At 37.1% G+C, this 123370-nt stretch overlaps 1 protein-coding gene, 1 long non-coding RNA gene and 1 other non-coding gene across 4 annotated transcripts; 1 reads left to right on the top strand and 2 right to left on the bottom strand.

Annotated features, from left to right (window-relative positions):
* The first annotated feature begins 5172 nt into the window (after positions 1-5172).
* On the top strand, positions 5173-5274 carry LOC122241699. Its single transcript, XR_006221933.1, has one exon. It is a non-coding gene; the product is annotated as a U6 spliceosomal RNA (small nuclear RNA).
* A 15140-nt stretch (positions 5275-20414) lies between these two features.
* On the bottom strand, positions 20415-21645 carry LOC122241366. The gene is made up of 3 exons (XR_006221464.1): positions 21418-21645; positions 20850-20935; positions 20415-20591 (listed from the first exon to the last, which is right to left on the bottom strand). It is a non-coding gene; the product is annotated as an uncharacterized LOC122241366 (long non-coding RNA).
* Positions 21646-24626: 2981 nt separating this feature from the next.
* On the bottom strand, positions 24627-109968 carry TTC21B (tetratricopeptide repeat domain 21B). 2 transcript variants are annotated; one of them, XM_042994614.1, is made up of 30 exons: positions 109854-109968; positions 109543-109592; positions 102465-102594; positions 102266-102376; positions 98670-98836; positions 96228-96350; positions 92533-92690; positions 88277-88361; positions 86869-86967; positions 84074-84266; positions 83132-83229; positions 82377-82577; positions 77851-77980; positions 74171-74328; positions 72200-72424; positions 70440-70678; positions 69055-69127; positions 68478-68588; positions 67638-67776; positions 61855-61961; positions 54808-54996; positions 53055-53165; positions 51731-51812; positions 43796-43946; positions 43153-43314; positions 41088-41283; positions 36821-37045; positions 31161-31281; positions 27165-27232; positions 24627-25741 (listed from the first exon to the last, which is right to left on the bottom strand). In XM_042994614.1, the coding sequence occupies exons 1-30, from the start codon at positions 109858-109860 to the stop codon at positions 25664-25666; spliced, it is 3987 nt and encodes a 1328-aa protein (XP_042850548.1). In that variant the 5' UTR covers positions 109861-109968; the 3' UTR covers positions 24627-25663. The 2 variants fall into 2 exon arrangements, with proteins under 2 accessions (XP_042850548.1, XP_007074690.1); XM_007074628.3 differs by lacking the exons at positions 109543-109592; positions 109854-109968 and adding an exon at positions 106881-107109.
* Positions 109969-123370: the final 13402 nt, after the last annotated feature.

The following is a 123370-nucleotide window of genomic DNA, read 5'->3' on the forward strand; positions in this document are numbered from 1 at the left end:
GTGTCTGCTCCCAGGAAGGGGACTGGCTGATGTGGACTAATGGCTCTGGGGCAGAGGGAGAGGGCTATGACAGGAACTATCACTCAGAAGGGGCAAATGGCAAATTCAACTTGATAGATGGTAGCCTTCACCTTGTAAATCTGATAATTTTGCCATTCCCCAAATGCCTGAAGTGTAATTATTCCAGAGGCTGAAAAAAAAAAAAAAAAAAAAAAGACTGAATAAGGGAGAAAACGAAATCAACTTATTTTATAAAAACACACAATTCTGCCTTTAATAATGTTATGTAGCCAGGTAAATAATATTAAAAATAAATCTAAGAGCACCTCAAAAACTGGAATGTTCAGGAGTTTTACATGTATCTGAGGTTGGTAGTATCCTTTTCCAGAACATTTCTGATTTCTTGTGAAACTGGAGGCTTGAGTGGTTATAAGTGGATCAGAAGTGACACTGCATTCAGTACCATCATATACTTTTTTGCTCTGTACAAGAGCATTTGAGGCCCTGAAATCCATCCCTCACTGCTCTTGAAAAAACTCCGAGTCTTAAAGGAATGCCTTTCTATAGTGCATCCACCAGGAGTGGGAGCCTTATGATAATCCCCACAAAGTCTTGGCTGGTGGAGGTCTTGCCTTGACTGGCTGAGAGACCTAGGTTTGGATCTCAGCGGAAGTGCTTTCCAGAACCATCGTTCCTGTTTACATAAAGCCATTCTCAAACCTATAAGCTCATAGAATCATGGAATTTAGAACCTGTTAAATATCCTAGAAATGACAAACTTGAACTCATTTTATAGATGAGATAACTGAACCATCAAGAAGTAAAGAGTTTTACCCAAGTTTAGATAGCTAATAATCTTATTCAACAACATAATATAATCTTTTATGAGTTCGTTCATAGTCCCATTTTTACTAGTGTATCACTAAAACTTTACTGCGAATTTTTTGAGGTTTAAGCTGTAATTTCAAGCAGACAGGTTAAATTAAGGGCAATTCTGCTTGCTGTTTAGGTCATAAAAAATGTTGGTTCTCAGTATAGACTTCTATATTTGACAACTTTACTACTATTCTAGGTTTTCAGTTAAAATGTGTGGTCATTTCCTCTGATAAATCTTTCCCTTCCTCTCCAGCATAGGTTGGGTATCCCTTCCATATGACTGCCCATCACTTTAATTTGTCTCTGATAACATTTGTGACATTATATTATAGTTGCAATTTATATTTTGATTCCCCCAAACCTGTAAGCTCTGTGAGATGTAGGACCTAAATAGGCATTAGAAGTACAAATACATGTAAAGAATTAAATAGTTACAAAGTTTATAAAATTTACAATTACAGTTTAGAATTTATAATTACAAAAATTAATTTACAAAGTTTTAAGATCTCCAAGTAAGGAGGACAGAACATAACTTGCCTTAGCAGAGTTCTCTGTCTTTGCCTTTATGTGTCTATTTACAAGTGGGGCATTGGAGGTTTGTGGCAGACACCATACAAGGGAACCCCCATGATTCCCGCCTCCTGTCTCCCTTCCTTTCTTTCTTCCTTCCCCCCAATGGAGGGCTAGTTATTTGTATAGCATTAGTAAAACTGGGCCTATGTATGTATCATTAGTATGATACATTAGTAAAAATGGGACTATGAACAAATAACTACATAAAGGTTCACACCTTTCTGCAATTCTCTCCCCTTGCACGTGGCCAAGACCTTTGACCATCTTCTAACCAATGAATATGGTAGCAGTAATGAGGTGTCACTCTTGAGATTATCTTACCTTCTAGAAGACTGTCTTGCAGGCAGACTACTCTAGAGGCTGTCCTTGTTGACCGGGAGAGGTAAGCCATGGGAAAGCCCATGTGGCAAGGAGCAGTAGGCAGCCTCTAGGAAAGGGGGTGGTGGCTAGGAACTGAAGGCAACCTCTAGCTGACACTCAACAAGAAGTTAGGGTCTTCAGCCCACTGCAAGGAAATGAGTTCTGCCAACGACCTGAACGAACTAGGAAGCAGATTCCTCCCTAGTTAAGCCTCCAGATTAGAATACGACCCAGCTGGTACCTTGCTTGCAGCTGTGTAAGACCTTAAGCAAAAGACCCAACTAGGTCAGGCACAGACTCCAGACTCACAGAACTTGTGAGATAATAAATGGGCGCTGTCTTAAGCCACTAAATTTGTGGTAATTCATCACACAGCAAGAGAGAACTAATATAAGGTGTTAGGTTATAAAGATGCTACACAAATAACTAGCCCTCCATTAGAAGGAAGAAAGGAAGGAAGGGAGAAAGGAATACAGCTTCAGTTAAAGTTTCCAGATTTTTTAAAGGACTTATTAGGTTATTTTAAAATCAGTTTGAAAACATTCAAAGGAGTTATCTTAAAAGATTTTAAGAAAACAGCATACAAAAAATATTTATGTGACCTGCAAGGTTTAGATTTGGGTGAATTCTATGAACATACGGGACAAAAAAGATCTTAAGAAGATAGGTGATCTGTTTTTACTTCAGGTAAAGTTTTCCCCAAACCTTCCCAAACGTACAATGACAATGATGATGACGATGTGAATATTACCATCTTTTACTTACCGAGTTCCTCATATACATCACACAGAATAGGAAGCACTGACTTTATGGAGCACTTACAATTGCCCATGTACTGTATGATGAACTTTAGGTAAATAACCCTATATTAAATAACAATAAGCCTTTCACAGTAAGACACAAGTATTGCTTTCCCCCATTTTACACACATCTGTGCACTCACATGCTTCGTATGCACGCAAAAAGAGACACAGAGAAAAAGTGCTTTGCTCCAAGTCAATCAGCAATTAAGTTGTGAACTGTGATTCAAATACGTAATTAACAGTTCCCACTACTGGAAATTTCCACAAACAATCAGATTTCCAATTTTCATGCCATATTTTAAGCCCAAGGATGTTCCATAGGCAACCATCCTGATTTAGTCCTATCATCTGATATTCAAAAACCAATGAATATGCTACAGAGTGAAACAAGTTTAAAAACTGGGAAAAGATGTGAAAAAGACAATTCACAGAAAAGAACTGCAAATGGCTCATAAGTATACAGTAAAATGGTCACCCTCACTAGCAGTCAGAGAAACAAATCAAAATGAGAAGTCCCTTTATATTCATCACGTTGGTAAAAACTAAAACCTTCAATAATACCAAGTGTTGGTAAGTCTTGGGAACCTTTGTACAAGGCTATTGGCTAACTAGAACTGATGAGACCAATTTGCAATATTGGGAGAGATTCACCATGTATATTTTGAAAACCTAACAAAGTGTCAACTCCCTATTTTATAGAAGCTGGGTGCAGGTGTCAACCTAGACCTGTTATTGAAGGACTGGATAATTAAAAAGTGTTGGATGCCTCCTATGAAATAACATGTAGTGGTTAGAAGCTATGAATTAGTATGTATAACATCATCTTACAGATAAGGCATTGAATGAATAAAAAGTACAGGAGAGAGTAAAGAATTAAATCTACTGTATAGGAACACTTCTGAATATTAAGATGTGCATACAGGGGTGCCTGGATGACACATTTGGTTAAGCATCTGACTCTTGATTTTGGCTCAAGTCATGATCTTACAGTTGTGAGATCGAGCCCTGTGTTGTGTTCTGCTCTGGGCATGGAGCCTGCTTAAGATTCTCTCCCCACCTCTCTCTCTGCCCTTACCCCTGCTCATTCTCTCTCTCTCTCTCTCTCTCAAAAAGAAAAAAAAATGCATACATATAATCAGTTTATGTATTTTTAATTTTTTTTTAATGTTCGTATTTTGAGAGAGAGAGAGAGACAGAGCATGAGCAGGGGAGGGGCAGAGAGAGGGGGAGACACAGAATCTGAAGCAGGCTCCAGGCTCCGAGCTGTCAGCACAGAGCCTGACACAGGGCTCAAACTCATAAACTGTGACATCATGAGCTGAGCTGAAGCTGGATGCCCAACCGACCGAGCCCAGTTTATGTATTTTTAAAGAACATTTACAATAACCTACATCAAACTCATTAAAAATGGCTGCATGTAGGCGAGGGAAAGATAGATGAGGTGGGGGCAGGGGGTAGATGGATAGGGAAGAGATTAAAAGAAAAAACATATGAAAGAAAAAAAGGTGGGGTCTTGACCGGACTAATAATTGTTCATTATGGACTAAAGGGTATGATTAACACATCCTTCAGCATTTGAGGTCCCCCAAAAGACAACTAAAAATGCTGTGGAATGAAATTTTATTCTTATAGGCTGAAGACCTTACACGGACCTGAGATATTTGAATTTAAAAATGGATACCCCACGTTTTACTGGGGAGAAGAGCCACATAAGGATAACACACTCTCAAATGCTGAAGAGAATAGAGAGGTTTTTTTTCTAAAAATAAAGTGGGTAATTTCTTAGATTTGTACTTGGAGAAAATACAATGACAAATGTTTTGGCAAGGTGTTAGAACTTGTGCATTAGTCTTGCCTTAATGGAAGAGAATCTGTTGAAATCATTACATTTGAGCAGAGCAATCTTGTAGTAGATAATGTACCTATGTATAAACAGCCAAAAGAGACTTAAGCCTGGGTTTCATGGTGCATTCCACTTATATACTCTCTAGTCAAGGACTGTGGGATCTGCATGCTCAGGTCCTTGTTAACACCCAGCTCAACAAGGCAGGACATACCAATGGTGTGTGTGTGTATATATATATGTGTGTGTGTGTGTGTGTGTGTGTGTGTGTGTGTGTGGTGTGTGCATACACATATTATTCCAGTCAATCTGATTTCACAAGGAAGAAATTACAAGGAATAGCTGATGTATGCCTGTTCTTTTTGTTTTTTTGTGTTTTTTTTGGTTTTTTTTTGTTTTGTTTTGATGTATGCCTTTTCCAAACCATTACACATATTTGACATTGTTTAGACATGTGGTTAAGAATACATTTACCATCTAGTGTTTTAGAACTCACACAGGAAGTTAGAAATTATAAATGAATGAAGCAAGAAATAAACAAATGGAAGCAAGGCAAACAAAACAGAAAATACAAGGCACATACCTCTGCTGTAAATACAATTATCACTTGGCTACAAATTTGAGGGAGTATGTCCTACAGTAAATGTTATCATTTGGCTGAAAATGATTTTTGCCTATTTTGAAAGGTAGCAGATAGATGGAGGAAAAAAGAAAAAAACTAAGGTGAATAAGAAATTATTCCATTTAATGATACAGAGAAGATTATCATGGCCCTTGTGCAAGGATGACATGCAAATTCGTGACAGGTTCCATATTAAAAAAGGGAGGGGGATTTACTCCATTTATCTATACCTTTGGGGAATGGTGTTTTATGTAAGTGATCCATCACTTAACCCTAGGACTACTTCTTTTTAGTTCACCCACCTCTTTTTCTTAATCTAAACACTTTCTGTAGAATTTTCTAGTTTGTACAGTGAATAGAAATTAATGATATATCTTTAAGCATAGGATCACTAGATCAACTATTTTATTATGGCAAAAGGCAGTAATGTGTACAGCGGCCATTGAAGTATAAAGGCTTAGCATTATACAAATAGCCCTGAACTTCCACGTGTTTACAAATCCAGTCTGCCTTTTATTAGTGTCTTCCTTCTCAATTTCCTGTCATTTCTTTCCGCCATGATTGTTTTAGCTTTGTTGGCTATCCCCATGCCTACCACATTCACATCCTCTCCCACTGGAAAAGGATCCATGGACTTTGTGACAACCATGAAGAGTAGTTGTTTTCTCCTTATTTCCTGGTGTGTGTATCCAACTCAAACACCTAAGAGACATTCTAAAAGTGTGGTGGATCTAGATTAGAAAATCTTTTCTGATTGAAATTATTTTAAATGAGACAGTCATGATTTTTATTAGGATTTTCCTGTTTACTAATAGATAAATGTGTCCCATTTGGAGTTTATAGTTCATTTTTTTCCACAAGGCGATCAACCAAGACACCAGATAAAATTTTATCAGCACCTATTTTATTGTGCTGCTCCTGCATTTTACTAGTGAAGTTCAAAGTAAGTTTTTTTTCTTTGCTCTCTTCTGCTTACTCCAAAAATTTCCAGAGGCTAATAAAATCTGAATCTTAATAAGGTCTTAGCTATAGTAACAGCAAAATTTAGCATAGCTGAAGAGATATGAATACAATTTCCCAGGCTTTTTTCTCATTAAAATGCTACTCTTCAGACACATAGAGTAAAACTCATGAATGAAACTACGTCTATATACTTAGCAGTAGAACTGTAACAAAATTTCAGTTAGCAGTTTTTCACCGGAGGTCCTTTGAGGCTGAGCTTTTAGCACTGGCGGACAGTACATAAACTACGACCTACGAACGTAAGCCTTTCAGACACTAATACCATGCCCTGTTCATAGTAGGTACTTTAAAAATAGTAGAGCACCATTTCTCTTTCTTTACTCCTTAAAGTAACCTTAACTAGGAAACATTTCAATCTCATTTCTCAGAATGCAAACAAAAAATAACAATAACCACTTGGCCCTACTGGGTCAGGATGAAAGATTTACCTGACCACCCAGGCTGGTTACAGAAGCATAGCAGTAAAACAATTTCCGAGTTGGTCTACATTCTTCCAAACTAGAGGCTTCCTTAACCATGAGCCACCACCCCTCCTTGCAGGACTATCATGGGTAGAGTTGAAGAAGGGTTGGGTGATCTGGGCTGTGCATCATGTCATGCAATGGCCATCAGAACAGCATGAGGACAACTGAATGCCCACGTGAATAATTCTCAGTGTGCAAGCACAGAGTGCACACAGGACAGCAACACTTAAAAGGTCTGAAAGCATAAACTGCAATATGCTAGACTGCCACAGTCACACTCCAATTCAGTAATGTCTTCAATCAGTATTAATGAAAGGTGCTTTTTCAGGGGTTTACAGGTTATTTTCCTGAAGGGAATGAAACGTGCTAGAAGATCATATTCTAATTCCTATCTTTGTTTCTGTAATACTATTAAATAATCACATACAGTCAACTCTAATGCCCTACTGAGACAATACTCCTGTGTAAATATAACATTTTCAGTACATCCTCAAGTCACAGATATGATACATCACAAATTTACATGTAATGCATTGTCTCCAAAGAAAGAACTCCATTCCTTAAAAAGTGACAAAGCATTTAGGCATATTTCTGAGCAGTAACATTCAAATCAAGATTACCAACAAGTGATAGGTGACAATTTTCAATGAAGAAAGCTGTAGAAGATAATTGAATCAGTTTACCATTTGTAGCAGAAAAAATAATCCATATTAGATGTGTTCTGTGATACTTTAAAAACTTCTCAATACTGACAAATGAAAAAAATAAATGTGTATGTATCTATTTTTTTCTTCTAATATACATATACATATAAATTATAAGAACTATCATGGCAATCAAAAATTTTGTGTAATTTTTGGGGCCCCTGGGTGGCTCAGTCAGTTAAGTGGCCGACTTCAGCTCAGGTTATGATCTTGCAGTTTGTGGGTTCCAGCCCCGCATGGAGCTCTGTGCTGACAGCTCAGAGCCTGCTTCAGATTCTGTGTCTCCCTCTCTCTCTGTCCCTCCCTCACTCATACTCTGTTTCTCTCTGTCTCTCAAAAAATGAATAAAAATGTTAAAAAAATAAAAAAAATTTTATGCAATTTTTAAGTCTGATTTAAGAATGTCTAGTGGAAAGCCCCTTTTAAAATAATATGACAATAATTAAAACATTTACAGTTCACTAAATTTAAGAATATTCTTTTACTTTCCACCTTAAAGGTCAACAATTAACCCATGTTATTATAATTCATTTTGTAATTTTCCTCAATTTAATGCTTACAAGATTAAATTATCTGCAACTTGTCTTTAAAATTCTGGGATTCAAAATTCTTTCTAGGTTTCTGAAAATATTAGTTTTTTTTCCTCTGTGTAAGTGGAGCTACTATTATTTTTTGGTGTGGAGGAGTTGCTTTAAAAAAAAATACAGGTAAATGTGAGTGGGCATTCAGTTACACACTATTTTAGTTTAAAATGGGAGGGGATGGCAGTGGAAAATACTCACGAAAAGATACCTGTCAGGCAGACTCTTCAATTCATTCATTTTATATTTTCTTTCTTTTTTCCTCCTTAATGAATGAGAGGAAAATGCATCTTTGGCATTCCAAGGAAGTGATTCTGAAGTGTAATCTCCATCAGATCATCTAGAAGAACAAATGTCCAATGACGTGGTATTAAAGGCAGTACATAAGGTTGTTCCAAAGACCAGCTGAAAGCCTGAAACCCCGTCAGTAGCCATTACTGAAGCTCATCATGTTTGGACACTGCAGCTGAAACCTCCAGACTTACTGAGCAACAATGAAGATATTGTACAATCAGCTAGGATTACAGTGAAGAAAAACAAAATGCTCTCAGATCATAACAGAAGTGATTATCACGAGGAAAGAGAAGTGACTGTTGGGTTTAAAAGGCAACCAGAGCAAAATAAAAACAAAAGTAAATACAGAACATTAGCACCCTACCCCAGAGGATGTTAAAATCACAAAGAAAAATTTCCAAAGGAATTATAATAAGCTCACACATGAAAAAGCACTTACACAATCCATTGTAGGATGTACACTTTGCTAAATGATCTGCAAAATTAGAAAAAGAAACTGATTCATTGTAGAGGTGCATTATCTAAAAGTACACAGTGTCCAGAAATTCTATTGCTTCCTTCATCAGAATCAATGTGAGGTTTGCACTAGTAAAGATGGTGAAGTTATTTTATAAGAGGAGGAGGAGAAGGAGGAAGGGGAGGAAGAGGAGGAGGAAGGGAAGGGGGGGGGGGAAGAAAGCTAGAGAACCAGTATCAAGTCAAGAAACAAAAGGGTTGGAGAGGGCTTATTGGAATATAATAAAGTGCCTTCTTTTTCTTTCAGCTAATATATAAAAGTTAAAAATTTCCAGTACTCCTGAAAAGAGATTTCTACAAATAATGCACCCTTTAAATACCATTCAACAGCTGTTGTTGAAATTTGGCTCATGAAAAGGTTGCCAGAGGGGATGGACATGGGGGGCGGGGAATGGGCAAAGTGGGCAAAGGGGGGCAGGAGGGGCAGGCTTCCAATTATGGAATGAAGAACTCACGGTGATAAAAGTTACAGCGTAGGGAATACAGTCAATGGCATTGTAACAGTGTTGTAGGGTGACAGATGACAGCTACACTTGTGGTGAGCCTAGTGTAGACTTGTCCAATCACTATGTTGCACACCTGAAGCTAATGTAACATGGCCAACTATTTTTCAGGTAAAAACAAAAACAAAAAGCTGCAGTTACACCTTTCATCAGGCAAATGACACTAGGCACATCAACTAGTTATGCAATATTTTGCCACTGTTTTGTTTCATGTATACTTTTGTCAACGGTGTGTGACGGCAGTTCTTGTCTTTTTATGTCCCAATGCACCTGATGTAAATATCAGTCTCCTATCAGTAATAGGGATCACTTGACTAATCATGAATGCTTTCGTAGGAGATGATGCTAAGTAGTAGAATTTTTCTCCAGTGGGGAGATGAGAAGGGACTCCAGCTTTAAACACCTTGCTCAGGAGATTCTTATAGGATACCCACGGGTTGTAAAGTGCTTCCCTTTTTGAGAATCACTAATCTTCTCAAAGGTTATAAACCTCTTCCCCCTTTGAGAATAACTGATCTTTGGAATGAAGATAAGGAATTTATATATTTTCTCCATTCCAGGTTAACAAGCTTCTAGAACATGGTCTGTATATGTTGGATTCAGCAAGGGCATTCACTAACCCACATTTGGTAGGGCTTGCACTTTTATTTTTTCTTGTAGCAATGAAAGATTTATGCCTATCCATCACTTTGTTGTGATCGCCACCAGAAGAAAGTTGTCTGGGGTTAAGGGTATAGACAGGCCATGGGATAGATGAAGTTTCACTTTGGCTTATCTGCTCAGCCATTCTAACCAACACTAAGAAACCATAGATCAAAGTCACATGTTTACAGTAATATTAATGGCAACCTCACGTCTAAGTAAATTATCTGGTCCTTTCACTCAGATGTTTGGATCTTAGGAAGATGAAGGAAGAGGTCAGGCAAGTCTTGGCTGTGACAACATTCACTAGCACCTGAAACAATTAGCTTTAGTAGCCACATACGTCTTTAAGTGCTTTGTAACTATTTGTCTATCCCAATGATTGAAAACAACTGTATAAAAAAGTGATCTCCTTATAGATGGGCATTGCATCACCAGCGGTTTCTGTAGTGGGCACCATCTCCCTCTTCAAGATCAAAGCATTCCTTCCCCCAGCTGCCAGGTTGTGACTGCAGATGGTTCACAGCTAAGCCCCCTTTTTTAGGAATTATCCTTGGCCCAAGATTATATCCCCTACTGGAGTGAGGGAAGGACAGCCTGCACACAATGCAGGGCCAAGAGGTGGGTGGAGGAAGTGAGGAACTGGCCTTGGTGCTCAATTTAAAGGGGGGCCCAAAACTCAGTAACCAAGATAAATAATATTTCAATTCACTAGTTTTTTAAAAATAAAAAATGTAGGGACGCCTGGGTGGCTCAGTCGGTTGGGTGTCCGACTTTGGCTCAGGCTCACGGTTTGTGAGTTTGAGCCTCGTGTCGGGCTCTGTGCTGACAGGTCAGAGACTGGAGCCTGCTTCAGATTCTGTGTCCCCCCTCTCCCTCCGCCCCTCCCCCGCTTGTACTCTGTCTCTGTCTCTCTCTCTCTCAAAAATAAATAAATGTAAAATAAAATAAAAAGTGTAAAGAATCCATGATGACCAAATATCACAATTGTAAATAAAGACAGCATCAATAATAACCAATTTTTCTTTTTTGCCTGAGGCTTCAATATGGCTCCACACAGCACTCTTACTGATCCTATCTTAATTTATTATGTTCAATATTTTGTTCATTGTGGATGTTGTATTAATTTAGATTTTGTTAAAATAGTGCATCAAAATATTTTTCATGGTAACTGAGGGTTTTGGCATCCCTAAATTTTGTCCTTGAGTGGAGTGCTTCCCTTACCTCACCCAAGTCCCAACTCTGGAAGGTAGTACTATCGCTTGGCTCATTTGCCCTTCAGGGGAACAATGTTGAAAGGCCATCCCAACAACAGAGTACCTGCAGGATTGGTTGTGACTTCCTTTCTTGTGACTTCATCACATCCCAGTCCTGTTTCCTACACTCCCTTTTAGTTTTATTCCCAAGAACACCAGCAGGCAAGTCTCTGTCTCTGTGTGCTTCCCCTAAGACATCCCCATAGAAGAGGTGAAAAATGAAACTCAGAGAAACTGTGGGACTTGCCCAGGTTCTCAGCATTCCTAAGTGGTAGAGGTGAGAACCCAGGTAGGTCTAACTTGAAGCCAGTGTTCTTCTTTGTAACACCGGAATTTGGGTTGATAGTCAAATAATCCAAAGGTTATACCCAGATATCAATAATCCCCATGCATGTACCTAATAGTACACTGGAAATCAGGTTCTCTGGTTTCCAGGAGGTAAGCCTCTGATTATGTTAGACCCTACAGCAGACAGAATAATGTCCACCCCGCCTCCCCAACAAAGATATCTACATCCTAATGCCCAGGACCTATGAATATGTTAACTGACATTAAAAAATGGATTTTTCAGATGTGATTAAGTTAAGGACCTTGAGATGGGAAAATTATATACACTGCTTTTCCAGGTGGGCACAATATAATCACAAGGGTCCTTTTTAGGGAAAGAGGGAGATGCGGTGATGGAAGCAGAGGTCAGAGGGGTGTCACCATGAGCCAAAGAATGCAAGCATCCTCTAGAATCTGGAAAAGTCAAGGAATAGATTCTCCCCGAGAGCCTCCAAAAGAAACAGTCCTACTGCCACCTTGATTTTAGCTCCATAAGCTCCATTTGGACTTCGGACCTCCAGAAGTATAAGAAAATAAGTTTGTGTTATTTGAAGCCACTCAGTTTGTGGTAATTTGTTACAGCAGCAACAGGAAAGCAATACAGAATCCAAAGGCAGCATCTTTGCCCTGATATCATGGCACCATTCACATCACTCAGAATTAGAATGAATCCCTAACGAAAATCAGACAGAATCAGCAGAGGAATTTAACGATGACTTCTCAGTTGTGTTATATTAAAAAAAAAAAAAATCTCTTTTAAATAACTTGGATATGTGGAAGGATTGATGATCTTGTTCTGGCTCCAGATGGTCATGTTCTCCTAATGACAGATGGAAGTCCAGAACAGGCAGGCTCATCTATGTGGAAGGAGGAGAGAAATGATTAAGGCCAGCAAGATCCAAGAACTCTTTAAAGCATGTTTTTTACTTTCCAGATTCTTCACTAATTCTCTTTAAATTGTAAACATTGTATTACTAATATTTTATAATGGGACAAACTACTCTGTTTTTCTTCTCTTTCCTTGACGCACTTGAAGAATTTAGAGTTTAAGCTTCTCTGGCACTTACGCAAAAATAGACATTCTGGTTGTTATTCTTGTTGTTGATTAGATTTTGGGTCTGATGTGCCATCAATTTCCTCATAAAAAGGCTGAGTAATGACGAAGTTTGTTTTTAAAGGTTGGTTATAAGAAAGAGGACAAAATACTTTGGCTAGAAGCCAAAACAAGAGAATTGGGGACATCAAGAAAATATCTTGAACAGAAAGAGAACACAGTAGCAGGGCTTCACTCCAGGCAAGAATGGAGTTCTATCTTTTGGACATACAAGAAGAAGAGAAAGTACCGGGTGTATGTGAATTAGAGGTGGGACAGGGAGGAAAAGGGGCAAGGGGAGGTGATTATACCTAAGCAGATGGGACCTCAAGCAACCTTGCAAAAATACTCTTACCTCCACTGTGTGCCAGCAGGATGTAGTTCCATGGCCAGTCACCTCCTCGGAGCGGAGTCATCATTGGGAAGTGGTAGCTTTTATCCAAACAAGCATCTCCTACCTCTGCAGCCTCAGTTATCTGTACTTGCCTTCTGCTTCTCCTGAAGATGTCCCTTCATCAGCTAGCATCTTGTTTGAGGCCTCTCTGAAGAAATGATGCTTATCCATGTCCTTAAATTTTTCTTGGTTTCTGCCTGACTTACTCTTACCCCACACTGCCTCAAGCATAATGTGAGCCCAAGAAAAGTGGGGTGGAGTCCTGGAAACTTAATGGAATGGCATAAACAAACAAACAAACAAACAAACAAAAACTAAGCTAAATAGAACCAGTTTAATTTCTCCCCTACCGGTATCTGTCTTTTCGCATGAGCTGGGATAATGTTTAATGGCTTCTTTTTACATGATAATAAAATTCCCTGTAAATACACGGGCTATCCTGCGCAGAAGGAATATCCAGGTCAAAGGTCTTATTATAGATCAACATATTCTTTAAAATAGCTTAGTAACCAATATGGAGGAGCACTGGTCATTTCGGCTGATTTGGAAAAGCATAGGCCTGGGCAGTTATGAAGTCACTGAGACTCTCAGCAATACAGGCCCCTCTGAACTCCTAGTTAACACTGAACAGGTGTAGAACTCGGTACATCCTAGGTGGGGTTTTTTGGACATCTGGTAGAAAGAAAACAAATGGAGGAATTATGATTTGGAACAATTTACTGTGTTAAAAATTACTTTATCAATGAAAGTTGAGTAATTTTTCCCATTATTTAACTGAAGTTTGTGCTCTTTTATGTAGTTGGTCAGCTATGCTTGTGCCTCAGTGTCTTTAAAAAAAGTATATTGCATTAAATACTTTGGAGGGAGATGTGCAAAAAATCAGAGGACATGCTTGTAGTGGAGACTTTGGGCTGTCTGCTTAGAACTTTCTGAACCCTAGAGGAGACTTGGGTAGTCTGCTTCACTGGGTGGCCTCCCTTGTGGCCAGAGTGGGAGAGAAGTGGGACCAAGGGCTGCACATCAGTATTTGCCTGTGGTTAAAACTGTAACATGGGAGCAGTGAAATGTCCATGAGAAGTGAAGAGTGTTTCTGCCCTGTTTGAGGATTCTCCTCTTGCTTGGAAGTTGTCTTCAGTGAGCATTTGTTGAATGACTTGAATTAGTGAATGGATGTATGGAAGAATGAATACAGCCATGCAGAAAACAGCAGAGGAAAAGGGTAGAGTCCTGCCCACATTCCAGTCCCTGGTTCTAGTTCCTTCCTGCCTCTTAGCTCCAGTGTTGACTTTAGTAGCACAAGCCATTCTATGTTGGGTTCTGTTACTGGAGATTGTAATCACTAATAAGGGGAGTTTGGAGTCTACTTTGAGACTTATGTGAAAAAAAAAACAACAACCATAGGACTTATTCTCTTTGTATATATGTATATTTATATGAGCGTAGGTGCATGCATGTGTATGTATATATAGTATCATGTACATATATATACTCCAAATCAATAAGTGTTCCTGAGCTCTCTTCCTTACATCTAAAATGAAAGGATTAAACTAAATGATCTGAATTTTTAAGAGGTTATGCTTTCCAGGAATTGTGTCAATGATTTGTATACAAGGTATAATGTTGCCCAAGTGCCCAGGATAGGCCCTCTGGAAATTCTTATACTTTCCATGTTGTGTCATTGCTGAAAACAATTGGGAAGCTCTTTTGGAAGTGCATTCAGAGGTGGTCACACATTATTTTAACTCCCTCCATGGAGGCAGATCTCCAGTCTGATAAAATGGTGACTGAGAGTGCTGGTAACACCAGTTTGGGCAGAAGGCAAATTTTGGCTGTAAAATAGCAGTGACAATTTTCCCATGAACTGGCCCCAGAGGCAGACTCCAGGGAGTGCCATGGCCCTAAGGATGGAATATTGACACATCATGTTTGGTGAAAATGACACACCAAATTGAAATGTCTGGATGGGAGATAACTTGTAGGAGTCACCCACACTTGGTTGCCCTCTTTTTGGATGGATAGTTCTTTAGTATCTCTCTCACATCAAGCATAAGGCTGGGCCTATACCAGGTTTTCAATAAGCACTGGGTGATTGACTAAGCCAAATTCATAATGACAGCTATCGTTGTTTGAACTTTTACTAGTGCCAGGTGCTTTACATATGCATATATTTTCTTTTCTTTATTTTCTTCTTCTTCTTCTTCTTCTTCTTTCTTTCTTCTTCTTCTTCTTCTTCTTCTTCTTCTTCTTCTTCTTCTTCTTCTTCTTCTTCTTCTTCTTCTTCTTCTTGGCTCTACATCCAGTGTGGTGCTCAACTCAGGGCTTGAACTCACAACCCTGAGATTGGGACCTGAGCTGAGATCAAGAGTCGGACATTTAACGGACTAAGGCACCCAAGTGCCCCTTCATGTATTTTCTCATTTCACACTGTCAACCATCTTCTTCTTAGTCTCATTTCAAATGTTAGGAAAGAGAGACTTCAAGAATTTAAGAAACGCGTCCCTAAATTCCACTGCTAACAAGTGGCAGCACGAATGTGGTGAAGCCAGGTTGTCTGACCCCAGGCCCACTGTGCTCTCCTACCTCCCTCTTCTCGGCCATAATTGGAGGCAATTGAGAATGGCACAGGCACAAAGACTGTCCATTAAATAATATTGATCAGAATGTTCTCCTGAATAGCATTTCTGCCTAGAAAATAAATTTAGGGGTAGTAAATGGTTCAAAACGTTGTGTATAAGTATTTTGTTCATAACATTGTGTATATGCATTTCTAGCTGTTACTTTTGCTTTGTGTTTTCAGAATGTCTGAAAGGGCAGCATATCCTGTATAATACTCTTCTCTACATGTCTCAGCCGTCCATGTGGCTTTTACTGGCATGCATTATTGTTCTCTCCTTCTCCTATATGCCTTAAGGTAGGGCAATTCTGCCACCCACTGAAGTTCAGTTCTAAAAAGCTAATAGCTTTGGCAAAATAGCAGAGGGGTTAGTTATTTTTTTCAAGTTAGTGTGGAGAAAAGGGAATAGAACAGGTTCTTCCCAGATGCCTGATTTCTAGTCAGCATGCGGCATGAATCCCTGGTTGAGCACGTTTCAGCCATCCTGTGCCTCAGGAGAAAACCACCACTCCTGCCTGCGTCGCTATGGTAACTGATGCTCAGCAGGCAGTTGCAGTTTCATTTAACATACTGGCTTTTAGAACTTGAGGGGAAGCATGCTTTCATGTAAGAGAAAGGGAAAGGCAAGTGGTTTAATTAATGTGTCTCAATTTAACATAGGGATACAGGTCACTTCCACTGTTTGACCATAGCGTGTGTAGCTCTGTTTTATATCTGTGTCAGATCTAAGGCATCAAAGGATGGAATATTTCTCTCATCATGTGTGAAGTGTACAAAGTGGGCAGAAAAGGAGAGACGGGTTGTGTTGGACCCTTTGCGAAAGGTTTTTCACTTTATAAAACCATCTCGGTTTGAGAGTGTATAGAATTGCTTCCTCTTCTCACATCCACAAAGGAGGCCTGAGAGATGGGTTGCTAGGCAACCTCACACCGAAGACTGGGGCGCTTTGAAATTAACATAGTTGACCTCCCCGTCATCTCTGCAGCTCTGCTATTCAAAACCATTTGGTGAGGTCCTAGGACTCAAGAAAATAGATACAAAACGTAAATACAAAAATAAAGAAAGGGTGAAACACATCTAACCTTTTCAAGCAAAGATCAGGATTCTCTCAGTGAAAAAAGGCAACAGTATGAAAAAAGCAGGCTGAGGGGAAAATGGTATTAGTCGCTATAAAACTAGAAACTTATATTTTGAATAATCCAGGAAGCAAATTTTCCTTGCTATGTTTTTAGAGATGTTTATAACTGCCATGTAAACTATCATAGCAAAGAGTCTGAAAACACTTAAAGGGCAAACAAAAAATAAATCAGTTTATGATAATAAGATCTACTACATATTTTTGATGAAAAGCTCAACTCTCAATCCTCAGCACGTGATGTTTTGCTTAAGCTCCAGAGTCTCCTATTCTCCTTCCTGCCACTACATCATTAATATGACACTAGTTGGTGTGGGAAGGGATGGCATTTATTTTGCAAGTAGATGAATATTTGGAAGGAAATTGCAAAGCTGGTTTATGGAGCAAAGCATACACTCTTGTCAGCAATAAATTATTTAGTTTGATTTTTAAAATACTTTATACCACTGCAAAATGGTTATGGTAACATTTTAAGATAGGCTGTTAAATTTATCAACATTAAAATCAATCAAAATTGGTGGTGCTGTGGAAGGTGGGGGACAGTAAACAAACCTTGAGGTCTTTTAGTAGATTTGTGTTTTTATCATGAGTGTTAAGTGAAGCAATTCTGAAGCTATTTTAGATGGATTACAGGATTGAAGAAATGAACAAATATGTTGAGGTTTTTGGGACTCAGGGTCTCCCTGTGGAAGAAGGGATGTACAAATGAAGACTGGGGAAAAGCAAGAATGAACCTTAAGATGATAAATTGGAATTTGAGAAATGGATGTAATTTTGTGATTCCTAAAATATGTGTTAGTATATGAGTATGTGTATTTATATGTGTGTATGCATGTGTATACATGTGTATGTACACATATATATACATGCAAATGTTTTTTATTTGCTCAATGTGTTTAGAAGCAATTCACCCTGGTAGCAATGAGCACTTAGCAGTAAGATCTTGATCTCTGATACCATTCCCCCACTAAAGAAAACCAGGGCTGCTTGTAGAAACTGCAGCTTGCAGGGCTGAGGCAGGGTAATTAGAAGTTCAACCTAACACATTGTTATGCTGAAAAGCAGGGAAGTGCTCAAAAAAAAAAAAAAAAAGTGACGGGGGGGGGGGGGGGGTGGGGGGTGGGGGGGGTGGTGGGGGGGGTGGGGGGGGGATGTCACAAGCCCACAGGGGCCAGCTTAAAGCAGTTTCTGCTGGCCAAAACTGAAACAATTTGAGCACCAAAAAAAGAACATTAATGACTTATGAATCATTGGTGGGGGGAGGGGGAAGGGAATTCATGAACCCATATGATATTAAATAATAGATTAATACATAAAAAGTAAAAAAATAGAGGAAGGGGCTCTTGCTTACAGTAAAATGCTGAGTACTGACTGGTTGGTACATGTGGAGAAAGTGCTGATGATAGATTGTATTAAAAATTTTTTTAATGCTTATTTTTGAGAGCAAGAGCGCGTGCATGTGAGAGATTATGCAGGGGAGGGGCAGAGAGGGAGAGGGAGACAGAGAATCCTAAGTAGGCTCTGCACTGTCAGCACAAAGCCCTATATGGGGCTTGAACCCATGAATGTGAGCTCATGACCTGAGCCAAAGTCAGACACTCAACCAACTGGGCCATCGAGGTGCCCCTAGACCGTTATCTTTTATGACCATCGTGGTAAAGAAGAGATCAGGCAAGAATCATGCTAATCTAGGGGGTATTTTTGAAGAAGAGTAGACTATGTGTATGATCTAGAAGTGTCTCCTCACAAATTGGTTGCTCGTTACAAGGGAAAACAATAACAACTACATAGTGGAAAAATTTGATTGGGCAATCAAAATTAATGTCACCAGTGAGGACAGATGGACATTGTGTGCTTCCAGAGGACACCGGGAGGACACAGCATTATCTGGTATTATGGCCAGGTATACTCAGTGTGGATCTAATCATTAAGAAATATCAGACAATCCCCAAACAAGGAACAACTCTACTCAAGAAAAGGAGGGGCTGAGTGGATGGATTCTTCAAACATGGCTGTGTTATAAAAGACAGAGAAAGGCTGTGGAATTGCTCCAGGTTAAACAAGACTAAAGAGACATGACCAGCAACACAGTTGTATCTGATCCCACAGTGGAACGGGTCTGGAGGAAAAGGATGCTATAAAGGACACTATGGGATCAACAGACAGAGAGTGGAAGATGAAAAGTACCGTGTCTATGTTCAATTTACTGAAGTTCACAGCTGTACTGTGATTATATTAGAGAATATCCCTATTCTTGGGAGATACACAAGAAAGTACGTAGGAGGACAGAGGCATGTATGCAACTTACTCTCAAAAATGCTTAGAAAAAAACATTTTATGGGGTGCCTGGGTGGCTCAGTCGGTTGAGCGTCCGACTTCGGCTCAGGTCATGATCTCATGGTCTGTGGGTTCGAGCCCCGTGTTGGGCTCTGTGCTGACAGCTCAGAACCTGGAGCCTGCTTCCCATCCTGTGTCTCCCTCTCTCTCTGCCCCTCCCCCACTCTTTGTCTTACTCTGTCTCTCAAAAATAAATAAATGTAAAAAAAAAAAAATTAAAAAAAATTAAAACAAAAAGAAAAAACATTTCATGTATAGATAGGAGTATATATGTAGTGTATATAAATGTATATATAAATGTATATATAAACATACGTAAACACAGAGAATATATATTAAATGTATATATAAATGTATATATAAACATACGTCATACACAAATGACAGCACAAATGAGGTAAAATAATGGCAATATTTTAATATGTATCTGTGTAAGTGGCATGTGGGCGCTTTCTGTACTTTTCTTATTTATGCAAGTTCTGTAAGTTTAAAATGACTTACAAATAAAGAGTTAAAGTCAACCAAAAAAAAATTTTTTTTTCTCTTTTTGTGAAAACAAAAACAATTTGTACAGGAACTAAAATAAGGACTCTTTGATACTTAATCTGTGAAAACAACAACACATACAAAAAAATGTTACACTGTAACCCAGGGTTGTGTGTTTAGCACAGAGAAGTGATAGCAGGATACAGACACACCCTGGTTGTACCATTTCTTTCTCTTGCCTCTTTGTGTGGCATATGTTTAATCACTTTAACTTTGCTCTTGGGTGTTCTCAGAATCCTGGACTTGCCCAACTCCTAAATTCCCCTCAAACTGTCCTCTGCAATTTGTGACTTAGGTCAATGTGAAAAATTGACCAGTTTTCAAGAAATTATATGTCAAGAAGTTTTTATTCATCAACTAGAGTAATTTCAAGTATTTCACGTAAACTGTTTGAAAAGAGCATTTATATGACTGTTTAGCATTTTAGCAAAAAAGTTTATTTTTTCCCTTCCAAGTTTTTAAACGTAGTGTGTTTTTCAAAGAAAGTTTAATCTGTAACTGTGGGGCAGGACCTGTTACCCTGACCCATTACAAGTGAGGATACTACTGACTACTTCACAGCTGTTTGTGATTCAAAAAACTTTTTTTTTTTTAAAGCTTCTTACATCATTTACCCATTAAAAATAAAAAGTAGCCTGCCTTTGGCAGAAACTGAAATAGTAATTACCTTCTTAAAATACCCTTGTTTTTTTTAAAAACAGAGTTTCTTTCACATTGCCAAAACAATTTGTTTGAAGAAAGATAAAAATAACATGCACACTATTTGAAAACAGCTTGGTTTAAAGATTGCCATAGATTCTAAGGTTATACCGCTCGGAAGGAAGACATTTAGAACCTGCTCATTACTCAGCTTTCCTCATTTATGGGATCAAATTGCTTTTATGGGCATTGTGCCAGATTCATTTATGTGCACTGTAAGGCAGATTGTAGAGTGAAGCATTTTTCTAGAAAACATCTGGCTCTTAAGAAGAGTATTAAAAGGTGTGTAGCACTTTTTTTTTTTTTGCTCATAACTATGATTTATTATGTTACGGTAACCCCCCTCTAATCTGGCAGGCAGACTTCCAGCAACCACAGCCAGGAACCTGGAAGTAAGTGAAAAATATTTTAGAACCCAAGGAAAACAGAGGCCCCCAAATTCCATGCATATGAAGGAGAGGTACTGCATTTAGGTCAAAGTCCATTTTCTTGATTACAAAACTATTGGAGCAAATTAGTGTAAGGGCTCCTGAGGCCACCTTATATGTTACACCTCTTTCTACAGTTATTTTGTTCCTTTACTCTTATAAAAATCGTGCATGCCTGCAAACTCTTAATTTTTCTAAACACCCCTAGAAACCTACCCTTTTCCTTTTCGTTTTTCCCTCTTCTCTTCTACCTTCAATATCTATTGGCTTTAAATATCCCAAGATGTTCAAGCAGCTCTTCCCTTGGGGGAAAGAAGAAAAAAAAAAAAAGCAAGACACTTGTCATATCCCTCTGCAGCCAGCACTCTGTCACCCTTTCCTTCAGTCCTGTATCTAAACATTCTCCTGCACTATATTTCCTTACCTTCCATTCACAGGGCTGTCACTAACCCACCAGGACCTTTTGTTCAAATTAGAAGAGGGGATCCTCTTCCTCCAAGTGGGGGGCAGTTGCAGGACCTAAGACCTGGGTGCTGGATTTCAGCCTCCACCCACCACCCCCGTAGCGGGGTCCTTCCATTCAGGACACGAGCTACACAACCACACTTTGTGGCCTTGTGTGATTTCAGTTATTTCCACTGGCAAAACTCTGCTGCTAGAATATGGGCTAAAAGTGCAGAGGACTGGTTTTGCTCTCCGTTTTCCCGCAGTTGTGGGACTGTGCTCTTCACCCATTTTGACAAGAGAAGCTCCTACCCTCCTTAGCAATTCCATGTTCTATTACCGGCTGTTACCCCTCGGGTTAACATTTTCCAGCAGCGTCTTGTTCTATCTTCTACATCCTGAATCTTTTTCTCTGACAACTGAAATAAACCAGATTACATTTTGCATAAACAATTAGTAGTAGAGTGTGGGTGTTAAGAGTTGAAAGAATGCTAGCTTTTGTGTCGTTTTTTTCTACTCATCTTTGTTCAGCTAAACAGCTGTAAACAGGCAGCAAGAAGCAAGCTTGAGAACGTTATTCTCTAAAAAAACAAAACCAAACCCAAACTTTTTTAGTGTAGATGTTCACTGCAGTGAACTTGAATAATAGCAAAGAAATAAATTGCTGATTATTTCAGCACTCAGATATAACTAGCTATAAATTGGGTTAACTTCATCTAGTTTTGTATTTATATCTATGCATCTATTTTTTTGCAAGTTAATATATGAAGTTATGTTTCTTCTTTTTTACTATTTTGTGAGAATTTAGTAGTTAAAAATCTGAAAAAAGTTTCAAAAAACACATAAAAACATCTTCGAAAATAGTTTTTGATGACTACATAGTAGTACTCCATTATTGGGTACACTTTTCATGTATTTGACACTTCATTTATGTTGAGTGTTTTTGGTAACAATAAAAAAAAAACTCAAGCTGTTTGCTATCACATTTTTTTAACCAAAATTTCTGAATATTTCCGATAAATTTTCTCCAAGTGGGATTAGTCAAAGGACAAACTCTTAATCCACGTTGCCAAAATGCGCTTGAGTAAGGCTGCACTGCGCCCTGCCAGCAGAGTGTGAATGTGGGTTTCCTTGCACCTTTGCCAATCTTTCATTTCAAACAAGGCATTTGTTACTTTATCAGCACTAGTGCTGCTATAGGATCCTGTTATAAGGCTATTCACTTGTCGTCTCTAGTCCCAAACTCAAATCGTTTCTGTCAGTCTTAACTGGTTGTTTGGTTTCCATGATTGTTAGCTACTCGTACCCTAATGCAAAGTTCAACCTAGCTTCCTCAGCTGCGGGTGCATAAAGCCCTTCCAGAATTGCTCTAGGTTCTTGACTTTTGGAAAGAAAGCGATTTCTTCTTGGGACGCAGTTCGTCATACTAGCTGATTTAAGCTCAAAGTGCATTAAACTTTGACGGGATGGTATTCTGATCCTAGGTTGACAGAAAATTCTTCCCTGCTGTGCTCCTCTCCTCTGTCCTGAGTGCAGCCCCCAAACCCTCATCTAACTTGATTCCTTCAAGCAGCAGTTCAGAGCAGTCTGAGCTCCCGCTTTCCTGGATGTGTGGTCCTGGGTACGGCACATAAGCCGTGGGCAGAAACCATGCCATAGTGAACAAGAAAACATCAGAGATTGGTTAAGTGCTAAGTGGAGTTTAAAAAGGGTGATATGATAGAGTATGACAGGACGGCTACTTTAGATCATGGGCCTGGCGGTGGACATGGCCTCTGAGGAAGAACAGGAAATGGATACCTGAAAGAAAGAAAGAATAAGCCTAGAGCAGGAAGCTTGGAGACAGGAAGCAGGGTAAGGGAGAAGAGTAGGGAATAGAGAGAGAATCCTGGGTACAGGAGGTGAGGGCAAAAGCAGAGCTGGATGAAATGAGATTATGCATGTAGAGAATACAGCACAGTGTTCATGGGGGGAGGGGAGAGGGGCAGAGGGAAAAAAGAAGACATAGGGTGGGGAGGAGGGAGAACGTGAATGAGAACCCTGAATCCTGTCTGATTGAGCTGTCTTGGGGAGCTTACTTGTCCTCTTTATCATACCTTGGACTGCATTTTTCTCTTCGGTGAAGGTTTTTCTCAGTTGCAATTACTACTTGGCCCTGTTCCACTTATAATAAGTACAGCCACTATTTATTAAGAGCCTAAGTGAGTCAGATTCATTATAGGTTTTATATATGTTCTCTCATTAAATCTTACAACAACCTGAGACAGATTTATTCTTATATGCTTCTTTATGGATGGGAAACTCAAGGCCGAGAGAGCCCACGTAACTTGAGAAAGACAAAACATCTAGTCAGGGGTAGAGCCAAATGTAAACCTAGGCTGGTCTGACTTCAAATCCATGTTCTTAACTGCTACACCACACTGCTCCTCAATTAGACTTCTCTTTGGTAGTTTCCACGTTTGTAAGAACTGTGCATTCCACTCAGTTCATCTTGTTCCTCATTACTTGACTTTCTCTGTGACAGAACATCTAGTTTCGTCTGCTAGCCAGATGTAGACAAGATAATTTGTTCTTATAGACACAATCTCTCTAGCTCTATAAGATGTCTCACTATGGCAAATAGGGTATGAACTTCGAAGTTGTCTGGGTCAGTAAGGAATCCAGATTCTGATGCTTTGTCTGTGACCTTTTGCGCAAATCATTTACCTGCACCTCCATCTTCCTCACCTGAAAAATGAGTATTTTTCTTCTGGAGAGTTGAATGAAAATTAAAAGACATAATGTAAGTAAAGTTCCTAGAATAGTAGCTAGCAAATGGCAGGTGCAAAATATTCAGTGGCTGCTGAGGAAACAAAAACAAACTCCTGATTTTACAGAAAGGAAGACTGATTTGGAAATGTCTTGCTGGGAGAAGAGATGTTCTGCTGTCTCTATCCAATTTCCAGGACTCTAGCATCCCATGATGCAAATTCACTAGAACTCCTAAAGGTATTCTGTTATATAATGTCCTTAACAGTATCCGTTCAGGCTGAAATACAAAGAAAGAGATAATCTGCCACAGTTCCAGAGTTGTAAACAGGGATAATGAAGCCTATGTCCTAGGGTTGTGGGGTGATATTAACTGTACTAAGACACGTGAAAGTGTTTCAAGAGATAAGAAATGCTTCATAAATGCTCTTATTATTAAATAGTTTCATGAAACACAATAAAGTAGGTGAAAAAGAAGAATGATTAGGGACGCCTGGGTGGCTCAGTTGGTTAAGCGTCCAACGCTTGACCTCAGCTCAGGTGGTTATCTTGTGGTTCGTGGGTTCGAGCCCCATGTCAGGCTCTGTGCTGATTGTGTGGAGCCTGCTTGGGATTCTTTTTCTCTCTCCCTCTCTCTGGCCCTCCCATGCTCATGAGCTCTCTCTCTCTCTCTCTCTCAAAAAAAAAGAATGATTAGAATTTTATAACATATAATTGGAATTAAAAGGACTCTGGAAAATTGTAGAAGTGATCAAAAAGAGATATAAAAAGAAATAAACATAGAACATTTAAAAGCAGCAGTGACTAAAAAATACTCTATTTATTGAAAATGCAAATGACATAGAAGACTATGATATTTTTAAAGACAAGTGAGAAAGAGGTGACAACAAATCAGAAATAATGCTAAAAATTGAGTTTATTAAGATTAGGTTAAACTTAACCTAAAAGACTGAGAACTGCTGGGCCAGAGGGTGTTAGGCACGGTAAGGTAAGCAGTTGCTTTTGTGCTTGGTGAGTCCCTGTTGACCAGAAATATTGTCACCCTTCTCTGCCAGATGTTACAGTGTCTGAAGTCATCTCAAAAGACCGAGTCTTTGGGCTAAGGTTAATTATTGCTGTAAGAGCTTACCTATGTAAATGGATTTCAGGTATAGATTATTTCTTAAGATCACATTAGCATCAAAAGCAGAAAGAAGGAGTTCAACGAAGGGAAGGGAAACTCACATTCTTTGTATTTTTCTAAAAAGATTCTTCTAGGCAAGTCACATATTCTGTGCTACTACTCACTAAACATTGTGAATTGTACAGGGAGCTTACCCTGATTTTGCAAAACTTACCATGCCTCTTGAGTTCCAAGAGCAATACAAACCATAAATTTGTAAAGTCTTTATTAAAATAGACTTTTTATTTTTCATGCATTATTAACAAGAAAATTTTTTCAAACCTTTGAAACAGCGAAGAATGTTAACAAAGAACAACAGCACTTTAAATATATTTCCTGAAATAAACAACTAATGTTCCTAAGAAAAGGTATAGGATACTTAATGACCTAGTATTTAATAAAATGTTCTTTATAGAAATGGGTTATAAACTTTACCACAGAGACACCAAATCTATTCCTAATCAAGACAGGCAATCAAATAAACCAGCTCTAAGTCACCTGCTCCATTAGAAACCATCCATGTGACATAGCATTTCTCTTTATATACAATAGCAGCCTCTGCTGGAGAAAGAAAAGGATGCTTCTGTTATAGAGCTTTAGCTCAAACCTATTTTGACCCAGAAGAACGGATTCCTTCCATTTCCTGCTGTATCAACAAACTAAATTGTAACAGTTTTCAAGGTCTCAAAGACATGCGGGCCTTATCAAGTATATCCTTTCTGATTTTTGGATAAGTTGGATGTCCTTCAAGAACCTGCGAAAACAAAAAACAAAAGCACAAGAACTTGTAATTGATTACTGAGAACTAGAGCTATAAAACTTACTGGAAATATGTATTACAGTTGAGATTTCATTGTATTAATATTACAAATATAACAACACTTCTTAAAGGTGACATTTGAAATGTGACGTAACTCCTAGTAATAGTACTTAGAAGACAACAATAGAATACATGTGAGAAATACAACAAATATAATTACTTCCTTAATGGATCAGCTGCAAAAAACAAGTATGTATCAATGATTTTAAATATTTAGAAAGTTTAGCTAATCAGGGCGCCTGGGTGGCTCAGTCGGTTAAGCGTCCGACTCTTGATTTCGACTCAGGTTATGATCTCGTGGTTCCCAAGACTGAGCTCTGCATCAGGCTCTGCACTTTCAGTGCAGAGCCTGCTTAGGATTCTCTCTCTTCTCTCTCTGCTGCTCCCCCGGCTCAACCACATGCTGTCTCTCGAAATGAATAAATAAAAACTTAAGATATTTTAGCTATTCATATGATATTAATAAACCCTCACAAAGTTAATTTCGACCAGTAGCACATATCAGATATACTTGGAGTTATTTTGAAACATACAAATTTTTAGGCCTACTGAGTCCAGTAGTGGGGAGATACTCATTTTTTAAAAAAGAATTCCACAAATGGTTCTAATGCATAACCTTACATTAATGTACAACCTTAACCTTAATGTGAAACACTGCCTTACAGAGAGGCTCAGCAATCAATAGCAATCACTGAAGCCAAGTATTTGCTATAATGATGCTGATACAGCTATTTAGGATAGGAGACATTACATAATTCCTTTCCAAGGAGCTGCTTTTCTTGGAGCTCCTAACAATATAATGCCTTATCTGGAACAATGGTGCAATGCCTCATATATCTATGGGACAATGTACATATAAGGAAACTGCAAATTCTAAACCTGCAACTTAAATATTTGTCACTTGCTAAGGGATCATCTAGTTAGGGATAGATTACAGAAATGTAATTGAATGACTTCTAAGTAACAGAAATACCTCTTGTCTCTAATTTATAAATCTGAATTCTGCACTAACCAGACTTAGACACATTCACAAGAACTTCTATTCAGAAGAATGGCTTGGAGAATCAATAGTTTTAGTTCACATGCTTCTCCCCTTGTCTCTGTCTTTAACGTGACACAAACATTTTATTATTTGAGCCTCAATTAAAACCATGTTTGATTCAAGTAAATTTATTATTATCTAAACTTTGAAAAGCAGAAATCTCTCCCAGATGTATTTGATGAAGCCATTTAATCCAAATACAACATCGTCTACCTCTGCCATTGAGTAAGATGTATTCATGTACATCTTGAGATTAACTAAAAGTAGGAAATTGTGTATCTGAAACATTTTAAGAAATCTATATTGAAGTATTACCTGGTGACATACGTCAATTGCATCCACATATCTTTTTGCTTTTAAGTAATTGAATGCCAATTTGTATCCTGTTAAAGACAAAAAAAAAAACAAAAAACAACATAATGATGTAGCACTATTTATAGAGCACACTGCTAGCATTACCTTTTTTGCCCCCTCCTTTGTTTGCTTACTCATTTGAGAAGTCTTAACAAAGGCTGGTGACTATACTGTAAAGAGAGAAGGGATGGGATAATGGAAGGTGGAGTGGCTCAAAGGGAGAACAGGTAGCGAAAAAAATGGAGTTAGAAAAAGGACTGCAGTGAATATCCTGTTGGGTTAGAAGACTGACATACTACAGGAGTGGCTTTTGTAACTTACTAAAAAAATCCCATTTATTTCAGATTATAGTAATAACTCATCACAGGGCAGTAAATGATAACACAACTATTCATTTATACCACATAGGTTTATTTAGCACTTAACATGTCAGGCGCAGTCAGGAAGTTTACATTTTATTAGAGAAGGAAAGTATATTATTTAAGTAATTATGTAAGTATGTCACCAATTTCCAAAGTGAGATAAATGCTATGAAAGAAAGGTACAGGCCAAGAGAGCTATCATAAGCAGCCTGGGTGGGGAGGGGGTGGGTATCAGGCAATGCCTGGAATCTGAAGGATGAGGGGATAGGCCGAGGGAATCGGAAGCAAGATGACAGAAGGAGCTGACCAGGCAGCAGTAGTCATGGGACCCACAGGAAACAAATGGATTTGGAGTACGACAGGGCAGAGCAGTTGGGAGGGTGGCCCAGAAGAGGACAGAGCAGTCACCAGATATGCCACATCAATGATTAGTAACAATTATCACAATTACCGATACCGAAATGTCATGTTTCAAATACTGACAATTTAAAACAAAGTTTTAAGACATTCTTAAATGATTGCTGCTTTTCTGTAAGAACGCTATAAGAGTTAGCAAACAGGAGATAAGACAAATAAGATATGATGTATACCATGATGTAAAATAATATGTAATTAATACATTCAATATTTCACTTTACCTCTTGCAAATATAAATCAGGGAAATTTAAATGCTGCTCTTGGGGTCTAATAAAAGTACCAAAATTTTTTTTTTTATTTCAAACAAATACTTGAAAGGAATTATTGGCTAATGTAATCATAAGGTAGTAAAAAGTAAGAAACAGGACTTATCTGAAATTCATAGTGTTTTATAAAAACACACATGAACACACATGCCTATAAAACCATCAAAGATGAAAACAGTAAGTTTAGGAGAGTTAAACTTGATATTACAAAGGAATTGTAAAACTGGCTAATAAAGGTGGTGACATTTAAAAAGGAAAACAATTTAAGATGTCACGCCATGTCAAACATACTTTACATGAAAACTAGAGCCAAAAAAGTTGGACTTCAGTTTTGGGGTCTGGCTTCCTGACTGGCTTTGAGACCTCCGGTGAGCTGCCAACTTCAAGTTTCCTCATCAACCCCTCCTCCCCCCAACTCTTAGTGTACTTTTAAGATCAAAGGAAATACTTGCCGTGAAAGGATTTTAAAAGTTTTACAGCATCATACAAATAGGACTAATAGTAAAATAGAAGAACAAAGTTTTAATGTTGGAAGAAACTTGATAGATCATCTTGTTCAAAATATTTTAGGGAGGAAATAAAGGGCCAGAAATGTCAAAGGATATGTACACTGAGGCTGCATTATACCTGTCAAGCTTACAAAAATTCAACTCTGTGTAATGAGGGGAAAAAAGGTAGCATGGCAGGGGAGGGGGGGGAGGAGGAACATGAACAATGTACACAGTCTAGTGAGTGTCATATAACCAGAGAATGGATGTAAAGGGGGAAACAGAATTGTGTTTTCTTTTTGGATCTCAGTTCCTGGTGCCTTTCATAGTGACATTACTCAAGCCTCAATCCTTTGGAAAGAACATGACCGTGATTTTAAGGATTTCCTGACAACTATATAAGTGAAAGGCAATTGCAGGTGTTGGATACAATGACAATCTGAAGGAAGAAACTAAAGAATGAACTGGGAGCCTCAGAGAAAACTTACTAATGAGAAGTCAGGGAAATTGACAAAATCATCTATAAAATACATAGATGACACAATGAAAGAATGAATGAGTTGGAATATTTGCTGACGTCTTCCAAAGAACAGAATGTTTAAATAACTTAACTTGTAAATGTATTCCTTCTGTGGAATAAAATATATTTAAGGAATTTTTATTTTACAAGCTGACTTTATTGTGTAGGATACATGATCTTAAGAAGGAAAAATACTATCAACAAATGGTATGGTATTAGTTCCTGTGCCATATACCAGTCTAGTAAAATAACAAACTCAAGAAAAATACAAGGTGGGGGAAGTCCTGAACTGACAGCAGTTAATGTAAAGATGACTTATCTGATTGCAAATTAAATCTGAGTCCATACCATGACATAGCTGCTCAAAAGACTCATGCCACCTTAAGGCTAAGTTAACAACTGCTAAAATGCTTAATAAAAAAATAGCTTGATTATGCATATAATTAGATTCTTAAATTATACTTAAGAACTTGTTAATTTCTGGTACAACATTTTGGGAGGGACATGGACAAACAAAAGAGCCTTTTCCAAAGTTATCTGGCCATGAAATCTAATCTCTTTATACTCAATTCTCTTCATTTTTTTTCTTTTTTTAAAGAAGTAACTATTAATACCTCACCAACTATTCCAAAGGACAGAGTAGGAAGCATTATTTTAGAGTTTACAGGAGACAGGAACAAGAAGGCTGAAAGATTTGGAAGCAAGTCTCAGGAAGAATGGACAAGTAATTGAGATAGTTTGAAGAGATGTCTTGGGAGAGACAGGACAGTGGTTGAATTAGAATGCCACCATCGGTAAGAGGGAAGAGACTCTGTGGGCTGCTCCAGAGAAGAGACCTGACCAGTTTCAATGCAGCATATTTCAGCTCAGTACAAAGAAAGGGAAGAGCACAGGTATGAGCTCCTCGCAATGTGGAGGGAGGCTAGTCACTAAGTATATTCTAGATGCTGTGCATCTGGTAGGGATGTTGGAGACTGCATTCCTTGAGTCTATCACTGGAACAAACTGATGTTTCTGGATGCTCAGTAAAAATAAAAAAAATGTTCCATGGTCATATTATTGTGGGAAACACGTCCCTCTGTGATATCCATCACAATGTACATTAGTGTTTAAAGGCATAAGAAGTTCTGCAGTAAAGAGACCTGCAGGGGCGTCCGGGTGGCTCAGTTGGTTACGTATCTGACTCTTGAATTCAGCTCAGGTTATGATCCTACAGTCGTGGGATTGAGCCCCACATTGGGCTCCATGCAGGGCATGGAGCCTGCTTAAGATTCTCTCTCTCTGCTTCTCCCACATCCCTTGCCACTGAACTTGATCTTGATTTAATGAAATGTTTTCTTAACTGATGTGACATTGGAATACTTTTTCCCACAGCATTATCATTTTAGAAATAGCAGAGGGTTAAAGGGAGAGAAAGGGGCAGAGTTAGATTAGATGCAGGGGCGCCTGGGTGGCTCAGCTGGTTAAACGTCTGACTTTGGCTCAGGTCACAATCTTGCAGTTCGTGGGTTTGAGCCCTGTGTTGAGTTCTGTGCTGACAGCTAGGAGCCTGGAGCCCGCTTTAGAGTCCGTGTCTCTCTCTCTTTCTGCCCCTCCCCTTTTCATGCTTTGTCTCTCCCTCTCTCAAAAATAAACATTAAAAAAAAATTAAAAAAAAAAAAAAAAAAGATGTAACTGAGGACCCGTTTGAATCTCAGGACATTATACTTAGTAACTATTAAGCTAATAATCTATTATGAACATAAAATTTATTTTTCAGAAGGACTGATAAAGGAAGTTGGCTTTTTATTTAGGAAGCTGACTGTTTATTTTGTTCTTAAAAAATATTAAATGCATTTAAATGGAGATTTACAAATAAAACTCAAGTTTCCAGAAAAACCTAGTATCTAATTTGTTAAACTCACCTACTGTTGGATTTGTCTGATTGCCATGTTTCCATGCCATCTCATAGTTTAAGGCAGCGTCTGTATATGCTTGCTCTTTTTCCATAATGTATCCCATGTATTCATAAGCTTTGCAGCAAGACTGAAAAAAAAATGGAAGATGTTATCAACAGATATCACTTGATTTTATGGGGGTGCTTATGACTCTAGAGGTTGACCATATTAACTCATTTAATTGGCATATAAAACAATGTTTTTCAACCTTGGCTATGCAATCAAGTCATCTATGGGACTTAATGAAAGATTCTGATCAAGTCCCACTTCTATTCCCCCCAGAGTCAGGAGTTTTACATGCTAGGCAATGGACTGTGTATTTTACACATATACACATACAGTTTTTATTACAAATAGTTTTAAGTTAAAATTAACAGTGTAATGAACCCCATGAACCTCTATCTTCAACAATTAAATCAGGACTAATACTGTTTTAACCTCTACCCCCCACACTTGTCCTTCTGTATTATGAAAGAAAAAAAAAATCCTCAGATATTGTATCATCTCATTCATAAATATTTTACTTTAGTATGCCTCTTTACATACAAGGACTTTCTTTAAACATAACCACAATTTATCATACCTAAACGTAACAACTCATTGATATTACCAAATATCCATTCATTATTCAAATTTCAAATGGTCTCAATATCAGTTTGTTTTGTCTTGTTTTTAGTTTGTTAGGAAGATGATCCAAACAAGACCCACACATTGTAACTGGTGGAAATGTCTCTCAACTTTCTTTTGATCTAGAGGTTTCCTCTCCATCACTCTCTGTGCCTCTTTTTTTGCAAGTTTTGAAACGTAGCAAAAAAGAATTTTTATCCTAGAGTTCCTCACAGCCCAGATTTAGTTGAATGCATCCTTGCAGTGCTTATGTAATATATTCCTATATCACCAATATTTCCTGGAAATTGTAATTAGATCTAGAGGTTTGAATTTGATTTCAATCTTTGAGGACAGAGGTAAAAGTACTTCTAGGTCAGTGCCCTGGTGAGCCACATTGAAGCCTGAGGCAAAAGGAAAAATGCACAACTCTGTATACATGTTTTTGTGATTTAATTGATAATTTCCCCCCCAGATGTTAACATTTGACAAATCAAATTGACAAGTTGAGATATTAAAACTCACAACATTTAAAATTTAAATATTTCTTTATACCCAAACTAAATTTATTATAATTTTATTTTCCTGACTTTAATGGGAGTAAATATATTAACATTTTCATTAAAATCATTACCCACTGAAAAATATACAGGGGCACATGAGTGGTACAGTCGGTTAAGCGTCTGACTCTTGATTTTGGCTCAGGTCACGATCTCATGGTTCATGAGTTTGAGCCCTGTGTGGAGCTCTGTGTGGAAGTGTGAAGCCTGCCTGGGATTCTCTCTCTCCCTCTCTCTGCTCCTCCCCTGCTCGTGCTTTCTTTCTCAAAATAAATAAGTAAACATTTTAAAAACGAAAAATATGTAAAAACATGGATATGGAGACATAAATTTTCCCCTTTTGTTTCAGGCTTCAATACCACTCAGCACAGCACTGTCAGATGCTATTTAACATTTTGGCATTTTGGCTAAAAAATACTGCATTAAATTATTTATTAAAAATTTTTTCCTCCAATGTTTATGTATTTATTTTGAGAGTGAGACAGACAGAGTGTGAACAGGGGAGGGGCAGACAGAAAGGGAGACACAGAATCCGAAGCAGGCTCCAGGCTCTGAGCTGTCAGCACAGAGCCCGATGTGGGGCCTGAACTCACAAACTGTGAGATCATGACCCGAGCTGAAGTCAGATGCTCAACCGACTGAGCCACCCAGGTGCCCCTGCATTATTTATTGTAATAATATTTTATTATAATTTATAATAGGTATCTTGATTAAATGATAATTTACCTACAATGGACTGTTTCTATTCCCCCCAAATCCGTACATGGAAAGCCTAACCTCCAGTGTGATGCTACTAGGAGATGGGATCTTTCAGAGCTAATTAGGTCATGAGGGTGGAGCTCTCGTGAGTGGGATTGGTGTCCTTATAAAAGAGACCCCAGACAGTTCTCTTATCCTCTCCTCCCACCATGTGAGGTCACAACAAAAAGTCAGTGGTCTGCAACCCAGAAAGGTGCCCTCACCAGAACCCAGCCATGCTGGCACCCTTACTCCAGACGTCCAGCCTCCAGAACTGTGACAAATCAACTTCTACCGTTTCTATGCCACCCGGTCTATAGCACTTTGTTATAGTAGCACCAGCTGCCTAAGATCATTACTGAGACGTAAAGTGCCCTTGGAAATTTTGGACCCCAAGTGAGGGTTTCACTAACCTCACCCCAGTTCAGCCCTGTCATAGATGGCGTGATCTTCCCTGAGGAGGCACATAACGTCAGGTTCTCTTTTGATGATGTTATACCCTTTCATCAATTTATCAGGGCTGGAAAATGATGATAGTCTATCACTCTTCATTTACTATCTGGAAACATCTATAATAAGAGATGTCTTTTATACTATATTGTTTCCCAGTAGTGTAGTTCATACAGAAAAGGTAGGCTAAGTGCTTAATGGCTTCCCTTTATTTCCCAGCTTCAGAAATAATAGTTCATCAGTATATGCCAATGGTGACTAATTAGGTTTTTCATTTTTTTTTTTCTTTTTTGGATCTTTGTAAACCCATGGATTTAAACTTTTTTGGTGTGTTTCAATCCACTGCAGTTACTATTCTTACTGAGAGTTAATGTGTTCCAACTCTGGCTACTGTGAGTGTCTTCAAGTTGGCTCCTGAGTCCTTGACATGACTCTAATCATCTTCGATAGTTTCCTTGCCATCTGGTATGACAAGATGGTCTAGTGTCATCCTGTACATTTCTGTCCCAGATCTGGATGATCTCCATCTTTTAATTATACAATTCAAGGTTTCGAAGCTCTAGTTCCTGAATCTCATGCTTCCAATATTGACATGCCTAATCAGCCAAATGGCGCCTCTAAAGTAGCCATTGTGTTCAGCCATGCAATATATTGCTGTCAGTGTTCCAGGAAACTGAAATTCTATCTGCACTGAAACCTTAATTTCCATGTAATCTCACTTAATCCTAGACGAGGCGTGTAAGGGTCAGCCATTTGGCTGTTTACATTTTTCTTTTTCTTTTTAATTGAAGTATAGTTGACACACAATGTTACATTAGTTTTGGGTGTACAACATAGTGATTTACCAAGTCTATACCTTATTCCATGCTCACTACAAGCATAGTTCCCATGTGTCACCATACAACGTTATTACAATATCACTGACTATATTCCCTATGCTGTACCTCTTTTCTTTTTTTAAATGTTTATTTATTTATTTTGAGGGGGGAGGCGCAGAGAGAGACAGAAAGAGAGAATCCTAAGCAGACTGTGCCCTGTCAGCATAGAGCCCAACCGGGGGCTCAAACTCATGAACCGTGAGATCATGACCTGAGCCAAAATCAAGAGCTGGACACTTAACCGACTAAGTCTCCCAGGGACCCACCCACTCCATGCTGTACCTCTCATCCCCATGACTTTTTCACTCCATAACTGGAAGTCTGTATCTCCCATTCCTCTTAACCCACTTTGCCCATACCCCTATGACCCACTCCTCTGGCAGCTATTAGTTTGTTCTTTGAGTCTGTTTCTGCCTTTTGTTTGTTTAGATTCCACGTATAAGTGAAATCATGTGGTAGTTATCTTTCTCTGACTTATTTCACTTAGCGTAATACCCTCTAGGTCTATCCATCTTGCACAAATGGCAAGGACCCATTCTCTTTTTATGGCTGAGTCATAGTCCACTGAATATATCTGCCACATCATCTTTATCCATTCTATCAATGTACACTTGGGTTGCTTCTTATCTCAGCTATTGTAAATGATGCTGCTTTTTAAACATGGGAGTGTATATAACTTTTTGAATTAGTGTTTTCATTTCATTTGGGTATATACTGAGCAGTGAAATTTTTGGATCATATAGTCTTTCTATTTCTAATTTTTTGGGGAACGTCCATATTGTTTTCCATAGTGGCTGTACAAATTTACATTCCCACCAATAGTGCACAAGAGTTTCCTTTTCTCTACATCCTTGCCAACACTTGTTATTTTTTGTCTTTTTGATGATCCTAGTCATTGTGACAGGTGTAAAGTGATATTTCACTGTGGGTTTGATTTGCATTTCCCAGATGGTTAGTGATATTGAGCAACTTTTCATGTCTATTGGCCATTTGTACATCTTCTTTGGAAAAATGTCTATTCAGGTCCTCTGCCCATTTTTAAATTGGATTTTTGTTTGTTTTTGGTATTGAATTCTACAAATTTTTCATATACTTTGGATATTTTTTCACTTTTTTTCAAAAATTTTTAATGTTTATTTATTTTTGAGAGAGAGAGAGAGAGATAGAGAGCGTAGCGTACATGCTAGTCGGGGAGGGGCAGAGAGAGAGGGAGATACAGAACCCGAAGAAGGCTCCAGACTCCAAGCTGTCAGCACAGACCCAATGCTAGGTTCCAACCAACGAACTGTGAGATCATGACCTGAGCCGAAGTCAGAGGCTTAATTGCCACCCAGGCACCCCTATATACTTTGGATATTAACCTCTTATCAAATATATCATTGCAAATATCTTCTCCCACTTCTGCCCTTTTGCTTTGTTGATGGTTTCCTTCTCTGTGTATAAGCTTTTTATTTTGGTGTAGTCCCAGTAGTTTATTTTTGTCTTATTTCCTTTGCCTGAGGGGTCTGGAGGCAGATTTTTCAAAACCTATTAATTAGTATTACCTGTTTTTCAAGTCCAACTTAACTTCAAATTAGATGTACAGACTATAAATTGATAAATGGCTTGATATTTTGGGTTTTTAAAGTTATTAAAGTAACTTAATAGCATTAGATGATCTGTTTTATAACTTAATTTGCTCAAAGAGAATAAGACAGATTTACTATGATTACGATTTTGAGGTAATTGACATGAATCTGTAAAGATAAATATCCTTAAGTTTCTAAGTTGATTGCAATTATTTCTCAACAAATAGTAACAAATTCTTTAAAAATGTTATAAGACATTCTTTTTTGCGTGCCTAAAAACCAAAATGAGCTATTACTGAAATATGGTGGAATTGTATAGACTTAAAGATTTTCAGCTTTATACCTAAAGGTAAGAACTTTTTAATAAGCAAATTAAATGCTGGAAAGACTTTTCCCCACAAAATATATTATGCATAGTGGATTTTAATAATGTGAAAACAACATGCAGCTGCAGTAAATTTATCTAGAGTATTTCTTAATAGGAGGGACAGACGTCCGCAATTAACGTTCTTCTGCAATTTTCATTAGTTCTGGGATGAGCTGGATAATCACAAATGCTTGACATTCCATAAACACTTTCTGTAAGTGGGGCGTAAACCACAGCTGAACCCTGAAACTGCATCAATCTCTATTTTTCTTTATTTTCAAAAGCAAATGGCTTCTTTCTTCTCATGACTGTTTATTTCCTGATTGTGTTAAGAATAAACATTTAATTTTCAAAAAATACACAAGAATCCTTAGAAATGGACCAACATTCTATAATAACCTATTACGGGAAGCTTGTAAGTGAAAGGTTAACAATGATGTTTTACTCTTCAATCACCTACCCTATTATGACGCAGGCACCGTTTTAATAGCTCTTCTGCCATGTCGTATTTTGCTGATTGAATATAAATATCAGCAAGCAGCAGCCAACTCTTCTCAAAGTCCTCAGCATCAATAGGATTCCAGTTCATTTTCGCAATCCGCTTCAGCTGGTTTCTGGCTCTTGGAGTCTGTTTCAAGATCATATAAGCTGTTGCCATTCCCAAAAGTGCTGGAATATGATCCCTCTGTAAGAAAGCAAAACTTCAGATGCCCATATACACAAATATACATGTTCTATGTTTAAAAGGAAACAGGGAAAGTAGCAAGTGCTACACAATGTGAGAACTGGCCTGTGAATTCTGTAACTGGCTCCACAGATATAACTGTGACATAGTCATTATTTAATACACTGAGTAAACTCAAGCTATCATGGAGAAACCTGGTCAGGCACCATGCAGTCAAAATAATTCAATAAATACACAGATGCCAGAACCACATGATTCAGACCATTAAGGCGACTTAATCTTTTGGGGACTAATTAGTTTTTATGGTTTTATACAGAAACAGGAAAAAACAAAATTCTGTTTCAGTATAATACTCGTTAAACATTTGCGTTTCAGATTCTGCATTCAGATTCCTTAGTTCTTTCACTTGTAAAACAAGAATGAGAATGATTTACCTGCAAATGATATTCCTTCTCTATGTGAACTTCTACTGACTTATCTATATTGACTTTTTATCGATATGGACTTTTATCGCTTGTTTTCCCTTCCTTCTTGTTTTATTTGAAAGCCTCTTCATCCAATTAAGTTTGACCAATGAAATCTTATAAACAAGGCATGCGATTAATCACTCAGAAATTATATGAAATAAACTCATGCCTTAAAACACTCTTTTAGACTTAGAGCCTGCTGCTTGGTAGTGTCTATAAAACACAATGTTCTTTTAGAGAAGAGTTCAGAGTCAGAAAATGTCACTCTGTGAAACCTACAGACTAAAAAGAATTGGTATGAAATGGAAGCCATTAGTGATCTACCCAGAAAACCAACTTACCTAAGCAATATGTGTATATCCCTGATAAAGCTAGGGGGGCTTCTTACATTTCAGCAGTGGGATCATGATGTTTTCATAAAGAGAAGGCTTCAGGTTAAAATACAAATAAAAGACGAGAGACTGTGCTTTAGAAATTACAATATCATGACTATAATAAAAGGACACTGTAAGATAGCAAGTTTGGGTAACCAATAAGGAATACTGCCAAAAGGAGACTAGAGGGGCATGTTCAATGTCCAACCCTGATCATGGTTGGAAGTCAGAAATAACCCTGGAATATGGGGCCCCTGGGTGGCTCAGTCGGTTGAGCGTCCAACTTTGGCTTAGGTCAGGATCTTGCGGTCTGTGAGTTCGAGCCCTGCGTTGGGCTCTGTGCTGACAGCTCGGAGCCTGGAGCCTGCTTTGGATTCTGTGCCTCCCTCTCTCTCCGCCCCTCCCCTGCTCATGCTCTGTCTGTCTCTCTGTCAAAAATAAATAAAACATTAAAAAAAAAATTAAAAAAAAAAAAAAAGAAAGAAATAACCCTGGAATAGAGAGGACAGTTCCTTAGAGCTTGATGAAAACAATTTTTTGGAAGATAAAATTTCTTTGGTTGTAATTCTATGCCTAGCAACAAACTTCCAATATGTAATTTGCTGTTGTAATTAAGGGATGGCAAAAAGGTTTGAGTGCCAAATTCAGCCAATTGGTGGTAGATTTTGGAGACATAAGGGGCATATTATCAATTATTGAGCCCCTCCCCCCTTCTGTAGAAAGGAAAGAAAATAGAGGTCTGCTCTGAATTTGTCAGCCTGGTCCTAGGACAGCCCAAGACAAGAAAGGTTCTATAAAAATGTCCAGATCTAGGGGTGCCTGGGTGGCTCAGTCGGTTAAACATCCAATTTCAGCTCAGGTCATGATCTCAGTTTGTGAGTTTGAGCCCCGCATCGGGCTCTGTGCTGACACCTCAGAGCCTGTAGCCTGCTTTGCATTCTGTGTCTCCCTCTATCTCTGCCCCTCCCCTGCTCATGCTCTATCTCTCTCTTTCAAAATAAAAAAAATTAAAAAAAAGTCCAGATCTAGTCACATGCTAAAAATATCCTACACTATACATTTAAAAATAAGCTCTCTGAATCACACACCTTGAGTTTGATTGGAATTAATCAACTTCTCACCGCTTGATCACTCCTGAATGAACTCAAGAATGGTTTCTAAAAGCGCAAACCTGAGTTACAACCCCTGCATTAGACCCATATGTCTTTTCTGGTGCAGACATCCTAAGGTGTTCAGCTGGCTTGTCAATGTCTCTCTCAGTCACTCTGAGCTGCAGCAACTTTAGATCACAGAAGACAATATAGCCATGTTGTAACCAATGCACCCTTATGCTTCAAGACGACAGGATGAAAACAGGTGGAAACAGTTTGCTTGGGTTTAATGTGTCTTCTACCTTTTCCTCAGGTGACTTCCTGTTACCTACCTCTTTTTCAATCAATCTGAATGCTACAGAGTGTCATAAATATACCCCATGCTTGTCTGCCTCCTTGCCTTTGTTCATACTTTCCCCTTCCCCTAGAATGTATGTATCGTCTGTCTCTGCCTGTGAAAATGCAATTTATCATGGTTCCTCTTAAATCACACCTCTCCACAAAAGGGCCTCCCCCTTTCCTTATACTGTTTCCTACACCACTTTTACCTGTAACTCTAGGACAGAATGTAATAGATTTTGGTTTGTACACAGGCAGTATGCTTTGCCTTATCATCCCTAGATTATGATAAACTCGATAAAAGAGAATATACACTTTTGTGATTCCCATTTTGCCTAGCACCCACTGGCTGCTTAGTGAATATTCATTTTATTAATACATGCAGCTTATGAGTTAAAAGAAAAAAATGCCAGATAAAACTCACTGCTGAAACATCAGTTCATGCATCAGTCTTAGGCTGGAATGGTCAGTGAACAGATTTGAGGGTAGTATATTACTAATCACACATATATGAATGGTAAAAACAATGCAGTCTCACCAACACAAAAAACTGGCACAGTACTGCTAAGAAACAGCCGTGATGTCGCTCACTGATTTTGGTGTTCTCTCAAACCTTATGATTTAAACTCTCTCCCCTACTTCTGCTCTCCATTCATCAGCCGCTGTCGTCCATCTGCTGCCACACGGCCCACCCCTGAGAGGGTCACGTCATGGTCAGCAGAAGGGTGCTGCTCTAGAATGTCACTGCTGCTGATACTACCTTGCTGTTAAGTTCCAAGGGTGGCTTACAGGGGTGATAAAGTGCCATCTAGGATGCTTGTGCACAAATGGCAACAGGAGCTATAGGTTCCCCAAAGCTCTCCTGGGTCATGGGAGGCAAGAGGAAGGGGCCACTGCAGGAGGGTTTTGGTGGCTTACTGCTACCACTATGATCTCTGAACCGCAAGAAAACACAGCAAAGTTCTGTATGTCCTCTGAGAGACATAAATTATGAATTTTTGGTGGCCTACAACACTGTTGAATGGAAGAACATGAAATCCAATGAGTATGCTTAGAACTAGCGATCACCCACTGCTGATGAGTGGGGTCCTAGAATTCCTTCCTTAGTATCAAGCAATTGAAGAAATACAGCACTGTGTGAGAGAAGGCAAAACCAAGAACCCAGAGTGCGAAGGTGGATCTGAGTGAGGTGAAAAGAGAAGAAAACCTCTGATCTAATTATTATTTGCTCTAATTATTATTACTGTTGTTACTATTATTATTTTTGCAGGGGCAAACAACACCATTATTCTCACGACTGAATTATAAGCGGTCAGTACTGACCTCATTTAGCCTTAGATTTGGAAACATTTCAAGTTTGCACAAGTGAAAAGGTGAGCTATCAAGGCAGACAGGTATTTATTTTCACTTAGCAAGTTAAGTGAAACAACACAGAAACTTTCCAGAAGACAAAGCCATTCCTTTGAGTTAATTTATGCCCTTTTGAAGAAGAATTTCCTTTTCTTAGAATTTACCATTCTAATAGGAATAAATATAAATACATATATAAAGAAATACAAATAAATACAAATATAAATAAATAAATATAAACAACATATCAAAATAGTAACAAAACTGTTTCTTCTGGAAACAGAGGTATATATATATTACGTAGAATTATGCCGAACTACAGAGGCAATTTGTACTTGTAATTAAGTCAATCTTCAGAAAGTAAACAACTATTTCTATACCACCAAGAAAGATAATATAAAGCTGAAAAAGAAAATCTAACCTCAGATGTTGCTATTTCAGTGAAGGTATTCAATGCTTGTTCAACATTAGACTTCTGCTTGGTAGCGACTAGGCAATAGTTTTCCATTATGCGAAGCTGTACATGACCCTGAATGGTCTGAGGTTTTAGTTCTTTAAGGAGTTTTTCTGCTGTTCTCACTGCTAATTGCACAGACTCTTGCTTCTCAGTTGAATTCCTATATACAATTAAAAATAAATCTGTCTGTTACTCATGAAGTAAAAAATTCACTGATTTTGGAATGAGCCCTAGGGTACACTGGCTTCTTTGCTGTCACTTAATGTAACCCTTTTGTGGAATGTCACTCATTCTCTTCTAATACAAAGTGAACCACGGTTACAATGCATTAGATTTAAATAATTAATACAGCTTTAATGAAACACCATTAAACATTTATTCACTTTAGACTGAAGACAAAAATTGGACAATATCTGTATGTGGTAAGTGTGTTCATTTCCACTAATATAAAACTAGAATTCGGGAGAAGTAGAATCATTCAATTATCAAGTGGTACATATACTCAGAAAATGAAAGGAAAGAAAGGAGGGAGTAAAAAGTAACTAACTTTGCTGAAGCACCTACTATGTGCCAAGTACTGCAATATTTTTACCTATCGGTCTCTCAGAAAAGAAACTATGTATCTGTCAAAGGCTGTAAATGTCAAGTGTAAAAACAATGTGGATATGTGACATCAATTTTCTTATTTTTAAAAAAATATATAAATCAATTAATAAAAGGAAATTAAATTCTCAAAGCCCATTCAGTAAACCATTGGTTTTTTTACCTCAGGCTTCAGGCTTTACCTTCTCTAAAACATTTCACATTGTTGAATACCTTCTTCAAAGTTTCCCTCCTTTGCCTTCTGTAACATTATGGTTTTGGGTCTCTTGCTACCATGCTGAGTGTCCTTTTCTGACTTCCCTTCCTCCTCCAATCCCCTTAAACATTAGCCCGAAGTTTAGTTTTCAAACTTATGTTACTGCATTCTATTTGCAAAGAGGCCATTCATTGAGCTCCAACTGTCTACTCTGATCACACATCCCCCACACCTGTATCTCCAGCTGGGACCTCCCTTCCGAGTTCTAGTTTTATATTTTCAACTATTTGCTAAATATTTCCATGAGGACAGCCTATAGTTGCATAACAGTATGTTACCTAAACCTTTATAAACAAACAGAAACATGCCTCTCCTTTGCTCTAAAACTTTTAATGGTCTCTATAACCCAAGCCTCCAAATCTGTCATTAAAACCTCTCAGCAGTCTGTTCTCACTTTCTCTCACACCCCTGTGCATCTTCCCCTGACTGCTTTGCACTGCTAGGATTTCTATGAATTCTTGTAACACTTACTATCCATTTCACCCATTTCTGTTTTGTCAAAGATCCAATGGTTTCAGATATTGTCTTGCCTCCTAAGTAAATTACATGCTCCTGAAGGCAGAAACTACCTTATGTACCTTACGCATTTACATCCTTATATATCCCCTACAATGCCTTACCCATTTCTGAGAACAAGCAACTAACACAGGTTGATAGCAACAGCACTATTTATCAACAGTGCACCACGGTGGCTATTAGCAGGAACTTTGAGGTCATGTAGAACTCAGTCCACATCTTGCCCCCACCATTTACTATCACATTAGATAGGTTAACTCTGAGCTTAGTTCACAACACTGTTGCAGGGAGTAAATAAGACAATGCACATAAAGTATATAGTATAGCACAGGGTATGGCAGAGAACTACCATATGCTAAGGAGTTACTGTTACTGTGTGGACAGCTTTTGCTAAAGTAATCAAATTCTACAATTTATGCTGTTTCAACAAGTAATTAGGGAAATGTCTTTGTAGCATGCTTATTCTGATTTAGGAAGCCTCTTAAAAGCATTTCATGCTTGTTTCAGAGAATGGCTATTCTAGCTATGATTTTTTTTCACCTGCCTTTTCATTAGTGCTCTCCTAGAGTTTAGCCCTCTTTTAGAAGGTATCCTTGCTTGTTATCCCTAGTAACTGTTTCCAGAAAAGGGATAATTTGTCAAATGATAACTCACCCTAGGTCTCCATCCAGATTTTCAAATACTTCACCTCCAACAGTTTCATTATCTGGATTCAGACAGATTTCTATCATATTATAAAGGGCATTTTGGCCCCAGTCACTGTCTTTCCGAGCTTTATTAAAGTGTCGAAGGGCATCATTTGGTTCTCCAGTATACCTTGTTAGATATTAAAAAAAAAAAATCACTTATTTCAATTGTCGACTACAAACTTTAAGTCATTTATAATATCTTTGGTAAAGATTTGGTTAAAATTATTAACATGTTTTTTTAAAGTTTTTAATTTGAGAGAGAGAGAGAGAGAGCACAAATGGGGGAGAGGGGCAGAAGAAGGGAAGGAGGGAGGGAGAGATGCAGGGAGGGAGGGGGAGGGAGAGAGAGAGAGAGAGAGAGAGAGAGAGAGAGAGAATGAATCCTAAGCAGGCTCGTGCTCAGCCCAGAGTCCGACTTGGGGCTGGATCCCATGACCCTGGGATCATGACCTGAGCCGAAATCAAGAATTGGATGCTCGACCCACTGAGCCACCCAAGCGCTCCATAAAATGTAGATCTATCTTAAGACAAAGGAAAGTTTATTCTACTTCATTCACAATGAGAAAGAAAAAAACTATTATGTAGGATTTATTCACCAACAGATTTACCAAAGATATAGTCCTTTACAGTATTGAAATCCCGGCTCCAATTTTGCTCTGCAGTTACGTTTTTCAGCCATTAAGAAAAATCTTGGAACATCCTCAAGTTTTCCACATCTTCTCAGGAAATCAATTAAACGAGATAATGTCATGTAATTATCTAGAAACAAAGAATATTTCAAATATAGACAACATTTTATATCTCTTGTTTTTGTGGTTATAATCCTGCTTCATTAAAGTACAGTTTACTTTAAGTGATGTAGAATTTAAATACAAGCAAAAGGAATGCTTTAGGTATTATAAACCCTTAAAAAGACTGTATGAGTAATTGGATAAAGGTTTGGTTGGTCTGGGCAGTGGGAGAAGGTTCTATACAAGCCAATGTATAAAAATGTACATTTGTTATAACTTAATTTTCAACTGTTCCTGGGACCAAAACCTAGAAACAGTCTCTGCATTGATCATCTAAACTGTAACTGTAGAATTCAGGAGGGTTGATGTGATTACACAGGGTTAAGACTACCTCTGACCTCCTTTCTCCTCCACCCTTAGCTAGGAACAGGGTGAGAACAGTACTTTTTGATGATAATGTTTGGGGTGGGCAATTAGAAATTTTACTCCAGACTTTTCTTAGTATGTATATGTGACTAATGTACTAGACACTAGCTTACCATAATACAACTGTAACAAATCAGTCCTAGTATTTTAATCCTAATTTGCCTTCTCCTAAGAAAAAAGAATTAATTTAGTTCTTTGGTATCAGGTATAATTTACTGGCAGGTTCCTAGAAAGCCTTCTCCCAATTCTATCTAGTTCTTTTATATCATTAAAATACTGTTTTGAGAAAAATTTAATAAATATTTTTCAGATTGTAAAAATAACGCATGGACATTTTAGAAAATTTGGAAAAGTATAAAGAAGAAAAAGAAATCACTCATATTCCCACCAGCTAGAGATGACCACATTTTTGTACTTCTCCTTTCATATATTTGTGAGTGAAAATCATTCTATCAGTATTTATGTATCTACTTTTATTCTATCAATATTTAGTATACATAAAATTAATATGCAATATTAATATACAATATTAATATATACAAAATTGAAGTCACACTTGGGGTTTTAATTTTGGTTCAGCATTATACAATAAACATTTCCCAACTCATTAAATAGTCTTCAAAAACATGATTTAAATAGCTGCATAATAGTCTATTATATCAATGGCTCATATTTTATTTCTCTATAGTTGTGCTTTTTAGATGTTTGGACTCTCAAGTTTCAGTGAGCACAGGACTCATAGTAGGGGATTTGTGAAAATCATTGTATAAGCTATGCTGATCTTTTCTGTTGAGTGAATTAGAATTAAAACACACAATCAAAAACTTTTTAAGAAATTTTTCCTTGATTTTATGTTCTAAGGAGAGAAAATATATGATCCAGCAAGTCCACTTCTGGGTATATATTCCAAAGAATGGAAAGCAGGGAATCAAGTAAATATGTGTGCACCTGTGTTTACAGCAGCATTACTCACAATAGCCGAAAGTGAAAACAACCTAATGTTCATCATCAGATGAATGGACAAATAAAGTGTGGTATATACACACAATGGAGTATTACTCAGCCTTAAAAAGGAAGGAAATCCTGACATATGCTACAGCATGGATGAACATTGAAAGCATTATACTAAATGAAATAAGCCAGGCACAAAAGGGCAAATATCGTATGATTCCACTTATATAAGGTATCTACCTACAGTAGTCAAATTCATAGAGAGGTAGAATGGGAGTTGCCAAGAGATGGGGGAGGGGAGCATGGGGCGTTAGCGTTTAGTGGGTACAGAATTTTAGTTTAGAATGATGGAAAAGTTCTGAAGATGAAAAATGGTGATGAGTACAAAATAATTTGAATGTACTAAATGTCAGCGAACTGTACACTCAAAAATGGCTAAAATGGCAAATTTTATGTTATATACTTTTTGTTATGTTACCACAATAAACAATACTTAAAAAAAAAAAAAAACTTCTGTAGGCTTGGTTTCTACTCTATTACATGATGTTAACGTAATCCAGGTTGACAACATCATCATTTGCCTTCCTTTACCTAATATCTTGAGATTTTGTTCTTCCTGTTTTTTGGCATCACTAAAATACAGAGCATGGTTTCAGAGAAAGAGGATTCAACTAGTGGTCTTTGTCTTTTTCAAACAAATTACTCAAATTCTCCAAGTCAAGGATTACCTATTTTCTTAAAATAGGAATATAATATCGACCCTCAACATGTCATAGAGACCAAATAGAAAAAGGTCATGAAAGAGCTTTAAAAATACAATGGTCATTAGTGGGGAGCCTGGGTGGCTCAGTCAGTTAAGCGTCTGGCTCTTGGTTTTGGCTCAGGTCATGATCTCATGGTTTCGTGGGTCCAATCTCCGCATCGGGCTCTATGCTGACAGGACGGACTCTGCTTGGGACTCTCTGTCTCCCTCTCTCTCTGCCCCTCCCCAGCTTGCACTGTTTCTTTCTCAAAAATAAATAAACTTAAAAAATTAAAAAAAAAATTACAATGGTCATTACTAATATTTACAACTCCAAAAGTGTGGATAGAAACTAGGGATATCTACCCACAATAAAGTCACAGGACCTAGAAGCTGTCTTGGATTAGGCAGGATGTGAAGGTGAAAATTTCTGGCCAAAGTTTTTTTGTATGATGTTGCTAATATGTGCGATGCATGATATTGCTAATATTATCTAAAGTCAACATTGGGAGGCCAGTTTCTTAGATAATTATCACTTTCCAATACTACTGAAATGTATTATTAGTTCAAATTATAATTACCACTGATACTGACTTGTCTTTTGGTTAACCATGATACCTGACAAGCAGGCAAATTTCTGTACTTAGGGAATCCATTGAAAACTGAAATGTATTATATATTATGAAAAAACTTAGCCCATACCTATTGAGGGAGAGGGAGAAGATACCAAATGATTATAGTGTGATGCAATGCAGCATGAATAAAAGTGCTATGGAATTACAATGCACAGAATTCCTAACTGCCCGAGGGAGGCGGGAGGTTTCACATGGAATCAGACCTTTGGGCAGCCTGAAGGCTACGAGGAGGATCTTACTAGACATACCAAGACATTCCAAGAGGCATATGGCATGTGCAAAGACAGAGCAGAGCAGCATGGGGAGTGCTGCTAAGTCCAAGGTTACCTGATATTAAAGTGGAAGAAGAGGGGTAAGAAATACAAATCGACCAGTAATTTAGGACTGCCTTATTACCAAAATAATGCTATGATTTTAGACTTTCCCCTGGAGAGCCATCCTAAATTATACGCCAAGCAGCAGTTTTTGATTTACAGAAGTGCTGTGAAGGTGTCAAATGGCAGCAGCCTAGAGACTGGAGGATGAGTGCGGGGGCTGCACTGGTCTGGGTGAGAGGGGATAAAGGCGCTAATTCGAGCAGTAGGCTTAGCAGACGGCAGCCTGGATGTGACAGCTGGCTCTTTAGCAGACAGAACTGATGAACCCTGTTAAGAAGTTAGTGTGAGGGAAGGGACAACCCAAGATGATGTGGAGATTTTAAGAGTTAAGAGGTGTAATCTGTCAAGAGAACAGTAATTACCTCTATAGGAAGGATTGTCTACTAGTTAGGTTAAGTCAAATTAGACAGTGCATTTCTGAAGTCAGCTAAAATACAGCATTAATTTAAGGTATAACATGTGTTACTTAGGATGACCTATAATTCATGCAGAGAGTAAGTATATATACTCAGGTGTTAGAATGATTCTGATAGAACAGATCTGTGAAAAGAGTCCTATTAGGAATAAAGAATGCAAGATTAAAAACCTAAAATATGACAGAGACCATAAAAATTTTAACATTTTGTACTTTTAAATGACTGGGTATTTTAGTCATGCATTGATCCATTCAACCAATAAATATTTATTTTGCACCATCTATGTGCTTGGTGATTCGTCTGATGCTGGGGACGTAAGATGAATATGACGTGATCTCTGCAAACTTGAGGAGACTGTAGTCCCATGGAGAAGACAAATGGATGCATAAATATTTTCAAAAAGATACTAGAAGAGACGAGACAAAGAGGTATGGGTGAGGTCATCCAGGATTAGGGTGACCAATTCATCCCACTTTGTTGAGACTTTCTTTTAGCATTGGAAGTACTGCATTCCAGGAGATCCTCTCATCTCCAGCAAATTGAGGTAGATGGTCCCTCTACTCAGCATCACGTAAGGCATCTTAAAACATAGGTGGTGGCAGTAAGGTACAGGCTTTTGTTTTTGGTAAAGGGTGAGTATATTTTGGATCATGTGTTGGGAAAGACAGAGAAAAAGAATAAGGAAGGCAATGTGCATTATAGGCAAAAGGAAAAAGAAACATGCAAAGATTTGGACATATGGATGTATGTGATTTGGTATCTCCAATGTACAAAGTCTGTACACTGAATTTACAAATAATTTATTTCATATTTGTTTATAAACAGACAGTCCAAAGCTGCCAGTCTACTAAGCCAATTTGACTATTATCTCTTCCAACAAAATGCTGATGCCAAGTTACCTGGCTGAGACCAAATTCACATGACAGATGAGGGCTTCTTCAAATCTTCTGTGTGAGGGCACTAGTGTCATCAATGGCTTAAAAATATTCCAAGGGCAGAGGTTTGTTTTTTTAAAGAAGCCAGGTTTGATTATTCACTCAGAGGGAAGTGCTACAATATGAGAACAGCTTGAGACAGAATGAAAATAGTATGTGTGTCCCTTAAACTGGCAGTTCATAGAAGGAGAAAAGGACAAGCAGAGTCTAGAACCCCAGACAGAAATGGCATGACAGAAATAACTTAGGCTTGAAGAAAGTAAGAGTAAGCTTTGGACAACTGAGGTGGGAAGATGTACTCAGAGTGAGTAGAAGAGGTAAGATGTTAATATAATTAACTGCACTCTTTTATTTTTTTAATGTTTATTTATTATTTTTGAGAGAGAGATAGAGAGTGGGGTGGGAGGAAGAGAGAGATGAAGACAGAAGATCTGTAGGGGGCTCTGTGCTGTTGCCAGAGAGCCTGATGCGGGGTTTGAACTCCCGAACTGTGAGAGAGAGATCATGACCTGAGCTTAACCGACTGAGCCACCCAGGCACCTGGATTAACTGCACTCTTTTAAATAACACCTGGGTAGAAGCTGGGACAGACTGGGGAAAGAAACAACAACAGAGCATGAGGCAATCCAAAGGTGGGAGAACATTTAAAAAGATAATAAAAATAGTAGAAATAAAATAAAATGTTATCACTATAAAGACAGAAAGGACTTATTTTCTTTCAACCTTTACTCTAACGAGGGGTATTTTGTTTGTAAGTAGAAAGTGTTGTTCTCAAATTCAAACTTTTTAAAAGTAGAAGCATTAGTAACTACAATAGTAGAGTATGTAAAGTTCTTTGAGTTGCCCTACTTGAAAGAGACAGCTGCCCAAACCAGGCAGTTGTGGTTGCCCGTGGTGGCATCCCGCCATGAAGGCATTAGGGTTTACAAGAACTGAGTGACACCTCTAGGAGTCCTCTGAGATTTCAAACTCTTTTTGGTAAAAACGTAAGTAACACACATTACTGTTTCCACCTTCCTTTCCTGTTTTCCTTTTCCTCCCCCCCTTCCCTCTCCCTTGTTCCCTTTGCTCCTCCCACTCTTTTTCTATCCAATATTTACTGAGCACCAAGTTGGCCAGATACTGTTCTAAATCCTGGAAACAAAGCAACAAAGACAAAGTTCCTGGCCACTTGATGCTTACATTCCATTATTTAGGGTGATATAAAAAAACCAAACACAAGATAGAAAGATAGAGAGCAGTAAGAGGTGTCATTGATACAGGATGGCTGCAGAAGGGTGCTCTCAGGATGTGGCCATGCTGGAGCCAAGTCCTGAAGGCGTGAAGTAGCCGCCACCAGAATATTCCAGGAAGAGGGAAGAGCAATTTAGAAGTGTCAGGGCACTAAGCTGCGAGGACTGTTGCCTACCTAATGTCTACCATCACTTTCTTCCTTACTATCAGAATTCTGATTTTATCCTACATGGCACTGGGTTCAACTAAAAGATGACCTTTCCCACCATCTTTTGCAGCCATGCAGGTGCTTCCAGAAGGGAATTTTTTTACAGAAAAAAAAAAAAAAAGATGGTTCACTAGGGAGGTAATCCCTTTTAGCCACCTCCACCCCAACCTTCCCCATCTGGGCCCTGGAACGTTGATGCTAGAGCTGCAGTCATCCTGGACCATGAGGTGATACTCAGAGTGGAAGTCAGGCTGATGAGGGCAGGAGAAAAAGGCAGAGGACTCAGGTGTCCTGATGATACTGTGGGTCCTCCATGCCACTCTCCGCATAACCGACTTCTACATTTCTTTTACGTAAGAGGAAAATAAAGAGCCATAATCATTCAGGCCACTGGAACTTTGAGAGGGACAGTCTCTGCTACTTTCAGCTGAAAGCATTTCTCGACTGTCTGGAGGCAAGGAACAGAAATGGGTGAGTTTGAGAACAGAGCATTAACTATCTACGTGAGAGACGCTGATGCCTGAGACCAGGTGGCAGCAGCACAGGAAGTAAAAGGTGATGGGATTCCAGATATGCCCTGAAGGTAGAGCACACGGGGATATGCTGACAGACGGGATGTGGTAGAGAGAAAGATGAGCCGAAGGTAACTGTAAGGTTTGGGGCCTAAGTGGGTAAATGGTGATGCTATTTACTGAGGTGAGAAATGGAGGAGTAGATTTGGAGGGACAGAGGGAGAGATCCATTGTTCTACAGAAACATGTCAAGCTGGAGACCCCCCAGGACAGCAGAGTGGGAATGAGTCAGGACTGGAGGAACATGCTTGCAAGACACCAGCATACACGTAGGACATAAAGCCATGGGCTTGGATGAAGTCACCCAGTGGGCTGACTATATTAAAAAAAAAAAAAAAGTTTGAGAGCCCAGGTCTAGAACATTCTGATGTTTACAGGTCATAAAGAGAAAAGAGATCTAACAAAGATGTAGACAACAAAAAAAGAAAAACCAGGGAAGCCCAGCGCCCCAGCAGGCAAGTGAAGAAAGTCCTTCACGAGGGAGGGAAGGAGCTGTGCTGAGCGTAAGGACAGGCCACGGAAGCAGACAATGAGATATGAACGCAGGCTCTGGCAGCTTGGAGGTGGCCGCCTGTCCTGCAGAAACAGCCTCCCTGGACTGCAGGAGCGGAGCAGACGATGTGGAGACAGCACAGATGGAAACCGTTTAGAGGAGACGTTCTATCCGGGAAAAGTGAAGAATGGAGCATTAATTGGCAGGAAGAGTAACTGGACAGTTAAGAATTGGTTTTTAGTTAATATATTTAGCAAGGGGCTATCACGCCATACTTGTGCGTGGGCTTGGGAAAAAACGGTGGTGCAGGAGAGACAGATGTGCCTGAAGAAAGCCCTCCGGGAGGACAGGGGTGGCATCCCGAGCCCGCAGGGAGACACTGGCTGTGGGAAGGATGGCAGATCCGGGGAGGACAACGGCTGCGAGAAGGCAGACTTGATGAAAAGCGAATGGAGTTCTTCCAGTTGCTCGTATTTTCCTACTCAAGTGGGCGGCAACATTTTTAGTTGAGGACAAGGAAGGGGGATGAGGGGGCTAGACGTTTGAAGGGGGGAGGAAAAGGTATAAAAAGCAGCTGGAATGAGTGAATTCATTAGAGAAATACAACAGGATTGCCAGGCAGCGTCTGAGGGCCCACTGGGGGTCTGTGGTCATAATTTAAAGTGAGGCCAGTCAAAGGTGCTGCATTTTCCTTACAGACATTTCTGCTACTCAAAGGCAGGTGTGGAATAGAGAGTTGGATTTGACTGAGGTTTTCATAACAGTCAAAAAGAAGAGAAAGGAAGTTGACTGCATTAGTAAAAACATAATTAATGGATATTTACCTGGTTTGCGTTCTAAAAGCTGCTGTAAATGAAACACTGCTTGTTCATAGTCCTGTTTCCTGAACATGAGATCTGCCATCATCTATAAAGGTAAAAGTTGGTTCTAAAAATATTGCCATATATTTTACAAAGCATACCTTTCCTGTCAAGATTTAGGGCTATGAAAACACCTATGAAAAACATGAAGAGGGCAAAGTTTTACAAAAAGGAGCCATTTAAAATTCAAGTATATCAAGGAGCCTGGGTAGCTCAGTTGGTTGAGCATCTGACTTCGGCCCAGGTCATGATCTCACTGTTAGTGAGTTTGAGCCCCACGCCGGGCTCTGTGCTGACAGCTCAAAGCCTGGAGCCTGCTTTGATTCGGTGTCTCCCTCTCTCTGCCCCTCCCCCATTCACGTTCTTGTCTCTGTCTCTCTCTCTCTCTCTCTCTCTCTCTCTCTCTCAAATTAAATAAACATTAAAAAAATAAATAAAATTCGAGACTCAAGATATGAATTACACTAATTCATATCACTGTAACAGAAGATAATTAAGGATGTGAAACAGATCACTCTGTTCACAAAACTTTATTTTTAGCAGAAAATATGTTTCAAGTGGCTATTTTAAAAACAGAAATTTGAAGGGAATTGCACACTCTATGTGCCGTGATAGAAAAGATGCCTCCCTGGATTTGGCTAAAAGGACGAGAAGATTTAAAAAAAACCCAAATACTCTTAAACCCTAAATATTCCAAAGCAATTTAAAATACACAAGATCTACTGAGCTTTTCTTATTGTGTTTTAAAAGGGATGCTTTTTATACTTTTTTTTGTTATAATAATAATTTTCAGTGAACCTCACATACTATCATCTACCTAGCCGTTGGGAAATGAACTCGTATCTCAACCCAGGTAAAAATGAGAAAGCAAAGCACACCATCTTAGAATAATACATCAAGGCTTCTCTCTGTAACTACAAAAGTCCCATGGAAACTTTTTAATTAGTCCTGCATGTCTGGTAAGTACTTAAAAGTCAGTCATTAGCAAATGATAGCTTTGTCACATCAACTCTTCCTGATCATGTATCCTCTTCGGCATAAAGACAAATTAACTAGACCCCAAAGGGAAAGTAAAGGCCTGACCTAGGTTTGCCATTCTTATAAAACAAAAAGATTCTTGGTCTTTATTGGTAAAATATGCTAATAATGTTAAAAATACTGTTTCTTCCAAAAGTCAACATGAGCCAGGCCTCTCATCTAGTATTAGTTTTACGGGGTAAAATTTGAAACTTCCACATGGAATATAAAACACAACTGCCTTTCCAGCACTGAAGTCCTTTGCACTGACCATGGTGGCAGCTTCATTGTCCTGGTCACTCTGGAGAAGCAGCGCACAGTGCCGCAGGCAGGCATCAGGGTCGTCCTGTGCCAGGTACAATCGAGCCAGCTCCAACAGGATCTGTAGAGAAAAAGCGCAAGATTAGTCAGAAACTGTTTGGATTAAAAAGTGCATATGGAAAATGTCTGGACACAGATTACACTTCAGTTGACCAAAAATGATTGCAATAAAAATGCCAAGCATGATCGGCAGGAAAACTATACACATACCCGCCTCTATTTTCTCTTATACTGGAAGAAAGGGGGAAAACAGGTAGTAACTCGCTTGAAAGGTATACAGACACAAAGCACTGTGAAAAGAACACTTGTCTTAAATCAGAGAGAGATTAGATTCTAGTCCAGGCTTCTCCACGATGGGGCCAGGTCCCTGTTATCCCTCTAAACCTGTTTTCTCATTTGAAAAATAAAACGCTTTTAGCAGATAATTTCCAAAGTATGCTTCAGATTTGAAAACATGATTCTAACTCCTTTAACCACCACTATACAAGGTACCTATTTGGCTATGCCTTAAGGGTTATTTTTGCCTTACATCTGAAAGAGTTGTATTCATTTTACAATGTTCAATTCAAAACCATAAATTTTGGGGCATCTGGGTGGCTCAGTTGGTTAAGCAGCTCAGGTCATGATCTCGCAGCTCAAGTGTTCGAGCCCTGCATCGGGCTCTGTGCTGACAGCTCAGAGCCTGGAGCCTGCTTCAGGTTCTGTGTCTCCCTCTCTCTGCCCCTTCCCAACTCACACTCTGTCTCTCTCTCTAAAAAAAATAAACATTGAAAAAAAAATAAAACCTTAAATTCTAAAATATAGTTGTCTTTTCTCCTGCATCATGAAATAAATTCATCAGAGAAAGACAAATACTATATGATTTCACTCATGTGTGAAATTTAAGAAACAAAACAAATAAGCAAAGGGAAAAAAAAAAAAAGAAGAGAGATAGAGGCAAACCAAGAAACAGACTCTTCACTGTAGAAAACACACTGATGGTGACCAGAGGGGAGGTGGGTGGGGGTATGGATGGGGATGAAGGAGGGTACTTGTGATGAACACTAGGTGTTGTATGAATTGCTGAATCACTATATTGTACACCTGAAACTATTATTATGCTGTATGTTAACTAACTGGGATTTAAGTTAAAAAAAGAAAAAGAAAAAAAGAAGTATTTAGCCATATATTAATTTTTTTAAATTAATCATCTATCTAGATTTGAGAGAGGAACAGCATTTTAATTTACATAACCAGACACGTATAGAAGTTTTCTTTACCAGTATTATCCTTACAGTTATTCTCATGCTGTGCCACTTTAGGTAAGAGATTCAATCTAGTCACTTTTCTGCATATCCAGCACCAAATAGCAATTGAAATACAGAGGTGTTCAATAGCAGTTTAGTAAACTGAACTGAATCATGAAGATCGAGATATTCGAGACTGAGAAATTGTTTTAGAGTGATTATTAAAACATAGATTAATATCAAAAAAACCAAAGAGCTTACTGATTTATTTTATGTTACTTCTTCCACGATAAGTTTTAGACTCTGACATTATTACATAAGGCATTTTGAAGAATTTCTAGAAATAATATTAATTTTTTAGCTTGTATTTTTATTACATTTATTTTTTTTACAAACAAGCTGGGAAGAATTTTACATCTGGGGCAATTAGATGACATCTGGAATAAAAGGCGGTGAAAATTTTATAAAGGTTCTGACCTTATTATCTGTTTCACAATGAACAAGAGCCTCTCTATAAAACTTAATTGCTTTTTCATAGTCTCGCTGAGCAACAGAATGTTTGGCAATCCCTGCACAAATTTCAGCTGCTAAATGCTTCTGTGCAGAAGCTGCGTCTGGCTGTTCCATCTGAACACGTTTTAGTATCCGAGATTGTAATTCTCGAGCCTAGAAGAAAATAAGGATAAAAAGGAATTTTAAAAAAGAAATGGAAAATAAGTTAAACAATTATCAATAACTCACACACGGCATACATTTACAGAAGATATATTTAAGCATTATTGGCCTTAAATCTAACAAAGCTTGATCCAAAGAAAATGTCTTAATTGAGGTCTTAAACATGTGTTTGTTTGCAAATGAGCCAGCATGCACATATCTTTCCAAACAAAGTATAATAAAATTACTGAGTCTTTTCCCACTGTTATAAGGATATGTACAGAAGGCTCACTAAGGAGGAAATGCAGGCATGAAACAAATATATGAAAAATAGTCTAGATGCTGCAATTAAATACGTGGAAATATAAAATGTTTATTAAATTAATAAAGTAGTATCTAAAAATTATTAAATCAAATATTGGAAGGTTTCAGGCAGTAAGTACATCCATATATCGGAGAATGACAAACGAGTGAGTCCAAACATTCTTGGAGAGCATCCTAGCAAAACATGCTAACTCGATAAAACGAATCAAACTACTGAACTTAGTTGTTCCACTTTTGGGAAGGTATTATGGATGTTACTTAGAAGAAAAAAAGGAAACATGTTATCTGTTAAAAAGAAAAAAAACCAATCTCTGTTATTTGTTGTAAAAACAAAAAAAGAAACAACAAAAAATAAGAAATCTGAAAGCAACTCAAATGTCTAATGATGGGGAAATGACCAACGAACTGATGGTGTATATTTATAAGGTCCAACACTATACACAGATACCCAGAAAGGAGGTAGGGGCCTCTGTCAAGGTAAGAATGTAGAGCAGGTTGTTAAACTAGAATTTCAGCCTTATCACCTACCTACATGTTTGATTTGTGAAACATTGAGACCTTCCTTTTGTAAATGACAGAGAAGTCCTACGTTTTAGGCCTTCACAATATAATTTAACTTTGAGCTATAGATAACCATCCACTAAGGCATTCATGCATTCATTTAACAAAGAGTAAAATGCCCACCATCTGCCACACATTATGCTACACACAGGGAGCCCTTCTGGGGACTCCTGTCAGAATGTTGGTTGACAACTGGTATTTGATGAAGATGGTCTAAAGCAGAGTATTTTTAGAACCGTAGGTCGTAACATTAATTTAAGGTGTCATAATAAGCATTCTTTTGGAAATGAAAGAGGAAAGATTAGAAAACATGGGTATATATAGCATGTGGTAAAGGTTAATATTGTTTCATGAAATTTTTATTTTGCTTATATGAATGTATGCTTAAGTGCAGAGGTATGTGTACATTTGTGTATTTGATGTTTTTTATACATACATATATTGGTGTGCATAGTTTTGCACACATATTCACAAACACACACTCATAGACAAAAAACTCTGAAACAACTGTCTAAATAGAGTGAATGTATCGTTCCATCTGGCAGTACCTTTTATATCTGTTGTGCCAGGTTATTATTAATTCTGCCTTCTTTCTCTCTCAAAAGTATTTTGGCTAGAATGATAAATTCTTTGGTCACCCTAGGTCTAAACGGTACACAATTCATTCTCGAGATGGCCTAAGTTTTATCTCTGCATCAATTAAATTGCTACAAAGTCAGATGAGTGGACCTCATTAGCTTAACTTCTAGATAAACACTTTGTTTATCTACTTATTTATTTAGGAGGGAGGAGAGAGAGGGAATCTTAAGGTAGCTCCATTACATGGAGCCTGAGGTGAGGCTTGATCTCACAACCATGAGATCATGATTTGAGCTGAAATCAAAAGTAGGATGCTTAACCAACTGAGCCACCCAAGTGCCCTGCTTTGCATTTTCTTGAAGGCAAATAATCAGGGAAGATTTTTTGAGCAAAAGTTTTTGCATTTCCTATTAAAGTCATTTCATAAAAGAACAGTCAATGATTGTGAGTATATAATGATTAGAAAATATTTTCATACAGAATAAAATTTTCTTGAAGAATTGACACCATTTCCTATGTTTTTTTCTTGGGTTCCAGAAAGATTAAAGCTAAATTTAACTGTCTGTTAAAATAACTATATTAACTTTGATTGTCAATGCATTTACTTTCTTTCCTTATTTTATAATATTCTTGTAAATTCCATAAAACCCTTGGGTAGAATGACATACAAACATCTTATTTCATAGACTTCTTAATTTTCCTTTTATATTTCAATAGCCTTGTTGTATATGTATCTTACTGAAAGCCATATCAAAATAAAACTTACCAATAAAGTCAGAATGTCACATTATATTTTATATGAGGAAGATGGAGCTACATAGACATCAGGGAAAAAGCCACACGAATGTTAAGTGAAAAAAAGCAAAAATAAATATAATCTGTTTGTAGTAATTAAAGCTACACTAAGTTAAAAGTCACAAAATTGTTAGTGTTTTATGACATATAGGTTGTTTGTATTTAATTTATTTAGATTTTATTTTCACAGAAAAAATGGATAAGATGATAAAAAGTGATTTTTTTCCCCTGTAATTGTTCCTGCAATTAAAGCATTAAAATAATGTATGGTTTTCATGGGGCGCCTGGGTGGCTCAGTTGGTTAAATGTCTGACTTTGGCTCAGGTCATGATTTCACAATTCTTGAGTTTGAGCCCTATGTCGAGTTCTGTGCTGACAGCTCAGAGCCTGGAGCCTGTTTCAGATTCTGTGTCTCCCTCCCTTTCTACTCCTACCCTGCTTTTGCTCTATCTCTCTCTCTCTCTCTCTCTCTCTCAAAAATAAATAAACATTTTAAAAAAATTTAAAAAAATGTATGGTTTCCTTTCAGTCATTCAACTAAAATTTCAAGCACCTGTCATGGTGGACAGATTTTTACGATGACTCCCATGATCCCCACCTCTTGATGTTCACTTCCTTGTATTAATCACCCCTCTTTGTGGGAGGTGTGGCCTATAACTTACTTGTAGCCAATAGAATATGGCAAATATGATGGAATGTCACCCCCATGATTACATTTCATAAGACTCTGTTAGTAGACTTATTCCATGCTGGCTTTGAAGAACTAAGTGACCCTATTAGCTGGCGTACCAGGCAAGGAGCTGATGAACCTCTAGGATCTGCAAGAAGCAAACAGGAACTTGGAGCCCTAAGTCTCACAGCCTTGAGGAAATGAATTCTGCTAACAACCCATTTAAGCTTAGAAGTAGATCCTCCACCTGACAAGTCTCCACATGAGAACCCAGCCCTGGCCACACCTTGACTGTCCTGACACCTTTTAGAGGACCCAGCTAAACCATGCCCAGAATACACACCCACAGAAACTGTGAAAAAATAAACGTGTGTATTGTTTTCATTGACTACGATTTGTGGCGATTTGTTACACAGCATAGTAAACTAATGAAGCAAGCATTTGCTAGGGTCACAAAACATGGAACTACACCTACACTCATGGAAATTTTAATTTTAGCATGAAGACAGATAATAAAATAATTACGGCAATTATGAGGGTCCTGTTTTATGGCTGGGAAATACCAGTCGCATTGGGATTACATAATAGGAGACCTAACCTAATCTTGGAGATCAAGTGAGACTTGAAGAATTACTGGTAGTACTCCCATGTGACTTTGGGAGAAGGAAAGGAGATGGGATGGATTACAGGCATTAGGAATGACAGGTGAAGGAAGAAGGTGCGGGATACTATTGTTTGACCAAAGAATTAGAAGGAAAAATGGCTAGAAATACAGAGATAATTTACATCAGGTAAGCTTGTTAAATAATTTGCTTTTTATTCTAGAGGGCAGTTTTTAACATAGGGTAGTTACTACTACATGTTTATAAGCAACAGGATGACAACATCAGGTCTGCCCTTTAGAGCAATTACTCTGGTGTTGTGGAGAACTGGAATGAAACAAGATTGGAAGAGGATGGGGATTAGTTAAGAGGCTCCTGGAGTCTGGGCAAAAGATAATGCTGGACAGGGCTAAAAGGTAACAGAAAGATGACAAGATGAAAAAATGTGGAGTTATTTCAGAAATCTGAAATCTTTAGAAAGTACAATTAATAAGACTTGGGGTTTCCCTAAATGTAGCAGTTCTGCCACGGCCTATAATGTTTAGCAATTATGCAAAAATACTATGATGGGACTACTAAAGTTCCATAAGGTGGAGATTAGGCTCAGTAATGGGTCCTGAATAAATGAACTTAAAATATCAAAAACTTTTGACTATATTTATAAGTTTCTGTTTGAATTATAACTCAGGATTTATCTTTTTGGAGATCAGAAAGCATAGAATGTTAACAATTGGGAAGAATTTTAGGGCTCTTTAAATTTTATTAAGGATGAATAATCTCAGTGCTATAACATATAAACTTAAAATTATTTAAATTTGGCCCACTGGCATTGTCTAGCCATGTATACTGTTTGTTCTCAGTGTTGCTTGATTTATCTGCCCATACAACACAAGGACTCATATAACCAAGGCAGCTGGGACTAATAATACTTACAAAAAAGTAAAATAAGCCAAATTCACTTCTAAAATATTTTAAAAGTCTAAATTTACCAAAATTACATTTTTCTTGTAGCTAATGGTAGCTAACCTAGGGTTAGGTGAAATTCTCTTATCATGTGATAGAAAAATAGGGATAAAACCATACCAATTAAGGATAAGATATTAACACTTTAAAGATTACATATTTTAATGAAATCATAAACTTAGATGGGTATCACAGAAATTCAATGAGTATCATAGAAATCTAATAGTCCAAGATCAATTCATTCATAACTAGAATAAAAAAAATTATTGGACATATTGGGCAAATTACTGAAATACAGGTTATTTTACACACACACACACACACACACACACACACACACACACCACTGTTAGCTAAAGCTCAAAATCAAAACATTTGATAAATTATTTGGAGAATGGAGAATTCTTCTGGGTACATGAAAGTTAGGTCAAAAGGTGTCAAGCAGTGTGGTATTCTAGAAAGCATATAGGATTAGTAATGAAGTACTCTATGTTCCACTTCAAGCGCAGCAAAGATGTAGGATAAATCAACTAACAAATCTGACCCGAACGACATATGTTGAACTAAGTGCTCAGTAATGCCAGAAACACATTATTTCAAATCCACACGGAACCTATACCAAAACTGATTATAATGTAGGACACAGAACAAGCTTTAACAAATATCAAAGGATTGAATCATTCAAAGTATGTCTTTGACCACGGTGGAATTAAACTAGAAATCAATATCCAAAAGATAATACTCAAATACAGAGAACTAGTGGTTGCCGGAAGGGAGGGAGTAGTGGAATGGGCAAAATAGGTGAAAGGGATTAAGAGGTATTAAAAAAAAAAAAAAAGGTAACAAGAAAATCAGAACTGTTTCGAAACTGAATACTACACTTCTAAATAACCCATGGTTAAAGAAGTAATCAAAGGGGAAATGAGGAATATTGTGAACTGAATAATAATAAACTTGTGAGAGGTAGCTAAAGCAATGCTTTGAGAAAAATTTTCACCTTAAATAGTAAGAACAGAACTAAGGCTAACTAATCCATTATCCAACAATAATTCATCAATAAGCTAGGCAAAGATCAGCAAACCAGATCCAAAGAAAGTAGAGGAAACTAATTAATGAGATAAAGGGAAAACATTTAATGAAGCCAGAAAAGGGAAAAATTGGTTCTCTGAAAATATTAATAAACTCCTCGTGTAACTGATCATTAATAGTAGAAGGAAAATAAAATCATCAGTATCGGGGCCATAAAAGAAGATATTTTTATAGCACTTGCAGACATTCAAAAAATAAGATACAATGAACAAATCTTAGTCAATAAATTTGACAATTAATGAAATGAACAAATTACTTAAAAACATAGCCATTCAACCTCACATAAGAAATCTAAAAATGATCAGTCTGAGGGGCACCTAGGGTGCCTCAGTCGGTTAAGTGTCTGACTCTTGATTTTGGCTCAGGTCATGATCTCACGGTTTGTGGGTTCGAGCGCCGTGTAAGACTCTGCACTGGCAGTCTCCCTCTCTGCCCTTTACCCGTGTGCTCTCTCTTTTAAAATAAATAAACTTTAAAAAAATGATCAGTCTGAAACCCTCAGTGGAATCCTTTAATAAAAACTTGCCATCAACAAAGCCTTGAGGTAGAAATGGTTTTAATTTTGAATTACTCCAAATATTAAAGAAACAGCAAGTCTTAGAGATCCAATCTCCCTTACGAACATAGATATACAAATTTTAGACAAAGTATTAGTATCTTTAAATCCCAGCAATATCTTTAAAAAAAAATCACAACAAAGTGACATTTATTTAAGAAATATAAGGGTGGTTTAACATTTGAAAACCAATTTAATACACACATTAACAAGAAAAAAAGGAAGATTCATGCGACCATCTTGATTAATGCAGAAAGTGCAGTAGATAAAACTTAAGTCATTTATAAAAAAACTAATAGCAAACTAGAAGTTGAAAAATCATCAAAAACCATCAGCTGCCTAGGAATATATCTAAGGAAATGTGTATAAAACCTCTCCTCTGAAAACCTCCAAAATATTAAGGGAAACTAAGGAAGATATAAATAAACAAAAGTAGAAAAAACTGAATTCAAATCCTGCCTATGACCCTGGTCATGTGATTTTATACAAATTATTAAACCAAGCTTCCTTACCTACAAAAGTGGATTAAAAATATTAACTTGCTGTAGTTGTTACAATGATTATCAATAACACATTTAAACAGTACAATCCATTGGCATTTGATCATTATTTCTATTTTGACTTATTTTCTGTGGTAGTTGGGCCAAAATAACTGGTCTTTCTCCTACCCGTGATGTATTCCCTTCTCCCCTCCCCTCCGACACCCCACAAGCACTCACAAGTACATTTACCTGTTGTAATGAAGCTATGGCATCACCAGGTCTTTCCACTTCACTATAAACTTTTGCTAGGAGAACATGAGAACGTCCATCCTCCATGAGAGCTGACAGTTCATTTACTATGAGAGAAGGTATTGGGAACAAATAGTCATTTTTAAATAAACGTTTACATTTTTCTACAAGTTTTGAAACAGGTCTTTACAAAGAATGATTTTGAGAAATAGTGAATAAAGTTGAAAAACTTTCAGTCAGTTAACTGAGGGATGGCCAAATTAAAGAAAGAAAAAAGATTTAGGATAAAAACTAGCTGGAAGAAAAGCTAAGGAACTGGATAATAACAAGGTTTTTCTTAGACTTATATTAAGAGATAACAATGTAACAATACATGTAAGAATTTCAATTTTCATTTTTAACTGTATAAACATTTATGCTGATTGAAATCATTAAAAAACGAGATAGAGTAGTTGCTACATGCAATTAGGAAGATAATGGCTGTTTTTAAAATAATAGACACTTGATAAGCAATGAAGTACAGTCACTAAGAGCACTGACTTTGATGGCAATCTGTCTGGTTTCAAATCTAGTCCTTATCACTTACTAGCTATTTAACTTTGAACAAGATACTTATACATTTTGTGTTTCCCTTTCATCTGTAAAATAAGGGAAAGAATAGTACCCATCTCATAGGGTTGTTGTAAAACTTAAAAAGTAAGTTATGAAACAAGTGTGCATATGCAAAGCAATTAAAATAGTCTAGTATATGGTAAGTGCTATTTAAATATTTGGTATTATTATCTTGTGATTTAAGAGCAATAATAGAACCGTACATAAATAAGAAAATGTTTCTTCTACTATTTATCAAGTTCATGAAATGAACAAATTACTTAAAAACATAGCCATTCAACCTCACATAAGAAATCTAAAAATGATCAGTCTGAGGGGCGCCTGGGGTGCCTCAGTCGGTTAAGTGTCTGACTCTTGATTTTGTGCCACATATACATCAAAGTGGTTTATATATATTATTTCTTTAAAACCCCAGCCTAAGGGGAATCAACAGGATTTCCTACAGGCAGGGACAGGGTGATGGCTAGGATCCGGGCTCTCAGCAATGACTAGAGGGATAAAGCTCTTATTGAGACAATGAAGGTTGCATGCAGGACAGATGTGGGGAGGCAGATCGGGAATTCTGTTTCAGACATGCTAAGTTTAAGATGTTTATTAGAATCCAGGTGCTGGCTACTTCAGCTAGATTAAGTTAGATATGTCAAGGAAACAGAGTCTTAGGTTTTAATTTAAATATGGGAATTATAATTGCCTCAAAAATGAATGTGGACATTAATGAAACAGTATATAATGAAATGCACATGAAGGCATCTAAGTGCACAATGGGGTGTGCTCAACAAATATTTATTACACGAAAGCATTTATATTACGTAAGTGTAATAAATTTATACCCATATAAGTAAAATATGCTACTTGAATCATTCTTCCTCTACAACCTTTTCAAAAATGCATATGCACATTTAAGGCTATCTGTAGTGTTTCAAGCAAGGTCTGACAAACCCATGCAAATATTTTTATGGACTAATACTTTATATGGTGAATAAATCCAAAATTAGGTAAATTTAAGCACCAACCTCATCAAAGCTAAATGAAAATACTATTTTTGAAAATCCTAGAAAACTTCGAGTGGGCTGGCCTTATCATATACCCAAACACATTTTATTTTTTAAAAAATATTTATTTATTTATTTTGAGGGAGAGAGATAGAAAGAGAGAGAGAGAGAGAGAGAGAGTGTGCACAAGCAGGGGATGGGCAAAGACAGAGGGAGAGAGAGAATTCCAAACAGGCTCTGTGGTTCTGTCAGCACAGAGACCAATGCAGGGCTCAAACTCACAAACCATGAGCTCGTGACCTGAGCCAAAATCAAGAGTCAGACATTTAACTGACTAAGACACCCAGGCACCTCTGAAGACATTTTAAAGCTACAGTGGATAGGATGCTGGCAAAAGAAAAATAACGCAGGGCAACAAAATGAAGATTCTCAGAATTAGTCATACATACAAATAAGTTTATTATGTGACAAAGATGGCATCTCAATAAATGGCACAGAAATAAAATTGGTCTCCATTTGGGAAACTATATAGTAAAAACTGTACATGGACTAAAGTTCTACAAAAATTACAGAAAATATAAAAGAGTATTTTTATGATGTTAAGATGAAGGAAGATAGTTTCTGAGTATGAGAGGAAATTCAGGACTCAAAAAAAGGAAAGGCTGGTATATATAATAATTGGCTATTCTATTTGACTAAGGAAATGACAAATTCAATTAAAAAAACAAAAAAAGGGATAGGCTCAGGAGAAAATGTCTGCAAATGACTAACAGGTGACAGATGATTAATCAGAGGTTCAGGGTCAAAGCAAGGGATATAAATGAAAACATCCTAGAAGGAAATGTGATCTACAGACATGGAATGATGCCTAACCTTATCGATTATCAAAGAAATTCAAATTGAAGTGGTTTTCTCCCCTATAATTAATACAACACAATGATGGGACATTTTTGACCTTAAGAAACAATGATGCGGCACAACTCAACTCAGAGGTATATAAAGAAGCTTATCTTATATTGTCTTCAACTTTTCTTCAGTCTAAATGTCTATCAATAAGGGACTCATCAAATAAATTATTATATCAAGATATAGAATATCTATACTAAAGAAAATAAAGAAAAGCTATATTTGCCAACATGAAGAGAAGCTATTAAGTGAAAAATGTCTACTGTAGATGTACAGTATAATATGATCCCATTTTGGCAGGAAAAATGTGGTATGTAATTCTGTGTGAGAGAGACAAAGAGAGGCATGGCAGAGACACTAATTAGGATGATACACAAAGTAAATGTGTTTTTTTTTTTTCTGGAAAGCTGGGACAACACAACTTTCACTCACTTCTGTAATCTTTAAATTTTGACAATGAGTAAGCACTAGATTTTATTTTAAAATAACAATCTTTAAAAAGCAAATTTGTATAGGGGTGCCTGGGTGGCTCAGTTGGTTAAGTCTCCAACTCTTGATTTCAGCTCAGGTCATGATCTTTCAGTCGTGATAGTGAGCCTGCCATCAGGCTCTGCGCTGGGAGTGGAGCCTGCTTGGGATTCTCTCTCTCTTTTTCCCTCTGCCCCTCCCCTGCTTGTTCCCTCTCTCTCCCCAAAAAGAAAAAAAAAAGGCAAATTTGTACCAACTTGTAAGAAGGCAATTTAGATAGTATCCAGTTAAATTTATCTTATTTTTATTATTTTTTTTAATGAATACAATTTATTGTCAAATTGGCTTACATACAAGACCCAACAACTGCCCTCCAGTTAAATTTTAAATTCACATACTTTTTTGACTTAGCATCTTACTCTTAAGAAATATAAGCAAGTACGGACTTCAAGCTATATTACAAAGCTGTAATCATCAAGACAGTATGGTACTGGCATAAGAACAGACACTCAGATCAATGGAACAGAATAGACAACCCAGAAATGGACCCACAAATCTCTGGCCAACTAATCTTTCACAAAGCAGGAAAGAATACCCAGTGGAATTGATATTCAGCAAGTGGTGCCAGGAAAACTGGATAGTGACATGCCGAAAAATGAACCTGGACCACTTGCTTACACCACACACAAAAATAAACTCTAAATGGATGAAAGACCTAAATGTAAGCAGGCAAAAACCTCTCTGATCTTGGCCACGGCAACTTCTTACTCAACACGTCTCCGGAGGCAAGGGAAACAAAAGGAAAAAGGAACTATTGGGACCTCATCAAAATAAAAAGCTTCTGCACAGCAAAGGAAACAATCAGCAAAACTAAACGGCAACCAACGGAATGGGAGAAGATAGTTGCAAACGACATATCAGATAAAGGGTTACTATCCAAAATCTATAAAGAACTTATCAAACTCAACACCCAAAAAACAAATAATCCAGTGAAGAAACGGGCAAAAGACATGAATAGACACTTCTCCAAAGAAGACATCCAGATGGCCAACCGACACATGAAAAAATGCTCCACATCACTCATCATCAGGGAAATACAAATCAAAACCACGATGAGATACCACCTCACACCTGTCAGAATGGCTAACATTAACAACTCAGGCAACAACAGATGTTGGTGAGGATGCAGAGAAAAAGGATCTCTTTTGCACTGCTGGTGGGAATGCAAACGGGTGCAGCCACTCTGGAAAACAGTATGGAGGTTCCTCAAAACATTAAAAACAGAACTACCCTACGGCCCAGCAATTGTACTACTAGGTATTTATCCAAGGGATACAGGTATGCTGTTTCGAAGGGGCACATGCACGCCCCAATGTTTACAGCAGCACTTCAACAATAGCCAAAGTATGGAAAGAGTCCATATATCTATCAATGAATGAATGGATAAAGAAGATGTCGTGTATACATACAGTGGAGTATTACTCGGCAATCAAAAGGAATGAAATCTTGCCATTGAAACTACGTGGATGGAACTAGAGGTACTATGCGAAGCGAAATTAGTCACAGAAAGACAAATATCATATGATTCACTCACATAAGGACTTTAAGATACAAAACAGATGAACATAAGGGAAGCAAAAATCATATAAAAACAGGGAGGGAGATAAAAACATAAGAGACTCATAAATATGGAGAACAAACAGAGGGTTATTAGAGGGGTTATGGGAAGGGGATGGGCTAAATGGGTAAGGGACATTAAGGAATCTACTTCTCAAATCATTGTTGCACTATATGCTAACTAACTTAGATGTAAATTAAAAAATAAATTAAATAAAAATTTTTAAAAAAGAGTACTAAAAAAAAAAGGATATAAGCAACTATATACCAAAGAATGAAATACAAGGATACTCACTGTAACATAGTTTATAAATATTAAAATAATGGAAAATCAGCTAAATATCTAATAATTGGGGGCATCTGTGTGGCTCAGTTGGTTAAGCATCCCACTCTTGCTTTCAGCTCAGATCATGATCTCACAGTTCATGGGATCGAGCCCCATGACATGCTCAGTGCAGAGTGTAGAGGCTGCTTGGGATTCTCTCTCTCTCTTTCTCTCTCTCTGTCCCTCCCCTGCTTGTACTCTCTCTCAAAAATAAATAAATAAACTTAAAAAAAGTCCAATAATTGAAAGAAAGTTAAAAGAGAAAAACATGGAGTCATAATAAAAAAAAAAACTGTTGAGTTATAGAATATTATGATGCCATTAGAATGATATGAATGTACTAACATCTGGAATATGCTATCTGGGGAAAAAATTCCAGAATAGGAAGAACAATACATTCAAAAAGAAAAATTATGCATATTATACTTATGTACTTACATATACACTGAAACACAAAAATGGTATTACCTCTAGGAAGGTAGTTTGAGAAGAGGGCAAGTAGAATTCACATGAGAAACTGGAGACTTACATATTATATTCTTGGATTGTGTTGAATTTAAAAAAAAAAAAAAACTTAAGAGGAAAGATTATAAAAATGTTTACTTGTCTAAACATCAGATGTAGTTTCACATTATTCTGGAAAGTAAAGTATCTTTCTATGGCACAATTAACTGTTTCATAAATCTGTTATTAGATCATTCAAATGTCCTATTTTAGTAGAGTGACATTCTGATAATGAATTAACCAACCTCACATATATAATACCGAGAATACAAATGAACATTTATATAATATAAAAATAAAATAGATCAGACATATCAGATATGGTATACTTTTTTTTCAAATCAGAAAGACTTTCATACCAGGCTCATGAGCTAGAGCATGTTGAAGAACTTTTTCTGCTTTGTCATACCATTTCAATTTTAATAAAAGCTCAGCCAGGTCATAGCAAAGATAATTTTGTTGTCCACTTTTCAGAGCGGCTTCATAGTAAGTGATTGCCTAAACAAAATCCGTTTCAGTTAGGAAAATAAGGCAATGAGAATGGTGTTCAAGCATAGATATTTTATACATTATAGATTTAAAGCATAGAAAAATTGGAAATAACCTAGCAGAAACTCAGGCATGTACCTATCAGTTAAATATGCCATTTTTTAGACAATCAAACATCACATAAGGCAACTGGCATTTCTTATGAAAAGCAGTTAATGAAAACTGGTGAATTTTTTTTTTTTTTTTTTTTTACCAGTTTTATTCCAGAGGCCATTGAATGCATTGAATGCAAATATATATGTTCAGTAGTTACCAGGAATAGAACAAGAATATAACAACTAAAGGAAAATCCATTATCCCTACTAGAGGGAAATAAAAGCACATGGCTTACCAAAACTGGTTCATTAGAAAGGACAGCTATTATGCTTTGTCCTATAATGAAAGAAATATAATGTTATCACAATTGACTGGTTGCAGGGTTTAGGTGCAAGATGAAGCCAGAAGTAAACTTTAGGCTCCAGTCTTTGCAAAATGCAGTGGTCAAGAATCTGAGACACTGACAAAATCTTTAACATAAATTCCAGTTTGTGAATATAAATTTGGAGTTTATAACCATCAAGATACAAACAGTGCTTGCTGTAGACTTCTCAGAGAGCAGGGTTTGAAACATTTAATCCAATAGGCATATCTCAAGTACATAAAGTACTTACCTTTGAGTAGTTGTGAGTTTTGACAAGCGCTTTCCCAATTTTGCTTGCCAGTGTTCCATCTTTGGGATTCTGATTTAATGCTTGCTCATACGCTATTATGGCTTCTTCTGGCTAATGTTGGCAGATACAAAAAATAAGCAATGAATAAACAGCTTCGCTGGATCCTTTTAAAGGGCAACATTTCTGTAATTAAGCTCTGTATCTGTAGTACTCACTCAGTGAGACAAATAAAGTACATAGTAAAGTCTAGAAACATTACCACTGTCAGAGAGGTGACAGTCACTAGTGTAGGTGTAACTCATTACTGGCTCTCTTCATTTTTCTGTTTAAAAGAGACTCTTACCTTGTTTCTGGTATCCTATCTATTTCAAATAATGATAATGCTAAATTACTGGATCTCAGTTTGAAAACAACTTTTTTTACTATAATGGTTATTTCCTTTTTACTGTAATGACTGGATCTTTAAATAACACTTAAAACATTCCTTTAAATAGAATATTATGCTAATCACAAAAAGGAGTTTTTTGTTTGTTTGTTTGTTTTTTAAATCTAAGTTCAGTAGCATCAGAAACTTTACCTCTTGTATATTCATGTATGCATCACCAAGGAGAAGAAAAGAACGAGGGCTGGGCATTCTCTCAGCAATTTCTCTAGAAATCAGACCAATTCTAGTTAGTATCCTGAATATAAATATCTTCTTCCAAAAGAATTAAATAAAAAGTAAGTTTACTTATTTCAATTAAGCCATAGCTTTCAGAGTATCTTCTACATTGTAAAAGAAAAAAAAAAAAAAACAACCCATTCATACCCAGATTATTTATGCTAGATCAACTTTTTTTTTCCCATTAAATCTTTCCATTTTTTGATATGCAGGTAACAAGAGTACTGGTAGACAGTAAACATATAAGCTCTCATTATATGAAAATACATTTTTTACCTTTAATTTTGAAATGATGTAGGAGCGAAGGCACCAAAACAGGATGTGACGCTATCAGTAATGTACAGCATCTCACTCAATTGGTCCAAAAACTATATGCGAGGTATAACTTTATACATGACACTAAGAATTGAAGTCTATAACTAATGTGTCAGATCTGCCTGAAACAAGACCTATGCTTTTAACTATTATACTATAGGGCATCCAAAACAAATCAATCTTATTTTTAAACATCTTCTGATCATGAGAGATGACGGTGCTGATCTTTTGGAAACATCACAGGGAATAAGATCTAGGACCTCCAGTTCATCCACCCATACACAGGTGCTGCTCAGTTTCTTCGAATCACTCAGCACCTACAAAGAACCTGAACAGCTTTCTAAGTTTTGATATTTACATGATATAGATGAGCCAATGAAATAATTCATCAACACTGTGCTATGTTCTCAACAGATAAGAGTGTTGATCTCTTCTTACATGAAGTGTGTGCTTGTATGTTTATAAGAGTAAGAACAACCTGTGCGTGTTGTCGATCCCAATAAGAGCACCAGTGTATGACATAATGCACCTGACCTTTCACCAAGGAAAATTTGTAATCCATACCTTGGCGTGGTGTATACTAAGTCATAATTTTCTATTGCTATAACTATTATGCTGAGCATTAAATATGACCATTTAGCCCCTGAATTGTTGTTATATTATAGTTTTCTTAAGCTATTAGAATATATGTAACAGTTGCTTTTCCCCTTCCCAAACAGAAAGGTTTAAGGTCTAGAAATAACATCTAATGAAGGAGGAGAGTTAAGAATCTAGAGTAAGCCACAAAATAATCATCATCATTAATGATTTATGTCTTAGGAGAGTGAGTTGCTTGGTTAGTGTGACTGTGGTTGGTAGTAGAACATATTAAGGAAAGGGTCTATGAAATATCTCTGTAAAGCAGTTAAAGAAAGAAGAAATAAATCTGGGAACTAATTTTAAGAAGTAAATGTGTCAAAATACAATGGGTTGAAATAATCATTTACCTGTAACAAGTAATATATAACATTTTCTCTTTTCTGTGCTTCAGATAAATATCTGCCATTTTTTCTTTGGCCTCTATGAAATAAGGCTGTTCAGCGGTAACATTCCGAAGCATACTTAAAGCTCGCTCAACATCTCCCTGGGCCAGAGCTAGGTCTGCATTAGCAATAGTAACACGCAATTCTTCAGATGTCCCAGAAAATTCATGGATGGCATCTTGTATAACTTTCGCTGCCTCATGCTATAAAGATGAAGTTAAAATAACATTCTTTCAAAATATTCAACAAATTACATTAGAAATGAAGATTTTCTACTAATCCAGAATAAACAATAATTATAGCACAGGTATGATGAAAATTGACAGATTTCTGAAAAGTACAAAAATTTAAAACTAAACTCAGAGACCAAATTCAGATGACAGTATGAATATTTTTTAGGTGAAAAGTGTTTTCATGACTAGGACAATGGCAATTGCTATGAAAGAGCTCCTGCTACTGTAATTTAATAAGCATTTACTTTGTATCCAGCATTATATCAACCCATTTAATTCTCACAAAACCCCTCTAAGCCCTCTCACAAAAACCCCCATCTTGCAGCAAGGAAAATGAAATTTGGAGAGTTAAGAAGCCATGTTCATTATTGCCCCCTTGATGGGATCCAGTCCACAATCATCCACTGTACCAAATGGCTCTTCACCAAGTAGCAGATTACTTTATTCCCTATACCAGGAGCAGTTCTGTTATGCCTCAGCTGAATACATTACCTCATTTTCAAGTCTGTACCTCAATGAAACTAAAATGTCTTTTAAGATCAATATCAATTTTAGAGAATATAAGACATTCCGATTTCAGAAACATTAACATGAAAAAAATAGTGCATTTTAGAATCGACTATCTGTGGTAGAACTGGTTCTTGTTATGTATTTATGTTAATGTATTAGTGAAATAGAAATTATTTTGCGATTTGGCAAGAATCTAGACACAGCCTTCTTCATTTCTGCTAAAATATGAAAATAACTGACTAGCAACTGTTGCAATCTAAAAAACAGACCTAAATGATGTTAAGTTCTTCATTTTCTATAAGGCTTTAACTCCTCTCTCAGAATTGCATCCTTGCCTACTTCCTGTCTATTTATTATTATATATTATATTATATTATATTATATTATGTAATATTATGTTGTATTATACTGCATTATATTATTGTATATATTATTTTAAGTATTTGATTTTATGATCACCCTATAAATTTACCAAAGGTATATTCATTAAGTGTTCCTTTTGTTTTCTCAACTATTAGAATTTCAGATTGGTACTTTCATTTGATTCCAGTAGTACTTGTGTGCACATGTACATACGTGTATGTGCATGTGTGTGAGTCCTTTCAGGAATTCACAGAATGACAATTATATTATTACCTTTCATGGTAGCTGAGATCATCACACATTATATTGCTATATACGTTATACTACATTCATACATTTCATGGTACGTATTATATTATTACTCATATTATATTACACATATGTTATTCTATTGCCTGGTAGCTAATGTAAGTACACTGATACCTAAGGCCATCCAGGTACAAATTATGTTTAACTTCAGGGACTTGAAGAAAGGACATGATTTGGTTCAAAGTAATGAGAAATTTTCTAAACTTTATCATTTGGCCAAGAAAACAATTTTAGCTTTTCCATTTCCTACTAATATGTACACTTGTATAAAAGTTCAGAGCTGAACTACTGAATTAAAACTTGACTTACCTGTTCTCCATTTAAGCGGTGAGCCTCTACCAACTCAAGAAAGACTGATAAACGATGGTTTGCATCAACTTCAGTTTTTCTGTGTTTTGATTTTGAGGAAGCTCCAATTCTCCTCATTCCTGGTAAACTCATTGCCATATGCAGGGTTTTAATTGCTTCTGTTATTTCTCCCATTTTCTTTTGTGACTGAGCTTTTATCAAATGATACAAAGGGCATTCTCTCACCTGAAAAAATAATATTCAGAAATACTTCCTTAGAATATACATACAACATCAACACATAATTTACAATCCACCAAACATTAAAATAACAGAATCTCTGAGGACACTCAGCCTGTATTATGTACCTGAGGTCTATTTTTGCCCTCTTATTAATTTTGTGATCATTTACTGTGTGATACCAGATTCAAGGAAACTGCCATTCTCTAGCATCCTTCTGGATAACAAACCAGGTGATGGGCTTTTACCATGATAGAAGAGAAAATACTTTAAAAAAAGACTAGCCAATATATTCTTTAAAAAAATTTTTTTTAATGTTTATCTTATTTTTTGAGAGAGAGAGAGAGAGAGAGAGAGAGAGAATGAGTGGGGGAGGGACAGAGAGAGAGGGAGACAGAGAATCTGAAGCAGGCTCCAGGCTCTGTGTCAAGCCAGAGCCCGACATGTGACTCGAACCCACAAATCATGCAATCATGACCTGAACTGAAGTCAGACGCTTAACTGACTGAGCCCCCCAGGTGCCCCAAGGCTGGCAAGTATATTCTAAGAAATTTAGTTTTCAGGCAAGGCATTTATCTGGGACTTCTAGTACTGATATAAAGTCATTAGATTTCTAGAAACACAGTTTTTCCCTTTTCTTCTATTTTTTAATTTTAGGATTAAAAATTTCAGAACATTTTAGTCAAACTTGGTGTTACCCACTGATACTACTCTGAAACCTGTAGCAATGAAGTTTCTATCTTTATTTTGGCTATCCAAAGTGTTTACAGAAAAAAATAAGAGAATGACAAAATGAATGAAGAAGGAGTCAAAGGAAGGAGATGATCCAGAATGAGGCAGTGTGGCAGTCATCTAATGTCTAGGATGGCTACAACTGCCCTGGAGGCTGCAGCTCTAAGCCTTAACGAGGCATCACATTTGCTGATGGGTTTTGTGTAAATTTACTCATGCTTCTATTCTTCTCTCTGAGATTTCAATTTCTTGGGATAGGGTACTGGCATTGGGGTCATAATGTACCACCCGTCTTGAGAACTAGTAACATAAGAAGCAGGCACTGCCTTCTGCAAATCTTGAATTATCCAGTCCACTGAAGCGTCCTCACATAATAGGGTTCAAGACCCTGTGAACCAAAGCCAAAGTTTGAGGAGCTCCTCCATGATTCTAGGTAGTTAGGAAGCACCTGAACCTATGATTTTCCCCAATGCTTAGAGATATGGGATGTAACACAGAATATCTTGGATAGAAACCTAGTGTGTTTATATCCTCAAACCATATATGAACTTTCAAAATGACTAGGTGTTCTTTGATGATGACTCTAAAAAGATGTTATTAAAGCCACAATCCAAGAAAGAAAAAAGCAGTAAAATAAAGTTCTTACACATAAAAATATTTGGCATAATGTTCTATAGCTTACAATTATTTTTATATACATCCATTATTGCACTTAATGCTCATTATAACTGTAGGGTGTTATTATATGAGTTTTATAGAAAAGAAAACAGGTTCAGAGAGATAAGTGACTAGACACTGACCCCCAGGTATTCTGTGTCCAACTCCTTACAGTTTTTTAATTATACCACAGCTGCCTCCATGTTTTCTCCCACTGCTTGTGAATCCAAACTTGTTTCCATTAAAAATACATTTATTAGCAAAACATATAAGCAAAAATGCAAGATAGCTGAATATGTAAGTATCTGCTAAAGGTTCAAGGAGGGTGATATGTCCTTTCCCACGTGAATCTGGAATACTTACCTTAAAATTATAGCTCAGGCAAAGTTCAAGTGACTGAGAACACAATTTGAATTTTTCCTGAGACAAATAAACCTGAGCTATCAGGAGATGCGCATCTGCATAAGAAGGATTGTGTTCTAGGCAATGTTGCAGGTAATTATAAGCTGCTTCAATGTCACCTAATGACAGAAACAAAGCATTGTAATTCAAATGGTTAAGAGACAGAGATGTGAGAGAGAAGAGGGTCATGAGGAGTTTATGGAGAGTTCCAGTATTTAAACTAAAGTTCTCTATTCATAAGGCAGTGTAACCTCTCTACCTGCACCAGGTAGCTAGCCTCCTTCTAGACTTCATGAAAGGATATACCTGTAAGTCCATAAGGAGCTCCATAAGGAGCAAGGCAGAGAAAAGCTGTGAATGGATGGATCAGAGTCCATTACTGTTGTTACCGAGAGGACCATAAATGTACCTTTATTTATTTTCCTGATCAAAAAAATTTTGCTTACAATTTTATTACAGTAAGTTTTGCAAAACACAGACATTTAAATAGGTAGAATTCTGTAGCGTCCCTTACATTAACAAAGAAGATCTAGTCTTGGAATTATTTTTGGCTAGAAATTTTATCACTGTATATAGAACAAAAAAAGCATAAGGATATATTCCAGACATTCAGAAATATGAACTACTGATTTAATATGCTTTTAAATACCAACTGAAATAGTCAGTGTTTTGGGCATGCATACTCTGTACCTCTGGGGGTCTTAGATGGAAGAAATGATCAAAATTAAAGTGACAAGAATGGGTGGAATCTGTTAGGCTCGGCTGGTACTTGGGGTCAAAAGAGGCTCTTCAGAGAAGGAAGGGCATGAACTCTAGGTCCCAGAAGAACTTTCTAGTGATGTAACCTACAGTGATCTGCCCAAAGCCATCTCATAGACTGGCTAGGTATAGGAGCCCAACTCCCCATTCAACCTTGTTAGGAGCATGGGGGAAGGGCAAGCCCTAAATTATTCTCTGTTCCATTACTCTCCTTAACCTTACATGATACCTCAATAGACCAAATAAGACTTATACTTAGGGCTTCCTGTTCCCAAAGGCCTAAACTACCAATGACAAAATCCACATAAACAGAAAACAGTTTTCTTAGAGACAGAGTAACTGGCTGAGGCTGCATAATAACTTAATAAATATAGTATCAAAATTTGTCAATCAACCATCAAACATAATAAATAATATTGGATTATTTTTTGTTGTGATAAGATCTAACGCTCAAGAATCGAATAGGCAGAAAAGGAAATGGAAAGGTTAAGGATAATAACCTGGTGTGCAAATTACCACCTCCATGTAAAAGAATTAAGGAGATAACCTGGAGGTTACTGCTAAGGGGGAAAGTACATAGGAAAAGAATCAGGATTTATAAATAAGAGACTGAAGAATATGAGGACTGTATGAATAATTGAGATCAGAATTTTTATTGTTTTGTTTAATGGTGATGAGGTGGAAAGATGTGTGGAGTTAGTATTTAGAAGGTCACTAAATATTTAAAAATGAGAAATGGGTAATCACTGTTGGGGAAAATAGCCACATAAACAAAGAACACATCAACATCACATTTTTATCGAAGAATAGCCCAATTTCCCTTAAGGAGAAAATGAAAGATATTTCTGTCCTACATGTATCTCTTTGTTAGGGTCTGGTGTAACACAGAATTTGGCTGGCCTTTGTCCCGTTTCCTGGGAAGGAGTCTTGAAATCATAGAATTTCCCAAGTGAGAGGGAAATCTTTGTTGTTTGAGGTCAGCTCTGATCATTTACCTAAGTGAGAAGACTCATGGTGAGGCCCTAGATAGCTTATGTTAAGGAGATGACTCCATGGGGACTATCCCCGCCAGAAAGACCAACCAAGTACTTAGAGGGTTGGGGCTTTGAACTATGTTTTCTACTTGGACTGGGGAGCAGGATCCTGGAGACTGAGTTCAATCACACACCCAATGATTCGATCTGTGCCTATATAATGATTCTCTAATTAAAAACTCTAAACCTGAGTTGAGTTTCCCTGGCTATTAATGTTCTTTATGTATTGTCATATACACATATGTTGGAAAGTTTATGTGTACTCTATAGTGAACAATGGCAGCTTCACATTTGGGACCCTCCCATACCCCACCCCGTACATCTCTCTCTTTCGCTGGTTTGGATTAGTATCTTTTTTCTAAACTAAAACTCTAATTAAGTGGTTTCCTCAGTTCTATGAGTCATTCTAGCGAATTTGAAGCTGAGGAGTCATAGAAACCCTGAATCTGTAGTCAGCTAGTCAGAAGTTCAGATGGCCTTGGCAACCCCTGAACTTGTGGCTCGTGTCTGTGCCCCTAACCTGTGAAGACTGGTCCAACTCCAGGTAGTTCTCAGGTCAGAAGTCATTGCATTTGGCAATTTATCAGGATACCGTTATTTGGACACATGCCAGCGTTACTTCAAATGGTTTCAGGCTGCTCTTTTTATTTTATTTTTTAAAATTTTTATTATTTTTTTTAACGTTTATTTTTGAAACAGAGAGAGACAGAGCATGAACGGGAGGGGCAGAGAGAGAGGGAGACACAGAATCTGAAACGGGCTCCAGGCTCTGAGCCGTTAGCACAGAGCCCGAAGCGGGGCTCGAACTCACGGATCGTGACATCATGACCTGAGCCGAAGTCAGACACTTAACCAACTGAGCCACCCAGGCGCCCCAAGGCTGCTCTTTTTAAAAAGAGTGTCCATCTATGAAACTTTGGCAAGTAAGTAATACTATACTGAGACTGATTTATATCAATTTTCAAAATAAATAGTAAGTGTTTGATAAATTAATCACAGAACTCAAAGTTTGTTTAATCACCTAGTAGATAATACCCTTTCAACTGAGAGGAAAAGTAGAAATATCATGTGGCTCAATAGTAGAACTTAATCAGAAGAAGGTATTATAAAGCCACTTCTTACATATAGAGTATTTCAGAGATACAAACTTTTGAGATCACCTAGTTCTTTTTTTAACAGTTAAAACTGAAGTCAGATAAATTATAAAGTCAATCTTCTCTCTCCATTACATGCAAGAAATAATTGTTTATGGTAATATCTTTAAGCTGGTTTCTACTCTTTATGATTTTACAAACTTAATTTACTTTGTGTGGCAATTCATCTACCAAAGGTACATAAACATAAGCACAAAGAATGATCTATTATGTGTATAGTCACACACCTGTTTGTGTCCTAAAAAACTAAGGTTATAAACCTGGGGTTATTTTTTTTTTAGCTATACATAATCACAGAAACTAAGCAGGAATTAATCAACACATTTCATAAAGGCGTGAAACCTGGTAAACTTTGCATCTGGCTATACCAATGAGTCAACTATGGATTAATGGCTATGAATTCTTATTGCCATCTAAGTACCATCTGATGGACTTTTTTGTAAATGGTACAACTGCTTTTTCCTGTCAATTCACTTGAACAATGAAAATTTATGCTGATTTATAAAGAGTTAAACACAAAATAATTTAATGAAATTTTACACAATCTTATTTTGGACTAAAATTATTTGTTTGTGCACAAGTAAAATGCATCTTATGTGACTATTCTTCAAGTATGTGGAGTGCTTAAACATACCTTTGTTTTTATCAACATCAGAATTAAAAGGTCAATTTAAGTTTTTAAGTTATATTCTACCTGATAAATATTTCACTTTTGCTATAAGGAAGACAGCTTGCAGTAGACCTGGTACAGTTCTTACTATAGTCTCCAGGATTGAGGTACAACGTCTGAGAAGTGGAGAAAGAGGTTGCCCAAGACTTGCAGGCTAAACAAAACAAATCAGCACATCATTTTATAATTATATTAGTATTTAGCTAAAAGTAAACAAACATACTAAATTTTAGTGTAACTAGCAAAACTACCTATTTTCCCAAAATTTCTCTTATTCTATTTTTGCAATAATATCTTTCCTATAACATGACTAATACTAATTTATCCCCTTGGGATCTGTGAACAGCCCATGTAATGGCTTTTATTCAGCAAAACAGTTATGAGATTATTACAGTTACTGATCTGATAACATGAAAGGAGCATATTTGTTCAAAAACTGTCAAGGAAACATACTCAAAGGAAAGATAACTGAGAGACAGAACTTCTTGCTGGAAATGAGAGTCAAGGCAATGTAGTTCTAATTCTAGACCTGCCTATGATTTACACAGTTCAGTAACTTGCATTACTCCCTAGAGTACTGTAAGTTCAGTTTCTAGAAAATTATTTTTCCTAGAAGTCAGAGGGTAGAACACACTCATGTGTATTATACCAAATGTCTCACACGTTCACGTTCTCTGCTTTTCTGCCTGGCATGTCAAAGGCTTTCAAAGGATTTTTTTTTTCTCTTTTTATTAATACATAGTGAATATGGTAACTAAAACAGTACTATAACATTTGTTTATTGTTTTAATGGCTGTCTACCCAACCAATCTTTATCCAAGGGTTACCCACTCACAAGTTACAAATGTGATATTAGTTTAAATATCAAACGTTTATTCTCCCTGCTTTGACCTACTGATGCTGTGTCCTTAATTTGAAAAATAATCTTCCCCATCGTCCCCCTACACTCCATACATATATACTCTTTTTTATTTTAAGTTTATTTTTATTTATTTCAAGAGAGAGATAGAGACCAAGTGGGGAAGGGGCAGAGAGGGAGAGATAGAATTCCAAGCAGGCTCTCCACTGTCAGTGCAGAGCCCCATGCAGGGCTCAAACTAACAAACAGAGAGATCGTGACCTGAGCCAAAGTCAAGAGTCTGACGCTTAACTGACGGAGCCACCCAGGTGCCCGTCCACACATATATATTTTTAACTAGAGTATAGTGTCTTACAATCACTCCTACAATGAGACGTGACTACTGAAAAGAAACTACCACATCTCTTCACTATGTTGAGTCACAAAAAAATGTGCACTCAAAAATTATTTCAAAATATGACCACTGATGCCTACAATACATCGACTTCTTTAAATTTCTACAGTACTTATAAGTTACGTAATAAAATTTAGCATCCTACATTATCTTATACAATTCCAAAGTAGTTTCATGTTTTGTTTTGCTTCTTTTATAGGGTTAGGGTCTTTATGTGCCTTGAAGATCAGAATTTTACACTCTTTCACATAGTATGAATACAGAGTAAATTCTTCAAAAGTATTTATTTTTTCAGTGTAACTGAAAACAGCGAAAGTGTAGGTGATATAGGTGGCAAAGGTTCTTTACCACCTGCTAAGAGTTATTTATTGAGAACAACCGTCATTTTTGCTGTAAACACTTTCAGAGTGAATTGTACGTGGACAATCTCTAAGATAACATCCGTCTGATTAAAAACAAAATATAAAAGGGCCAAGGAACAGAACTGGAGAGGCAAGTCTGCCTTTCTGATATTTCCCCATGGAAATACCATTATGAATGTTAATTAGGTGCTGCCATGCTGACAAAGGTTATATGGGGGGGTGGGTGGGAACACAAAATGTTGTGGACTAGGGACACAATTGCCACTTAACACATTATTTCTTGCTCTACCTACAGTTAATTCTTAGCACAGCTGCCACAGAAATCCTTTTTAAATTACTGAGTCAGATGACGCTGTAAACCCTCTGGCGGCTCCCCACTGTACTCAGAATTGATGCCAGGGGAGGGACAACACCTCTAAGGACCTACGTGGTCTGCTTTCTCTGTTGTGACCTCCTCCTCCTCACTCCATCCCTGTCACATTAGTCTCCTTGTGGCCTTTGGGCCATTGCACAACTGTTCTCTGTGACTGAGACAATCTATACCATATCTCCACATGAACACCACGTTTTTGTTCAACTTTTACCACTTAATGAGGCCTAACCAGATCATCTTATCTAAAATTATCACCTAGGGGCGCCTGGGTGGCTCAGTTGGTTGAGCGTCCAGCTTCAGCTCAGGTCATGATCTCACAGTTCATGGGTTCGAGTCTCGCGTCGGGCTCTGTGCTGACAGTTCAGAGCCTAGAGCCTGTTTCAGATTCTGTGTCTCCCTCTCTCTCTGCTCCTCCCCTGCTTGTGCTCTCCCTCTCTCTCTCAAAAATAAATAAACATTAAAAAAGATTTAAAAAAATTATCACCTATTTCTTCTGAGATTTTCTAATACACCATATAATTGGTTATATTATCTGTCTCCTCCTGCTAGTTATATATATGCTTCATAGAGGACAAAGGCTGTACTTTATCCTTTCACAACTACTTCCCCAGCTCCAAGCAAAGTCCTGGGTACTCTACAAGCATTCATTGAGTGAATTCTGATTATTGCACAAGTACTGAAAAATGCATTCTAATTCTAAGCAACTGAAAGCACATCATGACAGGGAAGACTTGGATCAACCCTATTCCAGAAGGGTTAATTTATTATTATTTTTTAAGTTTATTTATTTTGAGATACAGCATGAGAGGACAAGGTGGGGTGGGGGGGGGGGAAGTGGGGCAGAGAGTGGGAGAGACAGAATCACAAGCAGGCTCTGCACTATCAGCATAGAGCCCAAAGTGGGGCTCGATCCCACGAACTATGAGATCATGACCTGAGCTAAAACCAAGAGCCAGATGCTTAACCGACTGAGCCACCCAAGTGCCCCCAAAGGGCTAATTAAAAAAAAAAAACAGATTTATACAAGTTTAGAAAATGACATAGTGATCAACAAAAGTCGCATGGCTTCCCTAAAGAAAGGCCATTATCCTCATTTCCTTATTAACACAATTATGGAAGCTGTAAATCAGGGAGAATGCTAAGAATTATGCTTTTAGCAATGAAACATCTGACACTTCCTATTATGATATTCCTGTGTTGAAGCATGAGCTGAATATAACGTAAAGTCATCTGCTTACTGTCGTAATAAGAAAGTGCTGACTAACGGATCCACATCAGTTTGGAAACAACTCTCTGGTAGTTCAATAAAAGCCTCCATTTTCAGTTCTACTCAGTGCTGCATAAGGAAGATATTGGATGACACTAAAGATCTGTATAAAATAGATGACAATCAGGATCTAAAATAATACGGTAATCTGGAATTATGAGAGGAGTCTGAGGAGATAAGGTTTCACAGGGATAAATGTACAGTCTACAGTTTGGTCCTAAGTTACAGTGAATAATAGATCAAAAGACTTTAGTTAACTATTAATTCAATAGGGGTTGATAATATCGTATGATTCACAAAAGAAGCTAGAAGAACATCTAGAATTAGGGAGAAGAGGATCTGCCAGGGCCAAACCCACATTTGGACTAGTGACCTTAAGGAGAGCTTACTAACAGGAGAAAGGCTATCCTCAGGCCCACGAGCAGGGTTCTAGCTATGTCATATAAAAATAAATGGCTAAAAACCTGGACTTGTTTAGGGAGAACATGAAAACTAATTTCTAAAATCTGAAGGTCTGTTTTATGAATGAGGAATAACCCTTGCTTTGGCTAAGTAACTGGACTTGCCCGTGCCACTTCAGAGAGCAGGAGGATGACTAGGACACAGGTGAATTTTTTTTAACATGAAGTTAAGTCTGATTTAACACAGGAAATGCAGTCTAACAGTTATAGTTATACAGTAAGAACTGCACTTTTAGGTGTACCCAAAGGTTGGATGGGCCCTTAAGATGCTATGGAGTGGATTCAGGGGTGCCTGGGTGGCTCAGTCGGTTGAGCGTCTGACTTCGGCTCAGGTCATGATCTCATGGTCCGTGAGTTCGAGCCCCGCGTCGGGCTCTGTGCTGACAGCTCAGAGCCTGAAGCCTGTTTCAGATTCTGGGTCTCCCTCTTTCTCTCTCCTCCCCCACTCATGTTCTGTCTCTCTCTTCTCAAAAACAAATAAACGTTAAAAAAAAAAAAGAAAAATTAAAAAAAAAGATGCTATGGAGTAGATTCAAGTATTACATGAATGTCTGACTTAAACAACTTCTAATATTTCTCCTGAAGTGAAGATATTAACATTCTATGAACTACAAGTGAATATTTATAAACCAAAACATTTATTACTTGATAGCCGTCATTGGCATAAATATTCTGACTTAAAAACTATTTCAACTAATATAGATACGAATACTACCATTATAAGATGCAGATATAATCTAATATGTGAAAGACAATTTATTAGCACATTCATAAAACACTGTGTAAATGATGTTGTAAATATTTTCACTGAAAAAAAGTCCCAGAATTACTTACCTGCATTGGGCAGAAATTCAGATATTCTGTAATAATTTCTAGTAAGAAATCAGGATTTAAGTTCTCAAAATATTGTATGCCAAGTGGTAAATCTTCTAAATGTGAAAAATGAGTGTCCAGAACATCATTTAACATGCTAATAACTTCTTCTTGTCGCTTATTTTTCTTCATAGCAAGAATTGCATGTAAATAAATTAATTCCTACAAATTAAGCAGTTGCCATTAATTATCCCATTCAGTTGTAAAGCCATTTATTTCTACTTAGATTTCAAACACATATGAAGTGCTATTTATGTGCAATATTTATTCAAATTTAAGTATTAGCTTGGACAAACTTTTAGACTTTTTAAAAACAAAATTTTTTTTAATGCTTATATATTTTTGAGACAGAGAGAGACAGAGCACGAACGGGGGAGGGTCAGAGAGAGGGAGACACAGACTCTGAAGCAGGCTACAGGCTCCAAGCTGTCAGCACAGAGCCTGATGCAGAGCTTGAACTCACGGATTGTGAGATCATGACCTGAGTCGAAGTCGGACGCTCAACCGACTGAGCCACCCAGGTGCGCCAAACTTTTAGACTCTTATACAAGATTACTTAAAGTCTAATTCTGCAAGGAGGTAAGTTAGTAAATGCAATCATACATTAAAATTATCATATATTAGTCTTTTAAAGCCATTACTATTACTAAAAAAAATTTCATATTTTATAAACAGTAGCTAGGATCTATACGATCTGATAAAATAAAATACTGTACCGCAGATTTTCCAATAGACTGCTGAATTTCACTAAGGAATTCGAGCTGCTGATCTGCATCCTGTAACTGCCCTTCTATTAATTGACATCGGATAACTCCTAAAGCCAAATAGGACAAAAACAGTCAAAGTCCACATCCATTCAGGTATGTACACGTCAAGCTAACAACACAAGGATTAATAAAATAGGTTTTTCCCCCCATAATATATTAAAGTATTGATACATTATAATAAAATACAATAAAGTCATAAATACTACATCAGATTTAAAAAAGAAGAAAAAGAGAATAAAAGGAAATAAAATTGCCAGCTTTGTACCTATATAAAATCAGTTACTAAGGACTTCAGAATTTATGGGAACTACCCCCATAAAAGTTTATTATCGCAAGATACTATATAAGAAATGAAAACTTTAGGGGCACCTGGATGGCTCAGTCAGTTGAGCATCCGACTCGAGTCGGTTGGGCATCCGACTCGAGTCGGTTGGGCCCTGGGTTGGCCTCTGTGCTGAGCATGGAGCCTGCTTCCGATTCTCTCTCTCTCTCTCTCTCTCTCTCTCTCTCTCTCTCTCTCCCTCTGCCCCTCTCCCCAGTTCATGCTCTCTCTGTTTAAAACCAAGTAAAATTAAAAAGGGGCGCCTGGGTGGCTCAATTGGTTAAGCATGCGACTAGTTTCAGCTCAGGTCATGATCTCAGTTTGTGAGTTCAAGCCCCACGTCTTGGGATTTCTTTCTCTCTTCCCCCCCTCCAAAATAAATAAACATAAAAAAATTTTTTAAAAATGAAAACTTTATTTTTAAAGATTTATGTTTTTTTCTATTGTGGATAGTAGAGGACAGTTTGATTTTAGAAAACCACAACATATTTTCTTCTTTAATAGCAGGTATGAAAAGGAATTATTATGTATATATATCTGAGGAACACTTATAGAAACAGTTGTCATACCAATTAGTGCGGGGACACTAGTTTCATCCAGTTTCATGGCAGTATTATACCACTTCAATGCTTCTTTCATGTCTCCTTGTAAAATCATTTGGTATCCAAGTTCTGTAGCAAATTCTGATTGTTCAGGGTTTAAAGCAAGAGCTCGTTGTAGTAATGTCTGAATTTTTCTAAGAATGAGTTGACTTCGTCCACACTAAAAAGAAAAAAAAATTTAGAAGTCAAACACTTCTACTCAGGTGGGAGGATTATTTTTTTTCTAAATATACAAACTATTTGTACTTCATAGAAATAGAATGAAAAAAAAAGATTTAATAACTAAAGGAAAATAAAACTTCTCCATTTACTACCTGGACAGTGCAGCAAGAAAGAGTTTACATCTAATCAGAACTTAAAATCCTCATGAACACTGCTTTTAAACAACAGCTTCCTGGAAAGTATACTCTAAAGATGCTACACAAGTGTATTTTTTAGGACTGTTTTCAAACTGTCTTATCATTGTTTTATAAATTAGATGAGGAAATCATTACTTTAAGGTTACAGATATGTATATGTACATATATATGTAGTTTATCAAATCAAAACCTAGGACAAGGATTTGCTTTCCCCCTAAGGAGAAGGTATACCACCAGGGCAAATATTTCATTTTTTTATTATTTTATTTTATATCATCTCTTTTTATTAAAAATTGTGTATATGTGCAGAGAAAGGATAAACACTTTAATGTTAAACATGTTAAGTTTTCCGTGGTGAGATCATTAGTATTTTTACTTTCTTCTTTGTATTTTCTCCTAATTTATTTTTTTAATGGGAAAAAGGTAGTATATAAATATTTTTAAATATAACTTATTGTCAAGTTAGCTAACATATGGTGTATAGAGTGTGCTCTTGGCTTCGGGAGTAGATTCCCAAGCTTCATTGCTCACCTACAACACCCAGAGCTCCTCCCAACAGGTGCCCTCCTCAGTGCTCATCACCCATTTTCCCCTCCCCTCTGTTTCCTCCCCTCCCCATTAACCCTCAGTTTGTTCTCTATATTTAAGAGTCTCTTATGGTTTCAGGGCAAATATTTTTAAAGATCATGCATTTGGGCTCAGCTGGGTAACTCAGTTAAGCGTCTAACTCTTGATTTTGGCTCAAGTCAGGATCTCCCAGTTCCTGGAACTGAGCTCCGCACTGGGCTTCACACTGACAGGACAGAACCTGCTTGGGAATCTCTTTCCCTCTCTCTCTGCCCAACCCCTGATCGTGCCCACACACACACACTCTCTCTCTCAAAAATAAATAAACTTAAAAAAAAAAGATCATGCATTAGAATCTTTGTTATAAAAGCTTCAAAAATAGTTCAAGAAATGGCTACTCTACTAAAATAAGTACATAATGTTCTAACATAATAACTTAAAAAAAGTTTATTTATTTATGTTAGAGAAAGAGTGAGATCGCAAGCAGGGGATGCGCAGAGAGAGAGAGGGAGAGAGACAATCCCAAGCAGGCTCTGTGCTGCCAGCACAGAGCCAGATGTGGGGCTCCAACTGACAACCCGGAGATCATGACCTAAGCTGAAATCAAGAGCCGGGACACTCAACTGACTGAGCCACCCAGGTGCCCCTACCACAGTAACTTTTAAGAGTAAAATTCTAAACTGCTTGAATTTTTTAAGCTTAATTAAAAACTAATCAAAATAAATGATCTGGCAATGAAATAAATAAAAAAAGGTAAATATCTTCCTTAACTCAAACTTTTGTAATAGCAGGGATTTTTTTCCCCTCTAAATCTCACACAATCTGACAATCTGTTTTTTAACAAAAGAATCAGTTTCTTCATGGCATTTAACAATTGATATCCTTGATTTTTTTCTTTCAGTTTATCTATTATTTCATCTACTTATGTGTACCTTTTCCTTATTTTTTAAATAAGGAATTAGTTTAATTAACTTTTCAATCCTCCATTCCTTGTATTGATTTTGAGATTCTGCTGTATTTTTCTACTCCATTCCTGATTATCTTCTTCTTATTGGATGTTGTAATAAAAACATTTCTTTATTATTATTAAAACAAAAAGATCCCAACCATTTCCCCCACCAAAATTGTCTCTTACCTATGTTAAAACTTTTTTTCAAATACAACTGACCCTTGAATAACATGGGGGTAGGGTGCTGGCCTCCACCCTTCACTGCACAGTTCAAAAGCTGCATATAATTTTTGATTCCCCAAATATTTAACTATTAAAATATCCTACTACTGACCACACCTAATTGATAACATAGTCTATTAACACATATTTTGTACATTATATGTATTATATACTGTATTCTTGTAATAAAATAAGCTAAAGAAAAGAAAATTTTATTAAAAAAATCACAATAATAAGGAAACTACATTTACAGTACTGTACTGTATTGACTGAAAAGATCTGCTTTAAGTGGACTCATGCAATTCAAACCCGTGTCAGTCAAGGGTCAACTGTAGTTTTAAAAAACAAAACAAAGAATAACTCTAATCATAAATCCTACGCTCTGATTAAAATACATGATTTCCCATTTCCTTTGGAATTTACCACTTTCCTATCCTTAAAGGCTCAACAAAGCCTTCCATGAAGCCTTTATGATGTCTTCTTATGGTTGGTGAGAAATTATGTTATCTCCTCCAAACGGATTTTCTTAGGAATGTTATCACATATTTATATATGTAGGGTATTTTCACTCTAGGCCATATGCCTTTTGGTGCCTCAACCTTCGTGACTTATTTTACATTCCCAGCTACAGATACAGAACTCTGGTACATTGCAGGCACTCTTACAGTTCTGCTGAAGGCTACTGTGATCTTATAAAAAAGTTGAGCATTTTGTGGTTCCGTGGCATCCAATGCATTTTCTAAGTTTTCCAGCTTGGTGGCAGCCTAAAACAAAAGTATCCAGTATAATTTTAAAATAACAAAGAAAAAAAGAATACATGACATATACACGAATAAATATTATCATTTAAAAAATGTTTGCTTTTGCAAATTCCCTCTTGACTCCAGTGAAATCATCTATGTTGCAAAATGTATTAAAAGTTCTTTTTTTTTAATTAAAAAAAATTTCTTTAATGTTTATTTATTCTTGAGAGAGAGCATGAGCAGGGGAGGGGCAGAATGAGAGAGAGGGACACATAGTCCAAAGCAGGCTCCAGGCTCCGAGCTGTCAGCACAGAACCTGATCCGGGGCTCGAACTCACCAACTGTGAGATCATGAGTGAGCCAACCGCTTAACCGACTGAGCCGTGCAGGCGCCCCAAAAATTCTTTTAAAAGGCTCAAGAATTATGAATAAAGAATTGAGTTTTAAAATGTGTTTTTAAAATATCTGTTATTGAATGGAATTCTTTGGGTAGGTAAAGATACCCATAATATTCAATTAACTATATATGCCAAGCTCCCTCTCCAATAATTAATTCATGACACACATGAGATATGAATAATATAAGTATAAACATTACTATTGTATGAGATCGGACTTCAAATTACTTATATAGTCTGGTTTATATTTAAAATATTCTCTAGATTAGAAAAATCACTAAGACACTTATGGTAAGTAACTTCAATGCCAGGAAAATTTACTGAAGAGGCACCCCTACTGAAATTCTTATGGTATTTACTGAAAAATTTATTAGTTGCTATCATATTAACTGATTTAACCAGACTAAACACAATTCAAATCTATTACCTGTTACAATACTATTTGCTTCAAACTGGATTTTGGCATTCCATAATTCAGTATATAATCAATGTGCTCATTACTACAGAAACATGTACCTTATTATAAGGTCCAATGGGATTTCATCCTAAGCCCATTTAAATAATGCAAACACAGTTAAATTGTAAAAATACTACAAATCATATTTTGTATATATATTCTTCCATACCTAGCACCACCAGTTACATTAATCATGTATATAATACTGTACTGGGGTTTTATGTGGAAAACCACATATACTATAATTAATGATTTAAGGAATTTTTAAGGTAGTTTTAACTATATAATATTTTTGCTTTACTAGTTGATTTAAGAAGCTCATCTCTTTGTTAAGGTGTATTTCTAGGAATCAAGTAAAAAGTACCATGTAATACATTCTAAAAGAGCTCTTGAAGGCTCTTATATATGTGCATATGTGTGTGTGTAACTATAGATTTTTTAATACAGGAAACTTAAATAGTACAATACAACTTACCTTCTCTATGTCCCCCTCCCTACACAAATAGTAAAGAGCCAGGATTCTTAGAGCTTCCACATTTTGATTATCTTGAAGCATTAACCTGCAGAAAAACATTTCACTTAATGTTGAAATAAACTTAATGTGCTTTCTTTTATTTGAAGGTTGAAAAAGTCATTTTGCTGGTCTGACTACTCCATTATCTAAGTAAGAATTTTAAGTAGTAAAATAAAATCTCCTTTATGAAAATTATCAACCTCATTATTTAAGCTAAAAAAAAATCTCTGATTCTTAGTCTTTATGCATTGCTGGAGTACTGATTCTTAGTCTTTAATATGTTTTAAAAAGATATGAATAGATGGTACCAGTCTCATTAAATTCTTTGGCAATCCTAAATAAAGTATTACTTAACCATGCATAACAGTATATTAAAAGAAAAATTCACCTTAACCAGGAAGATTTATTACAAGAATTTCAGGAATGAGAAGATTGGTTAAATATTTAAAAGTCTCTTAATGTAATTCACAACATTAAAACAGATTCCTATGTGACAAAAAAAAATTGAAAATATTATGGAAAAATATCTGATTAGTAATAGGAACAACTCCCCTTACCCCAAAAAAGATATAAACTTAGTAAAAAATATGCAAAAGCTATATAAATTCCTATGAACTTTGCTCAAGGACATTTAAAAAAGAAATGAACAAATGGGGTAATAACACACCAGGTTTCTTATTATGGATGATGTGGTACAATGAATTATTAGCTTCAATTTTCCACCTTCCAAGAATATATACCTTCTGCCACGAAAGTGAGTTCTTCCTATAAATGCTGACATGTACTTTGTTGCTCCTTGGCTGTGGACTTGGACATCTTCCTAATGTTGGTCAATGGAATGTGAACAGGACTGGCAGTGTGCCACACCAAAGTTTCAGAGGCACTGGATACTTCTGCCTGTCCCTTTACATCTCTGCTATAACCACGGAGACGAGCTCACCTCTGGGTAGCTGCTGCTCTCTAGCTTGAGCCCAAAGAAGAACACCCGTAGAGCTGACCAGAGACCAAACTGCAATAAAGTGCCACACCACCCAGATGGACCTAAAATCTGAAGCAGAACACCAGGCAGGGCCGGTGGAGGCCAGCAGACCCGAGATGATCCCTACCAAAGTGAGGAATGAGTGCTTACTATTGTTAAGACCTGAGATTTGTAGCTGTTTGCTATGCCCCAATAGTTGCCACATGATAACACCCATTTTTGGTTAAAAAGGTCCCCCCCCTCAAATAATCTATAGATTCAATGCATTTCAAACCAAAATCTTAGAAGGTTTCTTTTTTTTTTTTTTAACTTGGTAAGTTAATTCTGACAGTCGATTGAAAAAGAGCCAAGAAAACTATCAAAAAAGAAATGTGATGGAGAACATGCCCCCCAAAATATAAAAATGTATTTGAAATACAGGGAATAATGGGGAAAAAAATGACCAGTCATTTTACAGGGGAAAAAATAGCCTTAGCAATATGCAGGTGCTCAATTTCAACATAATCAAAGAAATGAAAATAAAAATACGGTTTTATTCTACCAGATACTACCACTTTTATTCTACCAGATCGTTAAAAACAAAACCACCACACTGATAATAGCCAGAGTTGACAAGGATGGGGGAGGGGCATTCTGGAGAGTACTCATGGGAGTATAAATTAGTACAATTTCTTAGAAGAACAATTTGGTAGTGTCTTTGCAAATTTCAAACATGCATACCCGAGATAGAGACTGCCATCTGTCTCCTCAAATCATTCTTTCCTCATTTGCTTGGGCACATAGCTAGCTGACATGTTCCTGCTACCTTTGCAATTAGATGTGGCCCACGGGAGACAGCCCACTTCTAGGCCTGGGCTTTAAAGGAAAGTGGAATGATTCCGCCACACTCTTACCCTTTCTACCAGCTGGATACCAACGTCATGAGGTTTTAGGACATCGCAGAGTTGCAATATGGAAAGAACCTAGGTCCCTGAATGACAGTGTGGAGGAAGGCTGACTGATCAAAAGTTACACCCACTCAAAACAATTACATATGGCAGAAAAAGTATTCTATTATGTGCTTAGATCTATTTTATAGGAGCTCGGCCTACCCTAACAAATATGATTCCCTTTAATTCAGTAATCCCTCATTTAAGAAATGATCCTCCAGAAATATACCTATATGTGTAAAAAGGGGTGTGTGTGTGTGTACCCCTAAATGGCTATCAATGGGGAAAGATCAACTACTTATATGTTTACTTTATGGATGTGTACTTTGTTAAAAAATAATTACGTATATCTGGCTGAATGGATGTAAAAGAATATCCACAAAATACCAAGTAAATAAAAATCAAGCTTAAAAACTATAGTCTATTTTTTATTTTACAAACATCCCCAAATATATATGTGTGTGTGTGTGTGTGTGTGTGTGTGTGTGTGTGTATATATATATATTTAATATACTATATTGATACTCCACCACCTCCCACTCATACAAAGTGCCTAGAAAAGAAATCTAGAAAAATATAAACATCAAAGAGTTACTAATGCCCAAATTGTGGCCTCCAAATATCACTTCCCACTAAAAGGGATTATATTGCACTCCACAACAGCTGATTCCTGTTTAGGGCAAAAAATACACAAAATGACCCTAGTGCATCTTGCTATACACCAAATAGCAAGGAAATTATTGAAGATTACTAGGATCCCGTCAAAAGGACCTAAGAACTAACTTGAAGAGGCTACTAACAGCCAATAGTGAGACAATATGAGCAATTATAACAATCAAAACGGTTAGAAGCACACAAGTTTAATCCATGTTATATAAACAAACCCAAACTGCTAATCAATCACAATTCGGGGATGCTAGGGAACTTTCTAATTTTTTTGGTTTTTTGAAACCCAGAAATAAAAGATTCAAGCACTTATCCAACTTTTCTTACATGAACTATACCACTGGATAACCGACCAGTTGATGCGAAATTTTTTTTAATAGTACTCCAGCTAAGAAATGCAGAATGATATAACCATATTGTAATCCTAAAGCACCCAGGTACTGAGCACAGATTTCTGATATTACCACAAAAAAGACAGCAGGGGATTATGTCCCTTCGATAAAAGAACACATCACCACTTATGAAGTAACTGCAAAAAGAAAAAAAAATTGAACATGTATCTAACCAAGCCTCTATATCCAGTACCAATTTACAGGAAATTCAGAGGATAAGCAACAGTACATGGCATGCAATCAATAAAATTCTTATGGAAAACCTACTGGATACAAGATGGTTTATTTATCGTAAATATCAAGAAAAAGATGTGGGAGAAGTGGGAAGCCAGTGGAGAGAGAAAGTAGGAAAATGAGGAAGGAGACGAGGGAGAGAGGGGATCCTCCATTTTATACTTCAGAGGAAAAATCCAAATCCTCAAGATGACCAACAAGACCATTTATATCCTGGCTCCCCTGCTCCCTCCTACCCTTCTGCTCTGACTTCACTGTCTAGTCATCTTACCCCCCCTTCATACTCCTTAAAAACATGACACACACCCTTGCCTCAGGTCTTCACACTTGCTTTTCCGACCTTCTGCAGTCTTCTCCCAGATATCTGCATGGTTTACTCCCTGTGTTCAAATGTCTCCTATTCAGTGATGCCTTCCCTGACCATCCCATAAAATGGAATCCCTCCTCCCACTCCCTATTTCACTTTCCAGCTTTATCTTTTTTCCATAGCACTTAAAACTTTCTAACATACTACGTAATCTTTTACTTGTTCTGCTTATTATATGGTTCCTCTCATTTGAATATAAGCTTCACTAGGGCAGGGATATTTGCATAAAAGATTATCTGTCTTAGAACAACTATTCAGATATTTATATAAATCAAAACATTCAGTTGCTAAAAACAGTGCAATGTTAAGTTCTCTTTCAATTCTATATTGCTTGAAAAAAAATCAAATTAAAAAAATCTTATAATAGGGGTGCCTGGGTGGCTCAGTTGGTTAAGACTCTGACTCTTGATTCTGGCTCAGGTTATGATCTCGCAGTTCGTGGGATCGAGCCTCATGTCAGGCTCTGTGCTGACAGCGTGGATCCTCTCTTCTTCTCTCTCTGCCCCTCCCCTGCTCATGCTCTGTTTCTCAAAGTAAGTAAATAAACTTAAATAAAAATAAAAAATCTTATGATAAAAGAATACAGATTTTTTTTCCCCTGAAATTATAACCAGATCCAAAGGTACTTGTATTATCTTCTTTTACTTAACCTCTGTGCTGTTTCAACAGTCTGGTCCCAATCCTGTAAGGCGAGCTGTAGTTTCATTTTCTTTACAAAAGCAGGAAGGAAACTAGGAAAGTTCACTATTATCTGGTTCACAGTGTCCAGAGCACCTGAATAATTCTGGCGCATCTCAAGGCATTGTGCCTAATAGGAGGAAAAAAGTGACATCAAAACTCCAATCATATACACCGAGGTTCTCATAACAGTTACACTTGAGAGGTAGGATACTAACGTTTAACATTTTCTATGTTTTTGTTTTCTGACTTTCTGTAAGGAATAGTTATCACTTTTATAATGAGAAATATAAAATAAGTTTTTAACAAAACGAAAATTTTAAAACATCACAAAACAATAAAAATATTGTATGTAAGTGGCTATGTTATAAAATCTACTTTTAAATAACTAGAACAGAAAAATTATCTTTTAGAATAAAGTATTTCCAAGATATTTGCAAATAGCATCTAAAATGAAGACATTTCAGAGGCACCTGGGTGGCTCAGTCCGTTGGGTGTCTGACTTTGGCTCAGGTCATGATCTCATGGTTTGTGGGTTTGAGCCCTGTGACTGGCTCTGTGCTGATGGCTCAGAGCCTGGAGCCTGTTTCAGATTCTGTGTCTCCCTCTCTCTGCCCCTACCCTGCTCACGCTCTCTCTGTCTCTCAAAAATGAATAAATGTTAAAAAAATTAAAAGTGAAATAAAATAAAATGAAGAGATTTTGTATCTTTAAAAAAAAAAAAAAACAAACTACTTTCAGGCTGGGACACCCGGCTGGCTCAGTCCATAGAACATGCAACTCTTGATCTCAGGGTTGTAAGTTCAAGTCCCACGTTAGGTGGAGATTACTTAAAAATAAAATCTTTAAAAAAATAAAATAGGGCTCCTGGGTGGCTTACTGGTTAGGCATCTGACTTGGTATCAGCTCAGGCCATGATATCACAACTGTGAGATTGAGCCCTGCATCAGGCTCTGTGCTGACAGCACAGAAGCTGCTTGGGATTCTCTCTCCCTCTCTGTCTCTGCCTTTCCCTCACTTGCATGCATTCTCTCAAAATAAATAAATAAGCTTAAAAACAAAAAGAAATAAAAAATAAGTAACTTTAAAGAAGGTAAGACTTTAAGAAATAAGCAAAATAAAGTTCAAACAACTCCCTCTACCTTAATATTTTCACTTCTAGGATGTATCTTAATGAAATAATTGAATAAGACCATAGGAAAAAAAAGATTGTATTTATGGCAGATTTATATTAGATATAGTAGGAAAAAAAATAATCCAAAATTCCCATTCAGGATCAAACTATAGCATACCTATTTAATCAAATTTTAGGTGGTCATTAAAAGTCATTATATAGATTTATAGATCTATGCTTAATGACATAAAGAGATGTCATTTATAATATAATAGTTTAACTGGTTATCTTCAATGGTGATATCTATTCTTAATTCTGATATTACTGCATTCTGTACAGTATCCATGTATTACTTTCATAGTCAGAAAAAATAAAGCTATAGAGTTAGCACTTTAAGAGCAGACATTAGGCATATTTATCATATATCAGATTTTTAAAAATTTGCTTCTGGATCTCCTTTAGGAATAAATTTAGTCCTGGAATATCTCAGTTCAAAATGAGTGTCCAGTCTCAATACATGTACAGTAGAATTACAATATAATCCTGAAATAGGTTTGAGATTATATTCTCATCTATAGTCCCATATAACTCCCATATAATTAAAGCCTGAGAACCACCCGACCCTGCTACTATGCCAAAATAAATTATTATTAAAATTTCTAAATAGTTGACAATAATGCATAAAGATTAATGCTGAGAATGTTTTCAAATTATATATACCTTGGAATCTGCCTAAATAGCTGATGATATAAAAAAAAGAAAATCATACTAAAGGACCACATCTATTACTTCCTTAGACCATCACCTCCCATATGATGCCACATAACACATTAAACGAAACTAAATTTGCTGTGTACTTGGTTCCTATCATTCCTAGTTGGAATTAGGCTAATGCAAACATCCTCTATTGAATTAACTGAAAAATAAATACATAATTGGAATGGGTTGTATCAGAAAAAGAATTTAAACAAATCTTAAGTATTGGAGGCAAAAGGTAAATCTCTCCTAAGCTGCTTATACTGACACCTGAAATAGCCCTAGACCTTAGTAGATTATCAACTAGCTTTTTTTTTTTTCTTTTGAGAGAGAGTGAGAGAGAGCATGAGTGCAAGCAGGGGAGGGGCAGAGGAAGAGAATCTTGAGCAGGCTCCATGCCCAGCACAGAGCACAACCAGGGGCTCCATCTCAGGACGGTGAGATCATGACCTGAACTGAAATCAAGAGTTGGATGCTTAACCAACTGAGCCACCCAGGTGCTCCTCAATCAGCTTTTCTTTAAGAAGAGGGTGGAGTTGAAATGATCAAGAAAAACTTTTTAAAAGCTTGATAAATGCTCAATTCATCTAGCAGTGCCATCAGGTAAAACTTGAGTGCATTCAGAGTGAATACTATTTGTACCAGAGGCGAATATCCAAACAAGTTCACTAGCCACAGAAACTGGCAAAAGCCATGAGGGGATATTAACAAGAGTCAAGACACTAATAATCCTCTCTTCTTTTTTACACCTGCAAATTACTGCTTATCTAACAGGCTGTTTTCCTAACAAATAAATTTAATTTCCTTTTGCTGAATCAAAAACTTTAAATATTCTAAGACATTCAGAAGGCATCAATGGAACTGAAGAAAGGACCCAAATTATACATTTCTACCCACCAATGATTTCTAATGACTCATCCTTCACAATGTAAGTCAGGTCATGTTGTTTCTTTTATCATTGGCTGCCCATCCATCTGGTTCAAAGTAAAAGCCAAAGGCTTTACACAATCAGCCATGGCTCTCCTCATCTCTCCCACACACCCCCACCCCCCATCCTCATACTCACCTTCTTTTCCTCAAGCCTCCACTTCTACCCTCTGCTTAGCTCATCCCACTTTCATCTCCTGGCCTCCCAGCAATGCCCTGAACATGCCTTAGGGTAGTTCGACTTGTTATCTCCTCTATTTGTAAATGCTTTCCCCCAGGTGCCCACAGAGCAGTAACTCTCACTTCCTATAGGTCTTTGCTCAAATGTCACTTTCTCTGACCACATGATTTAAAACTATAGGTTCATACTCCCAGCTCTCCTTCTCTCCCTTTATCTGATTTACTTATTTTTCCATTGCACTTATTACCTTCCAATATACTATGTAATATAATTACTTATTTTATTATCTGTCTCCAACAATAGAGTATAAGCTCCATAAAAGCAAGAGGTTTTATTTTGCTCAGGGTCTCCCTGGTATCTACAGTGATGCCTTGCACATGTTAGACAAACCATAAATGTTTGGTAAATAAGCAATATAGGAACCACCGGAACCACCACCACCACCACCATCACCACAAAACAAATTAAAACCAATCGGGATTCAGGAATTTGGTAAGGAAATACCTTTCTCTAGTTTGTAGTTCACTGTCCTATACAAATAAAATGCAAGTTCCTCTTACAGCTGAGAGCTGATAAAAGTAACATAACAATTACTATCTTTTTTGAACTACTCAGTTTTGTTGGGTTTCAAATATATATATTATGAATAAATTTTAAAATATGATTTATTTACCCTAACTTCAACTCACCTTACCCAGCAGAGCAAAAATATCATTTCCATCTTGTAATCCCTCTTCAAAATATCTTAGTGCTTTTTTAGTATAAGGTTCTTTTCCTCTTGTGATATCAAGCCATGCTCTCAAAACCTGTCCCTGTAGAATGAAAAATTCTAATCATACTCCCATTTTATTGGAAACAAAAGAAATAAATGTTGATGAAAGAGGTAAAGACTAATGTCCTTTTCTGTAATTAGTAACAACAATCACTCTGTCAAAAAATGTTATGAACAATAAAACAGTGTTCAATAAAACTGGTTCAAACCTTTTCCAGCCTCGAGTTTTGGGAACTGTTATGTATTTTAGCCCTTAAGATTATGATGTGTCCAATATTGAGAAACTTGTCAAATATTCCATTAATACTAAATAACCAGTAGTCTCATCTTGGACTTTGCTAGTAAATTATTATTGAAAGTTATTAAACATGTAATTCAATACATAAACAAGAATGTGTTACTTCTTTTTTTGGGCAAACAGACCAAGTGAACTGAGATGGAAAAACAGAAGTGTCTTGCTTTATATATAGTAAAAGTTAAGATAACCTATCTTAACTTTTAAAGTTAAGATAACTATCTTAATCCTTGTGACTAGTCCAGTGCATTTCAAATGCAAGGATAAATGGCCTCAGAAATTAAAGACTGAAGAAGTCACAGATGCTTACTTTCAGAAATGTTAGGGAGCCAATGGATTATAAGGTTTATAGAATAAGAAAGAAGATGTCTACAGGTTACTTTTCTTTTTAATGTCAAATAAAAAGTTGTGAAATCTGTTTTTCTATCAAAAAATTTCTAGGGGCACCTGGCAGGCTCAGTTGAAAAGCATGCAACTCTTGATCTTGGGTTTGTGAGTTCGAGCCCCACATTGGGTGTAGAGATTACTTAAAAATAAAGTCTTAAAAATTTTTTTTCTAGGTTAATTCATAAACTTATAAATCTTTAAGATTATATTTACCTCCCTATATTTCACCTGAAAAGACAGAAATGAATACTAAATGCTATTTCTACTCACTAGATCAATGTCTGTATTTGAATCGTTTCAACTATTATTTCTGTGTGGATGATTCTCAACCTTTATTTCTAGTCCAATACCTCTTTCTAAACTTTTCTTTTCCTAAGAGCTCATCTACTATCTCCATCTCACTGTTCCACCAGAGGTGGAAACATAGTATGTCTGGAACCAAATACATTACCCTCTCCAAGATTACCTTCTCGTCTCAACATATTCTCTGTTTACGTTAACTGGGATCTGAACTCTCCAGACTTAAGACCTCAGAGAGACATCCTTGATATCTGACACCTCAAAATCTTGCCCCTAATAATTTTAGAGTCATTGCTAAAATTTTCAAGTCCTGTTGTTAAAAAATTTGCATCTAATTTAGCCTGTATATCTCAAGAATGATATAAACTATAAAGCTTTCGTATGCATTACAGTGGTCATATATGTACAATATTTTAGTGTAGGCCCTTAAAAACCTTCTGATGGAAAGTATGTACTACCATTTGGGGGCAGCACTCTAGTTTCTCCTTAGGCCAGTTCATCCTATAAACCATACTTAAAACAGTCTTCAGAATTTGTACTCTAATAATACCACTGCCACAATTAAAAGTCTCAATGACCTCTCCATGCCTACTAAATTTCATAGAAATACTTGTAGCTAGCTGTCAAGGCCCTTCAATTTGTCCCAACCCACCTCTCTAAGCTTTTCTTCCACCCTCTTTTTCTACAGTGTTCCCGTCAAAAGTGAGCTTCTTACTGTACACAGAACCAACACATCTCTCTGTTTTTCTCATTTCCATTTATTATTCCCCACGTTGGGAGTATTTGTTTCCCTTTTCCATCATCTTTGCATGTGGAAGCTGTATCCATGTTTCAGGTTTTACCTCAAATGCTACTTCCTTCAAGAAATTCTTCCTCATTCTCCTAACATTTATAGATGTGATCTCTCCTTAAGTTCCAAAATAGTGCCTAGCACAAAGTGAGCAAGAACTGTTAATTACTCTTTTCCTGAATACTTCAATCACACATCTCTCACACCATTTATAAACGTTCTAACAGTATTAGCTGCATAGGTGCTCTATGACACTACTAGATTGACCCATCCATGTAAGTAAAGTTTATGTATTCCTGATCTTTGTATTATTAACAGTGCAAACAATGGTATCTTGTACCTAGAACAGTTCAATAAGGAGAGTGAGAAAGAAAGATAGAGATAAGGAAGGAAGGTAGGGAAAGAACCAGGGAGGGATTTTTTCAAGAGTTAATTAACAGCATAAAAATAGACAACTTTAGACAACCACAATTTTACAAAATAGTATTAAAATAAAGCTGTTATTTATAAATTGAGAATATAACAAATACTACTTAATATGTAAGCTTCCTTTATTGTATCTATTTCAAAATAAGAAGACCAGCTACCTCTTTACTGCCATTTGACATTTTGATCATTCTGTCAATATATTCTCTCGCCTTATCATGACGACCAATGTGCCATAAAAATAAGCCTGCATGGTACAGAGCTTTTGGCCCAGCTCCTTTACGCTGCTCTTTTACTCTGGCATCTGATTCCAGAATAGCTTCTTTATCTAGGAGGGGAAAAAAGACATTAAATAAAAATTAAATTCTAGATCAAGTGTTCATAATAGGTCAGATGATTAACAGAGCACAGAATATAGTTCTCTCTAGAACACCACTGTCTAACAGAAATAAAATATTAAGTCACATATGTAATTTAAAATTTCCTAGTAGCCACATCAAAAAAGTAAAAAGAAACAAGTAAAATTGATTTTACTAACATATTTTATTTAACTTAATTTATCCAAATTATCATTCCAACACACAACTGACATGAAAATTATTGAGATACTTTTTTTCTTATTAAATTTTAAAAATCTGATATGTATTTTTTACAAGGTACATCTCAGTTATAATGCTAAATTCTCTTCAAAATTATGTGATTTGTACTTACCTTCCTTAAAATTTATAGATGAAAACAACAGATTCATATATTCATTATTCCAAACATTACTTTTCTAGTAACTGAATCAAGTATCAGTTTTAAATTTAAAATTAATTAGAATTAAAGTTAATTTAAAACTTGGGTTCTCAAACTAGATACATTCCAGCACTCAAACAGCCACATGTGGTTAATGACCACTGTAATGCATACTACAGTTATATAGTTTATGTCATTCTCAAGATATAAAGGCTAAATATACAAATTTTTTAGTAACAGGACTTGAAAAAATTAGCAATGATTCTGAAATTATTAGGGGCAAATCCAGGACTAGTACTCAAATTACCCAACTCTCTAATCCAATTCTAAAATATGTAAACATTCCTGGCTGCTCTCATTGGTCAATGAAAGGTAGTATAATTACCATTATTTACATGGTTTAATACTGACTGCATAGCAGCTCCCTTAAAAAGATGGCCCACCTCTCATAACTCTAACCTTTAAATCTATTACACGTGTGCTTAGGACACAACTATCAATTCGATCCAAATCCTGAATTGAATCTGAATGTGGATCAACTATGCAATAAGGAAGAAGAAATGTCAAAGCTGAAGGCTGTGATTCTGACTACCTTTCTGGAAATGGCTACTCAAAAAAGGTATTACGACTCTTTCTTTTATCTCTAATGATACCAATGTAAACTTAAATGTGGAACCACCAAGGTACGACTTTGAGTTCATGAAATGAAATTGTTTCTGGAAGGCTATACAGATTGCCTGGCAAGAAAAGCCTCCAACGCACCCACTTGAACACCTATAGAAGTTTTCATTAAGTAGCCAGGATACAGAGACAGAACTCTGTAGAAACAGAACTCATCAGGGCAGGGGCACGATTTGTACTTTCCTGCCCAGGTATCTATCAAGTCTCAAGTGGGCCATCTGTTAGCTGTGACACCATCTGCACAAAGCTGGCTCTTACCAGATATCAGCTCGAGTTCTTAATGGACCTTTTATAATCAGGGCTTACATCTGTATTCAGGAAGAATGGACATGAATAATCTAAGCCCTGTACTCAGGTAAAGTCTGTACTCAGGTGTTTCTAAACAATATTTCTGCCTCCATCCTTTTAGTGTCCTGGAAATCACATTTCCCAACAGAACCAACACTCTTGGGAATAACCAATTAAATGAAAACTTGATTCTAAGAAGAAAATAGTTTGTACGAATCTCTCTTTTTTTTTAGATTTACTGATTACATCTCTCTATGCAAGTTCTGTGTTCCACCTAAATACACTCCTGCTGGAGCACAGAGAAAGGAGATCCATACAAGAGCCTAATCCCGAACCACTTCCACATATTTGCCCATTGATTTATCCTGTACGACACATATGTTTTATATTCAAATCCTACTTGTGCTTCTAAAACCAGATTAAGGCCCCATTTTACACAAAGCGTTTGCTTTGTTCTTCTATGGATTAATAGTACATACCATTTTCAGTTAATTATGAACTCATTTGTTTTATTTCTCATAATTTTATTTAATAGTAACATTAGAATTTAACCTTATGGGTTTTACATATTCTTTTCTTATCTAGACTACAAACTTGATGTCATGGGCCACTTCTTACAATTCTTTTGTATTCTCTGTGTTTGGCATAGTCTCTTGCAGAAGGTAAACATCTAGTCATTAGGTTTGTTTACTTGTTAAACACATTAATGTTTTAAGTAACTTTTTGTTGATCTGTACAAGTACATGTAGGGTAAAGGAGATATGTGATACTTTTGCTTCGGAAAAAAATTTTCTAATATTAAAAAAAGACATTCTATGACATCTGGTTATAGTCTAATTATTTGAAACATGATGTACATTTGTAACGCTATTAGCTGTTACTGGATATGTATGAAAGAATACAATACTATTTCTTCTTTATTTCCTATAATTATGATACTGTGCTTCAGCCATTAAGATCTCTGTTCGTTGACAGTTCGCACAATTTTAATTATTGGCTTATGCATAAGGTTCTTTCTATAATCTAGTTATATTTCCCAACCTATTACTGGATAAAAATTTACTGAATATCTTCTAAGAGCTAGCACCCCTCCCTGCCCTGCAGGGATGTATATGGGCCTTTGAGAAGCTTAAGATACAGTGGAAGGGAGAAACTGCATGTAGTTATAGATTTGCACATAAGCTATAAAGTTGGCTGCAAAATGGGGCACCTGGGTGGCTCAGTCGGCTAAGCGTCCAACTTTGGCTCAGGTCATGATCTCACGGTTCGTGGGTTCAAGCCCCGCATTGGGCTCTGTGCTGACAGCTCAGAGCCTGGAGCCTGTTTCAGATTCTGTGTCTCCCTCTCTCTCTGCCCCTCCCCTGTTCACACTCTGTCTCTGTCTCAAAAATAAATAAACATTAAAAAAAAATTTAAAATTTTGCCAATCTGATATGATACATGTAAAATGGTATCTTTTTGCAGTTTTAATTTCCCTACTTACTAAGAGTTGAACATCTCTTCATATTTGTATCAGCCTTTTCTCTGTGTATTATCTGTTCATATTCTATAATGCTATTACATTGGCTCTTTATTTTTGTAAGAGTTCTTTTTATATTCAAATACTATTTTCTTGTCAGTTAATGAATTGCAAATATTTTTTCTAGTATGTAGCTCATCTTTTCACTTTCACCCGCACTCTGTCTCCCTCTGTCTCAAAAATAAACATTAAAAAAAAAATTAAAGTTGGCTGCAATTTATGTGTAAACCTATTTTGGGCTGTCCTTTGTTTAATAATTGCTAATATACAACTTTATATTATTTCAAATGATCCCTATATATTAATGAAACTTTTGCCCTAAGATATAAGGAATATGAAAGTGATAAAAGACACATATTTCTTGTGCTTGATAAATCAGTAACCTTGTCAGGAAGATAAAACAAATATATAAAATGGTAACTATAGAAAATTGTAATATAGATTATCAGACTAAATGTTATGGTAATTGAGAAAAATCAAAATGAATTGAGTAGAAAATATTGTCCTAAGCATTATACTTAAATACTATACCTGGATTAGGACTCATTTTATGGGCATATATCAGTGCAATTAGAGAACAAAGTGATACATCTTGTTTATTTTTAATAGCCTCAAATTCCCGAAGAGCTTCTTGAGTTCTACCTGAAAATCAAAATTATAATGTGAAAAACTTCATAGTACAAAACAAGAATTTAAAACTTATGGAACATGTTTAATAATTAGCACATACCTTCCATTAATGTACCATAGGCATGATAAAACCTGAAGACTGGGTCACTGCCATACCTCTTAACTCCTTCACTGGCAGTAAGTAATACATGATGGAAATATTTCTCCTGACAATAGTAATTAATCAAAGTCTAAAAGGAAACAGGGACTAAATGTTAAAAGAGATTTTGGTGTTCAAATACCTTAAGAAGCAGATATTAATCTAAAATTTTAAATAATCTAAAATTAGATAATGTGGTTCTTTTTTCCTTCCAAGTTCCTGAAAATATTGTTAAAGGCTAGCATTTAACAGTAACAAATGCAAAACACAATGAACACAAAATTTTTGAAAAAACTCAATGTTTTCTAATAATTTCCATCTTTTTTTTCTAAATTATTTAACAATACTGAAATTAGGCTACTATTGCCTCTTTCCTTTGCCCACATTTTCTTAAAGGTTTTAGAAAATGGGAAAACAGGGACGCCTGGGCTCAGTTGGTTTAGCGTCAAACTCTTGATTTAGGCTGGGGGTCATGATCTCACAGTTTGTGAGTTCGAGTCCCACACTGCTGACAGTAGGTAGCCTGCTGAGGATTCTCTCTCTCTCCGTCTCTCTCTCTGCCCCTCCCCCACTTGCATGTACACTTGTGTGTGTGTGTGTGGGGGGGGATTCTGTCTCTCTCTCAAAATAAACTTAATAAAACATAAAAGAAAAGAAAATGGGAAAATTGACAAAAACAGGACTAGTAAGAGCCTTCCATTGCCAGACCACAGGATTCTTTTTTAAAAAAGAATCTTGCTTCTATTTTGTTTTTAGAGCATTACAAAGTAATGACAAATTGAATTCAGCAATTCACTGTCAAATATCTTTTTTTCTGAGTTCTACAACAAAGAACTGTCAGTAAGAACAAATGATCTAAACTTTTTAAATGGAAATTATTACCTTTAAGCTTTTTTCAAAATTATATTATTTAGATTTACTTGGCAGAAAACTACTATCAGGAGATACTAAGTTCTGATTGAGTCTATGCTTTACACCTTTCTCTCAGGATCATACCTAAGGCTTAGTTGCTAACCTAATCAAAGAAGGAAGCCATATTCACTATTTCTGTAATGGACCTGATCCACCTCCATAAACCAATTTGGACCATCCCATACTCACCTACTCTGATTCTGCAGCCCATATAGCAGGAGGGAGAAATATAGATGAAGCAGTGATTGAAAAGATTGAAATATGAATGTCTAGACTGTTTACAAATTTTTTTAAAATTTTTTTATTTTTGAGAGACAGAGCGTGAGTGGGGGGAGGGGGGAGGGAGAGGGAGGGGGAGAGAGAGAGAGAGAGAGAGAGAGAGAGAGAGAGAGGCAGAATCTGAAACAGGCTCCAGGCTCTGAGCTGTCAGCACAGAGCCCAACACAGGGCTCGAACCCATGTACTGTGAGATCATGACCCAAGTCAAAGTCAAACGTTTGACTGAACCACCCAGGCGTCCCTAGACTGCTCTTTTTTACAGTGTGTTGTTTCTGAAGGGCTACAGTCCACATGCTTCTCTTGAACACTTAGGCAAACATTCCCTTTTAACTTTTACTCTGCTTCCCTCCTTGTGGTTACTGCTCTCTTGTTCCCAGTTACCCACACAGCACGCTTCAGTAAAGTGCACTTTTCCTCCTGCGCCCTTCCCTAAGATTGCAGATGAACTCTTTGTTTGCCACAACTAAGGACAATGTTAATATCATCTTACTTGACTTCTATTCAACATTTACTATCACCAAGCATCTATAATTTTCCTGAAAGGTATCATAAAAAGGACATGGATTTAAGGTGAAAAGACCTGGTTTTAAATTTCTGGTCCATCTTACATACCTTAGTTTGCTCATTTGTAAAATGCCACTAATCATTTATAGACCATTGTGAGGATTAATTAACAGTATCATACTGTAAAACTCCTGTTCTGAGAAAAGTAAGTTCCTCTGAGCCCTATACATTGATGAAATAAAAAAACGTAGTGTCCAGTCAAGACCTCTCATCAAAGCTCCAGATTTATCTTTCCATTTGCCCCCTCTACCCAAGCCAGAAATCAAGTCATGGCATCCTCCCTTCCAGTTTGCCCAGTCTCACTAATTCTAACCAGTCAGTAGGCTCTTCTGTTTCTCTAGTCTACTTCCTACTCTCACATCTATTACCACTCCTTGGTTTGTTCAGACCAACAAATGTTTACTGACTGCCTACCAGTCCCAGACACTGGGCTAGATACTGTTTATGTGAAGATGAATAAGACATGGTTCCTGACCCAGAAAGGCTTAAAATTTTAACCTGAGACTAGAATCCAAAGACTAAAACCATGCCATAAATACAAGAAAAGAGCTTATAAAGTGTTGTAGGGATGTAAAGAATGAGGTTGGGGTGTGGGATGACAGAAGAATAAAAAGATTCTCTGGGTGGACTTCAGAATTCCCTCTTGAATCATGAACTCCTCACTCCGTCCACACGTACACATATTTCCCCTTCATGATCCTTGAGGAGGGTAGAGGAGTTACCAGGCAGAGGAACTACAGCAACAGAGATAAGAAATCAGCACTGGTAAGAAATCAGCAGTGAAACACAAGGATGGAGAGGCGATGGAGAGGACTTAAAGTCATCCTGTATTGTAGAGCAGGGATTGACAAACTATAGCCAGCTGCTCTTTTTTTTTTTTTTTTTGGGTATGGTCAGCAAACTAAGAATGGCTTGTACATTTTCAAACAGCTGGCGGGGGGGAACAAAACAAAACAAATATTCATAACATGTGAAAATTCTAAGAAATTCAAATTTTAGTGTCCATAAATAAAGTTTTACTGGAACAGGGCCATGCTCGCTCATTTGTTTAAGTATTGCCTATGGTCGCTATCAAGCTGCAATGGCAGGTTAGATGCCAGGAGCCCTATGGCCTGTGAAGCCCAAGATACGTACTATTTGACCCTTTACAGAGAAAGTTTGCCATTCCCTGTTTTAGAGTCTTATGTTAAGACGCAGATTCTAGGATGAGGAGGTTGGAGAGAAAGGTAGGGTCTAGCAGGGCCTCATGTTAAGGACTTGGATTTACTCCTCTAGTCTAAGTGATGAAGAGCCACATAACAGTATTAGGCATGAAAGTGTTTTTATTGAAAAGTTCACTTAGTTCATAGTGCAAAGGACAAATTAAAGTTATGAAAAAAATTAAGGAGATGGGGAGGGCTTTGGAAAATAATGTAACTCAAGCAAAAAATCAGAAGACTCTCCAGGACTCTCTGTCACTGCCAAGTTGTCCTTCATCCACTTTTCACCATCTAACACACTACTTACCGTCTGACTCCCCCCAGTCAAATGTAAGTCTAAGACTGGGAGTGTTTTTCTTAGCTTTAATATTGCAGGACTTATTATTTTCAGGGCTTAGAATAGTGCCAGCAACATAGTGGGCACTCAATAAATACTTGTTGAATTAATTTAAGGTTTGGTTTTTTTTTAAATTTATTTTTTTAACGTTTATTTATTTTTGAGACAGAGAGAGACAGAGCATGAACAGGGGAGGGTCAGAGAGCGAGGGAGACACAGAATCCGAAACAGGCTCCAGGCTCTGAGCTGTCAGCACAGAGCCCGACGCAGGGCTCGAACTCACGGACCGCGAGATCATGACCTGAGCCGAAGTCGGACGCTCAACCGACTGAGCCACCCAGGTGCCCCTAATTAATTTAAGGTTTTTGTCCAGCATTAGATTGTACAATCTGTGAAGGCAGGGGCTGTTCAGGTCTGCTCATCACTCTCTCCAGCTGCCAATGTACACACAGCAAGCCCTCCATCAACATGTGCTGAAAGAGTGAATCAGTGAACAAATGGGAGATCATCATCCTACAAAGAAACTTAATTCTCAAGCCTCATGTCCCTGTTTTTAGATCACTTCTTCAGTGGACCGTCACAAAATATTTGCTTAATAGATGAATCGGTGATAAAGAAGCCCATCACCCCAAAATAAAGACTCCTCCATTTTCAAGCCTAGCACTTTGTTTTCATATAATCTTTCGTGTTCCTGTTCTGTGCAATCGGTTTATTGACACTAGTTTGCTTAATTAAATCCTTAAAAATCGCACCGGGAGGCGCAGTGGGTGTTATTCGTTGACCAAGCATCCGGAACAAACGGGATACAAAGTAAAAGTAAACAACCTAAACGGGGTGGGACACGCACACTAACGGCAATTCGTTAGCAGCGTGACTGCCCGGACTTCAAGATTCCAAGGCAGGGCCCATGGAGGTGGCCCTGGTGATACAGCTACAGGCCAGCACCGCCCGACTGGGACGCCTGGCGAACCCGAGCAGCAAAGGCACAGCAGGATAACGACGCCTTCGCGAAGTCCTCTCCTCCCCACGCCCTCCGGGCCCACGCCGCCGGCAGAGGCAACTTGCGTCCAGGCCCCGTCCGCTCACCTTCAGCCCCTGCGAATCCATGGCTCTCACCGGGGGGCTCAGAGTCCCGCAGCCCAGGCCCAAACCCCACCAGAGCTTCTGGAAGCGGCGGGAGGGGCGGGGCGGGGCCGGGCTGCCATTGGCTTCCGGAAGCAGGGGGCGGGCTCTCAACGCAGGGATTTGCGAGGAGGAGGTGCCGCGGGGAGGAGGTGCTGCGAAGACCCGGAGGAAGGGCTGCGGAAGGGGAAGGGGGCGGCACCGGGTGGTGCGGCGGCTGCGGTTGGCGAAGGGGTCAGAGTGCGGAGCGGCATTAGGAGGGAGGTGGATTTGGAATGACGGAATAAAGGAAATGGGGGAGGTAGTAGGAAAAAGAGCAGTCTCCTTCCGATCGCTAGCTACAAAGAAAGACACCATTTTCTGCACGTTTGTGTAGGGGCCGGTTCCCGCAATGCGGCTCTTTGAAGGCCGGAACAACGCAAAGAAAAACTTTTATCACTTTCACTTGCAGTAATCGTATTATCACCGCAAGGTGGCGCAGAAAAATCAGGGTTCTTTACAGAAAGCTCACCTTTACAGGCATTGCAGCGATCCCCTTTGTTAGAATGCGCATTAAATTAATCCTTTGTTTTAACCTTTCTGATAATGATAGCAAATTTTTAAAAATATTTTACTTTAATGATACTGCTGATTTTAACCTGATAAGATTAACTCCTATGCATGGGGCACCCGGCTGTGATTCTTGGTCTTGGTGTCCTGCGTTCGGGGCCACACGTTGGATATACAGCTTATTTAAAAAAAAAAAATTAATTCCTGTGCATCTTTTTAATTAATTTATTTTTTTAAATTTACATCCAAATTAGCATATAGTGCATCAATGATTTCAGGAGTAGATTCCTTAGTGCCCCTTACCCATTTAGCCCATCCCCCCTCCCACGCTGGCTCCAGTAACCCTCTGTTTGTTCTCCATATTTTTCAGTCTCTTATGTTTTGTCCCCCTTCCTGTTTTTATATTATTTTTGTTTCCCTTCCCTTATGTTCATCTGTTTTGTCTCTTAAAGTCCTCATATGAGTGAAGTCATATGATATTTGTCTTTCTCTGACTAATTTCTCTTAACATAATACCCTCCAGTTCCATCCACCTAGTTGCAAATGGCAAGATTTCATTCTTTTTGATTGCCGAGTGATACTCCATTGTGTGTGTGTGAGTGTGTGTGTGTGTGTGTGTATGTATATACCACACCTTCTTTATCCATTCATCCATTGATGGACATTTGGGCTCTTTTCTTACTTTGGCTATTGTTGAGAGTGCTGCTATAAACATTGGGGTGCATGTGTCCCTTCAGAAGAGCACACCTGTATCCCTTGGATAAATACCTAGTAGTGCAGTTGCTGGGTGGTAGGGTAGTTCTATTTTTACCTTTTTGAGGAACCTCCATACTGTTTTCCAGAGTGGCTGCATCAGCTTGCATTCCCAGCCTATGCATTTTTTAATGTTTGTACCCATCAGCCAACTCTGTCAGTTGCTCATAGATTTCTTCAGGTCATAGAATTAAATTGAAATGTAATGGATTAAGAGATTTCCTATTTCTGCTTAAAGATACTTCAAAAATAGTGGTAAAGATCTGAGGTTTAAATGTTCTTTGCAAAATATTTTTACATGGATTCCAAATTTCCATCCCATTGTTAATTATTTTACTTTAGTTGATATGCTTGGAAATTGTCCTAATCAGATTTTAAATGTGTTGAGTAGGCAATGACCGTTTGCTTTTTTTCCATGCCTAGAGGTTAGGTAATGACAATCTAGAAGGAAAAAAGTGGTTACTTGCCAAGACTTCAAGGCTAGGTAATATTTTTCATTAGTTTCCTTTTAAAGATTGGTTTCATGAGGATTATTTTCTTATGGTTCCAACATTCATAGTCAGGCTAAACGGTTGTGATAATGGACAATTTGTAACGGCTAGTCTGATTTTCAAAGCACGTGGCATAATCTGCACTTGGTGTGCAGCAGAAAATACCACAAGCCATGGTCCACATCAAAGTCTATAATGAGGACATAAAAGATACGATTGTCATAACTCACTTAAAATTCTACATTTAAAATTCTACAATTTGATTCATTTAAGTTAGGGAGAAGAAAATAATGGTCAGACACATGCCTTTTACATTTCTTTTGCTTAATAACACAATGGAGAAAGTTGAAGAAGTGATCTAATTTCTAAAAATGTATTATTTAGTCATTCATTCATTCATTCATGCACCAAACGCTTAATGAATGCCTACAACAGCAAAATTCTTGTTCCTGCCTTCCTGTTCTTTAAGGTCTAGTAAAGGTAGATATTGAATAGATATTCACAAAAGGAAATGAATAAATTATAGATAGTGACAGCTTTGATAGCTCTTTCAGGAAATGCAGTTAAGCAAGCCACTAAATTGAGTGGTCTCTTCCCAGTTTTAGGAATTAATGTATTAAGAATGAAGGGAAATTAACATCACTTGTTACATTCCAGACACAACTCCTACTCAATTCCTTCTTTTTGGCCACTGATTCTTTGTTTTTCTTTAAAAATACCCATGCAGCTCAGATATCTGACGGCTGAAAACTGCCAGATAATAGAAAATTTGCCTTTTGCTCACTATCAGATATAGGGGCTGTTTCTACTCAAATTTCATGATGGAGACTTACCAGGAAGTTATTTTTTTCTTGGTTTTCTTGATTGTATTTTGACATTTCATCTATGCAAAAGTAGGAGACAGAAGATACAGAAAAATATTTTTCAGAAGAGTCTGGTATTTTGAAATAGAACTAATGAATTATTTAAATGCTTACAACCACCATATACAGAACATCTTCACGAGATGCTATTTGTCTTTCTTTCTACTCCTTTCAAGAATCTGTATCTGGTTGATAAAATAAGAACAAAGAATAAAGATAACTCTCCCTTCAGCCTAGAATTTACTCACTTGGATCCATGTTCATATTTTAAAAAATCTTACCTAACATCAGATCCACACTGCCATCTTCCCAGACGCTCTATTATTTCTGGATGTGAGATAACCAGAGGTCTGTTCTAAGTTTTACCCTAAGGTTGAGAAAAACCAGGCCTTAGCTTTCTAGGTGTCTGATTCTTGATAACTTTGTTTATGGCAGTATTTTTTTCCAAGTAGTCACCAACATTCCTTAGAGGCAATACATGCTAATGTACAATGTTGAGTCTGCAAAAATAAATGAGGAACTCTGGCTTCATGCCCAGTACACGTGAGGTCATAAAGGATGCTCTGCTGTAATGTGATTGTCTTCAAGTATGTCCAATGTAATTTTCCTCACAGACCTTCCTTTCCCTGCCTTTCCCACCAGTCTCTCTCTTCCCTGTGCATCCGTTTCAGCATCTGTGTTAGTAGCCACCGTGTGGTAACTCTGCTCCACTGAATTGCTTCCCCCAGCTTGTCATTCAAATGTGTTTGCCCTAAATACCTCTTATTCCTCCAGCTTGACTTTTTTATCTACAAGAAATTAGACCAAAAGCTCATAAGAGTGTCATCTTAAGCCTGAGGCACATGGCTTTCCCTCCATCCAGAAGGCAGCTGACTCTATCTCCCTCAGGAAGAATGCCTTTCCTGTTCAGAACCACAGCTTCCATTTCCCTCTGACAGCTGAGACTTTTTTTCTCACCCCAAAGTATCCAGGTTTTCTCTTCACACCCAACTCCTGGTTTCTCATTCACAGGGTCCTCCTCATCGGCCCTACCTCTTATCTGAATTAGCTGAATTAAAACAGTTGGAGCTCACACCTCAGGATCCCTGCTCATAAAACCATTTATACCTAGCTTTAGTTGGTGGCAGTATATTTTTTACCATGTTTTTATTTTGAGAATTTTCAAACGGGTAAAAAGTGAACGATGTAATGAACACTCCTATACTCATCACCAGAGAACTTTTTTTGAGATGCTATTTTGTATCGCTCTCTGTAGTTTCCATTCTTTGATTTATGTGGATGACTAGGCCATTAGTATTTTGTAGCAGGGTGAAAGCAAAGGTCTCTAGAACTGTACTGTCCAATAAAGTAGCCACTAACCACATGAGGCTGTTTAAGTTTACATTATGATTAGTTAAAATAAAAATTAAATCATCAATTGCACTAGACACATTTCAAATCCATAGAGGGCAATTTAATCATCTCAGGAAATTCTTTTTTACAGCACTTTAGAAGACTTCTGGAACTTTTGTAAAGTAAAAGTTCTTTTTATAAAAGATCGGGGTTTCTTGGTGGGTGAAAGGGGCCAGAGAAGTGCCCCTGAAGCAAGAGGGGGAGAAACACTTTCCAGAGACAGAGACAGGGACAAAAGTCAATAGGGTCCTGTAATTTCAGGCATCCACCCCTGATCTGTGGCAGTGCACCCAGAGGGAAGGGAGACCTCACATAAATGGCAACATGGTGTGCCCAGTAGAACTGATTCTGTAATACTGACATCAGGCATCCACTGTAGTTTCTACAGTAAGGATGTCATCAGAAGCTGTCACGGACCAGAGGATCAAGAAGTTTCTCCCATTTTCTGAACACCATATGAGCCTCTTGGATTCTGGTTAAGTCCTGGGAGAGATGAATGTTAATACTGAGTGAGAATTGATTTCCTGGCAATCTAATGAGACTGATACTAAGCTTTGGATTTTATTAGATTTAAAAGAAGAAAAAGAAATGGAAGTTTTTTGCACACACACATGAATTTTCAGACTAAATTTCAAACCCATTAGAAAATAGCGAGGGGCACCTGGGTGGCTCAGTTGGTTAAGCATCCGACTTCAGCTCGGGTCATAATCTCACAGCTCCTGAGTTCAAGCTCCATGTCAGGCTCTGTGCTGACAGCTCAGAGCCTGGAGCCAGATTCAGATTCTGTGTCTTCCTCTCTCTCTGCCCCTCCCCCACTCACACTCTGTCTCTCCCTAAAGAATAAACAAACATTAAAAAAAAGAAAAAAGAAAAATGTGAACATTGTCTTTGGTAATTATTTTAAATATACACATGTATTTAAATAGTGTACGGGTTTTTGGCCACTGGGGGACATCATTGCCCCATGCATAAGACAAGAAGTGGTTCTTAAACTTGAGCATACATCAGGATTACCTGGAGGGCTTATTAACACACAGATTGCTAGGGTGTCACCTGCAAAGGTTCTAGTTCATGGCTGAGGACCCCAAAATATGAATTTCTAACACATTCTCAAGTGATGCTGATGCTACTGGTCTGGGGACCATGCTTTCAAAACCATTGCTTTAAGTAAAAATTATAAAATATGATATTAAGATTCTTTATTGACCAAACTTGCTTCATCATTAGGGTATTACAATGGATACAGAGAACAATCTAGATGCTAAAATAATAACTGGCCTTAGTCTAGCATAGGAAGCTCATGTGGTATTTCAATAGTTAGTAAGAGCACTTTAGAAAGTCACAGTTTCTACATAGTTGATGTTCATAGTTCTGTATAGTGCAGTGGATGGAAAGAAGTTTAAGACCAAAAACCTTCATGGCTTCTGAGACTAAATTAGCTGAAGTCTAGACAGAACTTGATCCCCAATTATTGGTTTAGAAGATGCTCTCAAGATGTGTACCTGAATATAACAGACCCTAAAACCCAATAATTTATTTCCAAACTGTAATTCAGACAATATCAAGGAGACTACATTTGGCAGGTTAATCCACAGTTAGATTCTGTTTCAGAGTTGCATTAGAGACTGGGACGTGAACTCCCTCATGAAATACAGCCTTCCACAGCAGAAAGAAAAACATTTTTTATGGGTTCCTAAGAACTGGTCATGACCTTCTGTAATGTCTGTATTTTTTTCTATCCCTAACAGTTATTGTGCCAAAATTAATGTGTGATAGCACCTATCCCTTCTCATGAAGAAACCTTTGTATATTGTCTTAAAAGCCTAGAAAACTGGGGCGCCTGGGTGGCTCAGTCGGTTGAGCGGCCGACTTCGGCTCAGGTCACAATCTCGCCGTCCGTGAGTTCGAGCCCTGCGTCGGGCTCTGGGCTGATGGCTCAGAGCCTGGAGCCTGCTTCCAATTCTGTGTCTCCCTCTCTCTCTGCCCCTCCCCCATTCATGCTCTGTCTCTCTCTGTCTCAAAAATAAATAAACGTTAAAAAAAAAAAAAAAGCCTAGAAAACTAATGTAAGGTTTACTTGATTTACCATGTTAATTATGGTAGTTTATTGTTTTATGCTGCCAGAAATTGGTTTTATTCTCCGAAAAATAATGTTTTGAAACTAGAATGGACATTGAAAATCCATGTCTTTTCAAGCCCTTCATTTTGTAAATGAGAATCTAATGTTCAGGACAGATAAATGAGTTCAAGGTGTTACAGATTTTATTGGAACAGTATTTCTGGTCTTCTAGAAAAATGATTGACAAATAGTAGTTTTGGAAGTTTGAAAGGTTAAGTAAATGTTTGGATCTAATGATACATGTAGTAATATTTTATGAAAAAATATAAACCAAGTTTTAGCAGTATTTGTCTTTGGGCTTCTTATTTTCTACTGTGTAAATTTTATAGTCTTGACTTTGTTACAATAATCATGTTTTGCTATTGTCATGAAAAATAGAGATAATTTCTATTTCAGAAATAAATATTCCAATACTTTTGAATATTTTAAAAGAAAAACTGTATTGTTAAATGAGATAACTTAAGTATAAATGTTCATAGATAATTAATTTAAATTACATTATTTATCATTCATAGGATACACAGGAATTGAATAGCTTCATATGGGCTAATAGTATTCGCCCTAACTCCTCATTTTCATTGTCAAGTAGGCATTTTCTTTGAATAATAATGTGATGATATGTGGCTCCCATCATCTGAAATATGACATTGTTATGTATGCTGCTTTGTTTTGGGTTCACTGCAAAAAAAAAATGTGTTATTGGCATTATGTTTTTGATCCTAAATTTGAAGATATTGTGAGAAGAGTTTTCAATATTTATCCATGTTGGTAGGTTATTAACTTACTCAACTTTTAAAAAAGTACAGTGCTGGCACTGTCCTATACCATGTAAGGTATAGGACATAGAAACATAGAAAATGTGAATATGTGTGACCTACAAAATCCAATTTAGAAACATATCCAACAGAGAGACCTATAGATTTCACAAAAATCCAGGAACAAAGATATTCATTACAACCTAGTAACTACAAAGCAAAACTGGAAAATTTTAAATGTCCATCAAGAAGTGGCCCATTAATTTGGGGCGCCTGGGTGGCTCAGTCGGTTGAGCATCCGACTTCGGGTCAGGTCATGATCTCACGGCTTGTGAGTTCAAGCCCCGTGTCAGGCTCTGTGCTGACAGCTCAGAGCCTGGAGCCTGCTTCCAATTCTGTGTCTCCCTCTCTCTCTTCCCCTAACCCACTTGCATTCTATCTCTGTCTCTCTCAAAAATAAATAAACAATAAAAAAATTAAAAAAAAAGAAGTACCCATTAATTAATCTATAGAATGGAACATTGTGCACCATTTAAAAAGAATGAGGTAGATTTATATATGCCACTTGAAAATATATGCAAGATATATTAATTGAAAGGTCAAATTGCAGAACAACATGAAAAATGTTATTTATAATAACAAATAAAGAATATGTTTACCTATGTATAAAACAATTCCTGGAGCGTTACTCAAGAAACTGTTCAAAGAGAGAGTGGGAAAATAAGATTTTATATTTTTCTGTGCCGTTTTAGTTCTTTTTCTTTTCTTTTTTAAAATCTTTATTGATTTATTTTGAGAGAGAGAGTGTGTGTGTACACGCACACACACAAGGAGTGAAAGATCAAAGAGAGAGAATCCCAAGCAGGCTCTGTGCTTTTAGCATGGAGCCTGAAATGGGTCTCGATTCCACCAGTCATGAGATCATGACCTGAGCTGAAATCAAGAGTCAGATGCTCAACCAACTGAGCACCCAGGCGCCCCATTAGCTCTTTTTCTTAAATAAAAGGTATGTGTTATTTTTATAGCTCAGTCAAAAAACAATAGCAACAACATCACACTTCAGTGAACGTTGCAGAGACCCATAGGTACTGGTCCCATTCCTTACCATCACTTTTTGATTTCACATTTATCATAAGATGTTATTTGGGAGAAAAAAGGGTTCCATAGCCTTGCAATATTAGAATCGTCATTGGCCTAAAAGTTAATCATTCGTATGTGGTCTCTCTTGGGATTGGTAGTTTATATCAATAAATGACCACCAGTGCCTCAGATTGTCCTGCACAATGATACCAGTTGAAATCCAGCCCATGTCCCAATTGCCAAATCTTTTATCCCAGTGCAGAGTTGTTTTCCCCAGAGGAGAAAAGGGGATCTTTCCTAATTTTTATAAAGGTCTGTATGAGCCGATTGTGTCTCTGATGTTAGAACTTATCATATGTGCTGAAGATTAAGCTATTTTGTTCTGTTCATTCAGCCCAGATTTCTGGACAGTATTTGGGCACTTCACAGTATCATACTGAATCAAACTCTAACTCGGGGGTGCTACTTGGTGATGCCAGCACATTCTGACCTTTAAGTATTTTATTAATTAAGTACTATCATCAACTAATGATGAGCTCCTGAGGTCCTTGAACCTTACCAGACTACCTACCCATAAGTCAGGATTTCACAGACTTTCTGCTGATGAGACTCCTGGGGGGCTTATTATAGCTTTCTCCCAGAACATTCTAACAGCATAACTCAATAGAAATTTTCAAGTCCTTTTCTAGAGATTCTGATTCAATTGCATTTTTAGCTATTTCCCTGGTAAGTTTCTAGAATTAGATGTTTAAAAAAGAAAGAAAGAAAGAAAATTGCTCTAAGATTATTGAAAGGTAAGAGAGTTTACAATAGACTCAGTAACTTGACACCTACCACCCTGAAGTTATCCTTGCATTGATTTGCCATGGCAATACCTAAACTTTAGTGTGGCAAAGAGGCAGTGTCATAACGTTGTGGGACATACCTAGATGGTACTAAATTTCATGCAATTAACTGTGTACTGAGTTTTATTTTAACAAATCTAACATATGACAAATAGGACAAACTCTGCTGTGTTTGAATGAATGCATTCATTCAGTTTCCTTGTCTCTGAAAAAAAATATTTCCAGGTACTTTCTCCATTCTCCATAAATCCTATTATCCATCTCTTTACGTATTTATATGATCATAACCTTATAGTTACTATATTTTGCTCTAGCTTTGCACCTATTTTAGGTTAGCAGTCAGTATAACTCAACAGACTTTTCCCTAAGGTTGGGCAAATGGCTGCACTTACAATCGAGGTTGATCAAAGGCACAATCTGTTTGCCTTTAGAAATTTGTGTTTTCTATGCCTGCAAGAAATACTGCTGAACGGGACATTTCTTCACCATCTTTGATAAAAGATGAGCATTAATAATGCAGTTAAGAATCAGGCCAAGCGATGTTGAAAACCAAGGTCCAAAGCCCTAATTCCTTTTAGAGGAATAAATTTAAAATGGCAAGCTCAATAGTTCCACCATAGCAAAGAACGGGGTGAGTATTATATAATCCTTAAGTTCTGAAGAGTTAAAAATCAATTTATGAACTTTTATACCTTGGAAATATTTATGTATATACATATCTATACCTATATCTATCTATCTATCTATCTCCTTTTCTTTACAGGTAATAGAGAGGTAGTGTATGTACTCTTATGGAGGGATACAATGCTCATCCATTTATAATATTTATTATATACATCCAATATTTCTATAATATACCAAGGTTGATATTCATTTATAACTCTTATGATGTTTTATTACTTCATATGTCTTATGTATAATGACAGCCCTCTGACATAGTATATAAGTAAAGGGGAAAATATCTTAGAGGGGTAAATAACTTGAAAATGGAATAATTTTGAGCAATGCTAAAATTAATTAATTTGTTTATTTGCTAAATATCCACGGAAAACCTTCTGTATGCAAAGCAGTGTAAAGAGTAAAAGATATTTAAGGCCAATCTCTGCCTATCAGACACTATGTGGTGTTTGTGTTCTTGTGTCAGAAGTAGAGAGGGAGGCTGGTCAAAGGAAGCAACCCACATTCCAAACCACTGCATCCTGACAGTTTAAATGTCACACCAATGGCATATATGAGGTGATCCTATGTCCTGGCTTGCCTGGGAGAGTCTGTGTTTATGCCTCTTGCTTTTGCATGATTATCAATAGTATCCTCCTTCACTCTCAAAAGTGTTTCGGTTTGGACGTATACATCCAAATCCCATGGAAGTTCATTGGAAAGAAATTTCTCTTGCAGCAATAAGAAACAAGGCAGCTGTCACTGAATTCTGAAGTCTGCGTTTGGTTTCAGTGGGGAGAAAATGAGATGAGGAAGGTACTCAAGGCTAATGGTGTCTCATCATTGCTCGCCTGGATTCTCCAGTGGCTTCTTAAATTATGTCGCTGCGTTCTGTTTCCTTTCCTTTAAGTCAAAATATTCCCTAGTATCTTCACTTCTAGCTTCACTTCTTTTACAAATATCTAAATGATTTTCATCACTATGCATTAAAGCCAAAGCCCCGACATGCACTTAGGGCCCTTTGTTTTCTGACCCCTGCTTGCCCCTCAGTCACTGTTATCACTCAGTCACTCAGTTATCACTTCATTGTGAATGCTCTGAACATGCCATCCTGTTTCCCATTTCCACATGTGTGTTTGGTCATCTCTCAGCAGGATAGACCTGTATGTAGCAATTACTATATGCTTGGAAGTGTTTATATAAGAGCTTTATTTGTATTAATTCATTTAATCCTCACAAGAATTATTATTACTGTTTTACAGATGACAAAATTGGGGCAACAAAGGGTTAAGAAACTTTTCAAGGTTGTTCAGCTAATAAGAAGTATAGCTGATATTTGAATCCAGGCATCTGGCTCCAGCATCTATGCTTTTGACCACTATTCCATAATATTTCTGCTGTTCAGCCTGTCCTGCCCTTCTTATTCTTCAAACTCAGGCCAGAATTTACTGTTGTAATTGTTCCTGTATCCTCCTGTAGAGTTACTCATCAATTCCTCTATATACTCTGTAATGTGTACTTACTTCTTTTGCTGAACTGGAGGGATAGCTTACACAATAACAGATATTGGGAAAGCAGGTTGGCTTCTGGGTAGTTTTGTTGGTGGCTGAGAGGAATGGAATGTAGTCTAATAAGTTTGGACATATTAAGTTAAAGGTAATAGAAAATATGCAAGTATAAAAGATTGATAGAAAGTTGAAATTGTAGTACCAGCTCAGCAAAGAAGCTGATGGTGCTGTATAAATCCAAAAGGAGAAAAAAAGTGAACAAATGGTAAAGGCAAAGAATCTAAAATATAGGAGGAGACCTAGAATAGTATAGTTTTATGGAAGGCAAAGGAAGATGTGGTTTAATAAAGGTGTTGATGATCACCATCGAATTCTAATTATCTACCAAATATAATAAAGATGGATTAAGATCGTTGAATTTGGCTAATTGTAGTCTGACAGGGATAGGCCCCAGATTTGAGAGCACTAAAGAGAGAAAGAAGGTGCTTTGGAAGAATATGTATCAGCATTGATTTGGTGTTTGAATCTATAAGAGTCACATTTTATACCAGACAGCTTGATGAGGAAGGGTAAAATCTGTAAGTTAATGCTTTCCAAAAACACGTGCACACATATTATGGCAACTTTAACACATAATAGTGAATTCATTAATAACCTAATGAGCAAATTAAAATTTTCTATAACAATATATTTTTTCGTGAAAAATTCACACTTAAAATGTAACTTCCTGTAAGTTTACTTTAAGAAGATATTTGCAAGTGGCATATCTGATAAAGGGTCAGTATCCAAATATGTAAAGAACTTCTAAAACTCAACGCCCAAAAAACACACAATCCAGTTAAGAAATGGTCAAAAGACATGGATAGACATTTTTCTAAAGAAGACATACAGATGGTCAACAGACACATGAAAAGATGCTCAACATCACTCCTCATGATACAAATCAAAACTACAATGAGATGTCATCTCACACCGGTCAGAATGGCTAAAATTAACAACTCAAGAAACTACAGGTTTTGGTGAGGATGCAGAGAAAGGGGAACCCTCTTCCACTGTTGGTAGGAATGCAAACTGGTACAGCCACTCTGGAAAACAGTATGGAGGTTCCTCAAAAAGTTAAAAATAGAACTACCCTACAATCCAGCAATTGCACTGCTAAGTATTTACTCAAAGGATAATATATAAACACACAAAATGGATTATTACTCACCCATAAAAATGAATGAAATCTTGCCATTTGCAATACATCAATGGAGCAAAAGAGTATACGCTAAGGGAAATAAGTCAGAGAAAGACGAGTGCCATGTGATTTCACTCATATGTGGAATTTAAGAACCAAAACAAATGAAGATGGGGGAAAGAGAGAGACAAACCAAGAAACAGACTCTTAAGTAGAGAACAAACCAATAGTTACCAGAGGGGAGGTGGGCAGAGAGATAGGTTAAACAGGTGATGGGGATTAAGGAAGGCACTTGTTGGGATGAGCACCAGGAGTTGTCTGTAAGTTTTGAATCACTAAATTCTACACGTGAAACTAATATTACACCGTATGTTAACTAATGGAATTTAAATAAAAACCTGGGGGGGGAAAAAAGAACTTTTTGGTCTCTATTCCTTATAAACAAAGCCTACATTTTTAGAAAACAACAGAAAAAACAAAATGCTACAGTGTACAGTTGAATAGCTCTGTGAATAATTTTCCCTTCTTAGCAAACATTAAATAGAGAAGATGTAATTCATGATAACCAGAAACAAGAGTATATACAGCTTTGCTCCAAGTAGGTAATATTCTTTGTTCCTATATCTACCTTTTGTAAGTATTTTCATCTTTTCCTTATAATGTTACTGACAGTAGCCAGCATAGCATTTTGAAAACTCAGTGTACTAAGGTCAACAAGATTATTCACAGCCAAGTTTTCTCATTGATACCATCGATAACTAAGAGTGAAGGTGGTCAGCATAGAACCCTGATTTCAGAAGGTAATTTTTTAAAGGAATGAGATAATGGGACAGTGCATGAAGATGCACCAGAATTGAGCAAAATTAGTTCTCAAGATTAGAAGAACCAATTTTGAAAATGCAAATCCGGACAGAATGGATCAATAAAGAAGAGAGAGTAAAGATCAAGAGAAGGCAAACAGCTTATAGTGCAAGGTATCAACATACGTAAAAATGAATGGGGAAAAATGATCTCTGGACAGATGAAGGGAGGGGGAGGATGGAAGAGAGAGGGAGAGAGAAGGAAGGAGAAAGGATGGAAACAAAGACAAGGAGCAAAGAAGGGAATGGAAGGGAAGAAAAAGGATGGAAAGGGGAGGGAAGGAAGACATATTTTTCACTGGAGAGGAAAGAATTTGAGGAACTTCATGGCAATGTCCTCATGTTTCTTGGTGAGTAAGAGGTAGAGCTACCTGAAAATACGAGTGTTCGGAGGGGATGATAAAGGACTTGAGCAACACTGAGTACTCAGTTGACATTGAGGATTATTCACCTGTGATGTTAAGCATTTCTTGGTGATGCAACCTCTCCAGCAACTCTTGGTTGCCTGGAATATTTTCTTCCTCCCATGCCTTTGCTGCCATATTGATTGAATCAACATAAATTGATAACCTCGAAGAATATTCCCATGCGCCAGGAAGAACAGTATTATCAGCTGCACCTGATTGAAGCAATATTTTTGACTAAAAAACATTTTAATAAATTCTTAGTGACTGAGAAACATTTATTTTCTTATAACAATATGAAATTCGAGTGCACACATGATAGAATATGCAGTTACAAGACATATTTGCTGTCTTTAATACAGTTTATTTAATTCTAATCTGAACTTTCTGGTATCCACGTACAAACACACAAATTTATGAGGTCAGGTAATATTTGTCTACCCCAATGGTTCCTATATTTTTGAATTCATGTACCAGTAAAGTAAAAATGAGAGGACCAACACAAAGTTGCCAATTTTTAATCTGAGCAAATAAAATACTAAAACAAATAACCTACTATCATTTATTCTCACCGTAATTTCTAAAAAAAAAAGCATTTTAACATAAAGATTTTAGTCTTCAAAAAAAGTATGAGACACAAATTTACAATTAAATTTTTAAATTGAATACATTAAATTTTATAAATATTTATAACACTATTGTTAATTTTCTGGCTTAAGTGTAGGCATATGAAAGCCTTGTCATGGGGGTGCTGGTCTGTGGAACTGTGTTTGGGTTATTGGTTTATACTTAGAATGTCTGGGCCCCAGCTCAGAAAGCCAATAAACTACCTTCTTGTATGATATGGATAGAATTACCAGCATTTAGATTACAAAGCTTCAATTATGTCTGTCTAGTTTCAAACAGATGTCTTAACCACTATGTCACATCTTTATTTTAAAGTTGTCTTTTTTTTTTTTAGCAATGTAAGGATTATCATAAAAGTCAAAGAATGTAATAATTTAAGTAATTTTAGAAATATGACTTCCAGGAAAAAAAGAATTGTAGTTAAAATAAAGCATTCTTTGAAATAATTGGAGATAGTATATCTAATTTTGAGGGTAGAAAATAGGGTTAACACACATACATACACACTTAAATAACACATAACACAACAGGAACAAAAAACTCTTCCCTTCCCCAAAGATATACCACATCTATTGCTATATCTTTTAAATATACACACATACACATAATACATTTTCCTTTGAACACATTTTCTTTTGAGAGTGAATTGCAGACATCATCCCATTCACCCCTAAAAAGTATGCATTTTCCAAGAAGAAAGATATTACCTACAGTTGTAATAGCTGCATTAGACTTAATACAGTTAGAAAAATCAATTTTCATAATACTAATATTGAATCAACAGTCCATATTCAAACTTAGTTTTCTCAACAATATCTGTAATTGATGTTATTTTGCCAGTCTAGTGTCCAATCCAGAATCATTAGTTTTCATAGCTCTTCAACCTCAGGCAGTTTCTGACCTTCCTTTGTTTTTCATGAAATTAACATTATTTTATAGAATGTCCTCAATCTGATTTTCCTTATGGTTAAGTTCGTGTAATGCAGCTTTGACTGGATACCAAGAAATCATGTGTCTTTTTCAGTGTAGTTGGCAGTATAATTGATATCTTTGAAGGTAGTACCTGCTAGATTTTTCCACTATAAACTCTCCTTAAAATTTTTTTAATTAATGTGAAAGAGATACTTTGAGACAATGTAAGTTTATTATTCCTCATCAAACTTTCGTTCATGAGTTTAGCATTCATTATTTTTGCATGAATCAATTGTCCTTCTCAAGGTTGCCAAATGGTGATTTTCTAACTGTAGTATTTCTTCTACACTTGTTAGTTAAAATTCACAATAAGGAAGAGGTTTTTGCTTTTGTCCATTTATTTATATCAGTATATACTTATGAATTCTTATTTTATTAAATAGGTTGTAATCTACTACTATCGTTATCTTTTCTGATTCTCAAATCCCCCCAGTTTTGACCAATGGGAACTTCTTTCAAGCCACTGTCTTTGTCCCACTGATGTGATTCAACATTCCTTGAGCATTATATTACTTTTTGGCACCACAAGTATTATGTAAAATAATACCAACATGACTATGGTAATTTATGATTCTGTTTCACTAGTTCTTTTTGTATTTGGAAAAGTACCAGTAACTACTGGTGTGGATGTGGAGTATAAAAAAATCTGTAGAGATTTTCCTATAATCCTTATTTATGTTGGTTGGAAATGGGAAGTACTTTTCAGCCACTAAAAAATCGGTATTTATTGTCATGTTGTTTTAAAATGATGTTATGAGTGTAGAAGGATAAGAAAAGTAGTGCATGACTGCTCCTTTTCCCATCAAGGCCATGTTCCCCCTTCTAGCTTCATAACTGAGATTGTACTACCTGATGACAGGTGAGGGCTTCTCTTTCCTCATAAATTTAGCTAAGGTTTTTAGACTGTCAATCTTACTGTCCAGACCACTGTAGTAACCTTTCTATGATTTCTATGAATTGAATTCTTTGGTTGACTTCAGTGGAGTTTCTTCCAGTTCCTGGTCTTTTATGTATAGCCAGTTAGATTGAGTCTCCAAGCTGACCTAAAGCAGATCTTTGCCTTTTGACCCATTTCACAAGCTATTTAATTACTGTGTCGACAGGACAGGAGTTAGAAACAGAGAATGTTGTCATGAAGGGGCCATTTGAAAAGGCATCAGCAAGATTAGGGGAGAGCTACGAGGAATAGAGAAGTCCAGCCACAGGTCTAAGAGAACAAGTAGGGGAGTGAAGACCAGAACCCCAAGTAGCTTTTGTTGTAGGATGGGATTGTCTGACCAAAAGTATAACTTTATGTTGATAAATGCACCACTGCCAACCCAGAGCAACTCAGCGAAGAAGGAACTGGGGAATAAATACCCAAGTTAGCTCTCTCCCACTGGTGCTTTCCTTGATGGTA

The sequence above is a fragment of the Panthera tigris genome, chromosome C1 (genome assembly GCF_018350195.1).
Source record: "Panthera tigris isolate Pti1 chromosome C1, P.tigris_Pti1_mat1.1, whole genome shotgun sequence".
NCBI classification, from domain to species: Eukaryota; Metazoa; Chordata; class Mammalia; order Carnivora; family Felidae; genus Panthera; species Panthera tigris.

What these genes read in the sequence shown, in the direction of transcription:
- TTC21B (XM_042994614.1), bottom strand. An exon ending in CATACATGAATATACAAGAG is followed by an intron (nt 68,589 to 69,054) that starts GTAAAGTTTCTG and finishes TGCCAACATTAG; the next exon opens with CCAGAAGAAGCCATAATAGC. An exon ending in GGTGCCTGCGTCATAATAGG is followed by an intron (nt 31,282 to 36,820) that starts GTAGGTGATTGA and finishes TTTTTTTTTCAG; the next exon opens with TCTTGCTGCAAAGCTTATGA.